General features: G+C 36.4%; 2 protein-coding genes across 2 annotated transcripts; both read right to left on the bottom strand.

Moving 5' to 3' along the window:
- Positions 1 to 3746: 3746 nt before the first annotated feature.
- Positions 3747 to 75233, bottom strand: LOC133338797 (histidine-rich glycoprotein-like; the record flags this gene model as incomplete). The annotated part of the gene is made up of 3 exons (XM_061546902.1): positions 74876 to 75233; positions 22316 to 22407; positions 3747 to 3814 (listed from the first exon to the last, which is right to left on the bottom strand). Coding segments are annotated over exons 1-3 (518 nt in total), but the record flags the coding sequence as incomplete, so codon positions are not given.
- A 22368-nt stretch (positions 75234 to 97601) lies between these two features.
- On the bottom strand, positions 97602 to 118270 carry LOC133338798 (GATA zinc finger domain-containing protein 8-like). The gene is made up of 3 exons (XM_061546903.1): positions 118172 to 118270; positions 113110 to 114166; positions 97602 to 97693 (listed from the first exon to the last, which is right to left on the bottom strand). Exons 1-3 carry the CDS (start codon positions 118268 to 118270, stop codon positions 97602 to 97604), a joined length of 1248 nt encoding a protein of 415 aa, XP_061402887.1.
- Between the last annotated feature and the right edge of the window lie 25909 nt (positions 118271 to 144179).

A 144179-nucleotide genomic window follows, 5' to 3' on the forward strand; every position in this document is an offset into this window, starting at 1 on the left:
TAACAAAATAATTAAAATCGTAGCCAATTTTGTTGGAAAACGTTACTACACTTTAACAAAATATCTAAATTTGGGAACTATCGTTATATGGGACTGGCCTGAAAATGGGAACTGTTGAAAAAAGTGGTCAAAATCCACAAAAAATCGAATATTCCGGTGATGTCGTTATATGAGGTGTATACCAAAACATGGACCGATATATTTCAGTTTTAATAGCAAACGGCGTATTATTTCAATTGTCTAGGATTATTAGCATTCCATGTGCAAAATTTTCAAAGTTATATCTTCGAACACTTTGTTTTGTGGTTTTCTTATTTTCTTTAACAAAAATATACGATTAGCTGTAATTACAACCGGTGATTTTTAATTTTTATTATACCCTACATAATTATGTTGTCAGGGTATTATAGCTTTGTGCAGCCCCAAAAGTTTGTAACGCCGCGAAATAATATAAATAAGTATACCGATCGTCATATCTCGACTAGCTGAGTCGATCTAGACATGTGTGTCCGTCCGTCCGTCTGTCCATTATAATTTGTAAACACGATACAGGCCACAGTTATGGACCAATCTACACGAAATTTTGCATGTAGGATGGGTTCTGGCCAATGAAGACCCCTATTATTTTGTTGGAAAAGATCGGTTAATATTTAGGGGATGAAATGGACCAAAAACTTTATTTTTGTCGGTTTTTCTGGTCGGCTGCAATTATGGCTCAAACACCGCGAATTTTTGCATGGAGAAGGGGATTGGGCCAAAGAATAAGCGTGCCTGTTTTGATAAAGATCGGTCAATATTTAACGGGTCAAATGGACCCTAACTTTTGTGTAAAAAATTACAACATTTGTATTCTATAGCGTATATATTTACCACTGAAGGACATAGACCCGAGAAGTTGACGGTATATCCAAGAGGAGTGGTGGACCTTTAAATTGATACCAATTATATTTGTCGTAGGTACTCGGAGTACATACACTTAAATATTTACAGGTGCTTACGTATTCATATATTATTTAGTAACCTATTACCACAATGGAGGGCGGAAATATAGCGCTGATCGCTTTGAAATGTTCCATGAGGTTCCAGTTATGGTCAAGGACAACGCTTAAAATGTTAGGTGATGATCAGATAATAATTTTTCGGATGAAGTGGACCGAAAACTTAATTATTTGCACTTTTCGAGTCGAAAGCCGAACATCACAACACAACCCACGGTGAAGTAATTAGAGGGACTGTACTGATTATTAGTCACATTTGCTGATCTCTAACCAGTCAAAAGTGTGCAAATATCGCGAAATATTTTCCCAATCTCAGAATATAGAACCACAGATAATAGATTTTCATGGAAGTTGTGTAGGGTATCGTATGGTCGGCCCCGTCCGACTATACTGTTCCGATCACTGGTTCACATTTTTGAAGCCGATAATTAATTTTAAATTAAAATATTCAATGTCGGGTAATGTGGAGCACTATAAAAGTGTGGGACCTTTTCATGAGGAAGAGTTCGAAACATGGGCGCATTTAATATGCGAGGAGGTATTCTATCCTCTGAAAACTCGATATGCGAAAGGACCTTCAAATGGGTCGGTACCCTTAAATGGGGGCTATTCCAAAACATGAACCCATATATTTTTCCATTCATTGTTAACCGAGAGTGCAATAAATTGAAATTTATCACAACCAATCCACAACCTACATTTAATTTACTGATACTCATTGCCCACACATACTGGTCCACATTACCCGCCAAGTTATTTTTATACGCAGTTTAGAGTTTTTTTGAAATCTACCGTTGTTACGCCCACAATATCAAAAAAAAAAAGAAAATTGTGGTCCACATTACCCGAAATTACTCTAAATGTTCGGGTCAGGATTGTGGCCTCAAGAGCAGAAAAAAACCAGTAACAAAAGTAGTAAAGTCGGACGGGGCCGACTATATTATACCCTTTACTACTTTCGGTATATTCAGAAGATGCATCCTAACAGATGTCGCATTTTTGAAGGTGTTTTGAAGTGAAATTAAAGTAAATTAAATATGAAGTCTGTATTTATACGGCCTAAATCGGACGAACGTATATATGGGAGCTATATCTAAATCTGAACCGATTTCAATAAAACTTGGTAGACGTTGAGCTATACTAACTTGAGTACGTTGTGCAAAATTTCGTGGCAATCGGCCTAAATTTGACTCTTTGGTGTACCATTTACTAAAAATCGGACGAAAATATATATGGGAGCTATATCTAAATTTGAACCGATTTCATTAAAACATGGCACACGTTAAGCTATATTAACTTTTGTATGTTCTGCTAAATTTCGTGCCAATCGGCCTAAATTTGACTCTTCGGTGCACCATTTACTAAAAATCGGACGAAAATATATATGGGAGCTATATCTAAATTTGAACCGATTTCATTAAAACTTAGTACACGTTGAGCTATACTAACTTCAGTACGTTGTGCAAAATTTCGTGCCAATCGGCCTAAATTTGACTATTTTGTGCACCTTTTACTAAAAATCGGACGAAAATATATATGGGAGATATATCTGAACCTGAATCGATGTCAATAAAACCTGACACACATTAAGCTATACTAAATTTTGTATGTTCTGCTAAATTTCGTGCCAATCGCCCTAAATTTGACTCTTTGGTGCACCTTTTACTAAAAATCGGACGAAAATATATATGGGAGCTATATCTAAATCGGAATACATTTTAATAAAACTTAAACTGAATACATTTTAATAAAACTTGGTACACGTTAAGTTGTACTAACTACCGTACGTGGTGCAAATTTTCGTACCAATCGGCCTAAATTTGACTTCTTCGGTGCACCATTTACTAAAAATCGGACGAAAATATATATGGGAGCTATATCTAAATCTGAATCGATTTCGAAAAAAACTTGGCACACGTTGAGTTATACTAACATCAGTACGTTGTGCAAAATTTCGTGCCAATCGGCCTAAATTTGACTCTTTGGTGCACCTTTTACTACAAATCGGACGAAAATATATATGGCAGCTATATCTAAATCTGAACCGATTTCAATAAAACTTGGCACACGTTAAGCTATACTAACTTCAGTACGTTGTGCAAAATTTCGTGCCAATCGCCCTAAAATTTGGTGCACCATTTACTAAAAATCGGACGAAAATATATATGGAAGCTATATCTAAATCTGAACCGATTTCAATAAAACTTGGTACACGTTGAGCTATACTAACTTCAGTACGTTGTGCAAAATTTCGTGCCAATCGGCCTAAATTTGACTCTTTGGCGCACCTTTTACTAAAAATCGGACGAAAATATATATGGGAGCTATATCTAAATCTGAACCGATTTAAAAAAAAGCACACGTAAGCCGATCCTAACTTCAGTATGTTGTGCCTAAATTTGACTCGTTGGTGCATCATTTATTAAAAATCGGACGAAAATATATATGGGAGTTATATCTAAATCTGAATCGATTTCAATAAAACTTGGCACACGTTAGGCTATCCTAACTTCAGTACGTTGTGCAAAATTTCGTGCCAATCGGTCTAAATTTGCCGCTTTGGTGCAGCATTTACTAAAAATCGGACGAAAATATATATATGGGAGCTATATCGAAATCTGAACTGATTTTCACCAATTTCAGTAAGGTTCGTTTCCTTTGTCGATTTTATTAGGTTTTTTAATTGTTTTAATTTTTTTTGTTACAAATTTTATTTTTTTTCACAGAAATAAATATAGCATGACTCACCTTGTTTTGACTTCTTTCGATTGCCATTCATTGTGTTTATCAAAACTGATAAGAATCGCAGCGATTTCCTGAAATAGTAAACAAGAAAAAAAAGGAAAAAGAAATAAAAAACGTTTTATTTTAGTTGAAATATTATAAAAAATAGCAGAAGAAGAAGACTCATCTCGCTCACTTGTAATCTCACAAGTAGTAATAATTGTGTCTTGACATAAGACAACATTTAGATAAAGCAATTTTAATTTATGACACTTAGATATACAACATACGTACACATATATACATTTTGAAGAGCAAAAACAAAATATACACATGTATATAAAGAAAACAAAGAAGGAGAGTATTTATCTTAAGACCAAGAAGATAGAAAATTAAATGTGGCTACATGAATGAATTCCTAGAAAAGTGGATTTAGAAAAAAGTATTTAATACAAAAAAAAAAAATACTTTAATATTTTTTATAGGTTAGGTAAGTGAAGAGAAGAGTGTACCTCAGACTGTGCAGTGGTAAAATATTTTAAAATAATCCACAAAAATATTATGTACTATAAAATTTGTTTCAAATACAAATTTATATTTCTTCAAAATAAAAAAAAAATGCTAAATTTTCAAAATCTCACACGTTACTCCAATTGCTGGAAACTCATAAATATTTTATTGGAATTTCAAGGACTCTCCCACACACACATGTACCGAACATTATAAATAAATTTTGTGTATATTTCAATGATTTTATTATTGACATTATTTTTGTGGATGCCTTTTCATTTTATACACCATAACTCTTCCTTTCATCGTTTACCTCTTTTTTTCCTTCTTTATTATGCAAAGGACATGTCTTACATATGTAATAGCCTCAAATGTCATCATAAATATTTCCCCGAAACGAAAAAACCCAACCACAAGGACACTTATAGCTAGCTAATGCATTGTAAAATATCATAAAAAATTGCTTTCGTATGTGGAAAATTCGCAGAGAAATCAAAGAGAAATGCTGAAGACGCTGATTGAATCAAAAAGTATTTGCGTCAAATACCCCCGAAAGTAAGTGCTAAACAAAACAGCAACAACAAATATGAATGAATGAATCAAACATTCGCATTGAGTGCCCGTTTAGTATTTTTTTATTTGTAGCAAAGGGAAACGGAAAAAAACCTTAACGGATTTCATGTTTTGAGATATTTGCCCGCTTAGGACAAATGGCGGATATTTCATTTGACTTATTAATGCCAATAACACATACTCAATAGAATTTCTTTAGCTGGATGCTATGATGCTCCTTAAAATATATGTAAACAGGAGTGGGGGAAATTTTGCTATGAGCACAGTGGCCTAAAAAATATTTTCAAATCATGAAAAAAGAAAATGTCTATAACACAATGATAGACAATATTTTCTACGAAAATATATATTTTTAAGTAATTAAAGCCTTGATATATTCTAGAAAAAAAAATTAACAAAAAATAATATTTTCATATTTTCTATAAATGAAATTTTTAAAAATCTAAGCTGTTATATTTTCCGGAACAAAAAAAAAATAAATAAAATATGTTTTAAAAAATATTAAAAAAATTGCTAGCCTTCATAATTTTTAAAAAATACAAAAAAATATTTTTTAAGAAGATAGGCATTAATATTTAAAAAAATGTATTATTTGTTTTAACCCTACGGTCAATAACCAAAAAAGTATACGTAGATCAATAACCGTGGTACATTTGTACCCATCCAAAGATAGCAAGGGAAAACCAGGGTAGTTTCTGACTTCCACGAGTCGCTCTGATGGCCCCATGTTGTCTAAGGCCACAAAAATTTGCCGAGGGGTTGAGGGACACCTAAATAAGATCCCAATAAAAAAATAACTAAAAAAGCTTAACCCATTTGAAAGCTATAACGGATTTACTATGATTGTTTTAGATAGATTATCATTTAAGCATGGATTTAAATATATATTATTTTAATGTATATATAATTTTGAGTTCATACATCTAGATCAGATCCGTAAAGACTAATTTGAAACAAAAAACCTCACGATAGTCCAATTTTTTAATGAGTTACAGAGCTATCTTTGGATGGGTACAAATGTACCACGGTTATTGATCTACGTAGGTAATAACTTTAAAAAATTGTAAAAATTATATATATGGAAAATATTTATAATTTTTTCCTTCGATTATGTGTGAAAATGCCTCAAGAATGAGTCCTCAAAATATGATCCAAATATCTCCATTATTAAAAATTTTACAGCATTTTTATTCAAAAAAAAAAAAAAAGGAACAAATGTACCCGGTTATTGACCGTAGGGTTAAAATAAATAAGGCTTATAAAAGAATTTTCTTATTTTCTATAATATTTTTTTTTTAAATTCAGATCATATGAGAATTGATTTTTTTTAAACCACACTTCATATATTTTTTAAAAGCCCTAGACTACCTAAGTCTTTGAAAAAATATTTATAAAAAAACCACGCCCAGATTGTTATGCACGCCTCGATTGTCTCAATTTTTTTGTTCAAACCTTGCTAAAAATAACTTCTAATAAAGTACTTGATATTTAATATATATATATATATATATATATTGTTTTAAATTTAGATGACCTTCACATTTTCTAAAAAGTTTTTAATAGCAATCAGGTATTAATTATTTATCTGCATATTTAGTAAACTATTTAAAAAAAAATTGTTTTTTTATTTAAAGTTTTTTTTTCAATTCAGGCTTAATATGTTCTAAAAAATCGTTAGGCTTGATAGAAGCAGGAAAAATATGTTTTTAGTCCACGCCTCAATAGTTTTTGGAAACTATTTTCTAGAAATCCACGAATAAATAGTCTTTGAAAAATACATTTTATAAAATCCACATCTCGATGGCCTTTGTAAAATGATTTTAAAAAATCCAAACCTCTGTATTTGGTAAACAAAATCTTAAAAAGACCAAAACTCGATAATTAAAAAAAAATACTCGCTTCGACAGTTTACAAAAACCATGTTTGTCTTTGAAAAAATATTTTTAAAAATTCCAAACCTCCATAGTCTTTGCATTTTTTTATATTCACGCATCAGTAGTCTTAAAAAAATATTTATTTTTTTTTAAACCAGCCCTCGATGGTCTTAATTTTTCGATAGTCTTTAAAATAATGTTTAAAAAATACACATCAATTGACTTTGAAAAATATATTTTTAAACCAGTAAGGAAAGTATTAAAGTCGGACTGGCCCGACTATATGATACACTTCACCATTTTGGGTATATTGTACATATGCATCCTTACAATTGCATGCCAATGTTTCCTCGAATGTGATTCATTCCAGACTCAATTAAGTACGCTATACCAAAAATCGTTCAAACTGGAGGATATACGGGGACTTTGGTGCACCATATATATAAAATCGGACCAAAATATATTTGGGAGCTATATCTAAATCTGAACCAATTTTCCCGAAACTTACTGCTAATCATTGTAGACTCGATTCAGTACGTTATGACAAATTGCGTGCAAATCGAAGGATATGTAGGAACATTGGTGAATCATTTACCTTAAATCGGTCGAAAATATATATGGGATATATATCCAAATCTGAACAGATTTTCAAGAACTTTTACACACATCATTCTAGACTCAATTCAGTCTGCTATGCCAAATATCGTGCAAATCGAAAGATATATTGTGAATTTGGCATACCATTTACCTAAAATCGGACGAAATTATGTATGGGAGCTATATCTAAATATGAATCGATTTTCACAAAACTTAGCACACATCATTTTGCACTCAATTGAGTACACCGTGCCAAATTTCCTGCAAATCGGAAGATATTTAGGGACTTTGGCAAACAATTTACCTAAAATCGGGCGAAACTATGTATGATAGCTATATCTATATATGAACCCATTCCAACAAAATTTCGCATACATCAGTTGGGACCTAATTCAGTACTCTGTGCAAGATTTTGCTTCAATCGGACCAATATTGGGAGTTTGGTGCACTATTTACCTTAAATCGGGCGAAATTATATATGGGAGCTATATCTAAATCTGAACCGATTTTTCCAATTTCAATAGGATTCGTCTATGTGCCAAATTTCATCCAATTCGGATCATAAATGCGACCTGTAATTTGTTTACAATTTAACATGGACAGACGGACGGACGGTCATGCATAAATCGACTCAGAAAGTGATTCCATGCATTAAGGGAAACCCCCCCCCTTTCTCGATTTTTCATTTTTAAGATTTTAAATGGGCTGGTAAATGAATACCAATGCTTGTTAAGGTTTGTAACTTGGCACATATATATTTGAAGTTTTAAAAAGGAAGAAAAATAATTTACCAAAATTTGTTGTTGTTTTTTGGGTTCAAAGAGAAGTCCATATTTTCGATGACGGGCATGATAACTCCTCACTGGAACATCGGAATCCGAAAATTCCAACGGTGTTAGAAAGAGGACATGTCTGGCTCTCGTATGAACTAGGATTATTGACTTCGCACAACAATTAACAAAATGGCGGAACTTTGAAAAATTTTTTTTGGAAAATTTTCTTTTTTTTACCACAAACTAAGTTAACAAATAAGGAAGATCTTCACCGATTGGCTTTATCCTGCTTCATACGAGAGCTGCACACTCCCAGAGAAACGTGTCAAAATTTGAAACCGATTGGATTATTAGTTTTTGAGTTATCGTGCCCGCCATTCGTTTTGAGAAAAATGCGTTTAAAGTTTGAGAATCACTCTTGCCGTCACTAGATGCTGACACAATAAATCGGCTATATCTTCAAGAGTTCTTGAGATTTTCACTTGAAATTTTGTAGGAACATTCTAGAATTAGAGTAGATTCGAATTAAATCAAAAAAATTTTTGACACCGAGAATGGGGGTCCCCATAAATACTACTTTGGATGGCGTGGATTTTTATAACCTGTACCACAGTGTGGTGTAGGGTATAAAAATACACGCCAAAGTAGTATTTAATTTTTTTAAATTTATAGCCTTTGTAAATATTTTTTTAAACCACATCTCGATAGTATTTGGATTTTTTTAAATCCTCATGTTAAAAACTCCACGTATCGAAGGTCTTAAAAAAATAATTGTTAGAAAAAATATTTTCTTTAATACACTCCTCGATAGTTTTTTTATAAAATAAAATACAAGCCTTGATATTTTGTAAAAAATTATTATTTAAAAAATTAAAAAATAATTTAAAAAAATCCAATTCTTGATATTATGCAAACATGATGAGTAAAAAAATCAAGCCTTTCAATTTTGGCATCAATATACTTTAAAAAAATCGATAGTTTATGAAATAATATATATATATATATATATATATGGGCAATATTGCCAATTTTTTAATATTCCATTTTCAAAAAATCAGCTTTTTTGTCTTTGTGGCACATCAATGATTTTTGGTACGCATATAGAGAAAAATGTTCTGACTCCGAAACCTTTCGCGATCAAATTTTTGGTTGATGCGCGCAAAAGTTATCGAGGTTTTAATTTTGCGCATAAGAAAAAAATCTTAAAATTACGCCGTTTATTATATTGACCAAAAACGTTGATATATATCTTCCTCCGTAAAATAAGAATATGAATATATTATAATAATCGCGATAAAGTTACACATCTTCGCGAAATATGAGAAAAATAAAAAAATATAGCAGATTACATCAATATTTTCATTATATTAATGACATACACACACCTAAAAATTAATTTAAAAATATCTACATAATCTAAACACCATGATGAATCAAATGATATCAAAATCACACAAGTCCGTGTAGCGGTTTGTAAATTACAGCGACAACAAAACAAGATATTGAGAAAAAATATTTGTTTTTGGTTCGAAAAAATAATGTCATCATATTTATTTTTTTAATTTTATACATGAAATTTCAGAAAAAAATGTTGGGGTTATTCTGCTATTTTACCCGAATTTCGCCGAAAAATTGACATTTATAATAATAATCACTTTTTGTGAATACGTATACGCCTTGCGGATTATATCAAGACCCTTCCGATAAATCTTGGGGTTCTATAAATAGGAATAAATCTTAAAATAAAATAATATTATGAAGTATACATTTTAAATTGCGTCTAAATCGCGTAATTCTCAAAATCATTTGATGCGCATGCGGTTTCCAGGAAGTACTGAAGTTTATCTTCCAATCCATATATATTTTGCGAAATTTCATTTGACGGCTAAGATGTGCCACACCTTACATTGAAGTACCCAAAAAATCGTAAAACGCGAATAATTTCCGAAAACTCCATATGCCATTAACGCGCATGCGATTTCGGTGTGCACCCTAAAAAAATACATCGATCTATACCGATTTCAATGTGGTCCATTAAGAACCATGGATGTGCCAGCTCACACTATTTTTGAGATAAATTGCGTCTAAATCGCGTAATTCTCAAAATCAGTTGATGCGCATGCGGTTTCCAGGAAGTACTGAAGTTTATCTTCCAATCCATATATATTTTGCGAAATTTCATTTGACGGCTAAGATGTGCCGCACGTTACATTGAAGTACCCTAAAAATCGTAAAACGCGAATAATTTCCGAAAACTCCATATGCCATTAACGCGCATCCGATTTCGGTGTGCACACCAAAAAAATACATCGATCTATACCTTTTCAATGTGGTCCATTAAGAACCATAGATGTGCCAGCAAAATCTATTTTTGAGATAAATTGCGAACATCTCTCTTTCGGCTGAAGTTTTTAAAGTTATATTTTCGAAAAAGATCAAAATCCGTATGAGGTGATTTATTGAAGCGGAAATGATACACAGAAAACGCAAATAAATCAGCGATATTTTCAAAAACATTTTTTGCCAAATTTCATGTTTTTGGATGGCCAGTTCCCGTCGTTCTAGTAGATGGATTTTCACGAAGAAGATTTTATATCATCGGAAACGTAAAAAACCTTATTGATCGCGGGTACCCATATCATTCAGTTGACAGATCTAAAAATTTGGCCCGAAAAATAGGTTTTTTAGAAATTTGATCGCACAAAATTCGCACCTTCGGATGAGTATTACTCTGAAGCTGTGCATACTACATACTCAAAATACATACCAAATTACGCAGATTCGCGACTACAATAACCTTATAATCGATTTTTATAAATTCCTGTTTGAGTATTAAAGCTAGAAGTAAAATTAAAAAAACACTCAAAATCGAGATTCAAAATATCAGCATCATTTAAAGGTAGATGCAGTGATAATTTTTAAAAATGATACATAAGGGGCGTAGTCCCCATTTTGTTGGCTTCTAGTTTTATTTTGACACGAAGACCGTGAAATGAGTGGCTTAGTCACAAATCGATAGAGAACATAAAAAAACTGGTTCGCCTCAACCTGTTTTTACACATTTTTTTACATTAAAGTAGACACAGCTTCCACCAAAATAAAGTTTGGAGGTCAATATCATGAACAGTTTGCAACGACAGATCAATTAACCCAAAACTATTCACTTTTTTCATATACTTAAGTAGTTCCCAAGTTATAAAGGGTTGAACCTCTGCTTCAGCTATGTTAAAAAATTGGCAATATTGCCCATATATTTTTTTTTTTTTTTTTAATTTCAAGTCTTGAAAAACTTTGTGATATACTAAAATTAAATTTACATTTTGAGATTAACGGGATACTTTTTCAAGATTTGAGATATCCTGATTTAACACGAAAACCAACTTGAGATAACAACAAAAAATATTTTTTTAATCCCCGCTTATTTAAAAAATTCACTCATTGAAAGAAAAAATGTCGTTTAAAAAAATTAAATACCTAGAGAGATCCAGAAAAAAATGAAAAAACACGAGAGTAAAAAATAAGGTTTTAAATCTACCTCTGGAAGCAGGGTAAATACTTTTTCTAAATCTACTCTTTGGGAGAAGAAAAAGAAGAAGTAGAAAAATATATATTTGCCTACCAACTCTTTGAGAGAAGCAGAAAATAATATTTTTTTATTCGTCACAAGAAAAATATTTAAAAAATAGATAATTTCAAAATTTCAAGAAAATTCGCGTCAAAAATACTTTGAAATGCTTTGAGGAAAAACATTTTTTTTAATCCAAACACTTATTAACCTTGAGAGACTTTGTAAAATATAAATTTCTAAATCCCCACTGTGATATTCCCCCACTGTCACAACTCCAAATCTAACTGAACATCTTCTGACAACTGTGTCAGTTTTGCTATAAGAGAAGATATTTTTTTTATTTTTGAAATTCGCGACAATATGTCACACTAAAGTGCCTTATATAATGAACTGACTACCCTCACATGACATGAATGAGCAGGTTGTTCGAATTTGTAATTTTTATTTTCGAACAACTCCTAGCACCAACAAGCCAAACGGCCACAGATGTGGAATCGAAAAAAATAGCAGTCACAAATATATGGTAACAAAAATATGTGGTTTACAAAAAAGGGGAATAAATCACACCACACATACAACCAAACAAGAAAGGAGTGAAATGTAAAAAAATAACAAGTCCTCATTTTAAATTATTCATAAAATGGAAAACATGACTACTTCAAACCAATAAAAAAAGGTAGCAAGTGAAATCTGAGCAGAGGCCAGGACAGGACAAACAAGCAGAGCAATATATCGTAGCAACCAACAATCAAATTGATAACTATACAAATGGGTTCGTTCGGGGAAACATCACTCCCTCAGCCGGCATCGATGATGATGATGATAAGGGTGGTCGACCCTAACCGAACGTCCTGTCAATGAAAGTATTTTTTTTATTATAAATATTAAAGTAACAAGGATTGAACTTGGGTTACTGCCATTTATTTTAGCTTTTTCCCATTTTTTGTTATTGTTGATTTTAAGGATTTCATTTTCTTCCTTTTTTTAGGCAACAACACCAACAACAGAAAAATAGTGACAAATAAATCGTGACATTTATAACATATTAATTGATTAAATTTATATCCGATGGTGGTGGATTACGATTGGCATTACGTGACCGGTCACCGGTCGAAGAAAATAGCAAACAACAACAGCGATCTAATTGGATGGTTGGAAACATTTCATAATAAAATAAACGAGAATAATAAATATTGGTATGGAAGGAATTCAAGGATTTGATGGAGTATTTTAAGGTCAGAGGTTATCCAATCACTTTCGAATTTCGAGTAATTTATCAAAACAAAACGTGAAATTAGATTTTGAGAGGAAAACTCAATGGCCGAATTTATTAATAATTTGTTGAAAAAAATATTTTTTATAGCCTACACAACTATGTTGTCAGGGCATTATATTGGCGAAATATTGGTCCTAGACCCACCTTTAAGTATACCGATCATCATATCTCGACTAGCTGAGTCGATCTAGACATGTGTGCCCCTCCGTCCGTCTGTCCATTATAATTTGTAAACACGGTACAGGCCACAGTTATGGACCAATCTTCACGAAATTTTGCATGTAGGATGAGTTCTGGCCAAGATTGGTAAAGATCGGTTAATATTTAGGGTATGAAATTACCCTATACTTAATTTTTGTCGTTTTTTCTGATCGCTCCAGAGGCCGCAATTATGGACCAAAGATCGGTCAATATTCAGCGGGTCAAATGTACCCTGAATTTTTTTGTGAAAAAATACATATCTACCACCGAAGGACATAGACCCGAGATAGAGATAGAATATCCAATATGAGTGGTTGACCTTTAAATTGATACCAATTATATTGTCGTATGTATTCGGATGTGGGAGATACACTTAAATATTTACAGGTGCTTATGTATTCAGATATTATTTAGTAACCCATTACCACAATAAAGGGCGGAAATATATCGCTGATTGCTTTGAAATTTTCCATGAGGATCCACGTATGGTCAAGGATAACGTCTATAATATTCCAGTCGATCTATAGGCCACAATTGAAAGCCGAACATCACAACAGAACCCACAGTGAAGGTAATCTGGACAAGTAATTAGGGCCGTACAGAATATTAGTAATATTTTTTGACCTCTAGTCGGTCAGTCAAGAGGGTGAAAATATAGCGAAATATTTCCAAATTTCAGAATATAGAACCACACAAACTTAGATTTTCGTGGAAGTTGTGTAGGGTATCATATGGTCGGCCCCGTCCGACTATACTGCTCCGCTCACTGGTTTTTACATTATTTTTATTTTTTTGCGTGGATTTTTTTTTTAAATATTTTCCCACAATTTGTATACCACCCCTCGTTTTCAATGAATGTCACCGTGTAAACATATGTCCAGTGTGTTATCCACTTAAACATTTTGCATAAATAATTCCAAAGACAATAATAAAAATACCTTTCGCGAAATAAACAAAAATCCGATGAGGAGGACCGACCAAATACTCCGCCTCTTCTCTGGTGGACAATACGAGTGTATGTGAATGTTTCTGTGCCTCTTATATGACACCTGTAAATTAAAGGATTGTGGTTTTTGTGTGTAATGTCAAATATGTATGAATAACCAAACAGCCAAAATGAAAAAGACACTGGTGGTCAGTTTTCGCTATCCAAGCTAGGTGGTCAAACCAACCAACCAACCAAGCAACCACCGAACCGACGAACAATGTCATATATAACCTTACTTATGGCCTTGGAATGGCCAGGCGGCCAGGATATATTAACACTATTTTTTCGACATTTGACTTTCTCATTGTCGTCGTCGTCCTTGCTGTCGTTTGGTCAAACCACACACATAGCCAGTGTTGTGGAGGACCACAAGACTTGCTTGCTGGTGCTGCTGCTGTTACGAGTTTCCTCCGAAAGGTGCTACTAGAGATGGTATCTAGTAGGAAGTGGTTTGAGGGAAAATAATATGGACAAAAATTTTAAATCATTTCCGTGAAAACAGAGCTTTTATGTACCAAACACACACGCACATACATATGAAAAAACAGCTACAACAAAAAATTTCTCAGCAAAAATCTGCTCTACTGGTCATAGCAATAGTGTGGCGACTATGTCGGTATGTGACACGTGGCATATGTGGCCCACCCGTGGAATGTGGCAAATGAAGGAAATTGTAAAAATATTTACTTCGAATCGTGTAACACAAATTTTCATTAAGGACATAAAAATTGTAACCCTCTATCCCGGCAACAGGGTAGAGCATGGAGTTTTAAGTAATTTTAATGTTCGAAATATTTAGAGGAGTGAGAATGGGGGCAGAGAGGATGGGAGAAAGTGTGATGTTTATCCTTGAAGGATTCCATTGCATGGCAGAGAATGCAATATAAATATGTGTGAAAATGCCCATTCGAGGACGTGTAGTTCATTACATAATAAACAAGGTGCGAAAAATAATTTCCTTCCATTTTTAGTACGGAGAGGGGAAGAAGAAAATTTTTAAAAAGTCAAATGTCAGAGGGAGTATGGAGCACAAATATTCAGATACAAACACATACACCTATATTGGGTTTTAAATATATTTTTAAAACATTTAAATAATTTTTAAGGATCAATAGGCGTAGGCTTTTAAATTGGGATTTTCTAGGGCCAACAACGCGTAGATTTTCAATGTATTTTTTCCAAGCACCAATAGGCGTCGATTTGTAAAATATATTTTTGTTTTTCAAGGAACAACAAGGCGTATATTTATTAAATAGATATTTTTTTCAGGGATCAAAAGAGGCGTGGATTTTTTAAATATATTTCTTCAAGGACCAAAAGAGGCGTGGGATTTTAAAATATATTTTTTCAAGGACCGAAAGAGACGTGGATTTTTTAAATATATTTTTTAGGGGCCACCAAAGTGATTTTTCAAATATAATTTTTCCAGAACCACCAAGGCGTGGATTTTTCAAATATAATTTTTTCCAGGGCCACCAAGGCGTGAATTTTTCAAATATAATTTTTTCCAGGGCCACCAAGGCGTGGATTTTTCAAATATAATTTTTTCCAGGGCCACCAAGGCGTGGATTTTTCAAATATAATTTTTTCCAGGGCCACAAAGGCGTGGATTTTTTAAATATAATTTTTTCCAGGGCCACCAAGGCGTGGATTTTTCAAATATAATTTTTTCCAGGGCCACCAAGGCGTGGATTTTTCAAATATAATTTTTTCCAGGGCCACCAAGGCGTGGATTTTTCAAATATAATTTTTTCCAGGGCCACCAAGGCGTGGATTTTTTAAATATAATTTTTTCCAGGGCCACCAAGGCGTGGATTTTTCAAATATAATTTTTTCCCAGGATCACCAAGGCGTGGATTTTCCAAATATAATTTTTTCCCAGGATCACCAAGGCGTGGATTTTTCAAATATAATTTTTTCCCAGGATCACCAAGGCGTGGATTTTTCAAATATAATTTTTTCCCAGGATCACCAAGGCGTGGATTTTTCAAATATAATTTTTTCCCAGGATCACCAAGGCGTGGATTTTTCAAATATAATTTTATCATGAAGGTCCTTTAATAGATATACTATCTTAAATTGTTGTTGTTTTTTATTTCATTTTGTTTAACTTGTGAATTAAGACCAACCACAAATATTTCTTCATTTGCCACATGCAAAGTTCAACGGCGTTAAACACGTCCAACAGCAACGAAAAGGTGACCACCATTCGGGACACAACTTCACCCTACCACATTTCATACATAACAATGCTTCTCCTAGCAATGGGAATAATTATAATGAGGATGGAGAACGAGGAACAAACAACTAGTTTCCTCCCAAGGTTTGTGTATAATTCATCTACTGTTACGGATGTTTATGTGGTCCAGTGTATTCAACCTTCAGCGTAACGCAACTTCGTATTATAATACAATGTAAATAAGAAAAAAACAACAACAACAACAAAAATCAGGATGATAAACACTTAATTCGGTGTATTTAACACACAATCACATCACATGACAGGAGATTTACGAGCATAAACACACACAAGTACATATATAATCGAGCGGATGGGCTTACATTTTGGAAACAAGTTGACTAAATTAAAAATAAAAGTTTATTAAAATCACAAAACAAAAATAAAAGAAAAAAAATAACTACAAACAAATAAAAACATTAACGGGGAGAATCGTAGTCCTTATTTGCTGGATGATGATTCAGTTATAGAAGGGGGAGAAGTTTATGTAGCCAAAGTGGCATGTATGGTATGCAAAAAATATGTTTATCAATGTCCATCTGGTAGGATGTTTGCACAGAAGAACAGTGTTTTGAACTCGAAAATACTTTTTAGAAAATACGCATTGAAGGTCCTTGATAAAATATATTAAAAATACATTGATGGGAAATTAAAAAAAAATGTCATAGAAAACTAATCTACGAGAAAAAAAATATTTTAAATTTAAATATATTAAAAAAACTTTTGGGAAAATACATTTAGATTTAGATTAGACATTTAAATAAAAAATTACTTCATAAATGTTCGCAATGTTTATCCCTGGACCTGGACAAAAAAAATTATTTAAAAAAATCTATCGCCTTGTTGGCCCTAGAAAAATATATTTAAAAAATCTACCACTGCTTGCTTGGTCCAAGAAAAAAATATATTTAAAAAATATCCGCCTTGTTGGCCCTTCAAAAAAATATCTAGAAAAAATATATAGAAATATATCTAGAAGAAATAGAAAAAATCGACGACTTCTTGGTCTTTGGATATCAACGCCTTGTTGGTCCTTGGAAAAAAATGATTTGAAAAATCTACGCCTTTTTGGTGCTTAGAAAAAATTATTTGAAAGTCTACAAATTCTTGGTGCTTGGAAAAAGTTCATTTCAAAAATCTCCGTCCTTAGTCCTTAAAAAAATTTAATTAAAAAATCCAATGTTTTCCAAATGACCGCCTTGTTGGAAAAATTATATTGAAAAAAATCTAAGCCTTGCGGATCGTTGGAAAAATAATTTAAAAAATCTACGCCTCGTTGATCCTTGGATAACAAATTTCAAAAATTTATATTTTAAATTATTGTTTTAAAAGTCCCAAACCACTGTCTTCTGTCCCCTGACTAGTTCATCTGGTTAAATATCATTGACCAAGGCAGCAAGCAGGCAAGGTATTTCGTTTTCTGGTCGAAATGAATGAATGTAATTTTACCACCAAATATTGTTACATAAATAAAATTACGCACGTTTATTTTGGTCATGTAACAAACAACAGCATCAACGACAACTGCGTGGCAGCAAAAATCATTTCTCACTCTGAAAACTTCGATGGTGTCCTGCAGCGAGGAATCGCACTGGTCCATAGTAGAACGGTCCATACAAGACCACAATAAATGTGTGTGTGTGTCTGTCCACTGACTCAGCATCAGTAGCCACCATTTGTTAGTGTGTCCACATCCATTCTGGAGATATTCGCCAGGGGTTAAATGCGAGATACATTTTTACCGGCAATTTGGTTGAACACAACAGCCAACACGCACACACACACGCCTTTAACCAAACCATATGTCACTGTGTTTGTGTGTGTGTGGTGTGGCTAACCACATAGTTTTAATTTTTGGAATTTAAATGCCTTAAAGGGACGAGAGAAATGGACTGAACCATAAAGAAGCGTAACAAAAGAGTCACCACAAAGGTTAATATTAAAAGTTATAGTTGTCCAACAACAACAACAATAAAAACAACAACAAAAACGTTTTATGTAAATAATTTGCGCAAATTCGCGTTGTTACAATGAGATTCGTAACATGGACAAAACTTCGAACAAGGAGAACAAATATTCACTGGACCAAAAGTTGACAATTAAAACAAAAATTTGTGTTTTTTATTGCTTTTAATTAATTAACAACACAATGACAATAGTTCGGAGAGTTACTTCTTTGTTATGCTAGATTGGCTAAGCGTTGAAAATGTCACGATTCGAATGGATTGAAGAAGCACCTCACTGTTTTTGAGGACATGGGAACAAAATTAGGAGTTTTGGAAAAAATGTCAAAGTTGTAAACTTTTATGCGGTTATTTGTTTAGCAATAGAACGCGGCGAATATTTATCGGAAAGAAAAATATTTTATTAGGTTGTTGGTCGGAAAGGCTAAAAGCTACATTTTTATACCCTACACAACTATGTTGTCAGGGTATTATAGCCATGTGCAGCCCAAAAAGTTTGTAACGCCGGGAAATATTGGTCCTAGACCCACCTTTAAGTATACCGATCTTCATATCTCGACAAGCTGAGTCGATATAGATATGTGTGTCCGTCCGTCCATCCATCCATTAGAATTTGTAAACACGATACAGTTCGCAGTTATGGTCCAATCGGCACGAAATTTTGAAAGTAGGATAGATTCTGGCCAATGAAGACCCCTATTGTTTTTGGTAAACATCGGTTAATATTTAGGGAATGGACCAAAAACTTACTTTTGTCTGATTTTCGGGTCGCTCCGGAGGTTGCAATTATGGCCCAAACATAGGGAATTTTTACATGGAGAAGGGGATCGGGCCAAAGAATAAGCATGGCTGTTTTGATAAATATTGGTCAATATTTAGCGGGTCAAATGGACTCTGACTTTTGTGTGAAAATTTTGTATTCTATGGCGTATATATTTACTCCTGAAGGACATGAGGATCCAGGTATTTTCCATGAGGATCCAGGTATCGTCAAGGACAACGCCTATAATTTTCGGTGATGATCAGATAATAATATTCGGATGAAGTGGGCCGAAAACCTAATTTTTTGTGTGTTTTTCGATTTGATCTATAGGCCACAATTGAAAGCCGAACATTACAACACAACCCTCAGTGAAGTGAATCTGGCCAATTAATTAGAAGCGCTGTACTGAATATTACTAATATTTCTTGACTTCTAGTCGGTCATATTTTCAAGGACCACCAAGGCGTGGATTTTTCAAATTTAGATAATTTTGCCAGGGACCACCAAGGAGTGTATTTTTCATGGACCACCAAGGCGTGTATTTTTTAAATATAATTTTTTTCAAAGACCACAAAGGCGTGGATTTTTCAAATTTAGATAATTTTTTCAGGGACCACCAAGGCGTGGATTTTTCAAATATTATTTTTTTAAGGATCACCAAGGCGTGGATTTTTCAAATATACTTTTTCAAGGACCACCAAGGCGTGGATTTTTCAAATATATTTTTTTCAAGGACCATCAAGGCGTGGATTTTTTAAAAATATAATTTTTTCAAGGACCATCAAGGCGTGGATTTTTCAAATGTAATTTTTTCATAGACCATCAAGGCGTGGATTTTTTAAAAATATAATTTTTTCAAGGACCATCAAGGCGTGGATTTTTTAAAAATATAATTTTTTCAAGGACCATCAAGGCGTGGATTTTTTAAAAATATAATTTTTTCAAGGACCATCAAGGCGTAGATTTTTTAAAAATATAATTTTTTCAAGGACCATCAAGGCGTGGATTTTTTAAAAATATAATTTTTTCAAGGACCATCAAGGCGTGGATTTTTTAAAAATATAATTTTTTCAAGGACCATCAAGGCGTAGATTTTTTAAAAATATAATTTTTTCAAGGACCATCAAGGCGTGGATTTTTTAAAAATATAATTTTTTCAAGGACCATCAAGGCGTGGATTTTTTAAAAATATAATTTTTTCAAGGACCATCAAGGCGTGGATTTTTTAAAAATATAATTTTTTCAAGGACCATCAAGGCGTGGATTTTTTAAAAATATAATTTTTTCAAGGACCATCAAGGCGTAGATTTTTTAAAAATATAATTTTTTCAAGGACCATCAAGGCGTGGATTTTTTAAAAATATAATTTTTTCAAGGACCATCAAGGCGTGGATTTTTTAAAAATATAATTTTTTCAAGGACCATCAAGGCGTGGATTTTTTAAAAATATAATTTTTTCAAGGACCATCAAGGGTGGATTTTTTAAAAATATAATTTTTTCAAGGACCATCAAGGCGTGGATTTTTTAAAAATATAATTTTTTCAAGGACCATCAAGGCGTGGATTTTTTAAAAATATAATTTTTTCAAGGACCATCAAGGATTTTTTAAAAATATAATTTTTTCAAGGACCATCAAGGCGTGGATTTTTTAAAAATATAATTTTTTCAAGGACCATCAAGGCGTGGATTTTTTAAAAATATAATTTTTTCAAGGACCATCAAGGCGTGGATTTTTTAAAAATATAATTTTTTCAAGGACCATCAAGGCGTGGATTTTTTAAAAATATAATTTTTTCAAGGACCATCAAGGCGTGGATTTTTTAAAAATATAATTTTTTCAAGGACCATCAAGGCGTGGATTTTTTAAAAATATAATTTTTTCAAGGACCATCAAGGCGTGGATTTTTTAAAAATATAATTTTTTCAAGGACCATCAAGGCGTAGATTTTTTAAAAATATAATTTTTTCAAGGACCATCAAGGCGTGGATTTTTCAAATGTAATTTCTTCAAAGACTACCAAATAAAATAAAAATATATGTCTGTTGGTCTTCCGAAAAAAAAAAATAAAAAATCTACGCCTTGTTGGTCTTCCGAAAAAAAAATTATTTTTAAAATTAAGTCCTTGTTGTCTTGGAAAAAACATCTTTTAAAAATCCACGCCTTGTAGCCTTGGAAACGGATTATTTTATCTACATGCCTTCTCGGTTTCGGAAAAAGATTATTTTAAAAATCTATGCTATGTTGGTCTTCGGAAAAATTATTTTAAAAATCTACGCCCTTTTGATGTTTGGGAAAAATTATTTAAATTATTTTAAAAATCTACGCTTTGTTGGTCTTCGGAAAAAAATATTTAAAAAAAAATTTACACCATTCTGGTCCTTGGAAAAAATGTATTTACAAAATCTTCCTCTTCTTCCAAATTGAAATATCATTTTCAAAATCCATTTACCATAATTCTTATGACAACTGCTTGTCAGAAAAACATTTACATTTCAAATACTCTCAACTATTCATCATTCATGACTCAGGAATCAACTTTAAACTTCCAGGCATATTAAAGATGTTTAATGTCAACTCAAACTTCAGATTTCGAAAACGTTTTCAGTTTCCATTTTTTTTTTCAGTTTTTGGCTACAATCCACTACTACATATCACACCGTGGCGATGTCATGCTCAATGCCATCAAGAAGTCAAGGAGCAGCCAGGAAAAAAACTAACACTCGCATAAAAAAGACATCTAAAAAACCATCTTGAAGAAGGACCACCACAAATATCCCATGAAAAAAACAGATTCGGAAAAGGTTACAACATTCTCAAAAAAAAAAAAAATGTTGTTACGGATAAAGACATTACAGTGTTTGCCAAAAAGAGGAAAGTTCACGATGTAGTTGTTGTTGTTGCTGTTGTGGCAGCAAACACCCGTTAAAAGATAAACACAAACAGTCCATGAAATGTAAATGCAAAAATAGCAACAACACGGACAACACGAACAACAACAAAATGACAATAAACAAACAAACGAACGAATGCTTGAATAAACGATGAAGATGATGGATGGATATTTAAATGCAATTCAGAAAATGTCCTTTCTGATGGCTTAGCTTTTTTTACTGTTTTTGTGTTGGATTCTGCGAGATGTTAAGTTTATCGCTTTTACACACAGGATACTAGTTTGTGTGTGTGAGAGAGGGTCCTTATTTAGATGTTAGTGTTTTTTCAAATGCAAATAAAATTTTTTTCGTCTATTTTCACAAATCAAACTGACCTCATTTGTATTCCAACGATGACGTTGTGACGGGAAACTGTCAGCTCTTGGCAAGCTTTCCAAATTGTCTGGTAGTTTAATGGGATCACCATCTGGAATGAGAGTAAAACAATAACAACAATGTTAGAATTAAACGAATGTTTATAGCAAAGTGACAACAACAATAACATTTGGATATAAACAGAATATTTATTTGATAAGTGTATTGACGACTAAAGGATCTCAGTTTTTTTTATTGTTTCGATGGATATCCTTCCATCCTGTCGTCCCTTGTCATTTGAAATCAATTTGTAGTCTGTTGTAACCAAAAAACAAAAAAGATAAATAAAATCGTTGGTCCTGACAACGAATATTAAAAAGTGAATATAATTGTGGTTTGCTGATTGGAATGAAACTATATTTATACCTTACACAACTATGTTGTCAGGGTATTATACACTGCGTATCATAACTATAGACGCACCTTTAATTCAATTGGTATGTTAGTTGACAAATAAAATGGACCCATTAACTTATTGTTCACAATAAAACGATCAAAAACACATATTATTCAACAAAAATAATTAATTTATTCTTTATGGTTTCGCCGAATTCTGCACTTTCAAAATTGCTGGTGTTGCATAACTATAGACGCACTTTTACAAAATTAGAAAAAATTATTTTTTAAAACTTAAATAAAATAAAATAACTTTTATAATTAATGGGTAGGGCCTCCCTTATTTTGAATAAGTTCAAAAATTTTATCCATCACACTGTTGATCAAAAGTATTCGCAAGTCTTCATCGATTGACCGCCATTCATCGATAATCACTTCTTGGAGGTAAAATACAGTTTGGTATTGGAGGTTTTCTGCATAGACACGATGAGTCAAGATTCCACACATGTTCTCGATTGGATTCTGGTCGGAAATTTTAATATTTTTCAATTTTAACCATACTTGAGTATGGCGACTTTTATGAACTTGTGCGTTGCCCTGCTAAAAAACGAGTCCTTGATTGTTGCTGCTTTCCCAAAATTGCAATAATTTGTCTTCCAAGACTTGAACGTACTTCATCCGACAACATGGAAATGTCAAATAAAGCATTCCGTGGCTATAAAATGCTCCCAAGGCCATTAAGGAACCGCCAACGAAATATCGTATTAAGAAATAACGATATTTCGGCAACCGCCACCTTGGGAGCATTTTATAGCCACGGAATGCTTTATTTGACATTTCCATGTTGTCGGATGAATTCAATGGAGTACGTTCAAGTCTTGGAAGACAAATTATTGCCATTTTGGGAAAGCAGCAACAATCAAGGACACGTTTTTTAGCTGGACAACGCACCAGTTCATAAAAGTCGCCATACTCAAGTATGGTTAAAATCGAAAAATATTAAAATTTCCGACCAGAATCCGATCGAGAACATGCGTGGAATCTTGACTCATCGTGTCTATGCAGAAAACCTCCAATACCAAACTGTATTTTACCTCCAAGAAGTGATTATCGATGAATGGCGGTCAATCGATGAAGACTTGCGAATACTTTTGATCAACAGTGTGATGGATAAAATTTTTGAACTTATTCAAAATAAGGGAGGCCCTACCCATTAATTATAAAAGTGATTTTATTTTATTTAAGTTTTAAAAAATAAATTTTTCTAATTTTTTAAAAGTGCGTCTATAGTTATGCAACACCAGCAATTTTGAAAGGGCAGAATTCGGCGAAACCATAAAGAATAAATTAATTATTTTTGTTGAATAATATGTGTTTTTGATCGTTTTACTGTGAACAATAAGCTAATGGGTCCATTTTATTTGTCAACTAACATACCAATTGAATTAAAGGTGCGTCTATAGTTATGATACGCAGTGTAGCTTTGTGCAGCCCAAGGAGTTTGTAACGCCGCGAAATATTGGTCGTAGACCCACCTTTAAGCATACCGAACGTCATATCTCAACTAGCTGAGTCGATATAAGTTATAAACACAATACAGGCCACAGTTATGGACCAATCTTCACGAAATTTTGCATGTAGGATTGGTTCTGGCCAATGAAGACCCCTATTGTTTTTGGTAAAGATCGGTTAATATTTAGGGGATGAAATGGACCAAATACTTAATTTTTGTCGGTTTTTCTGGTCGCTCCAGAGACCGCATCTCGAATTTTTACATGGAGTTGGGGATCGCGCTAAAGAACAAGCATGACTGTTTTTATAAAGATCGGTCAATATATAGCGGGTCAAAAGGACCCTGACTTTCGTGTGAAAAATTACAAAATTTGTATTCTATAGCGTATATTTTTACCCCTGAAGGACATAGAATCCTGAAGGAGTTGATATTATATCCAAGAGGAGTGGTTGACTTTTAAATTGATACCAATTATATTGTTGTATCTGCACGGATGTGGGAGTTACACCTAAATGTTTGCAGGTAACTCTGTATTCGTGTATTATTTAGTAACCCGTTATTACTCTAGAGAGCGGGAATATAGCGCTGATCGCTTTGAAATGTTCCATGAGGTTCCAGTTATGGTCAAGGACAACGCCTATAATTTTCGGTGATGATCAGATAATAATTTTGGAATGAAGAGGACCGAAAACTTAATTTTTTGTGTTATTTCCGAGTCGATATATAGACAACAAATGCTGTACTGAATACTCGTAATATTCGGAAAATATATCAGTGTAAGGAAGAGGTGTTGTTTACCTCTAATCGGGCAAGAGGGTGCAAATATCACGAAATATTGCCCAGGCTCGGAATAAACATCCAAAGAAAGTTTGAGTTCCGTGGTAGTTGTGTAGGGTATCGTATGGTCGGCCCCGTCCGACTATACTGCTCCGCTCACTGGTTTTTACTTAAATAGTTTTTGGGGATAAATTTAATTTACAGCTTTAATTGCTGTAATGAAATAGTAGATCGATCAAAGAAAACGAAACCCAAACCTCCAAATGTTGAGAAGAATAAAAAACCTCGTATCCCGATTCACTGCAGTAGAAGAGGGAATTGCTATAATCCGTATAAAAGCGAAGTTCCTCTACATCAGTCTCATTTGCAACCATGCTCCGATCGAAGACAAAGATGAGCAGATCAAAGATATTTACGAGCCCTAGAAACAACATATGACCGCTGCCATGTTCCTCTACATCTGTCTCATTTGCAACCATGCTCGGGCCGAAGACAAAGATGAGCAGATCAATGATAATTACGAGCCCTAGGAACAACATATGACCACTGCCATGGCCATGACATTAAAATTCTGCTAGGAGATTTTAATACAAAATTCGAATGGGGGAAATATTTTTGGCCCCGCCGTCGGAAAATTCAGCCTCCATGAAAAAACTACCGACAACAGCATGAGGTTGATTTACTTCGCGACAGCAAAAAAACATGGTAATTGGCAGCATCGATATACACAAGGCCACCTGGCTTTCTCCCGAGCGAACAACGAGAAATCAAATCAACCATGTTGTGATAGACGGAAGGTATTCATGCAGTGTTTTACACCTTCGATCGCGAATATCGATTCGAACCACTACCTTGTAGTAGCCAAAGTTCGCACTCGTCTTAATGCGGCAGCAAAGGTACGATCTAACACAACACGGAAACTGGGTTGCAAACACAACAGATACTTCGCTCAACTTACCCACCCGCTAGACGGAAGCACTTCTTGGCCTGATATTAATATAGAAGAACGACGGCAAAAAAATCTCCCACTCCCTGAAAACTACAGCAAAAACAACAATTGGGTACCAAAGACCACCTCCAAGAAACCCATGGTACGATCTGGAGGGTCGTAATGCTACAAGGTGAAATAACACAGCGTATAGGGCACAGTCGGGGGAACCACCGCACGCGTGCACTCTCGCGAGAGTAAGTATCACTATTCTCTCACACACATTTAACTGAACCAATTGAAAAACCATTGACACACACACAAAGACAAGTGCGTGAGAACAGTATTTTTTACGCTCTGCCTGTGCCTGGTATAGGGCAACCCTACAGGCATTAGCGACACATAATGCGAAAGAGAAAGAGAGAACTATCGAGAGAAAAGGAGAGAAGACAAACATATTTTCAGAAAAAAAAGAAGAAAGAACAAGCACAAAAACGTAAACGGGAGCAAATCGAGATGTACAGGAGAAGTCAGAATAAAGTCCGAAAATTTTACCAACGAGCAAAAGACCAAACCGAAGGTTTTGGTGCAAGCACATTCTCCTGTAGAAATGATGATTGAAATCTGGTAACAGACACAGATAGCGTTTTGAGAATCTGGAAGGAGCATTTTAAAAAGCTTCTGAAAGAAGATACACCAGAACCAATAACAGATGATGGTATAGAGTGTATACCACCTAGCCAAGATGAGGTCATAAAAGCAATTAATCGGCTCAAGAACAATAAAGCAGCAGGTGCCGATGGGTTACCAGCCGAACTATTCAAGACCGGTGGTCAGATGCTGATCAGAGAAGCATGCACCAGCTGATTAGTACCATTTGGCTAGAGGAATGCATACCCAACCAGTGAGCGGAGCAGTATAATCGGAAGGGGCCGACCATACGATACCCTATACAACTACCACGGAACTCAAATTTTCTGCGGATGTTTATTCCGAGCCTGGGCAATATTTCGTGATATTTGCATCCTCTTGCCCGATTAGAGGTAAACAGCACCTCTTCCTCACGCTGACATATTTTCCGAATATTACGAGTATTCAGTACACCTATTGTCCAGATTCCCTTCACCGTGGGTAGTGTTGTGATGTTCGGCTTTCATTTGTGGTCTAGATTCGAGCAACCAGAAAAACCAACAAAAATTTAGTATTTGGTCTATTTCATCCCCTAAATATTAACCGATCTTTCCCGAAAACAATAGGGGTCTTCATTGGCCAGAACCCATCCTACATGCTACCCTACCCATCGTGAAGATTGGTGCATAACTGTGGCCTGTATCGTGTTTACAAATTATAATGGAGAGACGGACGGACACATATGTCTAGATCGACTCAGCTAGTCGAGATATGACTTAAAGGTGGGTCTAGGACCAATGTTTCGCGGCGTTACAAACTTTTGGGGCTGCACAAAGCTATAATACCCTGACAACATAGTTGTGTAGGCTCTAATGATTGGAACCTCAGCATCCTGTGTCCCGTGCAAAAAAAGGAGACAAGACGATATGTGCCAACTATAGAGGAATAAGTCTCCTTCCCATCGCATATAAAGTTCTATCCAGTGTGCTGCGTGAACGACTAAATAATATACCAATGCGGCTTCAGACCTGGCAAATCCATCATAGACCAAATTTTCACACTGAGCCAAATTGTGGAAAAGACCCACAAAAAACCATACCAATGCGGCTTCAGACCTGGCAAATCCATCATATACCAGATTTTCACACTGGGCCAAATTCTGGAAAAGACCCATAAAACACACATCGACACAGTTCACCTATTCGTCGACTATAAAGCCGCATTCGACAGCCATCTCTGTTCAGAGGTGTATAAAGCCATGTCTGCGTTTGGCATTCCTGCAAAATTAATACGGATATGCAGGATACCTCTGAGTGGCACAAGGTCAGCGGTTAAAGTCGAAAAGGACCTCTCGAAGCCCTTCAATACTGAGGCAAAGATGAACAAAAATCGCAATTGAGTAGGAGTCTGCCAAAGTGGGTCTGGCGGTAAATGGCGAGAACTGATGGTATCAACGCGCAAGACGTCCACTAGACTCGGACTAACTGTGAACTTCGAGGTAGTCAAAGCTTTAATATACCAGGGTACCGCCATAAATAAAACCAATTACATCAGTTTTAAAATTCGGAGAAGAAAAGTGTTGAACAACAGATGCTACTATGGTCGAAGTAAGCAATTTAGAAATAAGCCACCTCATCACCAGACCAAAATCACACTCTACACAACGCTGATACTACCCGTGCTGGTGTATGGATCAGAAGCATGGGTACTTACGCAAGCAGATGAGGCAACTCGCCATAAATCAATAGGAATTCTTCTTAGGTGTATCTTATCGTATCGGATTAAGTTTGTATCTACGTACAAACAACAAAACGGGTTCTTACCTTGGATAGTCATACCTAAGCCAATTTATGTCCGATCTATTCGAAATTTTATCTGCACTTTAAAATAAAAAGAAATATATTTTTTTAATTTGCGAGTGGCTATAGCCCCTTTTAATTGTATAAAATGACATCACGTTATTAATATTTTTCATTTCATGAGTCATCACATTTCGAATATAAAAATAATCAAAAAATTACCTGTCTTTTTTTGCGACTTCCTTAATTTTTTTCCGCATTTACGAAGGTCTTAAGCATATGTGACAAAGTATTTTTCTTCCTGTGGAAGAGCGGCAAATATTTTTCTTCCTATAGGAGAGCTGGAGGTATTCTTCCTCCTGTGAAAGAACTGGAGGTATTCCTCATACTATAGGAGAGCTGCAAATATTTTTCTTCCTGCGGAACGACCACTGAGCACACAGTTTTTGCGGATCCGAACCTGGGTAATTTTTCCCGATATTTGCACTCTCTTAACTGATTAGATGATCTGAACATCATCGAAAGTTATAGACGTCGTCGGGTATATGTCCTACAGTATAGTAAATATATACGCCATAGATTAAAACTGTTGCAATTTTTCACACAAAAGTCTGAGTCCATTTTACCCGCTGCTAAATATTGACCTTTCTTCACCAAAACGGTCATGCTTATTCTTTGTCCAGATCCCCTTCCCCATGTAAATTTTCGAGATGTTTGCGTCACATTTGCTGCAACTGCAGCGAATAGAAAAACAGGCAAAAATAAAGTTGTTGATCCATTAGGGGCCACACAAAGTTATAATATCCTAAAAACATAGATGTGTAGGGTATAACAATGTTATTATACCCTACACAACTATGTTGTCAGGATATTATAACTTTGTGTGGCCCCAAGAGTTTGTAACGCTGCGAAATATTGGTCTTAGAACCACCTTTAAGTAACTTTTAAGTTGATCTAGACATGTTGTCTCCATCCGTCTGTCCATTATGTTTTGTAAACACGATACAGGCCACAGTTATGGACCAATCTTCACGAAATTTTGCATGTAGGATGGGTTCTGGCCAATGAAGACCCCTATTGTTTTTGGTAAAGATCGTTTAATACTTAGGGGATTAAATGGACCAAAAACTTTATTTTTGTCTGATTTTCTGGTCACTCCAGAGGCTGCAATTATGGCTCAAACATCGCGAATTTTTACATGGAGAAGGGGATCGGGCCAAAGTACAAGAATGACTATTTTGATAAAAATCGGTCAATATTTAGCGGGTCAAATGGACCCTTACTTTTGTGTAAAAAATTACAAAATTTGTATTCTATGGCGTATATATTACACGCCTCCGAACCATAGTATGCTAAGTCGACTTAGCATGTTTTAAAGTTCTTTACGTTTTTAGATACTACGGACCTTAATTTATACTCTCTGAAATTTTGGTAATCATCGGCCAATCCAAACCAAAGTTATAAGCAAAAACGTACTTCTACTGAAAAACTCACTTTTCAGACTTAGCATACTATGGTTCGGAGGCGTCGATTTACTCCTCTAGGACATAGATCCGAGAAGTTGATAGTATATCGAAGAGGAGTGGCAGACCTTTAAATTGATACCAACTTTATTGTCGAATGTACTCGGATGTGGGAGTTACACTTAAATATTTACAGGTGCTTACGTATTCAGATATTATTTCATTAGTAACCCATGTTACCACACTAGAGGGCGGAAATATAGCGCTGATGGCTTGTCCATTGTCCATTAGGATCCAGGTATGGTCAAGGACACCTATAACTTTCGGTGATGATCAAATAATAATATTGGGATGAAGTGGACCGAAAACTCAATTTTATGTGTTTTTTTTTCGAGTGGATCTATAGGCTACAGTTGGAAGCCGGGAAGAAGAATATCTGCAGCTCTTCCGCAGGAAGAAGAATATCTGCAGCTATTCCACAGGAAAAAGAATATCTGCAGCTCTTCTATAAGAAGAATACCTGCAGCTCTTTCACAATAAGAATAACGTGAGCACGAGTACCTACAGTTCTCCTATAGGAATATATGTGTAAGAATACCTCCAGCTCTCCTATAGGAAGAAGAATACCTTGGGCTTTTTCAAAGGAAGCAGAATATATGCAGCTCTTTCAACGGGAAAAGAATAACTGCAGCTCTTCCACAGGCAGAGGAATTTCTGCAGCTCCTTCAAAGGGAGAAAGTTACCTGGAATTACCTTCAACAGTAAGAAGAATACCCACAGTTCTCCATTGGGAAGAAAATTACATGCATTTCTCATATAGGAAGAAGAACACCTCCAGCTCTTCCCCAGGAAGAAGAATAGCTGCAGCCTTCCACAGAAAGAAACATATCTGCAGTTCTTTCACAGGAATAAGTATCCTGCAGCTCTCCTATAAAGCGAATATCTCCTATAAGAAGAATACCTGCAGCTCTTTCACAAGATGAATAATAGGAGGAAGAGTACCTAAAGTGCTCCTATAAAAGGAAGAATACATGTAGCCTTTCCACAAGCCTTTCTGCTATAGGAGGAAGAATACTTCCAGCTCTCCTATAGGAAGAAGAATACCTCCAGATTTTTCAAAGGAAGCGGAATATCTGCAGCTCTTTCAACGGAAGAAGAAAACGAAGAAAGTTACATGCGAAGAAAATTACATGCAGCTCTCATATAGGATGAAGAATACCTTGGGCTTTCAACGGTGTTACTTAGAATGAAGAATACCAGCAGCTCTTCCACAGGAAGAAGAACGCCAGCAGGTTTTCCATAGGAAGAGGAGCTCTTCCACAGGAAGAAGAATACTTGCTGATCTGTTACAACCCACGGTGAAGGAAATCTAGACAAGTAATTAGAAGTACTGTACTGAATGTTAGTAATACTATATTGACCTCTAGTCGGTCAAGAGAGTGGAAATATCGCGAAATATTGCCCAGAGTCAGAATATAGAACCGCAGAAAGTTAGATATTCTTGGTAGTTGTGTAGGGTCGGCCGCGTCCGACTATACTGCTCTGTTCACTGGTTCTACAACATGATTTCAATAAATTCCGGAATTACTAATTTGTTTCTATTTTGTTTTTTTTTTTTTTTATTTGAAGAAATTATTTTTTTATAACCATTCCACATTGATTTTTTCCATATGTTTGACAAGTCACATCATAAAATGTTCATAAATCATAGGGCAAGTGTTGACAACAAAACAACAACAGCCAACTAATAAAAAACGTTTACAAAATATCCTTTATCCTTTAAGTGTGAATAAATATACATATCACTGGTGACAAGTATTAAAACTTAATATTATCAACAATCATTGACTTATGATACCCTCCGGATCCCCGACACAAAACACTAAAGCTCTTCGGAGCTTTACATGGCGATGTGAATGATATAACCCCCCAGGCGGCTTTGTGTGCGAGCGTGTGTTGCTTTTTGTTGAAGGATAACATATTTGAATTTATGATAATTGACTCTTTGACTTGTGGATCTAAGAGAAAAAAGGACACATGAAAAGGAAAAAGCAAAAAAAAAACAATACAACAACAGAATATGACAATACACAGATGAGATGTTTGTCACATAAACAATTTATCATATTTTCAGAGGATATGAAAAACGTTTATTTGCCTATAAAGGATGTTTATTTTTATATTTTGAATACCGAAGGAAAATATAAATCTCAGCATTGTTAAGTGGCAGACAGGTAGATAAATTTGACTGGTACCCCATAATATTTTTAATGGTATTAATAATATTTAAGCACTCGAATGATATATTTATAAAAGTCGCTCAGATATGCCTTGTTTATGTTGAAAGTATTTTTTTATGAACTCACATTCTCCATATGCATATGGCGTGGTGTATACATGTGTGTGTATGAGTGCGTGATTCGTGTGTATCCGGTTCCTTAAGTGATTCGTAATTGTTTTCAAGTTGTCATCAATTACCCTGCTTTTATAGGATAAACATTAATATACTTGATAGCTCTCTCTCTCCCCCTCTCTCTCTCTCTCTCTCTCTCTCCGAGTTCCGTTGAGTTCATTGTAGAACAATAAACAATTTATTTATTGTCCCCCCAAAATCTGTTTATGGTGGCCCAATAATATAGATGGAGATTTTGAAAAATTACGAATTGCACTTAAAAAGTTGCCACACTTCTTTTCCAAAAAATAACAAAAAATAAACCAAAACTTTCAATGGGTCTTTATTTTTTTGCTCAAAGATTTATTAGATTTTTGGCCATAAAAACTATCTTTGGAAACAATTTATTGAAATAGCTACTAAAGGAGGAAATATTTACGAGCCAGCTGATAGCCAGCCACCACAACCTCACTATCATTGAATGCTTCGAAAGCACCTTTTGGCAACAGTCACAAAAAATATATTGAATATATTTCACATTATTTTCTCTACCCTTCCAAAATGAAATGAAAAAATTGCAAACTTTTCTTAACCAGAGTAATTTAGTAAAAAATCTTATAATAGCCTTAAGCTTTTGTTGTTGTAGTTTTTGTTATTTTTCGAAACTTTAGATTTTCTTAAACTAGGATCGGAGTCATGAATTATTGTGGCCTTTTTTTAATTTAGTTTGACATTTATATATACAACAACAACAAAAAACCACAACAAGCATTCAAACTCTTGGCCACAATAATATATTAACAAATCAATTTTTATTGTCAAAAGTTGTTGTGTAAAATAGTAACAACAACAATAATGATAATAAAAACAAACTTTAAAGTACACACACATTGTCACCCAAAAAAAACGGCAATTATTGGGGAAACGGGGTAGGAATGATAATTTCAGGAAAGGGATACATAGACCAACTATAAACGTGTGTTTAGAGACTAGAAGAAGGGAATCTTCATATATAGTCTTCTATGACGAACTAAAGGTCAGGGAATCCCAACAGACATGGAAACTGTCTGGGAGTATCTATAGCAGGCCAGAAGTTTGAATCTTTTTAGAAAAACGGAAGGCCAAAGAGTTCATAGGGACAAGTTGGCCCCAGGGATTCCATATCGATGAGCTAAAGGCCAGGAAATATATATAAACTGAAAGAAAAGGCGTCTACTATTCGAAGGCCAGGAAGTCCATATAGTTCATATAGAGGTGAAGAGGTCTATATATAGAGATTCCAGAGGTCTATATAGGACAGGGAGTTTATATCCACAATCTGAAAGGCAGGTAGCCTAAATAATGAGCTAAAGGTCAGGAAGATTAAATTGACGAGCTGAATGCCACAAACTCTATAGAGAGCAGCAGAAGCCCAGAGAGTGTTTATAGACTAGAAGGAGGGAATCTTCATATATATAGTCTTCTATGACGAACTGAAGTTCATGGAGTCCCAACAGACATGGAAACTCTCTGGGAGTATCTATAGCAGGTCAGAAGGTTACAATCTTTTTAGAAAAACGGAAGGCCAGAGAGTTCATAGGGACTAGTTGACGCCAGGGTTTCCATATCGATGAGCTAAAGGCCAGGAAATGTATATAAACTGAAAGCAAAGGCGTCTATATAAACTATTCGAAGGCCAGGAAGTACATATAGTCCATATAAAGGTGTCAGAGGTCTATATAGGCCAGGGAGTTTATATCCACAATATGAATGAAATCTAAATAATGAGCTAGGCTACCTGGTCAGGAAGGTAAAATTGAAGAGCTGAATGCCGCAACCTCTATATAGACCAGCAGAAGCCCAGAGAGTCTATATAGATCAGTTGAAGACCTGGGAGTCTATATAAACCACCTTAAGCCAAGGGAGTATATCTAGACGACCTAAATGTCGAGGCCATATATAGATGACCTAAAGGTCAGGAAGTCTATGTAGACGAACTAAAGATCAGAAATTAAATTATGGAAGACCTCAGTGTCAGGGATTTTCAAGGACGACCTGAGGGATCTATAAAGACAACGAAGATTAATTGGCTAATAGAATAGCTGAATGCCAGGGACTCTATGCAAACCAGCTGAAGGTCAGGGGTTGTATATAGAACAGTTGAAGGCCAGAAAGTCTATATAGACAAGCAGAAGACTGGGGTGTTTATATAGACGACCTGAATGTAGCGGTCATATATAGACGATCTGAACTGAAGGCCAGAAATCCTTTTGTAGACGACCTGAATGCTAGAAATTATTTTGTAGACGACCTGAATGTCAGGGCCAGAAAGTCTATATAGACAAACAGAAGGCTGGGTTGTCTATATAACTACCTGAATGTAGAGGTCATATATAAACGGCCTGAATGTCGGCGGTTTATAGAGACGAACTGAAGGCCAGAAATCCTTTTGTAGACGACCTGAATGTCAGGGATCTACATATTCTAACTGAGGGATCTATATAGACGACCTGACCTGTGAGCCGGTATATATAGGTGAGCTGAAGGCCAAGCGGTACAAATAAACGAACTGATGACCAGATTGTTGTTTTATGGTCAACATAGACGAGCTGAAGGTCAGGATGAAGGCCCGAGAGTTTATAAAAGCGAACCGGTTAATATAGAAAAAAATCGCACCAACGATCTATAGACGATCTGAATGTCGGCGGTTTATAGAGACGAACTGAAGGCCAGAAATCCTTTTGTAGACGACCTGAATGTCAGGGATCTACATATACTAACTGATTGATCTATATAGACGACCTGACCTATGAGCAGGTCTATATTGGTGAGCTGAAGGCCATGCGGTAGAAATAAATGAGCTGATGACCAGATTGTTTTTTATGGACAACCTGATTGACGGTGGTCAACATAGACGAGCTGAAGGTCAGGATGAAGGCCCAAGAGTATATAAAAGCGAACCGGTTAATATAGAAAAAAATCGCACCAACGATCTATAGACGATCTGAATGTCGGCGGTTTATAGAGACGAACTGAAGGCCAGAAATCCTTTTGTAGACGACCTGAATGTCAGGGATCTACATATACTAACTGATTGATCTATATAGACGACCTGACCTATGAGCAGGTCTATATTGGTGAGCTGAAGGCCATGCGGTAGAAATAAATGAGCTGATGACCAGATTGTTTTTTATGGACAACCTGATTGACGGTGGTCAACATAGACGAGCTGAAGGTCAGGATGAAGGCCCAAGAGTATATAAAAGCGAACCGGTTAATATAGAAAAAATCGCACAGATCTCAGTTTACACTGGTTCTGTGATATTTTCTATCGTAAAAAATTCCACAGACTGGGGTGTCTATATTGACAACCTGAATGTAGAGGTCATATATAGACGATCTGAATGTCGGCGGTTTATAGAGACGAACTGAAGGCCTTAAATCCTTTTGTAGACGACCTGAATGTCAGGGACCTGAATGTTAGGGCCAGAAAGTCTATATAGGCAAGCAGAAGGCTGGGGTGTCTATATAGACGACCTGAATGTAGAGGTCATATATAGACGATCTGAATGTCGGCGGTTTATAGAGACGAACTGAGGGCCAGAAATCCTTTTGTAGACGACCTGAATGTCAGGGATCTACATATACTAACTGAGGGATCTATATAGACGACCTGACCTGTGAGCAGGTCTATATTGGTGAGCTGAAGGCCATGCGTTGAAATATACGAGTTGATGACCAGATTGTTTTTTATGGACAACCTGAATGTCGGTGGTCTATATAGACGAGCTGAAGGTCAGAATGAAGGCCCAATAGTATATAAAAGCGAATCGGTTAATATAGAAAAAAATCGCACAGACCTCAGTTTACACTGAGCCTGTACAATTTTCTATCGTAAAAAATCCCACAGACCTCAGTTGACACTGAGATTCCATTTTTTTTTCTAAAGAAATTAATTAGGATTGATTTTTTTCGCAACGATTTTTTTCTATAGAAAAATGTGTACAGATTATTTTCTATAGAAAATAAATTTGAACAAATTTTTATTCTATGGAATACAACAGATTATTTTCTATAGAAAAAAATGTTCACAGATTTTTTCTATAGCAAAAATTCACACAGAATTTAATTGACACAGAGGCTACATTTTTTCTATAGAAAACAATTCGTCCAGATTCTATAGAAAAAAATCGCACAGACCTCAGATAACGCAGAGGCTGCATTTTTTTATAGAAAAAAATCGCACATATTAATATGGAATAAAATATATATAGATATTTTTTATTGTCTCCTGAAGCAAAAATTCACACAGACTTTAATTGGCACTGAGGCTACATTTTTCTATAGAAAACAATTCGCCCAACTTCTATAGAAAAAAATCGCACATATTAATATGGAATAAAATATATAAAAATATTTTTAATTGTCTCCTAAAGGCGCCGATTTTTTAAACCATTTTTATTGTTATTGTATTTTTCTATTGTCCCCCGAAGGCGTGGATTTTTTTAAATATTTTTTTTTAAAGAAAAACATTCAAACAGTTTTTTCTATAGAAAACATTCGCAAGTTTTTTTCGCAGATTTTTTTCTACAGAAAAAATTGCCTCTTCACACCTAGGCTGTAATATTTACATAAAAAAATTGCTCTATTTTTTATAAAAAAAAAATCGCACAGACCTCAGTTCGCACTGAGGATGTTTCTCTTTTTAGAACCCTCCATACGACTTTATTACTTGTTCAGCTTATAACTTTGCCTTTGGGTGCGTATTATTATTGACACCAGATATTAATCATATGTCATATTCTATTCACAAAACCATTTATATTTCATGACCTACCTACCTCCCTCCATCCCTACCTACCTACCACCCAACATTTTGTTCCCTGTCGTTTGTAAAATAAAATAGCTGATAATTTACAATTTGTTCGGTATAAATTTTTACAAGTACAAGCCATTAACATTTCGATGTGGCACATCGTATAAGTAGTCGTAAAAATAACACACACTTTACGAAACTGTCGCCGCTCAACGACGAAGGAGGGCAGGGCAGGAGTGGGGGCATGACAAATTAGTTCGGTAATAAAACTTAAAAGTAGTAGCGAACAGGGCTATTAAAAAAACAACAACAACAAAACAAGCGACACAAAGAATCAAAAGAGCCACGCAAATGGAATCACAGGAAACCAAACAACTTTGTTCGGCGTTGGAGGTGTGAGACGGTGGGTGCTGTGTGGAATTGAATTGAATGAAATAAAAAAAGACCAGCGACAACAACAACAATCCATTCAACCAAACATCGTACACGTTGTAATAAGCGTTTAATACCAATGTTTACAAGCCAAAAGTAATAAAACACGCGACATGCTCAAAGCCAAGATAGTTACAGACCAAACGAAAAAAAAAACCAACAAGGATATATTCAGCAACAACAACAACACCAAACATATACTTATTACACACTATAACAACAATAGACTAGACCTCAGTAGTAGAGTCCATACATTGGTGAATGAGAATGATGATGATGGTAATAATATTGTGGCCCAGTGTGTAGTATATATTTCCATAAATACGCTCGGATATGGTCATAAACACAACGCACACACACACACGGATACACACATACTCACACACCACAGGTCGGCAGACAGACACACTTTAAGGATCATAAACTACACGTTGGCAATGATTACAAAACATTGAATTTTTTCTGTCCGTCCGTCTCTCTGTCTGTCTGTTGGTCGGATATGTCCTTTCCATAACGTAACGCAACGTAACAAAAAACATCAAAGCCAATAGCTGGAAACTTGGCCATGTCGAGCTGTTGTTGTTGCTGGCTGTTGTCGTATTAAGCCATCACAAGTCAAAGTGGCCGATTGTTGTGTTTGGCAGCCAACCTACATGCGAATGACATTGGCAAAAAAAAAACACAACTGACGGGGAGAGAGAGAAAGAGTGTGGGAATGTAAAGAAGTGCTTAAAAGTATGTTTTATTATTAGCCAAATATTCGTGTGTGTGTGTCGGGGTGTGTGGTTCATGGATCATTGGTCGGAGGGGGACGTTTAAAAAAAACAACACGACAACATTAACGACCATAACATAACTTTATGGTTACAAATATTATTCATAGAGCTATTGTTGCACCCCGTACCCCTTCACGTTGGCAGGGTCTGGGAATATATATGTATATATATATATATATATATATATATTGTTATTGCGTTGAAAATTTTTTGTTACGTAGGAAATACAAAAAAAAGGAGTTTTTTTAGAAATGTTTGAGATCTGCCGAATAACATAACTTTATGGTTACAAATATCATTCATAGAGCTATTGTTGCACCCCGTCCACGTTGGCAGGGTCTGGGAATATACATATGTATATATATATATATATATATATTTTTTTTAATCATCAGTTAATTTACATCTGCCAAAATATTGACATCTTCTTATTTTTATAGAAAACCCGTGCCCCTTTAGTCATAGAAAACATTCTTAAAACATTTTTTCTGTCTCTTACAAGGCGTGGATTTTTTCCTGTTCTTTACAAGGCGTGGATTTTTAAAATAATATTTTTTCCTGTCTATTAAAAGGTGTGGTTTTTTATAATATTTTTCCTGCTCCTTACAAGGCGTGGATTTTTAAAATAATATTTTTTCCTGTCTATTAAAAGGTGTGGTTTTTTATAATATTTTTCCTGCTCCTTACAAGGCGTGGATTTTTAAAATATTTTTTCCTGTTCTTTACAAGGCGTGGATTTTTAAAATAATATTTTTTCCTGTCTATTAAAAGGTGTGGTTTTTTATAATATTTTTCCTGCTCCTTACAAGGCGTGGATTTTTAAAATATATTTTTTCCTGTTCCTTACAAGGCGTGGATTTTTAAAATAATTTTTTTTCCTGTTCCTTACAAGGCGTGGATTTTTAAAATAATTTTTTTCCTGTTCCTTACAAGGCGTGGATTTTTAAAATGTTTTTTTTTCCTGTTCCTTACAAGGCGTGGATTTTTAAAATAATATTTTTTCCTGTTCCTTACAAGGCTTGGATTTTTAAAATAATATTTTTTCCTGTTCCTTACAAGGCGTGGATTTTTAAAATAATTTTTTTTTTTCAATTCTGTAACAAGACTTGAATTTATAAAATATTTTTTTGCTATCTCAAGGAGGGTGTGGATTTCTGAATTTCCTGTCTCTAACAAGCCTTGAATTTTTAAATATTTTATTGTTGTTATTGTGCCCTTGAAGACTTGGATTTTTAAAGTAAATTTATTTTTCCTCCTTGAAGGCGTGGATTTGTTAAACATTTTTTTATTGTTTTTAAAATAATTTTTTATTGTCTCCCTGAAGGCGTGAATTTTTATACCCTACACAACCATGTTGTCAGGGTATTATAGCTTTGTGCAGCCCCAAGAGTTTGTAACCTTCAAGTATACCGATCGTCATATCCCGACTAGCTGAGTCGATCTAGACATGTGTGTTCATCCGTCCGTTCGTCTGTCCATTGTAATTTGTAAACACGATACAGGCCACAGTTATGGGCCAATCTTCACGAAATTTTGCATGTAGGATTGGTTCTGGCCAATGAAGACCCCTATTGTTTTTGGTAAAGATCGGTTAATATTTAGGGGATGAAATGGACCCAAAACTTTATTTTTGTCGGTATTTGTGGTCGCAACAAAGGCCGGAATTATGACCCAAACACAGCGTATTTTTGCATGGAGAAGGGGATCGGGCCAAAGAAGAAGAAAAAATAATTGATAAAGATTGGTCAATATTTAGCGGGTCAAATGGACCCTGACTTTTGCGTGAAAAATGACAAAATTTGTATTCTATAGCGTATATATTTACCCCTGAATGACATATACCCGAGAAGTTGATATTATATCCATGTGGAGTGATTGGCTTTAAATTAAGACCAATTATATTGTTGTATGTGCTCGGATGTGGGAGTTACACCTAAATATTTACAGGTATCTCCGTATCCGTATATTATTTAGTAACCCATTATCACTCTAGAGCGCGGAACTATGGCGCTGATCGCTTTGAAATGTTCCATAAGGTTCCAGTTATGGTCAAGGACAACGCCTATAATTTTCGGTGATGATCAGATAATAATTTTGGAATGAAGTGGACCGAAAATTTAATTTTTTGTGTTATTTTCGAGTCGATATATAAACCACAAATGAAAGCCGAATATCACAACACAACCCACGGTGAAGGGAATCTGGACAATGAATACTCGTAATATTCGCAAAATATGTCAGTGTGAGGAAGAGCTGCTGTTTACCTCTAATCGGGCAAGAGGATGCCAATATCACGAAATATTGCCCAGGCTCGGAATAAACATCCGCAGACAATTTGAGTTCCGTGGTAGTTATGTAGGGTATCGTATGGTCGGCCCCGTCCGACTATACTGTTCCGCTCACTGGTTTTATTTTTTTTTTTTTATTTTTCCCTGAAGGCGTTAATTTTTTTAAATGTTTTTAAATTTTTTAAATTTTATTTTTATTGTTCCCCTGAAGGCGTGGATTTTTTAAATTTTATTTTTATTGTGGATTTTTTAAATAATTTTTCTATTGGTCACCTGAAGGCGTGAATTTTTAAAATTTTTTAATTTTTATTGTTCCCTTTAAAGGGGAGATTTTAAAATTTTTTTATTGCCCCCTTGAAAGCGGAGATTTTTTAAACACTTTTCTATTGCCCAGTTAAAAGCGGAGATTTTTTAAATATTTTTTTTTATTTTCGTTTTGAAGGCGATTAATTAATTATGATTATGAAACCTGGATTTTTTATATCATTTTATACCATTCATTGGCCCAATGAAGGCGTAGATTTCCTAAACCATTTTCCCTGGCCTATGAAGGTATAATTGTTTAATAATTATCTTCTAAAGAAAAAAAATTGCACCCAACCTGAACTGATGTTTTTGCGAAAAATTTCCATAGAAAAAAAATTGCAACTCCGATCATGTAGCTCATCTCGAAAGAGAAATTAACAAAAAAAACATTTACATGAATGATCCTTCGCCCTAAAAAGGCATAAAAACAAAACTCAAAAAATCAGCTTGAGTTTGGCTGTGATTTGAACCCAGGTTCCCATGGCATCTGTTGATTTCCGGCGCCTTAGCGTTTAAAGCCACCTCTTATCTTCCTAAGGTTGCACAATATGCAGTTGCATACCATTGAAGAAAAAATATTGTAGTCTGTATGGAAAAAAAGTCCGTTACTACAAGAAAAATCGGCTCTGAAAAGGAATGTTCTGCCAAAATGTCCGAACCTTGACACGGTTGAATTTAATTCGTAGATGCAATTTCGCAACAATAGTCGACATAAATACAACTTATCAAGTAAATACATTTGTAAGCCACATTGCCCAATATGCCTGATGAGCCGCTTAACCAACGGCGAAACGCGTCGCATAGTGGTGGGAATGTAGTATCTCTCTGGCTTTCCTTTTCATTGCAACTCCGATCTTGTAGCTGATCTCGAAAGAGAAATTAATAAAAAAACAATTACAGCTCGTCTGAAGGTTTTTCTGTGGGGACTGCCTTCAGCTCCTCTATAAAAGACTGTCTTCTGCTCGCCTATAAAATCCCCTTCATGTCGTCTATAAAGGCTCCCTGCATATGGTTTGTAGAACTCCCTTCCAATCTAGACTCTCTTTAACTCGTCCCGACACCCTTAAAACCCTTATCCTCCAATTTTTGGAATATTCTTTTTAGTGTATAGAAAAAATCCTCATATCTTATTTGGTATTAATTGAAATGGGGTACGTATGAGTTACATTAATTTAATTAATAATCATAGAGGGCGTATGCTTAATAATTTTTTTAATACCAATCATACGCAATGGTATGCCATGAAGGAAGATAACAATTTAAAAGCAAATCCTTCTATTTTCAACAACTATCTACCCAAGACCATTTCTTACAAAATAATACAAAAACAAAGAAAAAGCAAAACAACAATCCAACCATTACCCAAAACAAAAATCTATATTTACACAGAGATTGTTGAATTTTTTATAAGAATGACTTTATAAATTGACGTTGAATGGTTTACCAACCAACCAGCCAAACCGTCCACAAAAACAAAAGAACAGGTGAAGTGGAATATCCAAATAAAAATAAAAAGAGGGAGGCTATGAATGAACTCCCAAATGCTTGATGTCAGGCAGAACAGCACAGCACGGGACAATCACTGCTGACTTCAACAAGCAAATCAAAGTCATCACTGACAGCACAAAATTGTCGAAAATGGGTAAAAAAGAAACTCACTTTGGTTTTAGGGTCTGTTTTTTTGTAAAACAATTGTCAAATAATGCTGGACGATGTGATATGGAATGGAACCTCCAAATGGTGTGGGGGAATTTCATATTCCACAAAACCACAAAAAAATAAATAAAGAGAGAATTACCAAAAAGAAAAAAAAGAAACAACGAAATCTTACTTTACAAGGCCCCACAGCACAGGTAGACGGAAAACGTGAAAACTCACACACACAAAAAAACCTTGTTAATTGTGATAAATGTGACTGTGTGGAGAGCAGAGGGGGAAAGAGGGGGAATTGTATGCAAAAATAATGTGCATGGAGGATGCACGCAGGACAATGAGACCAACGATAACCGAACAAGGTAGTCAAGTCCATAACTTAAAATCCACTTAATTTACAATGAACACAACATCGTCCTCCAAAGACCAATAATATAAACTTATCCTCTCCAAGGATACATGGCAAATTACTTGCCTTTAAGTTTACCAAAAAAAAATACAACTCAAATTGGAATACAAATTTAAGTTTTCTGTCCACAAAATAAAACGAAAAAAAAGGAATTAGAGTTCCTAACCGGCAACATACAATTTAAAACTAAACAAAGCGGTATTTATTTGTAAATGCAGTTAAACTAATAAATTTCGCAGAAAAGTTACAGAAGAAAGAAAAAAAAAACAAAAACAACGAAATTGTTATCCAAAATTGTAAGTGAGGAAGTCCTGGAGCTATAAAGTGCCGCTGATGGTATTTTTTGTTGGTGTTCCAAAAGTTTATTTACACCAAAGCCAAGAAGTGTGAAATTACTTTTTGGCCAAATTGTCTTCCTAGGCCTATATGTGCCGAATTGAAACTATTTACGACTATGTGTGAGTGTGTTGTGTTGTGTTCTCTTTAAAACTCCATATCCCATTCCCTTTACCACCCCGCAGCAGACTTGACAAATTTCATATCGTTAAAACTGTCTCCCAACAATTTCGGCAAAACATTTTCTAGTTTATAATTTTAAGGAAATGTCCAACACCATTTCAAATGGATTTAAAGTCAAATTGTTGTTATGACCGGATATTTGTAGTGTATTTTCGGTTATTTTTTTTTCTTCCTCTCATGTGGCTACCAAAAATTCAACAGTTTTGTTAAAAAGTAAAAAAACGAACATTTTTTTGGGACCACCAGGTTTCGTGGGTGTGTTATTGACCTTTATTGTTGACTTGTTATGGTTATAAATTTGTTACACAAAAAAACTGCAAATAACCATATAGCCTTGGTAAAGAAAGGAGACCTCTTTGACTTTTTTCTATTACTAGAAAGTTTGCCAAAAAATACGAATGAAAATAAAATATTTTCTATATTTAAATTTAATTTTTTGGCCTTGGTTCGTATACGTAATATTATTAGTATTGACATTGTATGCACAAGGGGCGTATGGTTACTATAAAGTAATATCAATTATACGTAATACAAATTTTTAAATATTTAAAATTAATAAAAAAAATCCTTGGAAAATTCTTTTTTAAAAATCCACGCCTTGGTAGAGCATTGGAAAATATTTTTTTTTTAAATCCACACCTTGGTAGAGTTTTGGAAAATTCTATTTTAAAAATCTGCGCCTTGGTAGAGCCTTGGAAAATTCGATTTCAAAAATCCACGCATTGGAAAATTCTATTTTAAAAATCCACGCCTTGGTAGAGCCTTGGAAAATTCTATTTTAAAAATCCATTAAAAAATTATTTTAAAAATCCACGCCTTGTTGGGAACATTAAAAAAATTATTTTAAAAATCCACGCCTTGTTGGGAACATTAAAAAAATTATTTTAAAAATCCACGCCTTGTTGGGAACATTAAAAAAATTATTTTAAAAATCCACGCCTTGTTGGGAACATTAAAAAAATTATTTTAAAAATCCACGCCTTGTTGGGAACATTAAAAAAATTATTTTAAAAATCCACGCCTTGTTGGGAACATTAAAAAAATTATTTTAAAAATCCACGCCTTGTTGGGAACATTAAAAAAATTATTTTAAAAATCCACTCCTTGTTGGGAACATTAAAAAAATTATTTTAAAAATCCACGCCTTGTTGGGAACATTAAAAAAATTATTTTAAAAATCCACGCCTTGTTGGGAACATTAAAAAAATTATTTTAAAAATCCACGCCTTGTTGGGAACATTAAAAAAATTATTTTAAAAATCCACGCCTTGTTGGGAACAATAAAAAAAATTATTTTAAAAATCCACGCCTTGTTGGGAACATTAAAAAAATTATTTTAAAAATCCACGCCTTGTTGGGAACATTAAAAAAATTATTTTAAAAATCCACGCCTTGATAGAACCTTGGAAAATTCTATTTTAAAATCCACGCCTTGTTGGGAACATTAAAAAAATTATTTTAAAAATCCACGCCTTGTTGGGAACATTAAAAAAATTATTTTAAAAATCCACGCCTTGTTGGGAACATTAAAAAAATTATTTTAAAAATCCACGCCTTGTTGGGAACATTAAAAAAATTATTTTAAAAATCCACGCCTTGTTGGGAACATTAAAAAAATTATTTTAAAAATCCACGCCTTGTTGGGAACATTAAAAAAATTATTTTAAAAATCCACGCCTTGTTGGGAACATTAAAAAAATTATTTTAAAAATCCACGCCTTGTTGGGAACATTAAAAAAATTATTTTAAAAATCCACGCCTTGTTGGGAACATTAAAAAAATTATTTTAAAAATCCACGCCTTGTTGGGAACATTAAAAAAATTATTTTAAAAATCCACGCCTTGTTGGGAACATTAAAAAACTTATTTTAAAAATCCACGCCTTGTTGGGAACATTAAAAAAATTATTTTAAAAATCCACGCCTTGTTGGGAACATTAAAAAAATTATTTTAAAAATCCACGCCTTGTTGGGAACATTAAAAAAATTATTTTAAAAATCCACGCCTCGTTGGGAACAATAAAAAAATTATTTTAAAAATTCACGCCTTGTTGGGAACATTAAAAAAATTATTTTAAAAATCCGCGCCATTTTAGGGACAGCGGCAAAAGCGGCAAATTTTATTAATTTTGAAGTCGTATTTGTTAAAAGGCGTATGGTTACGAATGTGTAATATCAATTATACGCAATATAAATTTAAAAATACTTAAAATCGTTTTAAAAATCTTCGTCTCTTCACAGAGCAAAGAAAAATAATATAAAAAACGCTGGTTCCATGAAGGCCAGATTTTCTTTTTAAACTTTTAATTTATTTTATTTCAAATCTAAGCCTTCAAGGAAATAGCCAACATTTATCCAGACATTTGTGAAAGTAAATTCATATTTAATAGAAAGCTACTATCAGTGTCACAGGATAAAATTTGTTATAAAAAAATTAATTTAAAATTCTTCTCAGGTATGCCTGCCAAAGCATCCTTTATCTATCATCCTTTGAAAAAAGGCGATGCGATTTGTTCATTCATGACAAATGAAACCATAACTCATTTTGGGTAATTTTATGAACGGCGTTTTTTTTTTCATTACAAACCAATTAATTAATAATTAATCTTTGCCATAAAAGCCATCACCAACAGTCAGCACGTAGGCAGAAGAGAAAAATAAAACAAAGCATATTAATTGTCCTGGCGAAAAGTAATATCAGTGGAAGAGCTATACTACAATTGCTATTTAAATGTGGAAAGAAAAACAATCCGTTTTTTTTTGTTTTTTATTCATATCCTGTCTTTCCCATATCTGTGTCCCCAAAAAATCCAGTAGACAAATGTTGTCAAAATGTAAAAGAAAGTAAATTTTAATAAGACGACACATTTTGAATGCTGTTAGCAATTCGTTTGGCGAATTTTAAATCCGTTTGGTCATGGGGATAAGAACGAAGGCTGTGTTGTGCCAACGAGAGGCACACACTGAGAGAGAGAGAGAGAGAGAGGTCCACATTCACATAAGTAGCGAATCAAATGTGCACTTTAGCCGAAATTGAAACTCACAAAAATTGTCCTTTAATATCACAGGCCCCCATGGCTCTTATCCTTTACATCCACATTTTGTCGGTTAAGTCAAACACTTACCTATCTACCAACCAAAGAAAAATCTATCTATCCAACCCTGGCCCATGAAAGCCAATCTCATGTGGCAATAAAAAATTCAAAATGGTCACATAAGGACTTGTCAAAGATCACGTACTCAATAAATATTGCTTATTCGTTGGTTTGCATTTTTTTTTCTTTTTTTTTTTTTTTTTGAAAAATTTCTTCTTTCCTTTGAGGGGGGTATGGTATTTCATCATTCTCCGGCTTTTTTATGTTATGTTAAGAAAAAATCACATATGTGTGTGGGACAATTTTTTTTTTATATATGTGTTTTATATTTTGTATTTTAAATGTATATTTTAAGTAATATTTTTCGGGGGTTTTATTACATCTTTTGATCCACTGACCAATACATTTTTTAATATGTAATAAAATAAAGCCGTTTAAATCTCGTGTGAATCAAATGGAGAAAGGGGGTTATATGAAATATTTATTTGCTCAAGGCCAAGCAGAGGCGAAAGAGTGGATGTTAAAAAATATAAAAGCGCCAATAGAGTCTCGGATTTCTCGGCGTAGATTTTTAAAATAATTTTTTCCTACCTCTATCAAGGCGTAGATTTTTAAAATAATTTTTTTCCTACCTCTATCAAGGCGTAGATTTTTAAAATAATTTTTTTAATGTTCCTATCAAGGAGTAGATTTTTAAAATATTTTTTTTCCTACTTCTATCAAGGCGTAGATTTTTAAAATAATTTTTTTAATGTTTCTATCAAGGCGTAGATTTTTAAAATAATTTTTTTAATGTTCCTATCAAGGCGTAGATTTTTAAAATAATTTTTTTAATGTTCCTATCAAGGCGTAGATTTTTAAAATAATTTTTTTAATGTTCCTATCAAGGCGTAGATTTTTAAAATAATTTTTTTCCTACCTCTATCAAGGCATGGATGATGTTTGTAATAAATAATATTTGTTATTTGTTATTTTTTTCTCATTTCCGAATTAACAATTTTTGCAATAATTTCCATTTATCCATTTTAACAAATTCACAAAAAAATACTAAAACTTGGTGCCACAATAATAGCCTTTTGTTTGGAAAATGAGTTAGTAGTGTCATAACACTTTTACATGATTTTTAATAACCCCTCCGCTGCCGGCTGACTGACATGGAAATTCTTGACGAAAATAAATATTTTCGTGCCAGGCAGCAGGCAGTCAGACAAGACAAGACATTACCTCCTATCCTGCTGAATGGCTAACAAATGAAAAAACAAATTAAAAACAATTGCTACAATAATTAACCAAAGGAAAAATAAACATTTAAGAGCCATAGTTATTTATGAAATATTATTATTGTGAGAAAAAAGCAAAAAGTAAATAAAATGGAAAGCCAAAAATACACGGCAATAATCCATGGCTTAAAACTGCAAAAATCCCTCAATCCAATTTAGAGGAATGGGTGGGGAAGCGAAGTCCTTTAATAATTTTTGTTGAATATTTTTGCAAGAATGCAAAAAATAGCAATGAAAACCGAAGGTGATTAAAGCCGGTAAATGTTAAGATAACATGAAAAGGTTTAGGTCTATGACCACCATTCTCCCTCCTCCATCTCTCTCTGCACAATTCCATGACTGGAATCCAAAAAACATTTGCATATGGACAGAAGAAGAAGAAGCGGAAAAAATCACAACACACAAAAAAAGGAAAAAAGATTTTCATCCAACAAACTGACACAAAAATTGCCACATGCCACAACTGACAGGATGACGGCCCTAACGGAATTTCACAGCAACAACAACCATAACAACAATTGTTGTTATTATTATTTTTTTCCATAGGTGGTGTACTATTGTTGTCCTATATGATGACTTCAAATGGAAACCTTCTTCTTCTTCTTGTTATTCTTATTTTGTATTTTTTGTTATACAATTGTTGCAGCCACATGTCCTTTGTGAAAGAATGAATTATGATGGGTGGTGTGCGGTGAGGGGAGAGTGAGGGGTGGCAAATTTTTGTATTTCTGTTTTGTTTTATTGTACAAATAAAACTTAATGATTGTCTCAAGGAAATGCAATTATTATTTGTTATTTTTTTCTCTCTCTATTTTCTATTTCAAGTTTTCTCATTTACCACACAGGAGGTACAAGAAAAAAAACAAATAATAAATATGGAAACCCAAAGGATAGCAAAAAAAATATTGCAAAATATGAATATTTTTTTTTCTTTTCATCATTTCCACAAAAATTTTTTCTTCTTCCTTTCATTTGAATAAAAAAAAAATATAAATGAAATTTATTTTAATGTATTTTTTCTTTCCAGCCATATGAGGACGAAAGGTAGTGAAATATTTTTTCTAGTAGATTTTTTTCCTTTGGTTTATTAAATGACGTATTTTGAATATCAAACATAGAAGAGAACATCACACAAATTGTGTGTGTGCGGGAATGATTCAAGACGAGACAAATAGTCTGGTCTAACCATTTCATCCCGACATGAATGAATTTTAGGGAGATGGAGTCAATTTTCAAATGACGTACCCCACCATTGCTAATGAATAGATTTTTTTTTTCATAACAAAAAATTCACAGAATGTTGGATTTTTGTGGTTAATATTTTTTATTAAAAATGTGGAGAACATTATTAATTTTATTAAGTAAAGAATATTCATTCTGCATATTAAATAAAAATTTAAAAATAAAAAAATATATTTTGACACAACACAAATTCGACGGAATTTATACATGTTTTCAATAAAAATCTCAATGCGTATGAGTATTGCCCTCACGTATACGCCATAATATTTTTTTCGTGGATTTTTATAATATTTTTCATGGGTCTATACTGGCGTGGATTGTTATAAAAATTTTGGAATAGGTAGTAGGTAGAGACGAGATTCAAAGATTATTAGGATGAATCCCTACATGTGGTCTGTACAGAATCAAAGCATTATATTTTTATTTATAAGATCTATGGTATGCGAATTACTATGGCGTATGAGTGATGATAATAGTCATACGGCTTGTGGTCAATTGAGAAATTATGTTGATTTGAGTCCAAAATATAATCAAAGTAAATTTTTGGCACGAGTAAGACGACAGTCTTCATCCGTACTGCTCAAGCAATTCCCTTCAGAACTCCTGCAAGGATTTCCTTCAGCTCAAAAACTCCCTATCCTTAAAATCGCCTTTTCTATTCCTCAATTCGTCCATTACTTAATTCCTCAATTTTCCGTTTAGCTGGTCTTAAATATGAAATATATAAAAAATCACCAGCTGGTTCAGCTCGTATACAGGGCTACGGCTACAACTTATATAGAAACTCATTGGTATTTTATCTATGCCACGTCTACGATTTTTGGCCCGTAAACGACCTCTGGTTCTATTGCAAAGGCATAAGATAATGGTTGGGTTCTAATTTACGCAGACAGAATATAGCGACTTCGTCTTCTGAACGTCTCAAAAGATTTCTTTAAATGAAACATAGGGACTCCATATTCTTCATATGGGTTATGGGTGGATTCTAATATAGGCAGAATATAGCGACTTCATCTTCTGAACGTCCCAAACGATTTCTTTTAGATGAAACATAGGGACTCCATATTCTTCATACTGTATTTTTGCTTTAATATATAACTTCAAACCCCCGTTAGCTCTTTCGAATAATAACTATATAAAATACTTCGCTTAAGGTCTTCAAAAATAACTATATGACAGCTCGTCCACCTTTATATGACCTTAGAAGACTCCTTGGCTTCAGCTATAGGCATGCTGAAGCCATTGTAACTCTTCCGTAGTAGAAGATCCCCTGTACACCTCATAAATAACAAGTCCCTAGGTCCAGTTCCTCTACAGGAGATTCGCGTATATTAAAGAAATCCTTGTTAATTATTCAGAAATGTTAAATATTCGAATTGAAACCAAATCGACAGTAAAGGAAAGGGTTATACTGACGTATGCGTAATGTCAATAATTATACGCACCAACGAATGCATTTTCATTAATATTAAATAAAAAATAAACTTCAGAATATTGATGACATTGAACCCTATTCTTCGTAAAAGAAGTACTTCGAGGCAAATTGTCGGGACATATTCGTCAAAATTGGTCGTTTGAGCAACGTATGAAGATGAATTCTGACATTGCTAGCTCTCGCACATCTCTTTCGAGATAAGCTATATGAACGAAGTTGCAATGAAAAGGAAAAATCGGGAGATGGACCTACGTATCCTTCATTGCGTGACGCATTTCGACGTTGGTTAAGCGGATCATCAGGCATATCTGGCAATGTGTCTTACAAAGGAACCTCCATCAAACAAAAAAGTGAGGTAGTGAACGACTTTATATACCTCGGGGCCATCATAAACAAAACTAATAATATCAGCTTTGAAATCCAAAAGAGCAATAGTTTTAGCCAACAGATGCTTCTATGGTCTGAGTAATCAATTCAAGAAGGTCGTTCGTTGATATATTGTACTTATATTGAATTTGTTGCGTAATTGAATCTCCGAATTAAATTTATAATCACACCAGAACATCTCTTTTCAAATCAGATTTTTTTGGCCAGACCAATTCTTCTATTAAGATTCTTCTATGAAGACTCCATTCAGGTACTTTTTAAAGACTCCCTTCAGCCCGTCTATAGAGACTCCCTTCAGCTCGTCTATAGAGACTCCCTTCCGCTCGTCTATAGAGACTCCCTTCCGCTCGTCTATAGAGACTCCCTTCCGCTCGTCTATAGAGACTCCCTTCCGCCCGTCTATAGAGACTCCCTTCCGCTCGTCTATAGAGACTCCCTTCCGCTCGTCTATAGAGACTCCCTTCCGCTCGTCTATAGAGACTCCCTTCCGCTCGTCTATAGAGACTCCCTTCCGCTCGTCTATAGAGACTCCCTTCCGCTCGTCTATAGAGACTCCCTTCAGCTCGTCTATAGAGACTCCCTTCAGCTCGTCTATAGAGACTCCCTTCAGCTCGTCTATAGAGACTCCCTTCAGCTCGTCTATAGAGACTCCCTTCAGCTCGTCTATAGAGACTCCCTTCAGCTCGCCGATAGAGACTCCCTTCAGCTCGTCTATAGAGACTCCCTTCAGCTCGCCGATAGAGACGCCCTTCAGCTCGTCTATAGAGACTCCCTTCAGCTCGCCGATAGAGACTCCCTTCAGCTCGTCTATAGAGACTCCCTTCAGCTCGCCGATAGAGACTCCCTTCAGCTCGTCTATAGAGACTCTCTTCAGCTCGCCGATAGAGACGCCCTTCAGCTCGTCTATAGAGACTCCCTTCAGCTCGCCGATAGAGACTCCCTTCAGCTCGCCGAAAGAGACTCCCTTCAGCTCGTCTATAGAGACTCCCTTCAGCTCGCCGATTGAGACTCCCTTCAGCTCGCCGATAGAGACGCCCTTCAGCTCGTCTATAGAGACTCCCTTCAGCTCGCCGATAGAGACTCCCTTCAGCTCGCCGATAGAGACGCCCTTCAGCTCGCCGATAGAGACTCCCTTCAGCTCGCCGATAGAGACTCCCTTCAGCTCGCCGATAGAGACTCCCTTCAGCTCGTCTATAGAGACTCCCTTCAGCTCGCCGATAGAGACGCCCTTCAGCTCGTCTATAGAGACTCCCTTCAGCTCGCCGATAGAGACTCCCTTCAGCTCGCCGATAGAGACGCCCTTCAGCTCGTCTATAGAGACTCCCTTCAGCTCGCCGAAAGAGACTCCCTTCAGCTCGCCGATAGAGACGCCCTTCAGCTCGTCTATATAGACTCCCTTCAGCTCGCCGATAGAGACTCCCTTCAGCTCGCCGATAGAGACTATGAAGATTCCCAATCGGTCATCGAAGAAAACTTTCTGGCTCTTAGCTCGCCTACAACAACTCTTCTATATTTGTTGTTGTTGTTTTACTGTCTCATCTGTCCAGTCCAGTCAAGTAAATTTAAAAAATTACTCTCATTTAAATTAATTGAAAATTACTTGAAATAAATGTTAATGCTATTTTTTTTCGTTTTCTTCTGTTGAACATGCAAAGCCATAACCATCAAGAGCAAAAAGGATACTATGGCCAAAAAGGACAGTCCATTGAAAAAAGAAAATCACAACCTTTTAACTTGACTTAAAAAATGATAAATACCAACATTAAACAAAATTATACCTTTTTGAAAATGTTATTTTTTCATAAACTACTGGAAACATAACTATGAATGAAGAGAAGGGAAGCGAAGCCAAGAAGAAGAAAAAAAACGAAATCTGCTACTCAGACCTGTCATATAAACATTTAACATATAATATGTGTGTTCTGTCTTTCCCTTATGGCCAAAAACATATTTTTTCTCTCTTGGCAAATGTGTTTTATTTTTCGGCGATTTCCTTGATCCTGCTTATTATCCTTCCCTTTCCCATTACATTACGTTTGGTATTTTCATGAACTTTTCAAGGGATTTACCCTGACCCTAAATCAAGATTATAATTTAAAGTATATGTATGAGGTCCTGTTAGTATGTGTGTGTGTGCCATTTTAATCCTATTTGGCCACCAAAAAAAACTGAGAAATTGTAATAATGGCTTAAAGCAAATCTTTATGGTTGTCTACTCTTTTGAATATTGTTGCATGTTGGGCCACACTAAAATGTGTTAAATATATAAAAAATAACAACAATAATAATAACAATTGAAGGAAAAGAGGAACCATAAAGGCTTCTATGTTGAGGCCCTGAAAAGTGTCTTTAAAATTGACTAGACTTATCGAAAACAAAGATTTTTTATAGCAAAATTTATCGGAGTCTCAATAGAAAGGAAATACAAAGTTTATATGACCTATCGAAAAAGAAGGAGTTGACCATTAGGGCGCCATTATAGACGTCTAGTCGGAATCTTTTTTTTTACAAAAAAATATAGTTTTAAAGACGACCAAAATAGGATTTTGTTGAACTTTATTCCGGCTTGTCTGCTCTTCTCTTCAAATGAATGACATGTTGCTCGTGTGGTTGCTATTTACAGAGAGGTTGCTATCAACAAGATGCTGAGGGCTCCCCTCTCTTTGTCGACCGTAACGGGATCTGTACTCATTTGCATTTGTTGTTGCTGCAACCATAAATCCTTTTTTCTTTGGGTTGTTGATCAAAAACGATATGAAATTGCATTGTAGGTTCGGCACAAACAACACGTCATTGAGCACAACGTCACCCTCGTGGTTCAGAACTCTCCCCTTTGCTTTAATTGTTTTATTATCTGCTAGGGAGATTACTTCTCGATGCTCCTCAAACGTCGTAAACAAATTACGGTCACTACACAAGTGTGAGGAAGCACCGCTATCTAAGCACCATTGTTGCTTGTTGAGGTTGTTATTGTCAATCGTTGCTAAACTTATATACGCATGCTCAGCCTTTTTCTCTGCCTTGTTGCATTGCGCAGCATAATGGCCTCTGTCGCCGCAGTTAAAGCACTCCTTTTTTTTGTGTGTGCGGGATCATCTATACCTACTACCTGCTTCGTTGTTGGGATTTTTCTGATTTACGTTGTAGTTTCTTCTATTGTGCGCCATAAATGCCTTTTTGGAATTTTGTTGTGATGCCCATTTGAAGATTTTCTCCTTTCATTTTCCTCGGCTAACTTTACCTTTAGAGCAGACAATTGTTTCGATTTGATCTATTTTCGTTGTATTCTTTTACTGTTGGGGTTCCATTTATTGTGCGCCATAAATGTCTTTTTTTGAAAATTTTTTTGATGCCCATTTGAAGATTTTCTCCCTTTGTTTTCCTCGGCTAACTTCAACTTTAGAGCAGACAATGTTGGCAAATTATCCCTCGACTCTATCTCAACTACTAAATTTTCATACGAACTTGGAAGACTGGCGTGGATCATTATAACCAATATTTCTTCATTCAGGTCGATACCTGACTCAGCCAGTCTATCCACAACTTGCATAAATTCGCACATATATCGTTGCACTGCATCAGTTTCCTCCATCTTCATGGTTATCAGTTTTCTAAACAGTGAAACCAATTTTCTAAACAGTGAAACCCTTTTGGTCGATGAATTTCGGACAGACTGTTCCACGCGTCCTTCGCCGTGTTGCACTTTTGTGCGACAACTGAATTGCTGTGATGCTGAGGATAATTGTCGCCATCGCCTTTTCGTCTTTTGTCCTCCACTCAGCATTTTTCTCTTCACTCATTTCCTCTGCGATCACCTGCTCTGCTGCTGAGGATAATTGTCTATGCAATGTTGAACATCGCATTTTTCCACCTTCATGGTTATCAATTTTCTAAACAGTGAAACCTTTCTTATTGGCCCTTTTGGTCGATGAATTTCGGACGGTTTTTTCTTCTGTGCGACAACTGAACTGCTGTGATGCTGAGGATAATTTTCCATCGCCTTTTCGTCTTTTGATCACATTTTTCTCCACTCAGCTCTTGGTGAATAAGGACGGACTTCATTTGGAGGCTCCATGATTCATAATTGTCCTATGACAATTTCTCAATGTTGAACATGAACGACATTGCTTCTTATTTTACTTTATCGACACACGATATAATTACTGGCACACAGTTTTCAATAAAAATGTCTTTTCTATTTTTTTTTTCGCTGTCCACTTCCACTTTATCACTGGGCATTCACTTTTTGATATTTTTCTACTTCAGCGTAGTTCTAGGAATCACAGTTTAATTTTCCTTAATTCGGCGTTGATATGGGATTCATAATTCTACTCCGGCGTAGATCTGGGCCCATAACCTGTTGAACTTTTTCCTTTGTTGTCTGCTCTTATTTTCAAATAAAAGACGTCCGCTTTGTGTGGTTGCTATTTACAGAGTGTTTTTATTTACAGCTTACATCTACTTAGTTGTACTTAGCTCTAAGAATGTTATCGTCTAGGGTGTGTTTCGCACTCTGCGATCTCTACTCAGTTATTCTGGGTTGTGTGTTGTAACACTCGTAACGTGCGAGTTCAATAACTTCAACAGATATTTATCTTCCAGGAATTACTGCCTATAATAGAATCATCCAAAGGCATTAAGTATCTATTCTCCGACTTTGATTTTTGCCACCTCCATGTAATTTTCCCCTTAAATAGCAATATTTAAAATTTCCATACCTCTGTTACATTCATGGAATAAAAATTATTAGAGAGCTAGTAGATTTTAAATACAAATATTCACAAACATTTACCTGACTGTCTGCCCTACCAACAAATCCATCCTCTTCATCCGTATTATCTCTCCCATTAAAATATGTGAAGTAATTTAAAAATCCATTACACAAAATTTCGATAATAAATGTGATATGGATATGGACATTAATCTAAAACTTAAACTAATATTTATCTAACAAATTAATATAGATGCGTGTATTCGGTTATCCTGATGTACCTACGGTCCACCACCCTCCCTCTCTGGGTGGGGGACACAACCACAATAACATGCCCAATATTAGAAATGAGTTTTGCATTATGTGAATGGTTTTCAGGGATATCGAACACCCACCCACCCTCTACTATCGATGTGATCTATGATGTTCTTGTGTCGGGGTAACAAGGTAAACTATTTGGAAAACATGAATTCAGGTGGGTGGGTGGGTTTGTTGGCTGGATAGATGACAAAACCACTAAAGAGGCTATTATTGAAATGTTCTAAACAGAGAGTGACAGTGGTTTAAAATCATTTACAATGTTAATTGTAATAAATATTTTTAATGATGGTGACCGGCTGCGTATACGTAGCGTCACAACGTATACGCCACCAATTCCAAAAAACAAATTGAATCAATATGGTTAGAATGAAATGGATATTTTAAAGAAGATTTGTGAGGAATCGAAATATACGAGCAGAAAGAAGTATTGTGCACGTTTTTATTGTGTTGCAAATAATGGACGAGCTAAAGGCAGCTAAATGAGACGAGCATGAGGAAATCTCTATGAGTAAGATGGAGCGATTTTTCTAGACGTACCAGAGAAAGATGAGCTGAGACGACTCGAGCAAATGGTCTTTATAAACGAGCTGATGGGAGTCTATACATACGAGGGGGAGAGTTTTAGTACTTACAGACGAGCTGTAGAAAGTCTTTACAGATGAGCTGAAGAGAATATTTATAGACAAGCTGAAGAGAGTCTTTATAGACGAGCTGAAGAGAGTCTTTATAGACGAGCTGAAGAGAGTCTTTATAGGCGATCTGAAGGGAGACTTTATAGGCGAGCTGAAGGGAGCCTTTATAGGCGTGCTGAAGGGAGCCTTTATAGGCGAGCTGAAGGGAGCCTTTATAGGCGTGCTGAAGGGAGCCTTTATAGGCGAGCTGAAGGGAGCCTTTATAGGCGTGCTGAAGGGAGCCTTTATAGGCGTGCTGAAGGGAGCCTTTATAGGCGTGCTGAAGGGAGCCTTTATAGGCGTGCTGAAGGGAGCCTTTATAGGCGAGCTGAAGGGAGCCTTTATAGGCGAGCTGAAGGGAGCCTTTAAAGGCGAGCTGAAGGGAGCCTTTATAGGCGAGCTGAATGGAGCCTTTATAGGCTCCATTTGTTGGCATTTTAAAGGTAACTTCATAATGTCTCTCTCATAGAAGTCCTGCTCACTATTTGCAAAAAAAAAACTCTAGAAGTCGATTTTCACAATCCGCCCTAGATACCAATTTTTTAACATTGAAGAAATTTTGCAATGCAAGAAAAAGATGATAATCGTTTGGTGCCAAGTCCAGACTGTATGGCGGATGCATTGAAACTTCCCAACCAAGCTTTCCATTTCTCATATCCAGTCACCATCCGTTTAAAAAATGGGTCTATCTCATTCCGTTTGGCAAAGGCTTCGCATATGGAAATACGATCTATCCTATTTTTTTCTGTTAATTGGTGTGACACCCAAACATCGAGCTTCTTTTTGAATCCAGCTTTGTGTAAATGGTTTAAGTATGTCTGATGAGCCGCGATTTACCAACGGCGAAAAGCGTCGCATAATGGTGGGTGCTTAGGTTCTTCTCTAGGCTTTGCTTTTCAGGGCAAAGCTTCGATCATTAAGCTCGAATCGAAAGGGAAAAACTGACTTCAAAATTATCATCAAAACTCAAATAAATAATTGAAGAACCCTTTTACATTATGGACACACGATGCGTATACATGTTGTCATAATGTATACGCCACCGATTTCACAATGCACATAGATTAGATATGAATGGAAAGGAGAATTTAAAAACATCTGAAGAAGAGCTAGAGTCTTTATATACGAGCAGAAGGGAGATTTTATAGGCGAACGGGAGGAATTATTTATAGAAGAACCGGAGAGACCTTCAGTAAGTTCTCTATCGACGAGGTGAAGAGAATATCTACAGTCTAACTGGAGGAATTTGAGAATGCTTTTAAATTATGGTCACACGGTGCGTATACATGTTGTCATAAAGTATACGCCACCTATTTCACAATAAAATTCGAAATAATACGATAGCAAAAGCTAGTAGGATGGAGTCGGTATAGAGGTTCAAAAAGAACGTTTTTAAAAGCTTAAATGAAGGAAAGGTTGTCATTATAGACAAATTAAAGAGCAGGGAGAAGAAAGACGAATTGAGAGGAGACTTTATGGACCACATAAAGAGATTTATTATTGACGAGCTGGATAATATTTTTATAGCTGGATAATATTCTTAACTAGCGAAAGAAAGTCTTTATAGACATGCAGCAGCATTTAAGAATGAGAAGAAGGTTGTCATTATAGGCAAGATGAAGAGCCGGCTGTAGGAAGACGGACTGAGCGGATTTTTTATGGGCAATATAAAAGGATATATCATTTGGCGAGCTGGATAATATTTTTATATGAGCAGGTGGAAGACTTTATAGACTAGCAAAAGAAAGTCCTTAGAAAATACAATAAGGAGACTTTATAGATGAATCGAGTTAGATAATTAAAATACTTTATAAGAAGGTCGAATGGTTTTGAAAAACACTTTTTTTAAAGGTCATAAAAATTAACTCAGCCACTCTGATCTCACTGACATAGATATCAATTCACACTAGTGCGTATATGGTGCGTATACGTGTTGTCCAAACGTATACGTCATCAATTCAGAAATTTAAAAGTACGGCGAGCTAAATTAATAGGTGCTCATTTCTTTAGGTCACAAGAAGTATATTTACACACGGCAAAAATATAATCTATGAAAATAATTTTTTTAATGTCGTATAGATATCCCAAAGTCCCAAAATAAGGTCTGTCCTGTATTTTATATCACTTAGAGCGACCAATTTCGTCCAGTCCTTTGACCGTCGTTAGACAAGGATTGTATTATGTTTGAAATGACCTACATTCTAAACCCTATCTGTAATGAGATTATAACATTTTCTGTAAAATTGAAATGTTTTACTTAAAAAACATCCCAATTATCCTGTATCGAACCACTGTCACCAACCCAAAATAAAGACCCAATAACCAGCATCGATAAGCTTTTTATAAAAATAAATTTGGAGTATCAACAAATCGTGTTGTGTTAAATTTAGCTTAACAAAATTGTTTGTCTCCTGGCCAATACCTTTCGCATGGCAAAGGACACCCACTTGCCGGAACAACAATAACAACAATACCAAAATATCCGACCAACAACCAACAAAGCAAACTAGTTTCCCAGAGCCCAGAAGCCAATATATTTTGTAAATATTTGCATACACTCTTCAATGAAGCGACACACACACACACACACACAAATTTAAACAATTATCAGACCACAAATTCTCCTCTTCCCATTCCACTTATCCTCATCCTCACTCTCTAACAAACCGCTGGCAGGTTTGCGACGGATATACATGAAATGAGAGACTATTATCACAGGTCGTATACAATGCAATTGGCTAATAAATCTATTTTAGATTTACCTCTCTAATCGTTTGTCGTGTCCATGTTGGCCAAAAACTGAATGTGCGTAGATACGCAAGGAGGTGAATGAATGTGAGTCTCAGTGTGTGTGTTTGTGTACGAACGAGTTTATGTGTTGGAACCACATAAAACATACAAATTGTACACAATTGTGCTCATCAATTACCAATTGATATATGAGACATTTCAGGGAAACAGCCATTTGAAATTGGGTAGATTTTTAGCTAACCAGAAGGAAAGCTCAAAAACGAACTGAAAAGCGGTCATACATAAAGAGTTGGATGAAGTTTTCATAGGAGATCTGTAGGGACGAACAGAAGGGAGTCTATATAGATGAGCTGAAAGGAGTATCTATCGATGAGCTGAAGGGAGTCTCTATAGATGAGCTGAAGGGAGTCTCTATAGATGAGCTGAAGGGAGTCTCTATAGATGAGCTGGACCCTATAGGACTCTCTATGGACGATATGAAGCGAGTCTTTTAGACGAGCTGAGGGGAGTCTCTATAGACGAGCTGAGAGGAGTCTCTATAGATGAGCTGGACCCTATAGGACTCTCTATGGACGATATGAAGCGAGTCTTTTAGACGAGCTGAGGGGAGTCTCTATAGACGAGCTGAGGGGAGTCTCTATAGATGAGCTGAAGGGAGTCTCTATAGATGAGCTGGACCCTATAGGACTCTCTATGGACGATATGAAGCGAGTCTTTTAGACGAGCTGAGGGGAGTCTCTATAGACGAGCTGAGGGGAGTCTCTATAGACGAGCTGAGGGGAGTCTCTATAGACGAGCTGAGGAGAGTCTCTATATACGAACTGAGGGGAGTCTCTATAGACGAGCTGAGAGGAGTCGCTATAGACGAGCTGAGGGGAGTCTCTATAGACGACCTGAGGGGAGTCTCTATAGACGACCTGAGGGGAGTCTCTATAGACGACCTGAGGGGAGTCTCTATAGACGACCTGAGGGGAGTCTCTATAGACGAGCTGAGGGGAGTCTCTATAGACGAGCTAAGGGGAGTCTCTATAGACGAGCTAAGGAGAGTCTCTATAGACGTGCTGAGGAGAGTCTCTGTAGACGAGCTGAGGGGAGTCTCTATAGACGAGCTGAAGATAGTCTCTAGAGACGAGCTGAGGAGAGTTCTATGGACGATCTGAAGGGAATTTCTATACACGAGCTGAAGGTAATCTCTGAAGGGAGGCTTTACAGAGAATTATATGGGAGCCTTTCTAAGGATATAGGGGGGAGAAAATATTTAAATACGTATTGTAAAGTCGAGCCGAAGAGAGTCTTCTATATACGAGCTAATGTCAATCTTCACTAGATAAACTATAGAGCTGGAAGCTTTTTGTCTATGGATTGGTTTATAAGTAATGCTGAAACTAAATACGAACAGAAGAGAGTATCTATAGATGATCTGAAGAGTGTCTATATAGGCGAGCTGAAGGAGTTATTTACAGGCGAGGTTAAAAGAATCCGTATAGACGAACTAAAGTGAGTGCTTTCTTTCAAATGGAGTCGATGCGTATTAGTATTGACGCAAACGTATACGCCACGGTAACCAGTAATATTTTTTGTTATTTAATAACTTAATCGATGGTATACCTTTTATTGAAATGTAAATTCTGTGTGAATCTCCCCATATTTTCAAATAAACGACATTCTATTGCCCTTCCCTTACTTCCCCTTAGAAGAATGGTAACCATTCAACCTGAACCTAATGAACAGAAGTTACCTTTAACATTTGATTTTGACCCAAAGCTAAACAAACCAAATTCAAATCATTTAAGTTCCGTTGAGTTTGGGTCAAATACCAAATTGAGGCAGGCAGTGAGTATGGGGCTATAGCAAGGAGTAACTAATTGTTCGGATATCCAAAATCGACAATACAATATTAATCCAAATTACCATCAAAGTGATTTAATTGCTTGGAATTGTAATTGTTGTTGTTGTTCGTGTTGTTGTTGAAGAAACAAACGCCCCAAATACACAAGGACTTGAGGCAGCATCTATCGTGTGCTTTGGTATGAATTTTTGATGTCAAGCTGCCATACACCCCACCCTCAAAACACCACATAGAAAATCTATTACAACACAGACATTTTGACGACACTTTAAACGAACAATAATGTCTGTCCGCTTGGAGAGAGTGTTTGTAGAGAAGTAAATTTAGGATTTTCGAAGGACGAGGAATAAACAACCAGACACACACACACACACTTGTTACACTCATTTACCATTCACCTTTTAATTTATTCATCACTTTAACTTCAACATTTTGTCATCTTCATTCCATTGGCCTCTTTGGTGTTTGCAGGTTGAGTTAGGTTCGGTTAGCTTGTAGAAGTATGAGATTACTTTCGGACATGGCAAATTGCTTGTAACCATTAAGTGTGTGTCTTGTTTCACTCCCCATTACCAGATTACCGGCAGACAAAAGCCATATATTTTTTGTATCTCTTTCAAATCGTTCGGTTACTTTAAATTTATTTGCTTGACAAAAGGCCACATTGAACGATTTCCGATGGTGGTGATTGATTACTTTAATCACCACCATCGGAAATCGTTCAATGTGGCCTTTTGTCAAAGCAAATAAATTTAAGGTAACCGAACGATTTGACAGAGATATTAGAGAGAAGAAGAAAAGATGAAATTTTGTTACTGGAAAATGTTTGCATTGAATTTTAAAATAGTTTTGATAGCTTCCCATAGGGTTTTGGGTCGTATACATATCGTCACAACGTATACGCCTCAATAACTTATATGTAATAGGACGTATAAGGTATTACGCGGAATATTGGAAAATTAAATGACTAACAAATATGTTGATAGGCGAATAAGGCATCCAGAGACGAATTTAAGGGAATCGCTAAAGACAAACTGAAAGTGTTCTTTATGGAAGAACTGATGGCAGAGGCATTATGAGTTGATATATAGAATAAATGACAACCTGAAGGAAGTCTTTATAGGAGTTATCAACGGACTCTTTCCAGAGTAGAGTTTTTATAAGCGAGCTGAGGTATTCCTAAAAATAGAAATGAAGCTGTGGATCTTTATAGTTGATCTGTACAGGGTAGCCCATATTCGACGGACCCATCTGGCAACGCCATAACTTTTGACAGAGATATCACATCGCTTAATGACATACCGCGTTTGAAGCGTCAGTCCAAGCAGATTTTTACCATGAATCAATACACGCCACGCGAGCGCTCTGAAATAATTGAAATTTACATTCAATAGAAGAAGTCAATTGTGAAAACTCAACGTGCTTTTAAAACATTAAAAAATGTGAGAATTTCGACTGGTAAGGCTCTTTCTAATCCAAAGGGGCCATATAAAAGTCGACCAAGGCGATCGGCCGAGAATATAGCTGCCGTACGAGCCAGTGTTGAGAGGTCCCCAAGAACATCCCGAAAACGCCGTTCTCAGCAGTTGGGCATGGCTCGGTCCACTTTACAAAGGATTATTCCCATTGATTTGCATTTGTTCCCGTACAAAATTCAATTGACGCAAAGAATTGGAATGGGCCCAAAGAGTCATCGAAATGGCCGAAGATGACGAGCAATTTTGGAACAAAATTATCATATCTCATGAAGTCCATTTCACATTGAATGGGACCGTAAATAAGCAAAATTGCCATTTTTACGCCACTGAAAATCATCAGGAGATTCCAGAAGTGCCTCTTCATGACGAAAAAGTCATAGTTTGGTGCGGCGTTAGTGCGAAAACGGTCATTGGGCCGTTTTTCTTTCAAAATGAAAATGGCCATGTTGTTACCAGCAATCAGGAGCATTATCGCGACATGATGACCAACTTTGTGATGCCAATTATTCGTCGAAAGAGTATGAGGCAGTTCATAACAACCGATTTTCTGAAGAATTTGTTTCCGGGCCGTTTGATGCCGAAAGTGGTGATTTGGACTGGCCACCGCGTTCGCCCGATTTGACGCCGCCTGACTTCTTCTTGTGGGGATATTTGAAGTCAAAGGTTTACGTTAACAAGCCAAGGACCGTAGAAGAGCTCAAGGACAACATTCGTGAAGAAATAGCCGCTATTCCGGCCGAAATGTTGGCAAAAACGATGGAAAATGTAGCAAAAAGGGCACAATACGTCATCAACGCCAGAGGCGGCCATTTGAGAGATATCATATTCAAAAATTGATGTAAACAAATCTACTTGGAACAAATTAAATGATTAACATTGCCAAACGCCAAATTGTTATTTTTTTCTTTGATTAAAAAAAACCATGGGTCCGTCGAATATGGACAACCCTGTAGAAGGGAGAGCTTCAACATAGATGTTGCGATGTATTTAGAGGATAACTAATGATGATCTAAATGTAGTTTTGCTGGACTAACTAAAGGGAAAAATTATGAAGGGAATGAAGGGGCGGAGTTAAAGAAAGTCTACATAGACGAAATAAATCTGAGAAACAATACAGATTACTTGACGGTTACTGCGATCTGGACGAAGTATTCACAGTCGACTAAAATTAAAGAATTATAGACAAACCTGTGGGAGTCTCAAACTTTAAGTATACCGATCGTCATATCTCGACTAGCTGAGTCGATCTAGACATGTGTGTCCGTCCGTCCGTCTGTCCATTATAATTTGTAAACACGATACAGGCCACAGTTATGGGCCAATCTTCACGAAATTTTGCTGAATTTTTGTCGGTTTTTCTTGTCGCTCCAGAGGCCGCAATTATTGCCCAAACATCTCGAATTTTTACATGGAGAAGGGGATTGGGCCAAAGAATAAGCATGTCTGTTTTGATAAAGATCGGTCAATATTTAGAGGGTCAAATAGACCCTGATTTTTGTGTGAAAATTAAAAAAAAATTATCCTATAGTGTATATTTTTACTCCTGAAGGACATAGAGCCGATAAGTTGATAGCATATCCAAGAGGAGTGGTTGGCCTTAAAATTGATACCAATTATATTGTTGTATGTGCACGGAAGTGGGAATTACACCTAAATGTTTGCAGGTATCTCTGTATTCGTATATTATTTAGTAACCCATTACCACACTAGAGGGCGGAAATATAGCGCTGATCGCTTTGAAATGTTCCATGAGGTTCCAGTTATGGTCAAGGACAACGCCTACAATTTTCGGTGATGATCAGATAATAATTTTGGAATGAAGTGGACCGAAAACTTAATTTGTTGTGTTATTTCCGAGTCGATCTTTAGGCCACATTGAAAGCCGAACATCACAACATAACCCACGCTCAAAGGAATCGGGACAAGTAATAAGAAGTTCTGTACTGAATATTACAAATATTTGTTTACCTCTAGTCGGTCGAAAGGGTAAAAATATCGCGAAATCGGCCCCGTCCGACTATACTGCTCTGCTCACTGGTTTTTAATAAAAAAAATGGTTTAAAAAATTCGATAATGACCAAAGTTCGCTCAATGACAAAAGTATTCTAAAAATGTATGTTGTGCCACAGAACATTAATAGAGAGTGGCATCCTGGGGAATTTCTCCCCGGTGAAGCACCTCAAACGGTGGCCAAATCAGGACTAACGGCCAGGAAGTTTCAGCTTTTGGTGGGACTGGAAGGGGATTATTTATTATGTGTTGCTTTCATATGACCAAACGTTAAATTCTGATCTCTACTGCCAACAACTGGCCCGTTTAGCAATTTACCAGAAACGGCCAGAATTGGCCAACAGGAGAGGTGTCGTGTTCCACCAACACAACGCTAGGCCACACACATCTACAGTGATTCGCCAGAAACTTTGGAAGCTTGATTGGGAAGTTTTAATGCTTTCGTCATACAGTCCGGACGCTTGGTGCCAAGCGATTATCATATTTATCTTGCATTGCAAAATTTCTTTAATGATAAAAAATTGGTACCTAGGGAGGATTGTGAAAATCGACTACCAATTTTTTTTAATAGAAAGCCGTACTTCTATGAGAGAGGCATTATGAAGTTACCTTTGAAATGGCAACAAATCATACAAAAAAAAAGTTGGACATTCCGAAGCATGTTAAATAAAGTCCTATAGATGATATAAAAATAATGGAATTCGTTTTCTCCAACCTTATATTTATACTAATCGCCGATAGTTGCACTGACACTTTTTTATTTGTTTTTCATTTCTATTCCAGTGTTCTTATTAAATTTTTTTTTTTCATATTTACAAATAACGAGAAATTTTAAATACACTTTGAAATCGATTCGATTCAGAAAAAAACTGATAGACAGTCGGATGGAGATAACGACATTTGTTTTAAATTCCAGTTCAAAGTAATCGACATCAATTGATTGAAGAGAGTTTGTTTTAGAGTTTGTTTAGAGAGTTTGTTTTTCATTTTTGAAGAGTTGTTGTAATGATAGATTGTTTGTTAATTGGTTCGATTGCTTTGATTAGCTGGAGTTTTAGATTACGATTTCGTTTGAGGAAATATTTGTTTTTGGGTTATGGTTTTGGTACATATTGAGGTTGAGGAAAAGAAATAAAAATGACCTAATTGTAGGCAATTTTTAAAAAAATCCTCGACTTTTGTGAGGCCCAAATAATGATTTTTAAAAAATCCTAGCTTTGTGTAAGGTTTTAAAAATAATTTGTATACCCCACACAACTATGTTGTCAGGGTATTATAGCTTGGTGCAGCCCCAAAAGTTTGTAACGCCGCGAAATATTGGTCCTAAATCCACCTTTAAGCATACCGATCGTCATATCTCGACTAGCTGAGTCGATCTAGACATGTGTGTCCGTCCGTCTGTCCTTTATAATTTGTAAACATGATACAGGTCACATTTATGAACCAATCTTCACGAAATTTTGCATGTAGGATGGGTTCTGGCTATGAAGATCCCTATTGTTTTTGGTAAAAATCGGTTAATATTTAGGGGATGAAACAATTTTTTTCTTGATTTTTTTTTATATAATATTATGTAATAACTATTATATTTTGTTGCCCATAATTATAAATTTTTAATCCAAAAACCTCTCCTCATATTGTTCACAAAAAATCACGTACAGGTATCTTTATAATTAAGTGCACATTGTCATCCTTTTTGGCTACACATAAACATTCATTTATAATGAAGCCAGTTAAGAGAATCATGCCATTCTCCTTCACCTGCCACTCTTAAATTCTAACATCAACCGAGGGAGCAACAAATAAACAATTACCTTCACATGTAAGGTGGCACTTATGCAAGTGTTTAGTTAGAAAAGGTCCCATGGTTTGTAATAACAAAAACAATAACAACAAAAACAAAAACCACGTTGACAAAGAGGAAGGTTTTCATACACACACACACCATAACATCCAACAACACTGAATGCAACAGAGAAAATCCTTAACACACATTTTGTTTGTTTGTTTGTATGGAGTGTAACAGAGATACTATAATGTCTAAGCAAGGCAAAGCACAAACAACAAACATTTAATGCAACAACAAAAACAAAAAAAAAATGGCCATTTAATTCAAAAACAATGCCTATCTCATCGCAACAGTGTTAGAGAAGAGCTAACTAACATAGCATGACATAGCAGTAGAGAGAGAAGGAGAGATAGTGGGTGGGAGTGTGGGAGAGCAAATACATTGAGTGTGGGAGCACACGTACGAGTATGCTGAGTAAGTGTAGTTATAGAAAAAATAAATAAACTAAAGAAATCCCGTAACAATAGTCGTAGAACACTAAATAACACACATGTCTTGCGCGCACACACACACGAACGCGCACTTAGTGCACAGCAAGCAAGGCTATTCAGGCTAATAGATATGAAGAGTGTATCATTGTAGCAAACACATTTTATTGTCTCATTTGCAAAAAAACAAAAACAACAACAAGAACAAAACCCATAAATGAAATTATAAATGTAAAATATAGAAAGAAAAAAAAAAATACACACAAATAAAGGAGAGTGAGTGAATGAGTTGTACACAGAGGCCTAAATATCTCTTGTATCATAAAAAAGAGTGTGAGAGTAGGAGGGAGGAGTGCGAGGGGAGGCATACACACATTTATGAGTGTCTGCCCTCTTGTATTTCTTTTATAAAAAAACACACACACGACGACTACAACAGTTAAATAAACAAAAATATGGCTTTTGGGCAAAATTTTCTTCGTTTTTTTTTCGTTCTTTTTCAAAAAACAATAACCTTTTAATTTTATTTTAAAACGTAAAAGACGACGATGACAACGACAACGGCCACAGTGAGGACAACTACGTTGTTGTCTTCCTATACTTAAGTATACAACAATGTTGCCATTGTTGTTGTTATTGTTATTATTGTTGTTGTGTTTTGTTTTTAGTATGTGGCCCAAAACAATGAAAAAATATTAACAATAAAAAACAATCAACAACATCGAAGCACAGCTATAACTAAAACAAAACGCACTTGACAAAACAATCGGAGCGGGAGAAATATATGATTAAGTATTGTGTAAGTCTGTATAATATATGTAAGTATATGGTTATTGTTGTATTTGTGGCACATATGCTTGTGGTTTGTTGTTCTCCATATAATTATAATATTTTTATTGGCATTGTTTTGTGTATTGTTTTATAGCAATCAGGACACTTTTTTCGACAATTCTAAAGAAATTTTAATGAAGGAATCATTTTAAGAGGGAAGGACCTTCCACTTTTACATATAGCAGAGAGTTTATATGGATAGAAATGGTTTTCTATGAATAGAGGAAAACTTCTACATATAAAAGAGGGGTTCTATAGATAGCGGAGGACTTTTAGGGTTTCAAGAGACCATAGAATGTTCTGTGGATAGAAAATAGGAGAAATAGGAGAAATTTCCTACGGATAAAAAAGGGTGAGTTTATATTATATATTATTTTTTCCAAGGATTTATATTATATATTTCCAAGGATTTTTAAACCCTTAGCCTTATGGCTAACGAGGGTAGTATATACACTTTGATACGGTGAAAATGTGCCTCATCGAAATATTTGTTTTAGACCCCATGTTTCTTTGGACCAAATCCATTTCAGAAAATTTGGAGTCGATTTACAAATGTCAGTGAGTCTGTCTGGCCGGTTGGTGCGCAAGATAACTCTCGGGAATAATTGATTTCTTCCAAACTTTGCACATCTTATTATTTCTTATCTTATTATTTCTTTCAAACTTGGTTCAAGCTCGAAGATGGAAAAAGTCGGTCCACTACTTCTATTATATCCCCCAAAAAATTATAGCTTTGTGCAGCCCCAAGAGTTTATAACGCCGCGAAATATTGATGCTAGACCCACCATTAAGTATACCGATCGTCATATCTCCACTAGCTGAGTCGATCTAGACAAGTGTGTCCGTCCGTCTGTCCATTATAATTTGTAAACACGATACAGGCCACAGTTATGGACCAATCTTAAAAGAAATTTCGCATGTAGGATGGGTTCTGGCCAATGAAGACCCATATTGTTTTTGGTAAAGATCGGATAATATTTAGAGGATGAAATGGACCAAATACTTAATTTTTGTCAGTTTTTCTGGTCGCTCCAGAGGCCCGAATTATGGTCCGAACATCGTGAAATTTTATCAAAGCATGTCTGCTTTGATAAAGATCGGTCAATATTTAGCAGGTCAAATGGACTCTGACTTTTGTGTGAAAAACCACAAAATTTGAATATCTATAGCGTAGATATTTACTCCTGAAGGATATAGACCCGATATGTTGATAGTATATACAAGAGGAGTGGTTGACCTTTAAATTGATACCAAATATATTGATATATCTATTTGGATGTGGGAGTTACACTGAAATATTTACAGGTACATACGTATTCAGATAATTATTTAGTAACCCATTACCACATTAAAGGGCGGAAATATAGCGCTGATCGCTTTGAAATTTTCCATGAAATTCCAATTATGGTCAAGGACAACGCCTTTTTCGGTGATGATCAGAATCAAATTTTGGGATGAAGTGGACCGAAAACATAATTTCTTTGTGTGTTTTCTAGTCGAATATAAGCCGAACATCACAACTCAACCCACCGTGAAGTGAAGGGAAGTAATTTGAAGGATAAGTAATTTGAAGGACTGTACTGAATATTTGTAATATTCGGAAAATGAAAGGAAGATGTGCTGTTGACCTTTAATCGGGCAAGTCGGGGCAAATATCACGAAAATTAGCCAGGCTCGGAATAAACATCCGAGTTCCATGGTAGTTGTGTAGGGTATCGTATGGTCGGCCCCGTCCGACTATACTGCTCCGCTCACTGGTTTTATCACTAAAGAAATTTTACAATGCAAAAAAAGATGATTATCGCTTGGTGCCAAGTCCGAACTGTATGGTCGATGCTTAAAACTTACCAACCGAGCTCCCGAAGTTTCTGGCGAGTCACTGTAGATGCGCGATGCCGGTCAACTTCGATCATTTCCGCGATTTTATTGACATTTTCGACGACCTGTACGAGGTGGAATCTACGAAAACAAAATTACACATACTTGGCTGTTACAGTATCGGAACCATTCACAATTTTAGCCGCTTGGCTTGCATTTTCGCCTGTGTCAAAGAAAAACTGTAAATGTTCTCTTCCATTTTTAACACCCAGTAACTCATAAACTGAGTGCACCAAACAAAAAACATCAAAATATATTTTTTTATTGCGAAATGTCACCATTCCAACGAGCATAAATCTGAAATTGTTTGATTGATCTGGTCGCACCAGTGGAGAAGGGGATTGGGCCAAAGAATAAGCATGCCTGTTTTGATAAAGATCGGTCAATATTTAGCGGGTCAAATGGACCCTGACTTTTGTGTGAAAATTTTTCGTGGAAGTTGTGTAGGGTATCATATGGTCGGTGCCGTCCGACTATACTGCTCCGCTCACTGGTTTTTTATTGTGTAAATGTTGTTTCAATTAAAATTTTTCTATCAAAGGAAGGATCTTAAAATATATTTTTGAAAAGACAACCGAAACTATGGACTGGTCGAAACATGAAGCTAAAGAACTTTTCTGGATTTTTATTTTTTTACGTTTCTTTTCTCATGCAACATGTGGAGCTAAATTTTTACATTTTCCCAACAATATATTTTATATTAACTCGGTGTACAGGTGAATATCCCCCAACACTCCCAGACTTCAGCGCGCGCACACACACAGACTCACACCTGAAACATATGTTCACATGTGTGTAACTCGTTTCAATACACCTTTCAACACAATACTCAACATGTTGACACTGTTAACATTATTAACACCACTACCAGGCAAAGTATCACTACAACAACAATCACAACAATAAAAGCAAAAACTATAAAAAAGTCCTTTTCGACATGTTTCACCCATTCATGCTCGAACTGAAGAACGATGATGATGATGATAGGCGGAGAATGAGATGTAGGGAATCTTTATTCGACTTGTTGTGGTAAATCTTTAGGAGTTAAGTTGTTTGATATAAGAAAAAGAAGAGCGGGATGAGTGAGTGAGTTAAGACAATAGAAAAGTCATAACATTTACAATAGACCACAATAAAAAAAAAACGAAAAAAGAAAAATCCGTTTTCAATACAAAACAACAATTCACCTGGTGAACAGACAATAGAAAGTTAAACAAAACAGCAACAATAATATTTTTGTATTTTTTGCTATTCATGTATACGTTTGTGTGTGTGTGTGTGTGTAGATATCCTTAAGGCCATAAGCAACAGCCACCATATACCTCACAATCCATGAAGTCCTTTTTTGCTAGTTCTATGTCCGTCCCTACATACACCTTTTGCAAAACCAAAACAACGTCTTTATTGTTATTTTATAGACATGTATGAGAGAGAGAGTGTGTGTCCCTCTTTTTGTGTGTGTGTGTGTGTCCTCGCTGCTATTTGTTGTCATTCATAGCTCGTTTACAAACAAAACGTCCTTAGTCTCAATTGTCTGTTTTGCACAAAAAGGTGTTTTTTGATATGGAACGTCGTCATCGCCGTCGTTTTATGTTTCTTTCCATTTTCGCTTCGTCTTCGGGACATTCTCACCCATAACAATGTGTATGTGTGTGTGTGGTATGCCGCCATCACACACACGCGCTTAGCCGTGCGGTAACGATGTGCGAATTACAGGAAGGCATTCCAATAGAATAAAATTTAATGAAATGGAAGAAGTGCCAACTTCACATTTGTTTGCCAGCCAACCAACCGACCAGCGAGACATCTAGACGTCATACGCATCAGCAAACACATTCGCGCGCACACACACACACACTTACAGATACTTAACGCAATGTGTAAATGACCGCCGGCTACTAGAATGGGTTATAGTAAGCAAACAAGGGATCATTTATTTCAATTGACCTGTTTGACTGGAATTTTGGCAAAGAAGAAGGTGGACGTCACTTCATGAAGGACAACAACAATAAATTGAAATGCAAAATGAACATTCAGAAATGGAAGAAGGGAATTATATCTGATTAGAATCTATAGGAAGAACTCCGAATGGTAAGCCAACTAATTCATAAGATATTTCTATTGATAGAACATAACCTAGAAGATCATTATGTGGGTGAATTGGGCAAAAAAAAATACAGATATAAAACAGTCCCTTCTTAATTTTTTTCTTTTTAATATTTTTTTAATCTCCGGTTACTGTTTCTTATCTGTGGTCTAAGACAAAAAAGAATTTGTAAAGTCTACGCAATGAAAAATATATATTTTTTAAAATCTAAAATATATATTTTAAAAAATCCATGCCTTGAAAATATTTTTTAAAAAATCTAAGCCTTGGAAAGAATGTTTTTATACCCTTTTGCTATAATATGTTGTCAGGGTATTATAGCATTGTGCAGCCCCAAAAGTTTGTAACGCGAAATATTGGTCCTATACCCAGCTTTAAGTATACCGTCATATCTCGACTAGCTGAGTCGATCTAGACATGTGTGTCCGTCCGTCCATTATAATTTGTAAACACGATACAGGTCACAGTTATGGACCAATCTTCACGAAATTTTACATGTAGGATGGGTCCTGCCAATGAAGACCCCTATTGGTAAAGATCGGTTAATATTTAGGGGATGAAATGGACCAAATACTTAATTTTTGTCGGTTTTTGTGGTTGCTTCAGGGCCCGCAATTATGGTCCAAACATCTCGAATTTTCATATGGAGAACGGGAACGGGACAAAGTATAAGCATGCCTGTTTTGATAAAGATCGGTCAATATTTAGCGGGTCGAATGGACCCTGACTTTTGTGTGAAAAATGACAAAATTTGTATTCTATAGCGTATATATTTACCCCTGAAGGACATAGACCCGAGAAGTTGATATTATATCCAAGAGCAGTGGTTGACCTTTAAATTAATACCAATTATATTGCTGTATGTGCTCGGATGTGGGAGTTACGCCTAAATATTTACAAGTATCTCCGTATTTGTATATTATTTAGTAACCCATTATGACTCTAGAGAGCGGAACTATAGCGCTGATCGCTTTGAAATGTTCCATGAGGTTCCAGTTATGGTCAAGGATAACGCCTATAATTTTGAAGTGGACCGAAAACATTATTTTTGTGTTATTTTCGAGTCGATCTATACAACAAATGAAAGCCGAACATCACACCATAAACCACGGTGAAAAGAATCCGGACAATAGCTGTACTGAATACTCGTAATATTCGAAAAATATGTCAGTGAGAGGAAGAGGAGCTGTTTACCTCTAATCCGGAAAGAGGGTGCAAATATCACGAAATATTGCCCAGGCTCGGAATAAACATCCGCAGAAAATTTGAGTTCCGCTCACTGGTTTTAATATGCACCCTGAAAAATACTTGCACGCCTTGATTTAAAAAAATCTACGCCTTGAAAAATATTTTTTTAAAAATCTACGCCTTGAATTAAAAAAAACTGCGCCTTGAAAAATATTTTTTTAAAAATCTACGCCTTGAATTAAAAAAAACTGCGCCTTGAAAAATATTTTTTTAAAAATCTACGCCTTGATTTAAAAAAATCTACGCATTGGAAAATATTTTTTTAAAAATCTACGCTTTGAAAAATATTTTTTTAAAAATCTACGACTTGAAAAATATTTTTTTAAAAATCTACGCCTTGAAAAATATTTTTTTTTTTAAATCTACGCCTTGAAAAATATTTTTTTAAAAATCTACGCCTTGAAAAATATTTTTAGAGAAATTTACGCCTTAATTTTTTTTAATTCGACGCCCTGAATTTTTTTTTTTTAAATCTACGACTTTTTACACAAAAATTGTATTTAAAAAACCTACGCCTTAAAAAATATGTTTTCAAAAATTTAAGGTCCTCACAAAATATTTTTAAAAAATACTTGAATGCTTCCATAAAAATCAACGGCTGCAGAAGTTTGTTTTAAACATGTTTTTATATAAAATCTATCCTCGGCTGTTTTTTTAGATATATTTAAAAAAAATCCGAGTCAACTGAATGTAAAACAAAAATTGTTAAATCTGGTCTCTTCTGGTTCTTAACAAAAAAAAATACACAAAATATAAAAGATATTCATTAGGAACTAAGGATTTTTTCTATAGGATTCAATTGTCCTCAGACACCCTGACGGAATATTTTTATTTAAAAAAGTCTTCTCCAGTTGCTCAATGGCCCGAATTTGTTTCCATAGAAATGTTTTCATTATTCTTTACTTGATTTCAAAGAAAAAACTTCCCCGGCTTTAATTGATGCAGAGTACCCCCATACGTATGAGTAGCGACAGAACTTATACGCTCCGATGTCAACACCTTTGAAAAATTTAATTTTTAATAAAAAAAATCTACGCTCTGGTAGAATTTTTTTCCAACTTATACTTCTTAAAATATATATTTTTTATTAAATGCTCCCTTATATATCTCTCTTGTATTTATCGTCTCCTAACGACGTCATTGATTTTAACAACGATTCCGTTGTGAAATTTTCCGTTTATATTTTTGTTTTCAAGATAAAATGAAGGAAAGAGAGAGAGAAAGCTATATATAGTCCATCTCTTTTAACTATGAAAACATTGGAGAAGGCCACTGGAATGTTGTCACGTTTTCTTGGAAATATAACAACTTACTTTCGTTAAAACGGATACCAGTGCCACATGCCAAAAAAAAAACTTCGAAGATCAGATTGTGAAGCTGATGTGTTAATAGTTGTCGTTCCCAACCAAAAATAAAAGATAAGAGCATCAGATAAACAGATCAGATGCCTATCAAATTAATTAAAAATAGTTAAAGAGATAAAAAGTTGTAGATATTTGTTTTCCTTATCGAAAAGATTAGTCAGTTGTTGAGGTGCAAATGAAAATGGGAAATATTTTGAGGGGCAGACAGAGTCAGTGGGTCAGAAAACAAAATGTTGAGGAAATATAATTTATTTATGCTAAAGCCAGCAGTCCGATGTTCGAGTTAATGGAAACAAAGAGAATTTTGATTTTATTTGGGGAACACTGGCCTCAATGGCTGAGAATATTGGAACAAGGATGTATGGAAGTTTCTTTTTTTGGGGGAAAATATTTTTTATTTACTCCCGATTTGATTCTCAAAATATTTATTTAAAGAAAAGTTTTTTTAAATAACATTGGCATCTAATCTACAATAACAACAACATTTAAAAAAAAAATTATCATTCCAACATTGAGAAAAAAATTAGAGTTTATTAAAAACTAAAAAAACAAATTCTTTGTAATACTTACTGACACCCAGTGGCATAATGGCACTTTGCATATGACTAAACAGCTGACGATGATGATGATGGTGGTGGTGGCCACCCAATGTTGTTCCGCTGAAGAACATATGGTTCTGATGCAGGGCAATCTGTTGATGCTGATGGTGGTGAGGATGGGGATGATGATGTGACAGATGCGGGTGATGCGGATGATGAGAATGCGAATGGGGATGTGACTGTTGTGTGTGGTGGGATAAATGGTGGGTATGATGTGGCTGTTGATGGGAATGTTGCAACTGCCCCTGCTGATGATGGGTGGCGGCCATTAATTGATGTTGCCCGGCGGCTGACAAACGTTGCTGCTGCTGTTGATGATGTTGTTGCATTGTTACCAATTGCTGTTGTTGTTGCTGCTGCTGTTGATGTGTCACCTGCTGCTGCTGGTGCTGTTGTTGCTGCTGCTGCTGCGTTGACGTTTGATATTGATGATGTACGCCTCCACCTCCCCCTCCTGCCCCCGTCCCACCATTTGGTGATGTTGTACCACCACCCACTGCTGCGGCAGCCGCTGTTGTTGCTGCTGTGGCCGCTGCTGCAGCATATTGGCGCGCCGTCGCTGTGGCAACAGCCGCTGCTGCCGTGGCCGTTGCTGTAGCTAAAATGTGATGTGTAGTTGAGCGTTGATTTTGTACTGTATTTAGAGAGTGTATCGAGGCGTGTACCGCCGATTGATAGATAATACCATTATTCGACATTGCTGTCATCGACTGATGATGATACATGGTGGGTCCATTCGGTTGCGCCGAGACGGTGGCCATTGCGGTGGCGGTAACGGGTGCCAATGGCATTGCACGATAACCGGCCATTCTGCTTGATTTGTGCGCGATAAGTTTTAAGAATATTTATATTCTATGTGTGTGTGCGTATATTTTTTAACGACAGAAACGAAACTACGTTCCGGTTGAGAATAAAATTTGACGTAGTTTACTTTATTTTCATTTTGTAAAGTTTTTTTGTTTGTTTTTTTTTTTTCTTTAGTGTTTACGTATTGTTTTTCTAATCCTTGGTTCTAAATCCTAATAAAATTAGACAATAATGTAATATAATTTCTACCCATGGGCTTATTATTCTAAAATTACAAATATTATTCTTATATTACGTAGTAATTCTAATATTCTGAAAGCAACGCCATCTATACATCAAAATTCCTTTCTTATAGTAACTAATTGTGATATTCGATGGGGAGTTTCTTATGGAGTTATGTGATAAAAGGGTTTTCATGTTTCGAGAAAAATAGTATTCCAATCTACAGGCACTCTATCCTACACATCTATGTTCTCAGGGTATTATAGCTTTGTGCAGCCTCAACGGTTTGTTATGCCGCGAAATATTGGTCCTAAACCCACCTTTAAGTGTACCGATGGTCATATCCGCCTGTCCGTCCACCTGTCCATTATAATTTGTAAACACGACATACAGGCCACAGTTATGGACCAATTTTCACGAAATTTTGCATGCAGGTCAGGTTCTGGCCAAAGAAGACCCCTTTTGGAAATGACCTTCTGGTCGCTACAGAGGCCGCAATTATGACCAGAAAATTACGAAATTTTAAATATATAAAGGTTTTTTTAGTATTACTATTACCCCTCTAGTGGGCGAAAATGTCTCGCTGATCGCTTTGAAATTTTACATGAAGTTCCGGTTATGGTCAAGGACAACGTTTATAATATTCGGTGAAGTTGAGATATGAATGAACCAAAAACTATATGTTTATCAGAATTTCTAATCGCTCTCCAGGCCATCATTATATGCAGAACGTTACACATTTTACATGGTGAAGGGGATCTGACCAAATTCTTAAAATGGCTGTTAAGATGATGATCGGTCAGTAATCAATCAAAATCAAGCAAAATTGTATTTTATGGCGTAAATATTAACCTCGGGAAAACATGATTTGAAAAATATTGCAGGAGTAGAAAGTGCGGCTGTTGACCTATAATCGGGCAAGAAGGTACAAATATCGGTAATACATTACCCAGGTTCAGAACATAGAACCGCAGAAGGTTAGCTTTTAATATTTATCGATTTTTCTGGTCGCTCCAGAGGCCGCAATCATGGCCCAAACATATCGAATTTTTACGTGGAGAAGGGGATTGGGCCAAAAAACAAGTATGCCTGTTTTGATAAAGATTAGTCAATATTTAGCGGGTCAAATGGACACTGAATGATGATCAGATAATAATTTTGGGATGAAGTGGACCGAAAACTTATTTTTTGTGTGTTTTCGATTCGATCTATAGGCTACAATTATAAGCCGAACATTACAACATAACCCACGGTGATGGGAATGTGGACAAGTAATAAGAAGGGCTGTACTGAATATTGGTAATATTCGGAAAATATGTCAGTGTAAGGAAGGGGTGCTGTTGACCTCTAATCGGGAAAGAGGGTGCAACTATCATGAAATATTACCCAGGCTCGGAATAAAAATCGGCAAAAAGATAGAGTTCTGTGTTAGTTGTGTAGGGTATCGTATGGTCGGCCCCGCTCGACTATACTGCTCCGCTCATTGGTTTTATATAGAAAAATCCATTTATTCTGGATTTCTATCTCCACTTTTTGCAGATCCTTACAAATACCCTACTATTTGCAAAACATACAAGGTTCTGATGGCCCGTGTTGTAAATTCTATACTTTTCCGATGTTCCTTACATTTGGTGAATTATGTATTAACGTCGGAGTATCAAGGGGGTTTTTAATATTTTTTCTCTCAGGTTAATGATTAAATTTTCTAATGTAATTTATAAATTGACCGTAATAGCCCGTGCTTTCAAAGGTCCTTTAAAGACAATCGTCTCCTATTGTGGCTGAATTTTTCATATTAAATATAAAAATTATCTTTCCCACATACATTTGCGTCTTGAGAATTATTTTAATTTTACTTTGAACGTGGTATCAGAACGACTGTGACGAAGACAATTTTTTTTATTCACACAAAACTAAACAGTCCATAAATGTATTCTATATTACTATTTATAATTATAGAACAAAAACTTTCCATTGGCGTTACTTCTTCTAATCTTCTATTTTGTAAAAATTTCTTTGTTTGCTTTTCAAAAAAAAATCATACAAATATTTTTTACTATGTTATAAAATTATCAAAGAGCTTTTGCTTTTTCCGTTTCATGCTGGTAACAATTTCCATAATATTTCTTTTTATATTTTATATTTTTATATTTTGTTTAACTAATTAATCATTGTTTTATTATTGTAATTATTATTTATATTATTAAAATCTTAAAAATTTTATAATAATTGTTATATTTTTATTGCTTTATTTTTATTATAAAAATTGTATTATATATAGAAATTATTTAATATGCCGTTTTTTCACGTCACGAATTATGGCACGCTCGGCGTTGACGTCTAAACTCACACAACACGTTTTCTACAACTAAAAATAAGTGGCGAAGTTACAATTTGTCGGGGACACCAAAATTAAAACTTTTCTGTGTGTCTTCATTTGATTTAATCTTATTTCTAAATTCCAGCATCTTATCTTTAGAAATCAAAAAAAGATATATTCCTATCTTTTGTTGGGTAGTTAGCATCAACATAATTTATCGCCGATTTTTTTTTAATATTTTTCTCACACAGATGGGACAAGGTAGATAGGTAGATCATCTTGACTTGAGATAACAGACAGAATCAACAACAAAAACAACTAAAGAAGCAAAAAATGGTAAATACAGAATCTCTGGTCCACCGATCTTTTTTTTTTTTTTTTTTTTTTTTTAAGTGAAATGGAGCTCTATTCAGATATTCAATGATTCTTTTTTTAATTTAAAAAACTAGCATATACCCGCTACTTCGTTAGCGAATGTGGGATGTATTTAAAACCCTATATCGACCATTATTAAAATTTTAGAACCATTTAGTACGAATCAGGGACGTAGGCAGGGGGGCGGCGAAATGAATTTTTTTCGCAGTAAATTTTTGTTTGCAACGGCGAATTTTTTCATTTTGTACTACCGGGCCCCCCTCCCCCCGAAATGAAATCCTGTGTACGTTGCTGGTACGAATGTTCTACCATAGTATTTTCTCAAATCTACCTCTGTATCTCAACCCTACACACCCATTCCGACCGAAACAGAAATCTACCTCTATACTAAATTTGATGTAATTTGTACTCTTGTAGTACTCTTGTAGTACTTATTTTGAAAAAAAAAATCTGATATAGCTTCACCCAAATCCAAATTGAGTATCAGTTAGTGCACATTAATATAAATTTCCATAACTACCTAGTTTAGCAATCATAAGTACGAATTTCCAACACTTCCCACATACCCCAATCTTAATTCCAAATTTTGAGGATTCTATCGGTTCACCTAAATCCAATTTGTATCACATTTAGTACCACTTAGAACACATAAGTAAAAATTTCCACTACTACCTACATCATGCAATCCAATTGAAATCATGAATTAGATAAAATCTTAATTATAATCCAAATAGCATCAAAATTAGTATACAGTAGTACGAATTTCCAAAACTTCCTACTTAACCCAAACATACACTCCCACAGTGATCCTAAATCCAAGTTTCAGGATTCCAACTCTATTAGTTCACCCACAATTCAAATTGTAGCAAATTTAGTACATAGTTGTATCAATGGCCAAAACTTCCTACATACCGCAATCCTACACCCCCACAGTCATCCTAAATCCAAGTTTCAGGGTTCCAACTTTATCGCTTCACCCACAATTTAAATTTTACCGAATTTGGTACATTTAGTACAAATTTCTAAAACTTCCAACATATTTCAATCTTACACCTCAACAGTGATCCTGACTCAAAATTTCATGATTCTAGCTCTATTGGTTCACCGAAAATTCAAATTGTACCAAATTTAGTACCATTTAGTACCCATAAGTATTATTTTCTTAAAGTGAATCCTGACCCTAATCCTACATCCCTAAAATGATCCTAACTCCAAACTTCATTGTTCCAGCTCTATCGGTTCACCCAAATCCAAATTGTACCAATTATAGTACGATTTAGTACTTTTTGTACACATAAGTAAAAATTTCCAAAACTACGTACATATCCCAATCCTACACTCCGACGGTAATGTTAATTTCAATTTTCAGGATTCCAGCTCGATTTGTATCTCCAAATCAAATTTGTACCAAATATAGTACCATATAGTACTTTTCGTACACATGAGTACACGCTTTACAAACTCTCCTCATATCGACCCTATTCTTCAACGTATTTTACATTCCAAATTTCAAGTTTTTAGCTCACTCCATTCGCATGCTACGAAATTGTACCAAATTTAGTACATTTTCGTACTTTTCGGATAGTTATAGTACGAATTTCCAAAAACCCTTTAGTACATCTATCCTACACTCAATCAACGACCCCAACTCAAATTTCAGAGTGCTAGCTCCACCGGTTCGCCAAATACAAATGGTATCACATTAGGTTCTTTTTAGTACTTTTCGTACCGTTCTAGTACGAATTTCCAAAAACCCAGCCTTATCTGTCACATTTGGGCCAAGAGTGACCCTCACCCAAAATTTCAAGATTCTAGCTTCAGCCGTTTCGTCTGGGCGTTGATGAATCGTTAAATCAGTAATCGTTACTCTTTTATTAGGTATAGATTAGTACTTTTTAGTACTTTTCGTACCGTTCTAGTACGAATTTCCAAAAACCCAGCCTTATCTGTCACATTTGGGCCAAGAGTGACCCTCACCCAAAATTTCAAGATTCTAGCTTCAGCCGTTTTGTCTGGGCGTTGAGGAATCGTTAAATCAGTAATCGTTACTCTTTTATTAGGTATAGATTAGTACTTTTTAGTACTTTTCGTACCGTTCTAGTACGAATTTCCAAAAACCCAGCCTTATCTGTCACCTTTGGACCAAGAGTGACCCTCACCCAAAATTTCAAGATTCTAGCTTCAGCCGTTTCGTCTGGGCGTTGATGAATCGTTAAATCAGTAATCGTTACTCTTTTATTAGGTATAGATTAGTACTTTTTAGTACTTTTCGTACCATTCTAGTACGAATTTCCAAAAACCCAGCCTTATCTGTCACCTTTGGACCAAGAGTGACCCTCACCTAAAATTTTAAGATTCTAGCTTCAGCCGTTTCGTCTGGGCGTAGATGAATCGTTAAATCATTAATCGTTACTCTTTTATTAGGTATAGATTAGTACTTTTTAGTACTTTTCGTACCGTTCTAGTACGAATTTCCAAAAACCCAGCCTTATCTGTCATATTTGGGCCAAGAGTGACCCTCACCCAAAATTTCAAGATTCTAGCTTCAGCCGTTTCGTCTGGGCGTTGAGGAATCGTTAAATCAGTCAGTCAATCACATTACTCTTTTATTATTATAGATTATCTGAAATTAAAATAGGCCTAAATTGAATTTTGAAAATATAGAAAACAACGAATTTTTAAATAATTGAAAAAAAATGTAAAGTATCAAAACTGGAAATGGGCTACACAAGACCACCTTATTATAACAGCAAAATTTCGAAATGTTCATCAGATCAAATTGAACATTACACACAATTGTTATTGAAATAAACAAAAAATCAAAATTTTAACATATTGGGTCCCATCTTGGGATTTGATCTAGGCTGGGTAAAAATACTACGAATTGTTGGTATGCAATTGGTAGTGGACTGATAAGGAATGGATCATTATACGGGCATGGTTAGTACATGGTTTTGCAGTCAGTAACCCCCCAAATAATGATGACTTGCAATTATTTTATTACCCCCAAGTACCAAAATGTAAATTGACTTGTTTTAAAGTAACTACCAAGAAGTAGCTCTGAATATCACATTACAAACAATGTGATTAAAATGTTTTATATCTGATTATGAACATAAATAAGAAACAAATTAAAGAAAAATAATTCAAACGCCATCTTTCCTAAAAATCCAAATAAATATAAATGGCGTTACGATAAGCCACAAATCCAAACACCGTCAGCTACCCACTATTGAAATGCAACTAAGAAATTCATGATGACATAGTCTCACTCCCCTAGCCACTATTATAAATGTTTGTAACGAAAATAATAATAAAGTAAATACTCCCCTGTTGACATATGTTTCTGTGTATGTAACAATGTTTGTTTATTTGTTTTACATCTATCATGTAAATCTAGGGCAATCTGATTTTAAGATGTGTTATAATTTCCATGATTGGAGGGACCTTCTTCTCAAAATCTGATAAAAAAAAACAAACGCACTTTGTTTACTTTTTAACCAAAACAACAGCAACAAAAACCCTTTATTTTTGATTTGTTGTCTTTTTCTTAAAAAAACTGCCAGTCATTTAATTTCAAATCCTATTTTCTGTTGACTTCTTGTAAATGTTTGTTTAACATTCATTTGTGTGAGGAGTGTGTGTCAGATGATAGTTGTGTATGAGTGTGTTGGTTGGTTTATTTTGAAATGTAACTGTTTGGGGTGTAAGAAATACGACTTTTCATGGTTGCATAGGGATATTATCTTTTGTTAGTTTTATTTATTTTTTTTTTCAATTAGCAACAAATTAACAGTATTAGATACTTCATTAACATGGTAATTTATTTTTTTTATGATGGCGTTACATGGATAAAAAAAACCAGCTAGAGTTTGTAGATATGTACATAGTAACAAATATGATGACTGAGCAATTTCTTGTGAATATTTTTATACAGACCTCTTCTATTATGGGTCTAAAATTGTTATTTGGATATTTCTTATTAATTCAAAATTTATAAGATGAATAAATAAAATGTTAAGGAAACATATCCTAGTAGTATTAATGATATTGTTTTTATGTGGGTGGATCTGTGTTGAGTTGATCATACCTTAGGATAGCTTTAATAAATACATTGTATATATATTTTTTTAATATTGTTATTTTTGTTGTGAAAAAACAAAACATTTAAAAAAATAATTTAACGCACACATATAACAACACCTATACATTGATAGACACCAAATAAATTATAGTATTTAATAACAATAACAACATTTAGAAACATTAAAGACACACTTAAAATTAAATATTCACATATAGATGTAAATAGGATATTTAATTTAGAAATACATATATATTAATGTAACGCATTTAGTTAACTCACATATATAAACAATTAAAACACTTAAAACGTAGAACACTTAGTGAATTGTTTTGAAATGAAAAGTCTTTTTCTAAATGTTTATATATTTCTTATTCCAAAAAAAAACAATTCTTAGGAAGCGTATGAGATCTAATAGGATATTCAATGCTTTATTATGTTCACTTGTATATGGGCAACATTGCCAATTTTTTAATATTCCATTTTCAAAAAATCAGCTTTTTTCTTTTTGTGGCACATCAATGATTTTTGGTACACATATAGAGAAAAATGTTCTGACTCCGAAACCGTTCGCGATCAAATTTTTGGTTGATGCGCGCAAAAGTTATCGAGGTTTTAATTTTGGGCATAAGAAAAAATCTTAAAATTACGGTGTTTATTATATTGACTAAAAACGTTGATATAGATCTTCCTCCGTAAAATAAGAATATGAATATATTATAATAATCGCGATAAAGTTTCAAATCTTCGCGAAATACGAGAAAAATAATAAAAATATAGGAGATTACATCAATATTTTCATTATGTTAATGACATACACACACACGTAAAAATTAATTTAAAAATATCTACATAATCTAAACACCATGATGAATCAAATGATATCAAAATCACACAAGTCCGTGTTGGGGTTTGTAAATCACAGCGACAACAAAACAAGATATTGAGGATAAATATTTGTTTTTGGTTCGAAAAAATAATGTCATCATATATTTTTTTTAATTTTATACAAGAAATTTAAGAAAAAAATGTTGGGGTTATTCTGCTATTTTACCCGAATTTCGCCGAAAAATTGACACATATAAAAATAATCACTTTTTGTGTATAAATATACGCCTTGCGGACTATATCAAGACCCTTTCGATAAATCTTGGGGTTCTATAAATAGGAATAAATCTTAAAATAAAATAATATTATGAAATATACATTTTAAATTGCGTGTAAATCGCGTAATTCTCAAAATCATTTGATGCAAATGCGGTTTCCAGGAAGTACTGAAGTTTATCTTCCAATCCATATATATTTTGCGAAATTTCATTTGACGGCTAAGATGTGCCACACGTTGCATTGAAGTACCCAAAAAATCGTAAAACGCGAATAATTTCCGAAAACTCCATATGCCTTTAACGCGCAGCCGATATCGATGTGCATCCTAAAAAAATACATCGATCTATACCGATTTCAATGTGGTCCATTAAGAACCATGAATGTGCCAGCTCACACTATTTTTGAGATAAATTGGGTACATCTCTCTTTCGGCTGAAGTTTTTAAAGTTCTCTTTTCGAAGAGATCAAAATCCTTATGAGGTCATTTATTGAAGCGGAAATGTTCCACAGAAAACGGAAATAAATCCGCGATATTTTCAAAAACATTTTTTGCCAAATTTCGTTTTGTTGGAAGGCCAGTTCCCGCCGAAACGTAAAAAATCTTATTGATCGCGGGTACCCATATCATTCAGTTAACAGATCTAAAAATTTGGCCCCAAAAAATTGGTTTTTTTAGCAATTTGATCGCACAAAATTCGCAGCTTCGGATGTGTATTACTCTGAAGCTGTGCATACTACATACACAAAATACATAACAAATTACGCAGATTCGCGATTATAATAATGTTATAATCGATTTTTATAAATTCCTGTTTGCGTATTAAAGCTAGAAGTACGATTAAAAAAAACACTCAAAATCGAAGCATCATCAAATCAGCATCATTTAAAGGTAGATGCAGTTAAATTTTTGAAAAATGATACATAAGGGGCGTATTCCCCATTTTGTTGGCTTCTAGTTTTACTTTTTAGTGGCTTAATCACAAATCGATAGAAAACATATAAAAACTAGTTCGCCTCAACCTGTTTTTTCACATTGTTTTACATTGAAGTGGACACAGCTTCCACCAAAATAAAGTTTGGAGGTCAATATCATGAACAGTTTGCAACGACAGATTACTTACGCCAAAACTATTCACTTTTTCATATACTTAAGTAATTCCCGAGTTATAAAGGGGTGAACCTCCGCTTCAGCTATGTTAAAAAATTGGTTGTATTTGAAGTCTCGCCCGTTTTTCACGACATCGGAAATTTTAACCAAAATTCACATAATCATTCGCTGTAGTATAGATGTGTGGGATTCGAAACTATATTTCATATAACCGTTAGTAATTTTTATTAAAAATGTTTGAAAAATATTTTCATAAAACATTTTATTTGCCATAGTCAAAGAGTAATACTAAAATTCGGATATCTTTCTCTAACCTTTTCTATTTAGCACTTTTTACTACAAATTAAAAAAAATCCCTTTTTTAATATACATACAACCACCTCTACAAAATATACAAAAAATATAATATACTACATCCCGAATTTCAGAATTATACTTTTTCCCACACTGTGCAATATTTTGTATTTTTGGTGCCATTTAGTACGAATTTTCAATAAACCAAGCCTGTTATTTGTACTAATAGTTTGTTCGCACATTCTGATTTGTTTATCAATGACAAAACTGCATACCAAATTTCAGAGTTGTAGTTCCAAACGTTCCACCCTAATACCGTTTTTAGTACTATTTAGTACCATATTTGTTCTAATTTCCAAAAAAAAAAATAATTTTGCACATCATTTTATTTTTAAGCTACATACCAAATTTCAGATATCTATCCCTACCTTTCCCATCGTAGTACAGTATTTAGTACATTTTAGCACCTTTAGTACTAATTTCCATAAATTGTTCAGAAATTCTGATTTGCTTATCACTGACACAGCTGCATACCAAATTTCAGAGTTCTACTTCCAACCGTTCCGGAGTAATACAGTTTTAGTACTTTTTAGTATCTTTTAGTACTAATTTCCAAAAAAATATTTTTGCACAGTATTCTCTTAAGCACCATACAAAGTTTCAAATATAAATCTTCACCAATTCCATTCAAATGCAATATTTAGTACTTTTTAGTACATGTAAGTACTAAATTCCAAATTGTTTTTTCACACATTCAAGTCCGCTCGCCATAGACAATGCTAGGTGCCAAATTTCAAAGTTCTACATCTAAACGTTCCCGCGTAATACAGTTTTTAGTACTTTTTAGTACGAATTTCCAAAAACCCCGCCTTCTCACACGCCTACGCACCAAAATTTACGCAAAATTAATTATTAGATTCTTGATCAGAATAAAATACTATGTCGATTTAGATATGTCCGGCTGTCTGTTCGACCGTCTGTTCTAGCTTTGAAATGTTGCACCCACATTGATAATACTCCTAGGATGTTAGTTATTGAAAATTTTATATATCGGTCCACTTTTTAAGGTAGTCCACAGGCAGTGTTGTCAAAACTTCGTCGATAAAAAGTGCTAAAAAATATATAAAAAGTGCCAAATATAAAAGAAATTAGTAACATTGATTGTAATTTGATATTTTGGACTATCAATAGGTAAACATTTCCCAAACCTCTCACAGAAAATATTATTACCGGTACACGTTTTTGGCATGGTTTTAGAGAAAGGCATATATGCATACAATTTTCAAATAGGTGAAAGTTTTAGAAACATATTCTCGGTTTTTGTAGGTCTGTGTTTGGACATATCTCCCATACAGTGTTGCCAAAACTTTGTTGATAAAAAATGCTAGATTTTGTTTAAAAAAGTGCTAGAAAGTGCTTAAAAATTTTAAAATGTGCCAAATAAAAGTGCTAAAAATTTTATAAGAGAAACGTCCCAAAATTTTAAATCGATCGAATTATTAGTTTTTGAGTTATCGTGCCCGCTGTTTGGTGAAAAATGCGTTTATAGTTGCCGTCACTTGATTCTAGCACAATAAATCGGCTATATCATCAAGAGTTGTTGAGATTTTCACTTGAAATTTTATAGGGACATTTTTGAATTAGTGTAGATTCGAATTAAATCAAAATAAAAAATTAAATGTTTTTAAACCGAGAATGAGGGGACCCCTTAATTTAATATTTTGTTCTCATTAGTTAAAAATGTCCCTCCCAAAAATTATCGATGTGGGTCTACGTTTCGAGGTAGGCCCTAGAGAACGAACATTTTGGGGTCATCAAACAAATTGACTACAATTTGAAACTTTTGATGGTAACGGTGTGTCAAATTTTCCCACTAAAAATTATTAATATCGGTTTTTATGGGGTTTCGGAGAATGGCATATATGCAGAAAATTGTCAAGGCACATAGTACTCATATTAAAGTACTCCTCTACCTTCTTTATGTGGAAGGTTTTAGATGCATTATCTGTGTTCTCGAAGGGTAGGGTATATTTATGCGGACAATTTTCTACATAGGTCTAGTTTTGGACATATCCCCCATATAGAGGTTCTATCCTATTTGTGTCTTTTAAGAATTAGAACCTTTTCCCGACGAAGTGTAGGTTCATCTTTTGGCATAACCCCATTATAACATGGGACGTGATCCATTTTCTGTACTTTGAAATAGCTACAATTTGGCATTCGGGATTCCCGATGAATAAAGAACTATATTTTCCTCTCCGTTTTATGTTCATGATTTTTACATCGCTCTTAATTTGGTTTTTCTGTTTACCTTATAAAACACCTACTAGCAGGCGATGCTATAGTAAGCATATGAAGTACCCGACCAATTTTTGAGAAAATGTTAATACACTCCACATGGTGCAGGGTAAAAACAGTTCTTACCGTCCGAACTTTAGTACTTATTTACTAATGTAACATAGGGACATAGGGACATTTTAATCCGTCAATGTGAAATCGAAATAATATCCAAAATTTTAACTAATTCCAGAAAAAACTAAAAATGCTAAAAAAGGTGCTAGGTGCTAAATCAATTTTTTTGGTGCTAAACGAGTTTCAAAAGTGCTAAATCTAGCACTAAAAGTGCTAAATTGGCAACACTGCTCCCATATAAAGGTTTCAGCGTATTTGCGTACTTTTAAGGTTTAGATCCTTTTCCCGCGAAGTGACGGTAATTTAAAAATATGTTTGCCGAAATTTTTGACATAACCTCATTATAAAATGGGACGCGATCCATTTTCGATGCTCTAAAGTAAAAACCTTAATTCCAGAAATTTTCCGATTTAGGTTCCAAGTCCCACATAATTTGGTTTTTTCACGACCTACTAGCAGGCAATGCTGTAACAACCATATATATATAATACACAGCACATGGTACAGGGTAAAAAAAAATTCTGACCAGCCGAACTTCAAGACTTTTTACTTGTTCGCAGATGTATTGACACTTCTTTTAGCATAGCGTCAAGCATAGCAACAGTTTAATGCGTCAATGTGAAACCGAAAAATTATACCCAAAATTTTAACTTTTTCCGGAAAAAATAAAAAATTCTAAAAAAAGGCTCTAGGTGCTAGATCACTTTTTGGTGCTAAACGTGTTTGAAAAGCGCTAAATCTAGCACATAAACACTGTCCCCTGGAAACAATACCCCCCAAAGTTTTTAACTGAATTGTTTGCAATTTGATACTTGAAGTTTCTATTGGGCAGCAAATTTCCCTCACAAAACTCATCGATATTGGTCCACTTGTTCGTATAGCCCCTCATATAACGGTACTCTTCATTATTCGGTATTTTGGCAGTTAGGGTCTGTTTTTCAACCTAATCAGCTGTAATTTGGTACTTTGGGTTCTTACTGGGTACATAATCTGCCTAACAAAAATTATCGACATTGGTAGACAGATTCGGCATTTTGGGAGGCATTGGACGTTGTTTCAACCAAGTTGGCTGTAATTTAATATTTTAAATTCTCAATGTGGCTACCACATTATTCGGTTTGGACACGTTTTCCCACCGAATGTTAGTTTTTGATTTGATTTGATTTTTAGGTCTCTCGGAGTATAAAATCTTCCCACCGAAAATTATCAACATCAATATAGATCTATTATTTGACATACTATTGTCAGTATGTTGAAGTATTTGCCCATTGTAGTGGCTGAAGTTAGGTATTCCGGGATATTGGAGGGTAATCATTTCTTGAAAAATCGCATTATTTTTTGAAATATAAAAAAATAGATTCTGAACACGTTCTCTAGACACACAAAAAAAATTAATTTATTTTTTTTAATTTATTTTAAATTGAGCGATCTAAGCATGTTTATATTCCTTTGGAAAATTACTATTCTCCCAGATTTAGTGGGATATAAAATTTCTATTAGCAATTTTTTATATATTTTTCCATTTATTTCAGAAGATATTTTTCTATTGAAAATAATCTCTTGCAATTGCCAAAATATGTTTTCACAGAAAAAATATCATCGGCTTATTTTTGTCTACAGAAAAAAAATCTACTTGGATTGCAAAGTATATTTTCTTAAAAAAAAACTCTAGTAAGTTCTAATAAACTTTTCCATTTTCTGAAAATGTTTTTTATGCCAATCATCAGTTTCGATTCACATTTTTTAAAGAGTAAACTAGTATTTCAAGTATCTAATAATGTATACTTTAATGAGGCGTGATATCAAAAAATTTTCTCAAGAATATCAAAATTGAAATAATTTTCAGATGCAATTGTAAAAACACGTTCACCAATAAATAGTTTAGAGGATAGAAAATGCGAAATAATCATAAAAACATTTTATATTTTTTTTTATTGAAAAATGTTTTGAAAATTAAATTTTGTATAATATTCAGAAAAAGACTTTTCATTAACAATTCTTATATTTAAAACAATAACAACATCTATCAAAATACACCAATAAAAATTTATATTTTACATTAAGTAATAAAACTACAACATCGAAATTTTTATATAGAGAATTACACACATCGAACATTTATTTTTTGCTAAAAACCTTTTTATTTCACTTTTCATCCAGTGAAAATTTCATTCACTTGAATTAATCCACTTGATATTGAGTTGATCGTGAGGTTTGAAAATTCCAGAGGTTTATGCACTGTATCTTTTTTTTAATTTTTATTATTCCTTTTTTAATTCACGTTTTTCAATATTTTAGCAAAGACAATTGCATTTTTGAAATTTCACCCGGTTCCATCACTCATTTTAAAACCGAGCCGTACACCGGGAGCGCGTATGATTAATTTTAATTAATTAACAATACTCATACGTCACAGTTCAATGAAAGTGAACTTCCGTATTTATCCATTATTTGTTTATTTATTTATTACGTTACGAACTATTTACGTTACGTATGTTCACGGCCCGTACACAGAATAATGTGTCCACTATAACACACACAGTTACGGTTATTCGTTTCGTCTGTGTTTTTAGCGAAAAACGTCATGTGTTGCACGTGTGGCTAACGTTTAGTAACTAAATCCTTTCATATCAACAACAAAGAGGAGTGTTGCTTTCCTGGCCACAGCAGTCAGTTGGTTGGCTGACTGACTGCTTGGTTGGCTGGTGGCTGGCTGGTTGCAACACATCCTTTCTTGTTGTTTTTATTTTTGTGGTTCAGAGTTACAACCGAAATGGACTACCTCTTCTACAAATACTACACCGAAAATTACACAATGAGAGCAAGAGAAGACAACATCTGTAAGTGAAGTTGTTGCTGTTATTGTGTTTGTTGTCGTTTGTCTATTCAAACAAACGAACAACGATGATTCTATGAATGCGATTCGTGTGTGTGCAGCAATAATAATAACAACAATAAAATTTGCAAAGGAATCACACACTCACACACACAACGTACATTTCGTTTGAGAAAATAAGACAAATGTGTCCCGTTGTTATTGTTGTTGTTATTATTGTTACTTGTTCGGCCTAGGCAGATGAGAGAAAGAGAAATGAAATATTGCCGTTATAGATGAAATGCATTTCTCAGTTGGGGGGGGACATTTTAACTCTACATTTGTACAATTGGATGAGTGTGTATGTCTGCCAGTCAGCCTGCCTGCCTGGGGTGTGTATGTAGGAGCAAAGAGCACAGTGCTGTTGCAAATTGAGGGTGGGTAGACAACACACAGACACACACACACGTACACAATGAACTCTTCTTGTTTGGAGGCAGTATCGTCGTCGTAATAAAGACATAATTCTATATATTTATTTTGTGTGTCAAATTTTAATTAAAAAAATACAAAAGAACAAAAAAAAAACAATTGAAAGAGGCCACAATGATACCCTACAAAACAATCACAATATTATTTGCTATAGAAATAAGATAGTTTTTTTTCTAAAAAAAAATATTTAAAAAAAAATGCTACAATTTTTTTATAGAAAAAAATTGCTTATTAGAAAAAAATTCTTCAGAAACTCTGGACACTTTTTTGTATAGAAAAAATTGTTGCTACTATTTTCTATAGAAAAATTGATTAGTTACTGAGGACATTTTTCTTAAAAAAATCCCCAGGACGAAAAAAAATTCTTAGGAACTGAGGAAGGCTTTTTTCTATAGAAAAAAGTGTTCACAGTAACTGAGCAATTTTTATTTCTATAGAAAAAAAGTGTCCTTAGTAGCTGAGCAAAATTTTTCTATAGAACAAAGTGACCTCAGTAGCTAAGATATTTTTTTCTATAGAAAAAAGTCTTCCTCTGTGTCTCAAATTTGTCCTATGGAAAAAAGTCTTTCTCAGTTCCTGAGCAATTTTTTTGTACAGAAAAAGCCTTTCTCAGTTCCTGAGAAAAGTGTCGTCAGTAGCTGAGCACTTTTTTCTATAGAAAAAAGTCTTCCTCAGTGTCTCAGCAAATTTTTCTTATGGAAAAAAAGCCTTCCTCAGTTCCTGAGCAATTTTCTATAGAAAAAAGTGTCCTCAGTTGCAGACCAATTTTTTCTATAGAAAAAAGGGTCCTCAGTACCTGAGCAAATTTTTTATAGAACAAAGTGTCAGCAATTTTTTCTTTTGGAAAAAAGTCTTCCTACGTTCCTGAGCAATTTTTTCCTACAGAAAAAAAGTCTTCCTCAGTTCCTGGTCAAATTTTTGTCTATAGGAAAAAGCCTTCCTCAGCTCCTGACCAATTTATTTCCATAGAAAAAGTGTCCTCAGTAGCAGACCATTTTTTTCTATAGAAAAAAGTGTCCTCAGTAGTTGAGCAAATTTTTTTATAGAACATAGTGTCCTCAGTAGCTAAGCAATTTGTTTTCCATAGAAAAAAGTCTTCCTCAGTGTATCAGCAATTTTTTTCTTATGGAAAAAGCCTTCCTCAGTTCCTGAACAATTTTCTATGAAAAAATTGTCCTCAATAGCGGAGCACATTTTTTTCTACAGAAAAAAGTGTCCTCAGTATCACAGCATTCCTCAGTTCCTGAGCAAATTATTTTTTCTATAGAAAAAAGCCTTCCTCAGTTCCTGAGCAATTTTTTCTAAAGAAAAAAGCCTTCCTTAGTTCCTAAGAAAATTTTTTTCTATTGAAAAAGCCTTCCTCAGTTCCTGAGAAATTTTTTTTTTCTATAGAAAAAACCTTCCTCAGTTCCTGAGCTAGTTTTTTTCTATAGAAAACACCTTCCTCAGTTCCAGAGCAAATTTTTTCTATAGAAAAAACCTTCCTAAGTTCCTGAGCAAATTTTTTCTGTAGAAAAAACTTTCCTAAGTTCCTAAACAAATTTTTTTCTATAGAAAAAAACCTTCCTCAGTTTCTGATTCTATAAAAAAAGTGTCATTAGTGGATCAGCAATTTTTTTTTTTATAGAAAAAAGCCTTCCTCAGTTCCTGAGCATATTTTTTTCCTTTAGAAAAAGCCTTCCTCAGTTCCTATGAAATTTTTTTCTACAGAAAAAATAGTCCACATTAAATGAAATTTTTTTTTATAGAAAACCAAAGTTTTCTCAGTTCCTGGTCAAATTTGTGTCTATAGGAAAAAGCCTTCCTCAGTTCCTGAGCAATTTTCTATAGAAAAAAATGTCCTCAGTTGCAGACCAATTTATTTCCATAGAAAAAGTGTCCTCAGTAGCAGACCATTTTTTTCTATAGAAAAAAGTGTCCTCAGTAGTTGAGCAAATTTTTTTATAGAACATAGTGTCCTCAGTAGCTAAGCAATTTGTTTTCCATAGAAAAAAGTCTTCTTCAGTGTATCAGCAATTTTTTTCTTATGGAAAAAGCCTTCCTCAGTTCCTGAACAATTTTCTATGAAAAAATTGTCCTCAATAGCGGAGCACATTTTTTTCTATAGAAAAAAGTGTCCTCAGTATCACAGCATTCCTCAGTTCCTGAGCAAATTATTTTTTCTATAGAAAAAAGCCTTCCTCAGTTCCTGAGCAATTTTTTTCTAAAGAAAAAAGCCTTCCTTAGTTCCTAAGAAAAATTTTTTCTATTGAAAAAGCCTTCCTCAGTTCCTGAGAAAATTTTTTTTCTATAGAAAAAACCTTCCTCAGTTCCTGAGCTAATTTTTTTCTATAGAAAACACCTTCCTCAGTTCCAGAGCAAATTTTTTCTATAGAAAAAACCTTCCTAAGTTCCTGAGCAAATTTTTTTCTGTAGAAAAAACTTTCCTAAGTTCCTAAACAAATTTTTTTCTATAGAAAAAAAAACCTTCCTCAGTTTCTGATTCTATAAAAAAAGTGTCATTAGTGGATCAGCAATTTTTTTCTATAGAAAAAAGCCTTCCTCAGTTCCTGAGCATATTTTTTTCCTTTAGAAAAAAGCCTTCCTCAGTTCTTGGGAAATTTTTTCTACAGAAAAAATAGTCCCTCATTAAGTGAATATTTTTTTCTATAGAAAACCAAAGTTTTCTTTCAATTGAATAACCCAACTGCATACACCACAACATAATCATCAGTCCGTCCACCAGGTCATCACTCACACAGCATACGGCTTTCATTATTTCTCCTAAAATTTCTCCTTGGAAAAGAGGTGTAACCTCTGTTTATTTTTATTTCTAGGTTCTCTTATAATTAGCAACACCACTCTTCACTCTCTCTCCCCGCACTCATTACGGTACTAGCAATGCATGCCATTTGTTGTTGGGATAGGCAATAGTTTTGCATTTCAGTCTTTCTATTCAAAGATGCAAAGGCGCGCATTTGCTATTGCTTCTTACAAACACCAACAACACAAACCCATGTCTGTCTGTCTGCCTATCCACATCATCCGAAGACCACCTCCTTCTCAAATGCAAAAAACAAAAACACGGAACAGAAAACTTTCTTATGATTCGTTTATTGCAAAAATGTTAGTTCGTCTAAGGAGTTCGTAGTTCGTTTTTAACATCCTTCACACCCACACTCTCACTCTCTTTTGTTGTCGCCTAACGTTGTTGTTGTGGTTGCTACATATTTGCCTTTCAAAAATTCATAAGGGTTGCTTGCTGCTGCTTTGTTATTGCTGTGCATTGTTGTAGAAATTATGATTCTGCGCAATGCCAATCTAAATTCCAATAGGAAAAAAGCGCGCCTAAAATGAATTAAGCCTTCCCCCAGAAATGCTAAACGAGCAGCAACACAATAACACCAACCGACAACAACCACAGCAACAGCACATTGCATCAGACAGTAGTGATGCGTATCGGTTGTAAGCACGTGTTGTTGGTTGCAAACACGTGATGGACGGCGAACAGCCACGTTGTTCGGTTGCATGCCTCCATTTGTTTACAAACAAAAATTGAGAGAGGAGTTTTTGTTTTGATTTTTCAAGGAATTGCTCTGTTTGAGAAGTTTTGTAGAGTAAAGAGAGGAAATTTCAAAATGAAGAGGAAAACTATTATGAAGAACTCTCTTTGATATCCACGGTTAGCAAAGATACAAAACCTTTCAGTAGTTGAGGAAATTTTTTTTCTATAGAAAAAGTTGTCCCCAGTAACTGGTCAAATGTTTTTTTCTATAGAAAAAACCATCCACAGTAGCTGAGCAAATGTTTTTCTATAGAAAAAACTATCCTCAATAGCTGAGCAAATTTTGTCTATAGAAGAAACTGTCCTCATTAGCTGAGCAAATTTTTTTCTATAGAAAAAACTGTCCTCGGTAGCTGAGCAATTTTTGTTTTCTATAGAAAAAACTATCCTCATTAGCTGAGCAAATTTTTTTTATAGAAAAAGGCCCTTCTCTGTAGCTGAGAATGTTTTCTGAAGAAAAAGGTCTTTCTCAGTAGCTGAAAAATTGTTTTTCTATAGAAAAGGGACTTCCTTAGTAGCTGAGCATATGCTTTTCTATAGAAAATAGTATCCTCAGCGGCTGAGCAAATTTTTTCTATAGAAAAAACTATCCTCTATAGAAAAAGGTCTTCCTCAGTAGCTGAGCATATGTTTTTCTATAGAAAAAACTATACTCAGTTCTGGAGGAATTTTTTTATAGAAACAACTATCCTCAGCAGCAGAGCAAATTTGTTTCTATAGAAAAAATAATCCTCAGCAGCAGAGCAAATTTTTTTTCTATAGAAAAAAACTATCCTCTGCGGCTGAGGAAATTTTTTGCTATAGAAAAAACTATCCTCAGAAGTTGAGCAAATTTTTTTCTATAGAAAAAACTATCCTTAGCGGCTGAGCAATTTTTTTATAGAAAAAATTTCCTCAGCGGCTGAGCAATTTTTTTATAGAAAAAACTATCCTCAATACCTGAGCAATTTTTTTAATAGAAAAACTATCCTCAGCGGCTGAGCAATTTTTTATAGATAAAACTATCCTCAATACCAGAGCAAATTTTTTTCTAGAAAAAACTATCCCCAGTTCCTGAGAAAATTTGTTTATAGTAAAAGGCCTTCCTCAGTTCCTGAGCAAATTTTTTCTGTGGAAAAAAGCCTTCCTCAGTTCCTGAGCAAAATTTTTTGTATAGAAAAAAGCCTTCCTCCGTTCCTGAGGAAGGCTTTTTTCTATAGAAAAAATTTTTCTATAGAAGAAAGCCTCCCTCAGTTCCTTAGCAATTTTTTTTTTTATAGAAAAACTATCCTCAGTGGCTGAGCAAATTTTTTTCCATAGAAAAATTTTGTTCTCTGTAGCTGAGCAAATTTTTTTTCTATAGAAAAAAAAATATCCTCAATAGCTGGGCATTTTTTTATGGAAAAAAACAATCCTCTGTTCCTTAGCAAAATTGTTTTCTATAGAAAAAAGTTTTCCTCAATGCCTGAGCAAATTTTTTTCCATAAAAAAAAACTTGTGCTGAAACGATTTCTTAGAACAAAATTGCCCCTCTTTGATTAAAATTTTTAAAAATTGTAAATATTCTGACCCTTGATGATAACTAATCCTTCCTATGAACTCCGTCTCACTCCCTATCCCTCTTGATTACCCACAGCTCATTACAACAATAACATTATGTCATTGTAATAGCTCCACATGGACAACATTGACGACAGGATAATGACAACAATGTTGGTAGTGATGAGGATAATGGAATCGTTGATGGTATTTTTGACCTGAACACACATTCTCCACTGCCTGTCTATAAATGCCATCTCGAATTTTTAGGAATTTCAATTAATTTCATATTCAATAAAGTTAATAGAGATAGAGAGTTGTTGTTGTTGGCCAAGGCAAATTGTATAAAGCGTAACAAATTAATTTCGGTGTCATTGTGTGTGTGAGAGAGAGTGTTTCGAATTGAGTAGAGTAAAATGTGATTACTATCGGCATCAGTATTTAGATAAAAATCTAATCACCATAAATTTATAAAAAAAAAATATTGTAAATTTTTGTTATTATATTGTTGTAGCTTTATGGTAGTATTTTAGTTTAGTTAAATTATAATGACAATGTAAACTATTAACTGCCATTGGATATTACAATGTATGTTCAAATAATGGGTTAAATAAGTGCTAAAATGTATTGCCTTGAATTAGGTTAGAATAATTTTTCAATAATTATTTTATGGAATGAAATATATTTCTATACATACAGGCAAATTGGTAGTAATCTGAACATTTTCTCTGTAGCAAATGTAGAAAAAAACTACCCTCAGAAGCTGAGCAATTTTTTCTACAAAAAAAACTATCCTCAGTAGCTGAGCAAATTTTTTTCTATAAAAAACAACTATCCTCAGTAGCTGAGCAAATTTTTTTCTATAGAAAAACTATCCTCAGTAGCTGAGCAAATTTTTTTCCTATAGAAAAAACTATCCTCAGTAGCTGAGCAAATTTTTTTCCTATAGAAAAAACTATCCTCAGTAGCTGAGCAAATTTTTTTCTATAGAAAAAACTATCCTCAGTAGCTGAGCAAATTTTTTTCTATAGAAAAAACTATCCTCAGTAGCTGAGCAAATTTTTTTCTATAGAAAAAACTATCCTCAGTAGCAGAGCAAATTTTTTTCTATAGAACAAACTATCCTCAGTAGCAGAGTAAATTTTTCTCTATTGAAAAAAAACTATCCTCAGTAGCTGAGCAAATTTTTTTCTATAGAAAAACCTATCCTCAGTAGCTGAGCAATTTTTTTCCATAGAAAAAACTATCCTCAGTAGCTGAGCAATTTTTTTTTCTATATAAAAAAACTATTATCAGTTCCTGAGCAATTTTTGTTCTCCACATTTCTAATAGAAAATTGGTCATGAACCTATAGAACTACTTCCTAAAAAAATTAAATCATTTAAATAGATAATTCCAAAGATTAACAAATCCGCATATCCTATCATCGAATCTTTTTTTTTAATAAGTGTTCAATTTCAACATCACTTATTTCCTCTACTTCCGACAATTCATTGATTCTTATATAAAAAGCCACTTGTGGTGGTATTGAATTTTTACGAAACAAAAAAAATACAACAATTCAAGGAAATCCCAATACAAGAACACTTGTGCGAATGATTACTCTCTTCCGACGTCGCCATCACCACCACCACCTGTTTTGTGACGAACATGACCCTTAAGACAATCGTTCATATATATTTCGATGGCTCCTGGCGAAGGCGTAAAACAAAAAAAGTTAAGGAAAAAACTACTCCACATATCTCTCTTCCTTCATCGAAATCCAAAAGTGTCGCGCTGTGATAATTCGACAATCGTGAAATGATTTTTTGCTGACGCCGAAGAAACAAAAAAAAAAATCCTCCAAACACAGCCCCGACTAGTGCTGCTGCTGTTGTTGCTATTTTTAGTTTCATCGTCTTAGACGTGAACGGAAATAAAAGCAATTCGACAAGACATGGCATGAAATTCCCAAGACCATTGAAAGATTGTGATAAGGAAAAAACTGCACAGAAAAAAATTTTTTGCTCAGGAACTGAGGAAGAAAAAATATTTGCTCAGCTATTGAGGATAGTTTTTTTTTCTATAAAAAAATTTTGCTCAGCTACTGAGGATAGTTTTTTCTATGGAAAAAAATTTGCTCAGCTACTGAGGATAGTTTTTTCTATAGAAAAAAAATTTGCTCAGCTACTGGGGATAGTTTTTTCTATAGAAAAAAATTTGCTCAGCTACTGAGGATAGTTTTTTGTATAGAAAAACATTTGCCAGCTACTGAGGATAGTTTTTTTTCTATTGAAAAACAGTTCCTCAGCTACTGAGGATAGTTTTTTTTCTATTGAAAAACATTTGCTCAGCTACTTAGGATCGTTTTTTCTATAGAAAAAAATTTGCTCAGGAACTGAGGAAGGATTTTTTCTATAAAAAAATTTGCTCAGCTACTGAGGATAGTTTTTTCTATAGAAAAACATTTGCTCAGCTACTGAAGATAGTTTTTTTCTATTGAAAAACAGTTCCTCAGCTACTGAGGATAGTTTTTTCTATAGAAAAAAATTTGCTCAGCTACTGAGGATAGTTTTTTTCTATAGAAAAACATTTGCTCAGCTACTGAGGATAGTTTTTTTCTATAGAAAAAAATTTGCTCAGCTACTGAGGAAAGTTTTTTCTATAGAAAAAAATTTGCTCAGCTACTGAGGAAAGTTTTTTCTATAGAAAAAAATTTGCTCAGCTACTGAGGAAAGTTTTTTCTATAGAAAAAAATTTGCTCAGCTACTGAGGAAAGTTTTTTCTATAGAAAAAAATTTGCTCAGCTACTGAGGAAAGTTTTTTCTATAGAAAAAAATTTGCTCGGCTACTGAGGAAAGTTTTTTCTATAGAAAAAAATTTGCTCAGCTACTGAGGAAAGTTTTTTCTATAGAAAAAAATTTGCTCAGCTACTGAGGAAAGTTTTTTCTATAGAAAAAAATTTGCTCAGCTACTGAGGAAAGTTTTTTCTATAGAAAAAAATTTGCTCAGCTACTGAGGAAAGTTTTTTCTATAGAAAAAAATTTGCTCAGCTACTGAGGAAAGTTTTTTCTATAGAAAAAAATTTGCTCAGCTACTGAGGAAAGTTTTTTCGATAGAAAAAAATTTGCTCAGCTACTGAGGAAAGTTTTTTCTATAGAAAAAAATTTGCTCAGCTACTGAGGAAAGTTTTTTCTATAGAAAAAAATTTGCTCAGCTACTGAGGAAAGTTTTTTCTATAGAAAAAAATGTGCTCAGCTACTGAGGAAAGTTTTTTCTATAGAAAAAAATTTGCTCAGCTACTGAGGAAAGTTTTTTCTATAGAAAAAAAATTTGCTCAGCTACTGAGGATAGTTTTTTTCTATAGAAAAAAATTTGCTCAGCTACTGAGGAAAGTTTTTTCTATAGAAAAAAATGTGCTCAGCTACTGAGGAAAGTTTTTTCTATAGAAAAAAATTTGCTCAGCTACTGAGGAAAGTTTTTTCTATAGAAAAAAAAATTTGCTCAGCTACTGAGGATAGTTTTTTTCTATAGAAAAAAATTTGCTCAGCAACTGAGGATAGTTTTTTCCACAGAAAAAATTTGCTCCGCTACTGAGGATAGTTTTTTCTATAGAAAAGGAAGACTTTTTTCTATAGAAAAGGAAGACTTTTTTCTATAGAAAAAAATTGCTATGGAACTAAGCAAGGCTTTTTCCAATAGAAAAAAATTTGCTCAGGATCTTTTTTCTATAGAAAAAAGTTTGCTCAGAAACTGAGGAAAAATAGCCTTCCTCATTTCCTGAGGAATTTTTTTCTATAAAATCAAGACTTCCTCATTTCCAGAGGAAATATTTTCTATAGAAAAAAGTCTTCTTTAGTTTCTGAGGAAATTTTTTACTGTAGGAAAAATCCTTTCTCAGTTCCAGAGGATTTTTTTTTTTTAGAAAAAAAAAACTGTCCTCATATTTTTCTTGAGCAAGTATGTTTCAATAGAAAAAGGTACTTACTTCTTCAGTTCCTGAACGACTTTTTTCTATAGAAAATCCCTTCCTTAGTTCCTGAAAATTTGTTCCATAAAAAAAAACCTTCTATAGTTTCTGAAGTGTTTCTGTTGTAAAAACCTTCCTCAGTTCCTGAGGATTTTTTTTTTTTTTTTTTTTTTTTTTTTGAGAAAAAAGTGTCCTAAGTTGTTGAGCAAAATTGTTTCTATAGAACAACTGTCCTCCGTTAGTGAGCATGTTTTCAATAGAAAAAAACTGTCCTCAGTGCCCGAGCAATTTGTTTCCTATAGGAAAAAAAACTGTCCTCAGTTCCTGTGCAAATTTTTTCCATAGTAAAAAACTGTCCTCAGTTCTTGAGCCAATTTGTTTCTATAGAAGAAACAGCCTCAGTTCCTGAGCAAATGTTTTTCTATAGAAAAAAACATCCTCACTTCCTGATGAATTTTTTTATAGAAAAAAACCTTCCTAAGTTCCTGAGGAATTTTTTTCTATAAAAAAAAGCCTTCCTCAGTTCCTGAGGAAATTTTTCTAAATTTGTTTTTTTCCAGTGTCCCAAATTGTCAATTATTGCTCAATTGAGGGTGATAGTGGTAGAAAAAAAATCATAGAATTTCCTAATAGAGATACAAGTGTGACTGTGACTACAAATCTAACGCCTTATGTTACAAATCTTGTTCACTTTTTTTGTTGGATTCCAAAGCAAGGAAGCAAAAAGGCTATTGGAATAAAAAAGGACTACAACTTATCTTTGAATGAATCTTGAAAATGTTGCTGATATTTCAATTGTCTCTGCTGGTGTTCGCCAAAAAACAAACCTCCGAACAAAAAACCCAGTCAAGATGAAAAAGACAAGATAATAAAAAATGCAATGGTCTAACGAATAACTCACACCACTCAGATATAAAAAATTATATATTTAGTAAAAATATAAAATAATAAAAATTAAATAATTTTTAGTACTGAGATTAGAAGTAAGACTGCTTACATTTTTTCCTTGCATTGATTTCTTTTAGAGCCATAAAAAGTTATTATAATGTTTAATAGTTTTTCTAATTTAGTTCTGAGCTTTAGCTTTTATTGTGAAACCTTGCATTTTTATTACCTTTAAACTTTGTATTGATAAAACTTTTAAAAGTTATTTTTTTTGAATAATCAAAAAGAACACCCAAAATAAATAACTCGGCAATAGACATCATCTATGAGAATTACCATGAAACACATTCGAACCCCTTGCCTCAAACAGCCAGCCAGTCACCTCACCTTAACCCGTCCTAACTAACATCTATCTCCGAATTGTAGTTGCTTGCTGTCTGTTATCATTTCTTTGACTTTGGTCTGTTTTTTTTTTTACCACAATAAAATGAACTAACAAACAACAACAACATAGCAGCCAAAATAACCTTCAAACATGAAAATTGTTTTATTATTTTAAATAAATCATCACACGAATATAAAAAGAAAAAAAACACAACAATAAACCAAACAACAGCAAAAAGTAACCCAACTACTCTGAGACCCAAACCTAAAACCGGAGCATTCAACTAATTTGCCAATGAATTCATTTCCATTCGTATCCGTTTCATATGTTAACTTTATTTGTAGAAAAACAAATTGAATGGCCTTCTTCTCCCCCACCTCATCTTGGTCTTAGCTATCATCACCAGGATTTCCTAGGGCCATCATCGTTTAAGCCGACAATACATTCCAGCTGCCTTAACTCGTCTTTATTTGATGGTGGTGGTGGCGATGATGATTATGATGTTGATGAGACGATGATGATAAAGAGTTAGAAAAAGGAGTAGCCGGTTGTGTTATAACCAAAAAGATTTTTTACATGGCCAAATGTATTTAAATTTTATCACTTTTTTTTGAAGGGGAATAGGTGAAAATATACAGTGGTATGAAATAATTCAAGAATGGGATGTTGGTTGTATAGTCGAAATGACTCCACCATATTTTCCTTGGAAAGCCGTGGTCTCCATGAACTTTTCCATGGAAAAGCGTGGTCTCCACCAACTTTTGCATGGAAAACGGGAGTCTCCACTACATATTCCTTGAAAATCGGTGTCTCCACCAACTTTTGCATGGAAAACGGGAGTCTCCACTACATTTTCCTTGAAAAATCGGGGTCTCCACCAACTTTTCCATGGATAACGGGAGTCTCCACCATCTTTTCCATGGAAAACCGGGGTCTCCACCACATTTTCCATGGAAAACCGGGAGTCTCCACCAACTTTTGCATGGAAAACCGGGGTCTCCACCAACTTTTCCATGGAAAACCGGGGTCTCCACCAACTTTTCCATGGAAAACCGGGGTCTCCACCAACTTTTCCATGGAAACCGGTGTCTCCACCATCTTTTCCATGGAAAACCGGGGTCTCCACCACATTTTCCATGGAAAACCGGGAGTCTCCACCACATTTTCCATGGAAAACCGGGGTCTCCACCAACTTTTCCATGGAAAACCGGGGTCTCCACCAACTTTTCCATGGAAAACCGGGGTCTCCACCAACTTTTCCATGGAAAACCGGGGACTCCACCAACTTTTCCATGGAAAACCGGGGTCTCCACCAACTTTTCCATGGAAAACCGGGGTCTCCACCATCTTTTCCATGGAAAACCAGGGTCTCCACCACATTTTCCATGGAAAACCGGGGTCTCCACCACATTTCCATGGAAAACCGGTTTCTCCACCACATTTTCCATGGAAAACCGGGAGTCTCCACCAACTTTTCCATGGAAAATCGGGGTCTTTACCAACTTTTCTATGGAAAACCGGGGTCTCCACCAACTTTTCCATGGTAAACCGGGGTCTCCACCGACTTTTCCATGGAAAACCGGGGTCTCCACCAACTTTTCCATGGAAAACCGGGGTCTCCACCAACTTTTCCATGGAAAACCGGGGTCTCCACCAACATTTCCATGGAAAACCGGGGTCTCCACCAACTTTTCCATGGAAAACCGGGGTCTCCACCTACTTTTCCATGGAAAACCGGGGTCCCCACCAACTTTTCCATGGAAAACCGGGGTCTCCACCAACTTTTCGATGGAAAACCGGGGTCTCCACCTCATTTTCACTGGAAAACCGTGGGGCTCCTCCACTTTTTCCATGGAAAACCGTTGTCTCCACCACTTTTTCCATGGAAAACGGGAGTCTACACCAACATTTACCTAACAATCCGGGGTCTCCACCACATTTTCCATACAAAACAGTGTTCTCCACCATGGAAAACCGTGGTCTTCATCAACTTTTCTATGGGAAACCAGGGTCTCCAGCAATTTTTCCATGGAAAACCGGGATCTCCAACAACTTATCCATGGAAAACCGTGGTCTCCACTAACTTTTTCATGGAAAACCGGGGTCTCCACCACATTTTCCATGGAAAACCGGGGTCTCCACCACATTTTCCATGGAAAACCGTGGTCTCCACCAACATTTCCATGTAAATCCAGGGCTTCGCCATCGATTGACATCCAAGGTCTCAGCCAACAACACACATCAAATTTAAAATGCTTCGCCACTGTTCGCCGTCACAAAGTTTCATCACTTTTATGGCTTCAAAATATTATTCCCTCTATTTTTACATTGAAGAAAAAAATAAATCAAAATATCCAAATTTGTATTTCTTTTTGCCATTTGGATTTTGTTTTAATTTATTTTATTAGCTGGTAAAGTGCATAATGGCTTACATGACGCCCAAATAGACATTGGTGTTTACAACAGAACACCCATGCACACTCACACACACTCACACAAGTTCAACACCATGTCGATGTAGAGAACCTGTAAGGTCCCTTGTAAAACCACAGCGAAAGAATGAAACTTATGACCATGAGGATGATACCGGCAACGGAAAAAACAATCAACTAACCAAAAACGAAAAAAGAAATCCCCAAAAAATGGGAATCACTTTCCAAGGCAAGGAAAAACTTTTTACCTTCGAATCAAAAACGAAAAGAAAAAAAGATGAGCGAAAAAACAACAACAGCAACAGAAACGGGAAGAAGAAGAGCCTTAACAATGTTAAACAACAAATTTTTAATTTCTTTTTGTTTCAAACGAAAATTTTCAAACAATACCGAAACACATTTAGACACACGTACACATATACCAGCGGTTCGATAACCAACAACCACATCTAATATGAGTTGTTACATCTTCTTTGTGTTGGTGTTGAACTCCAATAAAAAATAAGGAAGACCTATTCATAACAAAAACAGAACACGGACCACCAACTGCTAGAGGTTAGCAGGAAGAAACTGAAACAAAAAAACAGAAGCGGAAACCCATATCTTCGTTCTACCGTTTGTCAGTTGTTTCGCTTGGTGGCAACTGGTACCACTTGGAGAGAGAAAAAACTTCAGTTCAGTTAATTAGAAATCACAATGCTTAATTTTTACATGATTTTCTTAGTTGTTTTCTAAGGTCTTTTACTTCTTCTATGGCATGATGGTGGTGGTGTCTTCTCCCGATGTCTTCTTTGTCGGAAAAAGTTTCAAAAGAATTTGTAACAAATTGGGTAGTTTAATTTGATTTGGCCAGGAGAAGATAACCAGCATATCCGTGAAGGTTTACATGACGATGGACAGGATGAGTATGGAAAAAATATTTACAATTGGAAACATAAGGTCTCCTTTCTACGGATATTCAAGGTTTCCAAGAAGCTCTACATGGAAATCTATGGTCTCCCCCTAATCCAAAGATTCCACCACATTGTACATGAAAATTCTAGTTCTCCAAAAAATTTTCCATGGACATCCAAAGTTTCCCCCAAGTTCTCTGCAAAGTCTCCGCCATGTACTATATAGAAATCTAAGGTCTCCACCGAGTTCTGCATTTAAATCCATGGCCTCCAACAACTTTTTTATCAAAATTCCAGGTTACCCATAAGTCTTCCATGGAACTCCACCAATTTTTCTACGAAGTTCTGCATTAAAATCGAAGGTTTTCTTTAAAATCCACAAACTTTTCCATTGAAAACAGATGTCTCCACCACATTTTCCATGGAAAACCATTTTCCATGGAAAACCATGGAAAAAAAAGTGGTGGAGACCACGGTTTTCCATGGAAAACCGTGGTCTCCACCACTTTTTCCCTGGAAAACCTTGGTCTCCAACACTTTTTCCATGGAAAACCGTGGTCTCCACCACTTTTTCCATGGAAAACCGTGGTCTCCACCACTTTTTCCATGGAAAACCGTGGTCTCCACCACTTTTTCCATGGAAAACCGTGGTCTCCACCACTTTTTCCATGGAAAACCGTGGTCTCCACCACTTTTTCCATGGAAAACCGTGGTCTCCACCACTTTTTCCATGGAAAACCGTGGTCTCCACCACTTTTTCCATGGAAAACCGTGGTCTCCACCACTTTTTCCATGGAAAACCGTGGTCTCCACCACTTTTTCCATGGAAAACCGTGGTCTCCACCACTTTTTCCATGGAAAACCGTGGTCTCCACCACTTTTTCCATGGAAAACCGTGGTCTCCACCACTTTTTCCATGGAAAACCGTGGTCTCCACCACTTTTTCCATGGAAAACCGTGGTCTCCACCACTTTTTCCATGGAAAACCGTGGTCTCCACCACTTTTTCCATGGAAAACCGTGGTCTCCATTAACTTTTCCATGGAAAACCGGGGTCTCCACCAACTTTTCCATGGAAAACCGGGGTCTCCACCAACTTTTCCATGGAAAACCGGGGTCTCCACCAACATTTCCTTGGAAAACCGGTGTCTCTAACAACTTTTCCACGTAAAACCGGGGTCTCCATTAATTTTTTCATGGAAAACCGGGGTCTCCACCAACTTTTCCATGGAAAACCGGGGTCTCCACAAACTTTTCCATGGAAACCGGGGTCTCCACCAACTTTTCCATGGAAAACCGGGGTCTCCACCAACTTTTCCACCACGATTTTCGTGGTCTCCACCCCATTTCCCATGGAAACCCGGGTCTACACCAATTTTTTCAAGGGAACTCCAAGGTCTACATCAACTTATCCACCCACTTGTCCAATGTAAATCCAAGTTTTCCTCCAACTTTATCAATGGAAATCCAATTCATCACCACTTTTACATCCAGATCCAAGGTCTCCACAAAGTTTTGGAAATGGAAGAAAACCCGTAGTGACCTCTAAATTTCCATGGAATTCCTAGGTCTCACCCAGGTTTGCATTTAACACCCAGGTCTTCCCCAAAATCTCAAGGAAAAACAGTGGTTTCGTCCAAGTTTTCCTTAGTCTCCTTTCTGTGTTCTCCCATCTCCTCCTTAAGGTTTTCCACGCTAGCCACTCAATTATTGATTCTATCGCCACCTATTTAATATGAGGAACAACAAATAGACAGCCTTAATTTTGTTACCCGCCCCATTGTTTGTTCAGATACAACTAATAATCCACCCAGCCGGACCCAGTCAATCGGTGGCAAACTTAATAAGCAGGGAGGTGTTGTTTTTGTTGCTGTTATTCTTCTTCTTATTTAGTTGAACTTCTTTAACGAAATAATGAAGAGAAAAGTGGAAAAGTTTTTGTGTGTTTTTTCACCTCCCTTGTTATTTGGTTCGGTGGTTAGCAGAGCAGGGGGTAGGAAGGAGGTAGAATTCGATAATAAGCCCTCAATTGAAGATATTCATCCTAATGAGATGATTTCGACACGGTTTCGGTTGTGTTGTTTTTGGCCTTAGATGGTTAGCGGAAGGTCAGTCTGATGCGAAATAAAACAATTTGTGTAGATAGATACAGTATCGAGAATTGAAATTATTCTAAGGTTAGTAAAATTTATTAGTAAAACTTCGACACTTTGTGGGAGTGGTACCTGAAAGGGTGGACCGGTAGACACCATAAAAATGTAGACACCTTGTATGATAAGCCTTTTTCAAACTGATACAGACTAAGGTCCCCACAACAGAGGAACAGAGTTCTCCACCCATTTTCCATGGAAAACAGAGGTCTCCACCACATTTTCCACGAAACCGGGGGCCTTCACCACATTTTCCATGGAAATCAGAGGTCTCCACCAACTTTTTCAATGGAAATCCAATTCATCACCAATTTTACATCTCGATCCAAGGTCTCAACAAAGTTTTGGGAATCGAAGAAAATCCGTAGTGGCCATCAACTACAGACTAAGGTCCCCACAACAGAAAAACGTCCAATTGTGATCCATCTTCAAAACAGCGGATGGGCATGAACCCTACTGACCCTCAATAGACTAGTCGGCGAACAAAAGCGGAAAAAGTGGCTAGAACATCTGAAGTGTTGTAACATCGGTACCAGATCGAGTACGTTGTATGCAAAGGTTAAGTCGCTCTTGATATAAGAAAGGAAAAAAGATCGGGCATCGCGTTCTCGTTTAACGCCTTTGAGGCGACAGATTCGAAGAGGTGCGCGTGTTGTTTTAACCGGCAATTCATACATCAATTCGAGAGCGACAGGGAGATGAAAAAATATAGCGTCATATACAGTACTTTCCGATCGATGAGGAACCACAATAATTTACGTTGGAGGATGTTGCAATTGACATCAGAAGTGCAAAAACATCCAAGGCTCTTGGTCCTGATAAAATCTCAATTAAGATGTTAAAATAGCTACATGAGCCAGGAGTAGAGTGCCTAAGCCAAGCCTAGAAAATATGCAGAGTTGTCCTGCCTATCCGTGTATATTGCAGACCGATCTCACTATTTTCGGCAATAGATAAGACTCTTGAGCCATTACTACACTTGCGGATCATAAACAAGAACTCGGGAAGCACGCCATTTCCACACACATAACGAAAGGGCTTAACCAAAAAAGACCGTGTGATAAGACAATGTTGGTTACGATTGATCTATCCAAGGCATTTGATGCTTCAGTCACGTCAAGAAGTGCACTGCAGCCAAGTTTGAAATGTTAGGTCGTGAATTATATGTGTGGACGCCAGTCGTAAGAGAAATTCAGAAAAATTATGTTAAAGATCCGTAGAGCGGAACAGGAAGTTCCAGAACTGGAACCTTTCTGGAATTTAACATCTGCCATAGGTTAAATAAATACCGCACATACTTAGCAGATCTTTTCCATACGAAAAATATCGAAATATCCCAAGGTTATAGGGGTCACATTCGATAGCTTGCATCTATCGTCCATGCATGGCACAGCTATTTTTGAGATTAGGTCTGGAGCTGGAACAAGGCCATCAAGTCACTAGCCGCCAGTTCTTGAGAAGCTACTAAAGAAACATTGTATACAAACCATACAGCGATATGCCGGTCTGTGCGGTTACAGTGTGGATCGTCAACGTTAATGCAATGCAAAATCCATCTGAACCACCACGTTATGAAGGAAAGATCTTCATGATTTAGAGGGAAGTCTGGAGGTACAAAAGACAACCTTTAGATCAACCGGTCTATCAGGTAGGATTGAATCGTATTCATAATGTTGCAGTTGAGTAATCAATTCGAGAATACAGGGTAAATATAATCCTCGGAGAACACCCGCTATCAATAGCAACAGAAAAGCAGCAGCTACCGCGACTAACCAAAGTATTTGTATTTCGAAAACAGACCTGCCAGAATGCCACCCTGAGAACTGCAACAGAGTGGCTCCTCAAGAGACGAAGATCATACCCGACCATAGACACAATCAAATGTTGTCGTTGCCATACCTGCTTGGGTGTTATTGTCGGAAACATCCCTATTAAGATCTCTCTCGATCTTTATTATGTAGAGAGAGAGCCAAAGATACAAACGTGATGAACAGGCTTATCAGACAGGCCTGGATAGCATTCATACAGATTCAGTCACCCAGGCAGTAGAACAATACCATATGAATGCTGTACTCGGAGACCATATATCATCCATAGCTTCAGAGGAGAAGCAGCAGTCTAGACAGACACGAGTAGTCTTAGCACAGCTAAGATCAGGATTGGGCAAACAGACCTGCCAGAACTGCAACAGAGTGGCTCCTCATGATATCAACGGCCAATGCTAATGAAGAGACGAAGATCATACCCGACCATAGACACAATCAAATGTTGTCGTTGCCATACCTGCTTCGGTGTTATTGTCGGAAACAACCCTATTAAGATCTCTCTCTCTCTCTCTCTGTCGTGATCAATAGGCTTATCAGACAGACCTAGATAGCATTCATACATATTCAGTCACCCAGGCAGTAGAACAATACCATATGAATGCTGTACTCGGAGACCATATATCATCCATAGCTTCAGAGAAGAAGCAGCAGTCTAGACAGACACGAGTAGTCTTAGCACAGCTAAGATCAGGATTGGGCAAACCGAATTGTGGTCATAATCCCAACATGTAGACTAGAACCAAACGACGCGTTGCACCTATTCAACTGTCCAGCTAAGCCTACTGACTTGTTTCTGAATTCTCTATGTACGCAACCCATACAGGTTGAACCCTTCTGGAATTGAACACAGATTAGTAAGAACCGGGCAACAAGTAATTGATTCTCCTTTTTATGTTTCAGTTGCAGCAACAAAGCAGAGATCTGTGTGGTGTAACCGCCTCTGGCATAGTGGATAATGTCTGTCCGTCTTGTGGCTATAGTCCACCGGGTTTTTCCTCAGTAGAGCTAAATACGGGAACTTCAACCAAACAGATGCGACTTCGAGTCTCATAGGGAAAGTGGTTGACAAAAATGAGGTAAAACGTATAAATCATCTGGACCGGGCGATATAACATCGGTAGTGGAGGACATCTATAGGGTGTGTCTGACTCCATCGTGTGTACCGGATGTGTGGAAAGAGTCACTTACAATCTCAAGGCGAAAAAACCAAATCACTCCGCACCAAACACGACAGGCTCAATAACCTATCATCCATTCTCCTCAATAGATTGTCAACTACGATGGAAAAGGAATGCTGAGGAGAGAGTGAGACACTTTATATAGGGAAAAGCTCCCCATCGATTGTACATTGGCTGTATAGCACTGTTGTGAGACCCATCTTGTACTATGTTGACATCCGGCAAAATGGACAAAGATACAAAAATCTGCTTCGATTCTCACAACTGGAGCCGCGATGATTGAAAGCGATACTGAACTTAAGGTATCTATGTATCAAACAGCACATCATGTTCTATGGGAACGTAAACTTTCAAAATGCCGACATCCTATTTTTAGCCCCTCTATCATAATTTCCCGATAAATATTTTTTGTATTGCACAGTGTTATGAAACCTCCATTGTAGCCTCAATTCCGAATAGAATAGGCCAAGAAGTTCATTCATTGAGTGTAGAGCTCTGAATATCCCTTCACCAAGTATCCATATGTTTTTTTTTTACTTTATTCTTAACATCCTCCTTTATTTGTAAGTCCTTTACTGTACGTCCAATATCCTTGAGCTAATTTGCTACACTCTTTTTTCACATCTGAGTGTGAGTATGTCTGTGTATATAAATGAAAAACAAAAAACAACAACAACAACAACATGAACAACCAAAAAAGAAACACTTGTTCAGCTTTGGAATTGAATTAGCCGACGATTTTCTTTTACATCATGAGTGAGCGAAGTGTTTGTTTGTTTGTTTGCTTCCATGGCCCCTGGCATATACAAGAAAAAAAATCCGTTGAGTATGCACATCCTACAACTGTTTCTATTTACACTTGACTTATAAGTGTGTTGTAGGCAAGCTGACTGGCAGTCAGAGCAATTCATCACATATTCAAACTCATGGGAGCTAACATAAGAAAGGAACTAACCACCATTCAAGTGTTCAAGGAAGTATCGTTGGTTGGTTTTGAAGGAGGCCGAAGTTCAGCCAATGAGAAGGGGAAAGGAATAAGGAATTTGGGGAAGTAAGTGTCCAGCTTCGAAACATTCAATATGCATAGCCGATGGATGCATGTTGTTCGTTATGGTCTTCTCTCTAATATATTTATTTATATCTTCAGTCACAACCAGTCCCTGGGGGTGTGAAAATATTGGCTCACTGATAATTTGTTTGATTTTTTTTATTGTCCAAGAAGAAAAAAATCAAAATACAGTCGAACTTACACAACACGAACCACCAAAACTAACGTATAGGGCCTTCGAGTTATGGAAATAATTATAAATTACATCCTGCACTTTGACTTATGGAAATTCGACTACATTAACCTTTCACATAGGAATGGTTGCCCGACTGCCTATCAATTTGTATCACATTAGTAAATTGTAGCAAATTTAGTACATAGTTGTACCAATGTCCAAAACTTCCTACATACCTCAATCCTACACCCGCACAGTCATCCTAAATTCAAGTTTCAGGATTCCAACTCTATTGGTTCACCCACAATTCAAATTGTACCAAATTTAGTACATAGTAGTACCAATGTTCAAAACTTCTTACACCCCCACAGTCATCCTAAATCCAAGTTTCAGGATTCCAACTTTATTCGTTGACCTACAATTCAAATTGCACCAAAGTTAGTACACAGTAGTACCACTTTCCAAAACTTCCTACCTACCTCAATCCTACATCCCTACAATGATCCTAAATACAAGTTTTAGGATTCCAACTCTATAGGTTCACCCACAATTCAAATTGTACCAAATTTAGTACACAATAGATCGAATTTCCAAAACCGCCTTCTTACCCCAAACCTACACCCCTACAGTGATACTAAATCCAAGATTCAGGATTCCAACTCTATCGCTTCACCCATAGTTTAAATTGTGCCAAATTTAGTACACAGTAGTACGAATTTCCAAAACTGCCTACTTAACCCAAACCGTCACCCCCAGAGTGATACTAAATCCATGTTTCAGGATTCCAACTCTATCTGTTCACCCACAATTTAAATTGTACAAAATTTAGTACACAGTAGTAAGAATTTCTAAAACATTCTACACACCCCAATCATACCCCCACACTGATCCTAAAACCAAGTTTCAGGATTCCACCTCTATCGGTTCACCCACAATTCAAATTGTACTAAATTTAGTACATAGTAGTACCAATTTCCAAAACTTCCTACATACCCTAATTCTACACCTCCAAGGTGATCCTAAATTAAAAATTCAGGATTCCAACTCTATCGGTTCACCCACAATTCAAATTGTACCAAATTTAGTACACATTAGTACCAATTTCCAAATCTACCTACATACTCCAATCCTACACCTCCACAGTGATCCTGAATCAAAATTCAGGATTCAAACTTTATCGCTTCACCCACAATTTAAATTGTACCAAATTTAGTACACATTAGTACAAATTTCTAAAACTTCCTACATATTTCAATCTTACACCTCAACAGTGATCCTGACTCCAAATTTCATAATTCTAGCTCTATTGGTTCACCTAAAATTCAAATTGTACCAAATTTAGTACCATTTAGTACCCATAAGTATTATTTTCTTAAACTGAATCCTGACCCTAATCCTACATCCCTACAGTGGTCCTTACTCCAAATTTTATTGTTCCCGCTCTATCGGTTCACCCAAATCCAAATTGTACCAATTATAGTACGATTTAGTACTTTTCGTACTCATAAGTAACAAATTTCCAAAACTACGTACATACCCCAATCCTATACTCCAACGGTAATGTTAATATCAATTTTCAGGATTCCAGCTCGATTTGTACCTCTAAATTAAATTTGTACCAAATATAGTACCATATAGTACTTTTCGTAAACCAAAACCAAATTTCAGAGTTCTAGCTCCACCGGTTCGCCAAATACAAATGGCATCACATTTAGTACGTTTTAGTACTTTTCGTACCGTTCTAGTACGAATTTCCAAAAACCCAGCCTTATCTGTCACATTTGAACCAAGAGTGACCCTCACCCAAAATTTCAAGATTCTAGCTTCAGCCGTTTTGTCTGGGCGTTGATGAATCGTTAAATCAGTCAGTCAGTCAATCACTTTACTCTTTTATTAGTATAGATTTCGAGAAATTATTGTTAACCACATTTTATTTTAAAATCCAAAGTTTTATAGCATATTTTTAGGAGTTGTTTACATTTTTAATTTTCAATACGACATTTTGTAGCATATTTTTAGGCGCAAATTTAAATTTGAAAACGCAACAACAATACCTACCTTGAGCTTTGTTTTTTTTCTATTTAAAATTTATGACCTTTGTCAATTTCCTTTTATTTCTATGCTTTCTAAATTTTTAAAATTCAAAAAAACAACAATAAGAAAATAGAAACATTTTTCGAAACTTACCGCTCCCTGGGGTCTTCTGTGAGCCCGTTGTGCTACTACTGGCAGCAGCAGATGTTGTTGAAGTCCTTTCATGTTTTAGCTGGACATCGGCCAAATTTAAATGTTGTTGTTGTTGTTTCTGTGTGGAGCCTTGTCCTGCTCCAGCTACAGCAGCTGCTGTAGGTATTGTTTCGACATTCGCACCATTGAGATTTACACGTGAAGAATTATGATGATTTTTATGGACAATATTGGCAGCAATAGTTGCAATATTACTATTACCATTGTTGTTATTGTTGCTGTTATTATTGTTGCCATTGGCATTTGTTAAACGCAAATAGGTGGTGGTTGTACCGCCATTACCTCCAGCAGCAGCAACATTTGTTGCCTTACCATTACCCCCAGTATTGGTACTGGCCGTAGCTGTCAAAATATGCCTTGGCTGTCCCTTGGCGGAGGCTAAAATATCACCCAATTTGGTGGTGGTTATTGTTGTTGCCCCACCACCACCACTACTATTCAGCGCTGAGGATGAATTATGATGACCACCACCATTGTTGTTGTTATTAGCAGTATTGTTATTTGTTCCATTATTTGCTTTGCTTTGAGATTTTTTGTGACGTGTAAAGGTGATAGTATTTGGTTTTGTGTTGACAACATTACCTCCTGCTCCGGACGTTGTCAGAATTTGGGATTGGTGTTGTTGGTGCTGCTGTTTCTGTTGCATGGAGGACAAAGATGATGAGGATAAGCTTAGCTTATGTTCCACTGTCAATGAATTGGCCAACGATGAAGACGAAGCCGAGGATGATTTTGCAATATTTGCTAAGGATGAGGTAGAATTGGCACCTGATGATATATTCGAAGAAGAAGATGCTGTTCCGGCCGATGTCGACGACAATGCCGTTGATGATGAATTGCGTATGACCAGAATTGATTGGGATTTTTCTAAACGTTTTAATGTTTGCAAAACAAAAGGACCCTTGTCATCGCCGCCACCATTTGTCGTAGATGATGATGACGAGGCTGATGTTAGGCTACCGAAACGGTTGCTGTCTGTGCTTAAACTCCGAGAAGTCTGGGAAATAAAGAGATTGGAAGGGAGAAATTGGTTAATAAAGATATGTGGATTATATTCAATATTTTATAAAAAAAAGTTATAGTTATGTAGTTCATAGTTTGGTATAGACAGAAACACAGTCAAATCTGTGATGGAAAACCGAAAACGAACCTGTCAATAGAATCCTTTATTTCGAAAAAAAAAAATAGAAAAGCCTGGATTGTTTTCTCCGACCCACATCGGAAAAAAAACTAAATTGTACCCACTTTTGATGTACCTATGGACTTATTTTCCGCACATGGGTAATATAAAGTTGTTGGTCCAAAAATAAAGATGTTGGTCCATTTGATACCGTAAATGTTATCCGATCATTACCAACAACAATAATAGAATTCTTCTTTGGTTAGAACCAGTACTACATGCAAAATGGCTATTGGTCCATAACTGTGGCCTGTATCGTGTTTACAAATTATAATAAATAATGTACGAACGGATACACATGTCTAGATCGACTCAGCTTGTCGAGTCGAGACGATCGGGCCTAGGACCAATATTTCGCGGCGTTACAAACTCTTGGGGTCACACCAAGCTATAATACCCTGACAAAATAGTTGTATAGGATAGGTTGCCTTAGGTTGCCTTGGTACCCTCGGTGCACATCTTCACAAACAGCAAACATTTCACTGGACGGACACGGACTCTTGTATGGACTCAACCACAGGCCAGAATATAAAAACTATGGGCGGGACGGCATCTATTCTGTGTTTACAAAGTTTATGACAGTTTAACGAAACAGAGTGAGTCGATCCTCAGCCTAATTGAGGGTGCCCGGATAAAATTAAAAAACCCTTCGACTGAGACAGGTGTGGTTGCTTGACACCCTCATCACAAGAGCAAACATTCCAACATTTGACTCGGGCACGGACGCCTTAATGCTGTGCGCGGGAACGACTTCTTTTTTGTGCTTAACGACAGATTAACGATACCATTGATTGATCTTTCCATCTGAGCCAGGAAAGCATTCCTGCAGATATGTGGGTCGACGCCTTCATGATAAATGAGGAGAACTATTTTGATACCACGGTTATTAAAGGGTCCCCCTCTAACGTGATAACGATTAACCTACCTTGATACTGCAGGGCAGGAAGCTCCAAATCTATATTGGAAACCCTGCTGTCGACTCCCTAAACGAAAAAAATCGAAAACAAAGAAGCACTGGACAATAAGGCGTTTCGAAGTGCAACCCTAACTCTATAACCGAGAAGATAGTGAGAAAGTATGAAAGAGATTATCCAAAAAAAGTCATAAGGGAACTCCTAGTGGAGAGAATTCACACCTTGCGTACAGTGGTTAGCGATGTCGAGTTCTCAACCAAGGTGGCGATTAAAGATAACCACAGCGCGGAATCAGTACCTATTCCAAGTACGAGTAAGAAGGCAGGAAGCATTCATGCAGCAACTACAGATATTTCAGCGGTAGCTGATCCTATGGAAATCAAAACCTCCTCACAGCCTTTGGCAGTGAAGAGGATGAGATCGACCGAGGAGCAGCAGCCTGCTGCAAATAAGCCGGAATTGTTGCGGACAATTCAATCTTCGGTCACCTTAGCGCCGGTAGGGGAGGAGAATGAAATTGGGAAGACCACCAATAGATAGACGAAAGTCGAACCAAGGGTTAAAGCTTTACATGAACCCTCACAGCTAAAACCGAAACTCTCTCCAGCGATGTTTCCGCAAGATAAAAGAGTAGATCTAATTGCAAAAGGCTGAAGCCGATAGGTCTATCAGCGATAGTCATTGGCTGCTTCTCAATTGTCAACTCAAGACCATTTTTCTTTCGACTTAAAACTTCAAAACACCACAAATTAGAACCATTTCAAAAACAAAATATATCGATAGCTCATGATGGGAATATGTCGATCACGATTTTAAAGCTTAAACTTCAAAACACCACAACTTAAAACTTAAACTTAAAACTTCAAAACACCAAAAATTAGAACCATTTCAAAAAATATATATCGATAGCTCATAATGGGAATGTCGATCAACTCGACATGGTTCAATATTCTTCACAGTATTTCCGAGTGGGGCAAAAGCAAGAAAATTTGCCTAGCTCTTCTTCATTTTCAAATAAACAGCAATAATCTACTTCATTGATGTATCATTTGGAAGTAAGTGATCTAATCCTGCAATGGGCCTGTTATGAATCTTACAGTAATTTTGATTTCTCGCTTTATATGAAAATTTGCCTAGCTCTTCCTCATCCTCAAATAAACAGCTATGACCCACTTCATTTATGTCCCCTTCAGAAGTAAGTGACCTAATCCTACAGAGGCCTGTTATGAGTCCTAGAGTAATTTGGATCTTTCCCTCTTCCTATTAGACAGCACGACGTAGTTCTACGACGTGAGAATTCAGGCCCGATAGTCTTCGGAAACATGGATCCAGGTTCCGCTGACCATCTGCTGCCGGCTTTCTCGCAGTAGATCTTTCGAATAGTACGCGATTTAATTTCCATAAGGGCCGCCGGACTATTGCCAGCAGTAAATAATTGACTATGTCTGACGTTTTAGTGATTTCTAAGATTTCTTTAATAACCTGCACCAGTGCCTTTCTCCATCTTCGACCCGTCTGTATATATCGATAGATCAGCCAGAGGTAAGGAGCCATTTTACTAGGATTTTCTGTTAGGAATAATTACTCCGATGTCGTTATGGGAGAAAATAGTTAATGTGAGTATTCCTACCTAAAATGGCATAATTTGAAATAATGTTGAGGCCAAAGTGCGACGATCCCCAGGCCTGGAATTGAATTGAAATATCCAACGGTTTTTAGATTACATTCAAGGCATCTTGCGGCATGCTTCAGGGTGCCTCCAGTTATAGGGAGCAACACTGATCGCTGTAAGCTACTCATTTTGGCCAGCAGGGTTCGCTGGGGAGGGCAACCGTTATATACGACCAGTGTACGATCTTGGATTTTAGCCCCCAACTCTTACCTATGGAAATTTTGCAAGAGTTCATCGATATTAGACCCTTGTTAGTACGCATCATTTTTTACGTTGGCTTGTGGTTGAGAGATTCTGCTTCTATGAAGAGGTTTATGGTTACCCCACTCAAAGATGGGAGGCGAATGTTTGGGATCTTACGTTTCTTAGTGAAGAGTACCATCATTAGCCTGGGCCCAGTTAGACAGAATTAATAAAGCACCCTGCATTATATAGGATGTTGTCTGCAGAAATTTCCCACTAACTAATAGGACTACATAATCGGCATAGGCTACATCCTTTATCGAATTTTTATGTTTGTGGTTACCCCAACCAAATATGGCAGGCGAAAGTTTGGGATCGTACGTTTCTTAGTGAGGAGTACCATTTTTGACTTTGTGGGGTTCACACTAAGATCATTAACCTGGGCTCAGGTAGACAGAGTTAATAAGGCACCTAGATAGACGACAGATAACTAGGCATAGCAGACTAATTAGACATCATCGGCATAGGCTACAACCTTTTTCAAATTTTGATCCCCAACTCTTATGGAGTTTTTGCAAAAGCAGAATGCTTTTAGACCCTTCTTAGTACGCTCCTCACAATATCTGTTTCGCGTTAGCTTGTGGTGGAGGTATTTTGCTTCTAAGGAGAGGTTTATGGTTACCCCATGGTTGAATATGACAGACGGAAGTTTGGGATCTTAAGTTTCTAAGTGAAGAGTGTCATTTTTGTCTTCGTGGGTTCTCACCAAGATCATTAGCCTGGGCCCAGTTAGACAAGGTTAATAAGACACCCTGCATTATATCGGAGGTAGTCGGCAGAAATTCCCCACTAACTAATAGGACTACATCATCGGAATAGGCTATCGAATTTCACTAGTATCACCAGAAGACACAGTAGAGGAGAGAGTACACCCTACCCCCTGGGGTATTTTTCTGCTGACAGACTTCCTCACAAAACTCTCCGCAATATATGACTTGATAATTCTATTTTCCAGAGTTCTATCAATCCATTATGTTAGTGAAGAGGTGACACCTGTACATTCGAGAGCAGATTAATTGATTCCAGCTTCACATTATTAAAGGCTTCTTCAATATCGAGGAACGCAGTCAATGTGAAACCGGAATTTTCCATATTCTTCTCAATATACCCGACCACCTCATGTAAGGCAGTATCCACAGATTTGACTTAGATGTAGGTGTTGTTGTTGTAGCAACAGAATACATGTCGTTTTGTCATGCATCGTCTGGTTCTGCATCTTCTACCTCCAAATTCAGGAATGCTGCAACTTCAGCGGGTTGCGTCCAAAGCGAATTCAGCGATAGGTCAGTAGGCTTAGCTGGGCAATTGAAGAGGTGCAACGTGTCGTGTGGTCCTAGTCCTCATGCCGGACATGTGTTAGGTATCGAGCCGTCAATTCTTGCCCAATATGAATTGAGGCGGTTGCACCATCCTGATCTTAGTTGAGCTAAGACTACTCGTTTTTGCCTTGGCAGCTGCGATGGATGGGGGTGGTCTCCAATTATGGTATTCACTCGATATTGCTATACTGCCTGAGCGACTGCATCCGTGTGAATATCATTCAGACCAGCTTGGTAGGCTTCTTGATCTAGAGGTTCACGCTTGTACCTTTGGACCTCTCTCTCTAGATCATGAAGATCTTTCCTGACGTGCCTGGGTGGGGGAGTCCTGTCCATAGTTCCGCGCCTTGAAAATGCATCGTTTTTGCAGTCTAACTGTGACGGTCTTCGAAAAAAAATCAGCGAAATTGTAGAATTTATGAGTCGAAAGATGTAGGTGTGTTGGGCTTTGCTGATCTTATTCAAATTCGATGAAATGTATAGGTCCAAAAATCTTTCTAGTGTCTTCAGTAGAAAGGAAGAAATGCTAATCGGTCTTTAGTCCTTAGGTAGCGTGTGACTCGGGTTTCCTGCTTTCGGGATAAAGTTTACATTTATCTCTTTCCACACTCACTTCTGGTAGACATCTTGTTGTGTATACACGTGTTTTCTTGGTGTAGAGCAAAAAATCATTTTATAAATCGATAGATTGTGGCCAACTAGTATTACCGTATGCGCTTTGGTGCAGAGTTTAATTTCGATAAATTAAAATTTCATCGTTCGTGTGATTTTCAACTTTAATTAATTTTAATTAAAAAAAAAAACATAACCTCTGAGGCTGGTTGTCAGCGCATGGCCATTGGGGATGGCCAACAAGGGGTCAAAGGAGGGCACGATGGTGCAAGACTCGCTCATAATTTGTAGAATGGATAGTGATAAATCGGATGGTCAATGGAGTACTGTAACCACAAGAAATAGAGGGAAAAGAGTGGTTGGTGAGGTTTGCTTGACAACGGCCAAGAAAGGCAATGAACATAAAGGGGAGACTATGGAGCTGGTGGAGCAAGAGAATGGAGTAAGCAAAGGAAGCAGAAGAAGCAGTGGTGGTGAGGATGATGGAATGCTGGAGAACAAGAAGAGGAGAATAAATGAAGAAAGAGTCTTGTACAATGAGGATCATTCAGGTGAGATTTATGTATTAGTGGATACTTCAGAGGCAGAGAATGTTAAAAACAAAAGAGTAAGAAATGGCCTGTACTTCGTGGAGAAGATTAAGGATTTACAAATGGATGAAATGAAAAAAGTAAATAAAATTGTGGCAATTGGAGTCACATTATACAAAATTTCTTTTGATGACATTAAGTCGGCAAATGACTTTGTAAGCAATGAAGAGTTGAGGAAGAGGAAGTTGAGGGCTTTCATCCCAAGAAACTTCATTGAGACGTTTGGTGTTATCAGGGACGTTCCTCTGTGTTGGTCTGAGGAGGACATAAGGAGAGGGATTGTATCATCAAAAAGAGTTGCGTCTGTTCAGCGGTTTTCAAAAAGGGACCCTAACAATACAAATAAGTTTAAAACAACGGAGACTGTGAAGATCGGTTTTTATGGTACCGATCATCCGGACTGGGTTATATTTAACCACACTTTACTGGTAGTCGACACCTACTATCCAGCAGTAAGGCAGTGCCATAAGTGCGGAAGGTTAGGGCATACCAGACTTGGCTGTAGGTCACAGGAGAGATGTTTGCAATGTGGAAGGGGTGAGGGAATGTGTGATGGACAATGCGAAGCGGTGAAATGCATTTTGTGCAAAAAGGTTGGCCATGTTGCTACGGATAGGAAAAACTGTCCGGTCTGGCGAAAGGAGATTGAAACCAACAAAATAATGACAAAGAAGAAGATGTCGAAAAGAGAAGTGGTTATGGAGTATGGCACTAGGAACAGATTTGACCTACTTGTAGATAATGAATCCTTTCCCCCGCTACCCTCGAAAGGCAGAGAGGATACAAGAGGAAGAAATGACAAAAGGGTGGAAGAAGTGAACACAATTATGACGCCATACACCTTTAATTCAGTTGCTAAGTTACCTAAGAAACGATATGTTCATGCCCCGGGGGCAAAAATGCAGGAAAGAATGTTCTCACAACCCCTGCCGGCAGAGCCGGTCTTTGTGACAGATAATCAGAGAGTCTCTGAGCTAGAAAAGGTGACCTCGGAGTTATTGAGATTTGTAAAAGACTTCTTCACCATGAATGGTAATACCACTGCGCTTGACGCAATAAATCACTTTTCCACCAGAATACAGAAATGTGGAGTTTCTACAATGAGTCCGTTGGGCAGCGATTCTGTTCCTTCATCCAATCATGGGTCTTAAAATACTTCAATACAATATTCAATCATTTCAAGCTAACAAGCAGTACGTAGAATTTTTCTGCAATAACTATGAAATCGATATTGCAGCCTTCTCTGAAATATTTGCGGAAAACAAGAACAAACCGAATAAACTAATAAATTTCAACCTAATCCAGAAGTTTAGGTCAGATGGTTATGGAGGTGTGTGCATTGCCTTCAAAAAACATATTCGATTCTGTAGAGTTAAATATGATACAGAATACGATATCATTATAGCCAGAACAACGAATCAGTGCCCCAACCTTCATGTGGTTTCGGCCTATTTCCCCCCCTCAGTTTCGGGGAACGTTTTTAATATGGAAATCGAAAGATTGCTTAACTTTTTAGAAGACAAGGACAAGGTTGTGGTCCTTGGTGATTTCAATGCCAGAAATGAGGTCTGGGGTGACCAGATTTCGACTAGGAAAGGAAAAGACTTAGAGAATCTAATATTAAGCTCCAACTTAAGGTGTATCAATAGTGGGAAGGTAACCTTTAGGCGAAACGTTATGTCGGATGGATCGGTGCTGGATTTATCGTTTGTGAGCAGTGGTGTTGTGGCTGAATGGACTGCTCTTGAAAATTATCTAGGTGGAAGCAGACATTTTCCTGTGATTGTGCAAGTGCAGGCTTCCAGAAATAACCCCAAAAAATTTCTATCCAGGAGAAAACTTCATAGCTCGCTAGGTAATGCGATGTTAGAACCAGACTTTGATGACATTGAGAGTGCCCTAAGGTTGGAAATCAACAATGCCACACATGAAATTGATTCAAGTAGGAGTCCAAATTTTTGGTGGAATGACAGGTTGCTTGTCCTGTACCGGAAGCAGGCTGCTGCCTTGAAAAAAGCCAGAAAGTTTCCTTCTTACGTCAATCTGGAGAATGCTCGAGTAGAAAGAGAACTCTGGAAGAACGAGGTTGAGAGAGCCAAGAAAGAAAGTTTCCTTATGAAAATTGATGAGGTAAGCAAATCTCCGAATGTGAAAAAAACTTGGCAATTTATCAATAATGTCAGAGGAAGATGTAATCCACCGAGGTCGCCATGGAACGAGGATAACAATCAAAGGTATTTGGACTTTCTTAAGGATCAGGTGCCGGAGGATACAACCAGCGACGCAGCGAATCTGGTAAATAGTTCGGAGGATGAGTTTAAGCCGTTCGAGTTTGAAGAGTTTGAAAGAATTCTGAGCAATAAGAGGGGTAGCTCAGCGGGAGGAGCGGATGGAGTGACTTACTCCATGATTAAGGCTCTCCCGGGTATATCCAAACGGGCTTTTCTGACAGCAATTAATAACGTTGTAAAATATAATGACATACGAGACAGTTGGCGTATTATTAAAATAGTTCCTATTCCAAAGCCAAACAAGGACCTTGAACTGATTTCCAACTTTAGGCCTATATCCCTTATTTCAGTACTCATGAAATGTTGTAACTTAATGATCAAGGAGAGGATCCAGCATCATCTGGATGAATACAAGTTTCTTCCAGCTAGGACCTATGCTTACCAGAAGAATAGGTCCACATCCATGTGTATAAATGAAGTCTTACATAGATTGGCAATTCTGAAGGCGAATGGCCTCAAGGTGCTGATATTGTCCCTCGATATCAGTAATGCGTACAATTGTGTCAAGAGTGACATATTGATTAAAAAGCTGCAACTGTACGGCATCAACTCGGTGTTCTGCAGCTGGATACTGAATTTCCTGTCTGAAAGGACACTGAAGTTGGGTGGAGCAAGCGTTACTGTCAAGGATGGACTTCCACAGGGCAGTTGTCTCTCCCCTCTTCTCTTTAACATCTATACTGCTGAGTTACATAATATTGAGGACCCCAGCACTATGGTATTTCAATATGCGGATGATTTTGTCATCATGTCTTTCCACACCGACTTTGACTTGGCGGCTGCAAATCTTCAGAGTAAGGTTTTAAGCTTTAAACAACACTGTAATGCCCTCAACCTCTCTTTTAACCCGACTAAATCCTTTACCATGTACTGTGCCAAGAATAGCATTAAGGAAATTAATCTGACAATAGATGGTTTGGTGGTCCCTCAGACACGAAAATTGAAGTTTTTGGGGAGAATCATAACCAATTCTCTCACTGTCAAGGATCATTACGACAAGGTTGCTCCAGACATACGTCATAGGTCAAACATGCTGAAATGTCTGACATCCATAAAAGGCGGGTTTCACCCTAGAATGGCATTAAATATATACAGGAGTGTAGTTAGATCCAAGCTGGAATATGCGAGGACATCCACTGCCAACTCCCCGAACTATATCAACAAAAAAATTGAAGTTTTACAAAACGACATGCTCAGAAAGTGTCTGGGAATTACCAAGTCTACACCTGTTCATGTCATCTATGCATTAGCCCATGAACTTCCTCCTGCACTTAGGTCTAAATGGCTTACGTCGAAGGAAATCATCAAAACCAAATTTGTTAATAACAACCTGTATGATATTATTTCAGATAATCCATTGGTCAAATCCAGTTATAGCTACGTCTATCACCATTTCAAGGAAATTTTTGATTGCATCGCCAATGTCCCTGAGTATACACTACAAACGAGTCTGCAGCTAAAACTCAACCTATTGCCTGATTCCAAGTACAACACGCCGGTGGAAGTGATTAAGGCGGTTGTATCCAGAGAAATTTCAAATTACATAAGTAAGAACTTTACTATTTTTGCAACTGATTCCTCAATTTCTCATGACTCAACAGGATGTGGTGTCTTTAACTACTCTCTAGGTCAAAGGTTCTATTTTAAAATCGGAAGCAAAACATCTTCTATGTTTGGGGAGCTTTGGGCGTTAATCAAAGCCCTTGAAATATCTATTGAAGATGGATACAATAAATGCGTCTTTTTTACTGACAGCCTCTTGGCTTGCAAAGCGCTCTTCAATACTAAGAGTGACAACTATACTGTAGCCCTTTTTCACAATATATTGGGGGCGTCCAGCATAGAAGCCTGTCACATTGTATGGATTCCCAGCCATTGTGGTGTAGGAATTAATGAAGAAGCTGACTCAATTGCAAAACTGGCCACTATCTATGGCGCACCACTAAATGTTAAACTCTCGCCTAATGAAGCTTTGAGAATGATAAAGAACCAATTGAACGAGGAATGGAATAATGACTTTTCTCTTAAGTCCCAAAGTAAGGGACGAAAATTTGCAGCAATATGTGACAACATCTTCGAAAACCCCTGGTATTGGAAATCCGGCTGGAGTGCCAAAGACATTAAGATGATCAACCGGCTAATGGTTGGCCATACATTCGATAAAGAATATCTACATCGCATTGGTGTAATCCAATCCTCTATCTGTGATAACTGCAAGGTACCTGATACTGCACAACATGCTATTTTTGTCTGTAGTAAATTTATTGATTTAAGGAAAAACTACTCTATTTTTACAAATTTCGAAAACTTGGAAACATTACTTAAATCCAAGTCTACGTTATATTATAAAGCATTGATCGACTTTATTAATGAGGCTGAAATACAAATCTAGCCTCCTGATTGAACGCTCGTTTTGTTCATCATCGTTACATCAAGCATCTGTGATATTAGTTTTTAGTAAACCCACCACTGCATGATTTTCATGTGCTCGTTCTTTTTTCTCTCATTGATGACTACACGCACTAATAAATTCCCTCGATCCCCCTCCCCAATTTTTCCCGCATCTTCCTTTTATTTTCTTGCTCCACAGCTTATATTTGTCTAAACGTGCGTCCGTTCGTTGACGCATATTCGCTGATTATTTACGCTGTCTATATGAACTCAACTGCTGATTGCTGCTTAACTGTCTGCTGTCGTATAAAATCGTCTAAACGATTTTGGATGCCCAAATCTTGGAGAATTTTACTGAAGTAAACGAATCTGATTGCTGTATGCTAAACATCTGTAACAGTTGAACCAACCTGGCGTATGGTGCTTTTACCGCCAATTACAACGTAAAAAACAAAAAAAAAATATCTCTTTCCATAGACTGGGTTGGGTATGTACGATAATTTCAGACATGCCCTGAAATACCTTTCTAGTGTCTTGAATAGACAGGAAGAAATGCTAATCGGTCTATAGTTCTCAGGTAGCGTGTGGCTCGGCTTTCGAGATAAAGGTTACAGTTACCTCTTTCCATAGACTTGGTATGTAAAATAATTTCAGACAAGACTTGAAAATCCCTTGTAGTATGACCAATACACAATCATGGCCGGTATTATACCATCTGGCCCAGGGGAATTGTAGAGCTGAAAGTTATTTGTTGCCCATACCAGTTTTGGGAAAGATACCAATATACTTACATTCTTAAACAGAAACGGACGATCTGTAGCAGACACAGTGGAATTGGATTTCTTCAGTTGACCGGATTGCAACAATACCGTTTCCAATTGACTTGCATTGATGGGTGTCTGCAGCAGTATGGTATTCGTTTCCTTGGGTCCGATATGAGCTGTGGTGGTGGTGGTCGCGGTAGCAGACGTGGTGTTGGAATTAATTGTATTATTTCCAACACCCGACTGGGATGAGGCCGCCGCCAACACAGTTCCACCCACAATACCACCATTGGCATTGGTTAATAGGGAAATGCTAGTTTTACGTGCCACCGTCGTTGTTGCCGGCAATTGGGTTAATGTTGCCACGGCGGCTTTTTCATTTTGTTGCTGCAACTGTTGTTGTTGCTGCTGCTGCTGTTGATGGTGTTCCGTGAGAAATGTAAAAATGTCCTGCTTATTTTGGATGACAATTTCGCCATGTTCATTGCGTGATCCACGCACAACAATAATGTTGTTGGTTAAATGTTGTTGTTGTTGTGTTGGATGCTGCTGTTGCTGCTGCTGAGTCGTTGCTGCCGATTGTGAGGTATGGGCAACAATTAAACCGGATGGTTGTGATTGCTGTGACTGTGCCTGCAATTGGAATTGTAATGTTGATGGTTGCTGAGTGGTTAATTGTTGGTGTTGATGCTGTTGCTGCGACTGAGAGTGCTGCTGTTGTTGTTGCTGCATTAATAATATTTTTTGGTTTCGAAAAAGAAATTATCGCTGTTCTATGGACATTTGGAATTGTAGCTGGTGAGGAAATCGTCTGTGATTTGGAATGGAGGGAGGTGCCGAAATATGTTGCTGTGTTTTGGATGTTTTTCAAATATATTCAAATCCTTGTGGTGTCACTGCAAAGAGAAATAGAAAAGAGAAATCGTTACAGAATTTAAACCACGATAAAAATATCTAGTTTTAAAGCATTTGTAAATTCACTATTGTGAATTTATAACTTTTAGATTGATTATTGTGATTGATATCTAATTTAAATGCAACTATGTAGACTACTTGTCACCCTGTATCAACAGTGTGGACAGAATTGTACAATTCTTAATATCTTCTGGTTGGAAGTCGATGTAAAAAAGTAACGCCACTTTATTTACTCATCTCTTAAGAATATATCCCGTTAGATTTCAAATTTGCAAGCGTCTGTCTTCTTAAATTTATTGCAAAAATAGATTTCGTTGGGAGAACACGTGTTCACTAAAATAGATTCACATGGAAAAGGTAATAGAATTTTCAGATTTACAGCCTGTTTTTTTTTAATTATTTGCACTAAATGGTAAAGTCGATCGTTTCAAGGAACGAATATCGATTCGGTACATTACCTTGTAGCAGAGCAAAAGTTCGCACCCGTCTCAACGTCGATAAGCTGCAAACACAGGAGATAGCAGAAGTCTACTCCGCTCAACTTGCTTCACGAAAGCACCCCTTGTCCCGATAATAATATAGAAGCACGATGGCAAATAATTGCCCACTCCCTAAAAACTGCAGAATAAGCAACACTTGGGTACCAAAAACCATCATCAAGAAATCCGTCGTACGATCAGGAGTGTCGTAATGTTACTAAGGCGAAAAACGCATCGTATAGGGCAACCCTGTAATCAGTAGCAACACATAATGCGAGAGAAAATCGGAAGAAAAGTAGAGAGGAGAAACGTATTTTCAGAAGAAAGAACAAGAAAAACAAGCGTGTTGAGTGTCGGTGAAGAAGAAACCCCAGAACCAATAAGAGATGACGGTATAGCATTCTGAATGAGCCAGGTATGGCATTGGACCAACGCGCTAAACTAAGCGACTACATATCACCAATCCTGAGATTTGACGATGTAGGTGTCGTTATTCCCAGTAGAGACTGCTGGAAACGAAGTAACCCTCTTCTGGACGGTCTGGCCTTCTATACAGACGGATTCAAGATGGAGGAAGGTACTGGGGCAGGCGTCTACTGTGAAAGGTCAGGCCTTGAGTTAACCTACAAGCTGAATTGCAACTATAGTGTTTTCCTAGCTGAAATCTTCGCGATCTGGAAGGCAGCGGAATCGATAAAAAGTCTGGATGCAGAGGTCGTTGAAACGGTGACTATCTTTGTGGATTGTCAAGCGGCTCTTAAAGCCATCAAATCTTGTTACATCAAATCCGAAGCCGTCCTCAAGTGTCGAACAGCTCTGGACTTACTTATAGCTATCGGTTGTGTTGGGTACCAGGTCATTGTGACTTCTTGGGTAATGAAAGAGCGGACGAACTAGCTAGACGAGGATCTCAATCCACCGATCTAGCAACTGATGACTCAATCAAACCACCGATATGTCTTTTTTATCGAAATTTTGAGGCATTCTTTGAAGAAAGAGCCTGTGAACTTTGGCACAAAGAAACTTGGTGCAATATGTCAAGATCCATTTGGCCGACTCTGTCTACCAAAAGAACGCACTCACTGTTGAACCTGAGCAAAGCTGAAATTAGAGTGATGACGGGAATCATTACTGGTCACTGCAACATCAGGGCTTTTACTAGTAAATGGGATCTCGATGCATTTGATTACTGCAGACTCTGTGTTGACGAGGAGGAAACGGAGACAACCTGTGTCATTGCACAGCCCTGGCTTACATGCGGCACAGACTAGTGGGTGCTCATTTTCTACCGAGTCTCAGCTTCTTCTCAACAACCGAACCTGCTCTAATCTACAGCATGATCAGAAACATAAAGTGGTTAGTAACATACAACCTTGACATGTAACACATCTTCTGTCTGACTCCTAGAGCCATCGACCTTCATTCCTCCTTCATTTAATTATGTAAGATTCACCACTCTCCATTAATTCCCTAATCTTCTCTCCCCTTACAGATCTGTCTTTGACTCTTCTCTTCACTATATCTATTCTTGTGGGTGATCACAACGGACCTAACTGGACTCATAGTGCTGCAGCCACATAAGTGACTGCACATCCCCAAACCTAACCTATATACCATCAGCCAAACGGCTGAAGAACAATAAATTAATTATCAGCCGAACTATTCAAGACCGGTGGTCAGACGCTGATCGGGAGCATGCACCAATGGTTAGTACAATTTGGCTAGAGGAATGCATGTCCAATGATTGGAACCTCAGCATCCCGTGGCCAGTGCAAAAAAAGGAGGCAAGACGATATGGGCCAATTATGGAGGAATAAGTCTCCTTCCCATCGCATATAAGTTGATATTCAGTGTGCTGAGTGAACGACTGAAGCCAATGGTCAATGACATTATTGGACCATACAAATGCGGATTCAGACCTGGCAAAACCACAATTGACCAGATTTTCACTCTGCGCCAAATCTTAGAAAAGACCCACGAAAACCACTTCGACACATTTCATCTATTCGTCGACTATAAAGCCGCATTTGACTGTCCTATTCGTTCAGAGGTGTTTAAAGCCATGTCTGTATTCGGAATTCCTGCAAAGATGATACGGCTATGCAGGATAACTTTAACTGACACAAGGTCAGCAGTTAAAGTCGAAAATGACCTCTCGGAGCCCTTTAATGCCGAACGGGGATTCAGACAAGCTGACGTTTTTTCGTGTGACCTGTTTAACATCCTGCTAGAAAAGGTTATACAAGAGGCAAAGGTGAACAGAAAAGACGATTTGCACAGCAATCAACACATCTTACTCGCCTACGCCGATGGCATCGATATAATGGGTAGAACATTGCGAGCTTTAACAGCTACCTTTGAACAAATTGAGAAGGAGTCTGCCAAAGTGGGTCCGGCAGTTAATTGCGAAATCAAGCTCAACGCGCAAGACGTCCTGTAGACTTGGATCAACAGTGGAACTTGAAAACTACAGCTTCGAGGTAGTCAAAGATATTCCTTGGTACTGCCATAAATAGAACTAATGACATCAATTTTGAAATCCGGAGGAGGATAGTGTTGGCCAACAGATGCTATTAGGATCTAAGTAAGCAGTTTAGAAACAAGGCCAGACCAAAATCACACGCTACAAAACGCTGATACCAACCGTACTGTTATATGGATCTGAAGGCAGCTCTTGGAGTGTTTAAGAGGAAAATTCTCCGAAAGATCTATGAGCCGATCTGTGTTTACAGTGAATATCGCCGTCTAATGAACCATGAGTTGTACCACATATTCTCCGACATCGGAATTGTCAGATGTATCGAGCTGCAGCGACTACGTTGCGCTAGACCATGTTGCGAAAATGGATGAAGATGCCCCAGCTAAAAAAGGCATAGAAAAGCGAACCAGCTGAAGGTTCAGGCAGAAGGGGAAAACCACGAATTAGATGGAAAGATCATGTGGAAGACAACATTGCAGATCGTGGTCTTTCAAATTGGAAAAGTTGTGCACAAGATCGACGAGGTTGAAAATCTTTTTTAAGCTCGGCTTATGGAACAAATGTTCTGTCACAAACCAGTTAAGTAAGTTATCCCAAACCTTGTGACCGAACTTAGTAACAGTCATATTGATCCCATAAGTAACATATCACCGCAACAGCGTTGGGCGCCATCCCTATAGATATAAAAGACTAAGACCAGTCAAGATTGGAGTAACACAAGGGTAACTTCTAAGCCAGTATTGCTCATATCCGACTGCTGTTAACCTGAAGGAAGATTGCTGATAACCTACGCCGACTAAGTTATATTAGCTCTGCGAGTAGAGGTTATACTGACAGAAACATTCGCCGTTCCGTGGATGCGACAGGGCAAAACTGATAGAATTCGGCAGGACAAATAAGCAACGAGTGCCATTAATAAATTTTTGGAATGCTTTCTTATCAACATCATCAATCAAAAGATGTTTCGCGATTTTCAGTTCGGATCATAATAAAACACACAGGAAAATTCTTCAGATATCATTTTTCATGATAAAGTCGATACTATCCTTGAACATCTAAAATTGGAATAACTTTGACAGGATTGATAGCCTGATGATTATTGACTTCCTGCGAAAGAAAATATATTTGACAAAAATAATAGAATTTATGGATGTAACCTCCAACAAAATGATTCCGTTCTAATTCCGACTTGAACTTGAATCTCCCATTAACCCATCTTTCAATGGAAATTGTTAGTACCATGTTGTTACTACAACTTGTCACAAAAGAATTAACAATGGCAATATATTGAATTGCTGTTACTATCCGTTTGGACAACCCACTTTGTCAAGTGGAAATGTTCGCTGTCACAACGCTGTCCAACTCCTCCCACAACAACCATTTGACAACAGGTTCGTTGTCGTTGAAAGCTTTCAATTGATAATGTCCTTTAGAGACAAAATATCCTGTCGCTTTTGCACAGACGGTATGCAAACTATTTTATTGTCATCGAGCTACGACGAACATAACGAAACGTAAAAAAAGTGAACAGCAAATATGTCACGACAAGTTCGTAGTCAGTCCTAAGGACGATGACATTTATGCGTGGCGGAGAAAAAAAAAAAACAAAGCGATTTCCCCCTAGTTGGGTGAACCACATAGTCATGTTTACTTGTTTTGGTCGATTTGTTGGTCAATAATATTCAGTGTGTGTCCTCTTACCGACCATTACAATGATATCAACAAATAAATATCATAGAGGTCTCTCCACTTTCCCCCCCTACTTAAGTCATCTTTTGAATCTCTAAAAAACTTTTGACCTCCACTCTCTGTTCGGTTATCGTTAAACGTAGAAATTCTTTGATAAACCATCTAAAGGGTAAACTAACCGGAAATTTATTACTTCATATTGTCAATGCATACAGGACGAGAGGACATGCATGTGCACGTGTTTGTGCGTGTGTGTGTAAGGAACCAATAAATGTGTGTGGACATTCGGCCAGTCGTTTCGTTCGTTCGCTCGTTTTAAAAGCCCCAACACATTTTGCATTAGAAAATGTAATGTTTTTGTTTGACCGTTCATAGATAGATTTTTCGCGTCACTTCTATAGGACTTTGTGGTTGCGTGGAGTTCCTTTTTGTTACTGTGCCTTTTATGGGAAAGGGTTCTTTCAGTATGACACTGACATCTATTGTGTAAACACATTTTCTAACAAAATAAACTTTGTTTCAGTTTTGGGTTTTTTGTTCGTCTCTTTTCTTTTTGGGGTCACTCGGAAGGGATAAAAGTAATAACAAATAGTCAACATATCAATGAGATTAAAAAAAAAGAACTACAAACAACAACAACAACAGTAGTTACTACTTCACAATCGAGGGGAAACACAGTGGTGATTTTTTTCTATAGCAAATGGTAAAACAGCCTGCATACTTTTAGGCGTCTGTAGTAGACCATATGATCGTACTCGAAGATCATAACATATGGAATAGAGGGAGATGTTTGAATGGTCGGATGAATTGGGTTCTAGTTCCTAGGTTAAATAGATGGCAATATGACGTTCACGATGTGCGGCGCACAATGCCACGATCACGGCCAAAAATGGCCAAAACCAAGTATCTCGGAGGACAAATTTACTGATGAAAAGTTATAGAAAATACTCCAATTATAAATACCAAGCAACGGCTCTGATTCGATTTTCGTGAATATCCATCTGGTGGTATAAACGCTCAAGACGTCCAGTACACTTGGAACTACAGTGGAACTTGAGAATTACAACTTCGAGGTAGTTAAAAATTGCACATGCCTTGGTACCGCCATAAAAAAAACTAATGACATCTATTTGGAAATCCAGAGGAGGATAGTGTTGGCCAACAGATGCTACTATGATCTAAGTAAGCTGTTTAAAAACAAGGCCAGACCAAAATCACACTCTACAAGACGCTGATACCAAACGTACTGTTATATGGATCTGAAGGCAGCTCTTGGAGTGTTTAAGAGGAAAAAATTCTCCGAAAGATCTATGAGCCGATCTGCGTTGTCAGTGAATATCGCCGTCTAATGAACGATGAGTTGTACCACATATTCTCGGACATCGGAATTGTCAGACGTATCGAGCTGCAGCGACTACGTTGGCTAGACGATGTTGTGAAAATGGATGAAGATGACCCAGCTCAAAAGGTATAGAATAGCGAATCAGCTGATGGTTCGGGCAGAAGGGGAAAACCACAATGGCCAAAACCAAGTATCTTGGAGGACAAATTTATTGATGAAAATTTATAAAAAAAATACTCCAATTAGAAGAGTGACGTAGGGGATGGTAGATACCAAGCAACGGCTCTGATTCGCTTTAACATGACGAAGCCCAGGCTTATCTTGGTCCCTCTTTCATCTCTAATGTAGACACTGACCTTCCCACGGTGTCGCTACTTTCATCATCATCCGTTGAAATAGTGAGCTAATATGTGCAGCGAGTTCACCCATAAGAACTATAAAAATATGGGATGAGGCGTCAGGTGAGTTGCCACTCGGAAAACGCCTCCTACTATGAAAAAGCAACAAAAGAAACAAGTTGCCATGAGAAGAGACGTGAATTTGGCTGCGGATTTATGGTTAATAGGAAAATAAAATACCACGTCTCCAGATTCACTCCAGTAGCGAATGAGCGAATTGCTATAATCCGAATAAAAGCGAAGTTAGTCTACATCAGTCTTATTTGCGCCCATTCTCCGACGGAAGACAATGATGAACAGACCAAAAACATATTTTACGAGCTCCTAGAAACATATGGTATATGACTGCTGCCCTGGCCATGACATTAAAATTCTGCTAGGATATTCTAATGTAAAAATCGGAAGGAACAATATTTTTGGCCCCATGAAGAAACGTCCGACAACGGCATAAGGTTGATTGTCTTCGCGGTAGCAAAAAAAGATGGTAGTTGGCATGTAATCTCTATATACCCAAGGCTACCTGGATTTCTTCTGATCAAGCAACGAGAAATCAAATTGATCATGTTGCTATAGACGGAAGGCATTCATCCTATGTTTTAGACGTTCGATCGATACGAGGAGCGAATATCGATTCGTAACATGGTAACTCGATGTCGAAAAGCAGCAAACAGAACAGATAGCAGAAGCCTACTCCGGTCAACTTAACCACTTGCTTGACCAAAGCACTCCATGTCGCCGATAATATAGAAGCACAATGGCAAAGTGCCACTGCCCACAAACTGCAGCAAATTTGGGTACCAAAAACCACCATCAAGAAACCCATGGTACGATCAGGAGTGTCGGAATGCTAATGTGTGTCGTAACGCAGCGTATGGGGCAGCCCTGCAAACAGTAGGAACACGTAATGCGAAGGAGAATTATCGCGAGAAAAGGAGAGAGGAGAAACGTATTTTGGGAGAAAGAAGAAAGAACAAGAAAACCGTGAGCGTGAGCCAATCGAAATGTACAGGAGTCACAATGAAGTCCGTAAATTATACCAACGAGTAAAACACCAAACCAAAGGCTTTGGTGCAGGCACATCCTCCTGTAGAGGTGAAGGGAAAACCTGTTGACAGTTACAGACAGCGTGCTGAGGATCTGGAAGAAGCATTTTGAAAAGCTTCTGGTATCAAATAGTGGCGGTGAAGATGATGCCTCAGAACCAATAGGAGATGACGGTATAGAGTATGTACCACCTAGCCAAGATTGGGCCATAGTAGCAACTAAGTCGAACTATTTAAGACCGGTGGTCAGGTGCTGGTCAAGAGGTGCTGATTAGTACAATATGGCCAGAGGATTGCATACCCAATGATTGGAACCTCAGTATCGTATGTCCCGTACACAAAAAGGAGACAGGACGTTATGTACCAACCATAGAGGAATAAGTCTCCTCCCCATCGCACATAAAGTACTATCGAGCGTGCTGTGTAAGCGACTGAAACCAATGGACATTGACATTATTGGACCATACAAATGCGGGTTTAGACCTGACAAATCCACCATTGACCACATTTTCACACTGCGCCTAATCCAGGAAAAGACTCACGTAAGACTCATTCGTAAGCCTAATCCCCTCAGAGGTTTTTAAAGCCATGTCTGCGTTCGTCATTCCTTCAAATTTAATACGGATTTGCAGGATAACTTTAAATGGCACACGGTCAGCAGTTAAAGTTGGAAAAAACCTCTCGGAGTCCTACAATACCGAACGAGGATTCAGACTAGGTGACAGTTGGTCGTGTGATCGTTTTACTATCCGGCTGGAAAAGGACATACGCGACGCAAATGTACTCAAACGAAACACGTACTCGCCTATGCCGACAACATCGACATAATGGGTCGAACATTGCGAGCGGTAACAGCCACCTTTGAACGAATTGAGGAGTCTGCTAAAGTGGATGTGGAAGTAAATGGCGAAAAGACCAAGCTGATGGTATCAACGCGCAAGACGCCCCATAGACTCAGAGCAACTGTGGAACTTGAGAACTTCAGCTTCGAGGTAGTCAAAGATTTTATATACCTTGGTACTGCCATAAATAAAACTATTGACATCAGTTTTGAAATTCGGAGAAGGATAGTGTTGGCCAACATATGCTACTATGATCTAAGTAAGCAAATTAGAAACAAGCTCACCTCTCGCCAGACCAAATTCCCACTCTACAAGACCCGTGCTGCAATATGGATCAGAAGAAGCAGCTCTTGGAATGTTTGAGAGAAAAATGCTCCTGCCGCCAGACCAAACTCACACTCTACAAAACTTTGATACTACCTTGCTGCAATATGGATTTGAAGCAAGCAGATGGAACAGCTCTTGGAGAGTTTGAGAGAAAAATGCTCCGAAAGATCTATGGACCGATCTACGTTGTCGGTCGAATGAACCATATATTCTCGAACATCGGCATTGTCGGACGTATCGAGCTGCAGCGATTACGTTGGCTAGGTTATGTTGTGAGAATGGATGACAACAAAACAAACCAGTAAGGAAAGTAGTAAAGTCGGACGGTGCCGACTATATGATACCCTTCACCACTATGGGTATATTAAACAAGACTATTATCACGATTTTCACGAAATTTGGCACACATCATTCTGGATTAAATTCAAAACGATATGCAACATAAGAACTTGGTACATTATTTAAATTAAATCGGACGAAAATATGTATATCTAAATCTAGACCGATTTGCACGAAACATACCAGACATCATTCTAGGCTCAATTCAGTACGTTATGCCAAATTTCGTGCAAATCGAAAGATATATAGGGACTTTGGTGCACCTTTTACATGAAATCGGACGAAACTATATATGGGAGCTATATCTAAATCAATACCGATTTTCTCGAAACTTGGCACACATCATTCTAGGATCAATTCAGTACGCTGTGCCAAATTTCGTGCAAATCGAAAGATATATAGGGATTTTGGTGCACCATTTACATGAAATCGGACGAAACTATATATGGGACCTATATCTAAATCTGGACCGATTTTCACGAAATTTGGCAGACATCATTCTAAGCTCAATTCAGTACGTTATGCCAAATTTCGTGCAAATCGAAAGATATATAGGGACTTTGGTGCACCATTTACATGAAATCGGACGAAACTATATATGGGAGCTATATCTAAATCTGAACCGATTTTTCCCAATTTCAATAGGGACAAACAAATGAGCTGTGCCAAATTTCATCCAATTCGGGTCATAAATCCGACCTGTACTTTGCTCACAAAAATACATGGACAGACAGACGGACGGACATGCATAAATCGACTTAAAAAGTGATTCTATGCATATTCTCAAAAGGAACCATGGGTCTATCTCGTTTCCTTTTGCCTGTTACAAACATATGCACAAAGACATAATACCCTGTACCACAGTGTGGTGAAGGGTATAAAAAGCGAACCCACTGATGGTTCACGCTGAGGGGGAAGGCCAAGAATTAGATGGAAAAATCAAGTGGAAGAGAACATATCGAAGAGCTGCACACAAGACCGATGAGTCTGGAAACCTTCTTTAAGCTCAGCTTCTGGAACAAATTTTCTTTCACAAGCCAGTAAGTAAAATAACCTCTAGATTTGATTCCATTTGAACATTATGTGAGCCCACTGTGCAAAGATTCCCCCATCCTGTTCATTGTATATCTATTTGAACCAAAAAAAATTGATAGCAGACAAAAAGACAACACGCGACAAAATGCACTTCAGAGTTGAGTTATGCCTAACAAGATAATGTACGATGACGACGACAACAACGACAGCGATGAGGATATACCGACATACAACAATATACGCCCCTTGTTACAACGTCGTATGGAGAGCTGTTCTGATGGGAGGCAAACAAAAACACGAAACGATTACATGAACTTAAAAACACGTTTACGAATAGTGGCTTTATTTTAGATGACAAACAGTAAAGGGCTATGAAGAAGAGGAAGAAGATATATGGGAAATGAAAAAAAAATGGGCCTAGAAGCAGAAGAAGTGTTGCCACACACACAACAATGTTCTTGGTGTTGTGGGTATTTAGGAGGTTTTTGGGTTATTTTTATGCGTTTAAGAAGAGTAAACCTTTTAAAGGCAACAACTACAACAAAATAGCTTCACACACAGCCACGCTTTTCATGACGGACTTGGTCTGTTTTGACAAAAATAGCTTTAAAAGTCAAATGTTAAAAGTAACGGCTACACATCGACAGCGACCACACGCCGAGTCTCTAACAAATGACAATTATCCGGCGAATGAAGAAAAAGCTTCAAGCCCCCAAAATAAACCCATGAACAACAACGACGACGACAAAATTTTAGACAAACAACTGACCACTTGGTAAGTGCAGCGGAACGGAACAATAGATGTGTGTTTAGGCTTTTCTCTGTCATATAGAACAAAAATGAATGGACGTTGTTTCGGTTCGCTTTTGGCGGGAACATTGAACAAAAAGCTGAAAATAAATAGCCTCACTATCTTTATATCAAAAAAGCAGGAGCACACAAAAAACACACACACACAAGCAGGACATATTTATTGCGCTTTGCATACTTCTTAGGCGGCAATCACTTAGACAAATACACGCACGCTCACACACACACACATTCTAAGCCAGAAGACAAATAGACAGGACATACAACACAAACAATAAAGCCCCTCTATAGGATGGATATAAAGAAAGGAACGCAATAAAAAGTGTGTGTGAATTATGAGCCACTAAAAATAGTGTCGACATAACAAATACTAAGGGACACATGGACGTACTCACACACACACACATACCCATGAAGTGGTTTTAACCATCCACTGCTACACAGTACTAATAGGGTCTGTAGTAGTAGTAGTAGATTAAGTACCTTGTGGCACTGAATTATACTTGAAAAAATATGTAAAAACCAAAACTTAAGGACTCTTGATGTCCTTAAGTAAAGGACTTAAGATGCCGTAGCCAAAGATAAAGGACACCAGTTGCTGGGTGGAAGTTGTAGTTAATGAATATTTTATTAATAAGGAACTTCTGATTTTTATATCTGTAACACTGTATATTATTTTCTGGCGAATAATCTGTAATATTGCTTCTTAGGTTCTCATTAGCTAGTGAATAACGGAACGGGGCCGGTATTTACTCTGTATCGATTTATCACGTTGACAACTGCATCAGTACGAATGCTCGATAGTCATATCAATTTAAAGGTTCCCTTTTGTAACGATGGACCTCTCAAGTAGATCTTTCTTGACACGCCTGAGTGGGAGAGTTCGATCCGATATACAGGGTGATATGAAAACCAGTAAGGAAAGTAGTAAAGTCGGACGGGGCCGACTATATGATACCCTTCACAACTTTGGGTATATTCAACAGATGAATCTTAACAGACGTCGCATTTTTGAAGGACCAGTAAAATGAAATTGGACCCATAAACATGTCTTTCTGCAACCTATACTAAATTTTTCATTTGGTCAGATATAGAGTTTATTCTTTTCAATGGAACAAAATTATGTAAATCAATTTAAAGCATATATCAATCGGATACCCGTTGATTATTTGGATACATATCTGATAAACATGAGGAGGATGAAAATATATATGAAAGCTATATCTAAATCTGAACCGATTTTCACGAAACTTAACACACATCATTGTAGACTTTATTCAGTACGCTGTACCAAATTTCGTGGAAATCGAAAGATATATAGGGACTTTAGTACACCATTTTCCTTATATCGGACGAAAATATATATGGGAGCTATATCTAAATCTTAACCGATTTTCAGGAAACTTAATACACATCATTCTAGACCCAATTCATTATGCTGTGCCAAATTTCGTTCAAATCGAAATATATTTAGGGACTTTGGTACACCATTTTCCTTAAATCGGACGAAAATATATATGGGAGCTATATCTAAATAGGAACCGATTTTCACGAAACTTAATACACACCATTCTAGACTTTATTCAGTACTCTATACAAAATTTCGTGCAAATCGAAAGATATATAGGGACTTTGGTGCACCATTTACCTTAAATCGGACGAAACTATATATGGGAGCTATATCTAAATCTGACCCGATTTTCTCGAAACTTGGCACACACCATTCTGGACCTAATTCACTACTCTGTGCCGAATTTCGTGCAAATCGAAAGATATATAGGGACTTTGGTGCACCATTTACCTTAAATCGGACGAAACTATTTATGGGAGCTATATCTAAATCTGAACCGATTTTCTCGAAACTTGACACACATCTTTCTGGACCTAATTCAGTACTCTATGCCAAATTTCGTGCAAATCGAATGATATATAGGGCCTTTAGTGCACCATTTACCTTAAATCGGACGAAACTATATATGGGAGCTATATCTAAATCTGAACCGATTTTCACGAAACTTAACACACATCATTCTATACCTAATTCATTACGCTGTGCCAAATTTCGTGCAAATCGAAAGATATATGTGCACTTTGGTGCACCATTTACCTTAAATCGGACGAAAATATATATGGGAGATATATCTAAATCTGAACCGATTTTCAGGAAACTTAACACACATCATTCTAGACCTAATTTATTACCCTATGTAAAATTTCGTGCAAATCGAAAGATATATAGGGACTTTGGTATACCATTTACCTTAAATTGGACTAAAATATATATGGGAGCTATATCTAAATCGGAACCGATTTTTCCCCATTTTCAATAGGGTTCGTCCTTGGGCCAATTAAGTGACCTGTGCCAAATTTCATCCAAATCAAATCATAAATGCGACCTGTATTTTGTTAACAAAAATACATGGACGGACAGACGGGCATGCATAAATCGACTCAGAAAGCGATTCTATGCGTATTCTCAAAAGGAACCATGGGTTTATCTCGATTATTTTTGCCTGTTACAAACATATGCACAAAGACATAATACCCTGTACTACACTGTGGTGAAGGGTATAATTATTCGTTATGGAATTGAAGCGTGATAGTGTGATTTCGTGATCGTTAGAGCACTCCAGCATTTAAATGTGAATTAATCTTTTGTGTCTCGTACAATCGCTCGTTACCGTGATACTGGTAGTGTAGCCCGACGTCAAGGAAGTGGACGGAAGAAAACAGCAACATCAGCAGAAATGGTTCGAAAAGTAAAGAAGCGACTTGATCGAAACCCGCTAAAGAGTTTCTACGCTTAGCCGAAAGGGGTGAACTGCTGAATTGGTTTTCTCCAAAGAGAAAACATTCGTTGGCCAGCAGTTTGTAAACAAACAAAATGATCATATTTACATGCCAAAGATGTCAGCTGAAAATGTGTACCTCCAATCCTGACCGATTTTGACGATGTAGATGTCGTCATTCCTAGTCGAGACGACTGGAAACGAAGTAATCCTCCTCTGGACGGTCTGGCCTTCTATACAGACCGATCCAAGATGGAAGAAGGTACTGGGCCAGGCGTCTACTGTGAAAGGTCAGGCCTTGAGTTAACCTACAAGCTGGATTGCAACTGTAGTGTTTTCCAAGCTGAAATCTTCGCGATCTGGAAGGCAGCGGAATTGATAAAAAGTCTGGATGCAGAGGTCGTTGAACCGGTGACTATCTTTGTGGATAGTCAAGTGGCTCTTAAAGCCATCAAATCTTGATACATCAAATCCGAAGCCGTCCTCAAGCGCAGAGCAGCTCTGGAAGAACTTATCTATAGCTATCGGCTGTGTTGGGTACCAGGACATTGTGACATCTTGGGTAATGAAAGAGCGGACGAACTAGCTAGACGAGGATCTCAATCCACCGATCTAGAAACTGACGACTCAATCAAACCACCCATATGTCTTTTTTATCGGAAATTTGAGGCATTCTTTGACGAAAGAGCCTGTGAACTTTGGCACAACGAACCTAGGTGCAACGTGTCAAGATCCATTTGGCCGACTCTGTCTACCAAAAGAACACACCCACTGCTGAACCTGAGCAAAGCTGAAATTAGAGTGATGACAGGAGTCATTACTGGTCACAGCAACATCAGGGCTTTTACTAGTAAATGGTATCTTGATGCTATAGATTACTGCAGACTCTGCGTTTACGAGGAGGAAACGGAGACAATTGAACATCTCCTGTGTCATTGTCCAGCCCTGAATTACAGGCGGCGCAGACTTATGGGTGCTCATTTTCTACCGAGTCTCAGCTTCTTCTCAACAACCGAACCTGCTCTAATCTACTGCATGTTTAGAAACATTAAGTGGTTAGGAACACACAACCTTGTCATGTAACACATCTTCTGTCTGACTCCTAGAATCATCGACCCTCATTCCTTCCTTAATTTAATTATGTATGATTCTCAGATCGGCCCATAGATTTTCCGGTAAATGTATGTCGTTTTCCAGCAGGATGTTAATAAGATCACTGTCACCTTGTCTGAATCCTCGTTCGGTTTTAAAGGGCTCCGAGGGGTCCTTTCCGAATTTAACTGCTGGCATTGTGCCAGTTAAAGTTATCCAACATAGCCTTATTAATTTTGCAAGAATGCCGAACGCAAACATGGCTTTAAACACCTCTGAACGGATAGGATTTGAGGATGCGGCTTTATAGTCGCCGAATAGGTGGAATGTGTTGATGTGTTTTTCGTGGGTCTTTTCCAGGATCTAGCGCAGAGTGAAAATTGTGGATTTTCCAGACCTGAAACCGTATATGGACATCATATGCGATGGGAAGGAGACTTATACCTCTATAGTTGGCACATATAGTCTTGTCTCCTTTTAGGTGGACGGGACACTGGATGCTGAGGTTTCAATCATTGGACATGCATTCCTCTAGCCAAATTGTACTAATCAGTTGGTGCATGCTCCTGATCAGCTTCTTACCACCGGTCGTGAATAGTCCACCGGCTGGTAATCCATCGGCACCTGCTGCTTTTTCTCTCGCGTTTTTCTTGTCCTTTCTAAGAATACGTTTCTCCTCTCTCCTTTTGTCCCGATAATTTCCATCACATTACGTGTTGCTACTGTTTGCAGGGTTGCCCTATACTCTGCGTTTTTTAGTAACATCACCATCCTGATCGTACCATGGATTCCCTGATAATGGTTTTTGGTACCCAAGTGTTGTTTGCTGCAGTTTGTAGGGAGTGGGCATTTGCCATTGTGCTTCTATGTCAGTGTTGGGCAAAATTAAATTGAGAGCAAGTGTGTGCGAGCGTAACTGAGAATTCACCATTAAAAACTACTGACGTAAAGAGAAAGAGAATGAAAGAGAAAAGTCGACTTTTCAAAATCGACTTTCGATTTTCTTCATAAATTCTTGGTTTATTATCACAAAGCCGAAATTGCCTAAAAATTACACATTCCACAACATTTTTTCATCTGTTGAGAACAGTTCATATAAAAAAATTAAATTTTTAGTCGATTTTGCTTTATTTGGTAAAAGTCGAAAATCGATTTTGGCAAAAATCGAAAAGTCTAAAAGTCGACTTCGTATCCCTAGAATGAGTAACTACCATAACAGAACCCAAAGGGGACTTCTACATAAATATATCAGAGTTTATTTTCTTTTCTACGGTAATCATAACAAGTGAAAAAGCGTTAAGTTCGCCCGGGCCGAACTTTGGATACCCTCCACCATAGTTATACTGACAGATACATGAAATGAAAATATAGGGAACATACAAAAAAGTGGGCTTATACCGATATTTATACAAACCGATTTATGTAAACCATTATGTACACCAAATACAAACTTCAGCAATTCTTAATGGGGATTTTTCCTAAAATCTGTAGGATCCAAAAAGTGAACGGATACTGATAACGCATGGTAGAGTATAAAATCCTCAAACTACTGTAATTTAGATATATGAGGGTATGGCTAAAGGGGGAACAATTTTGATTACATAGTGTAGGAAATAGTGAATATTTGGGGATATTATTATATGAGGGCTATGCCTAATTATGGACCGGTATATGCCACTTTTGAACCCAATATTTTAATTGTTTATTTCAATTCTTTCGTTCAGGAGGTATCACTATATTGAGGAGATGCCTAAATGTCTGCCGATATATTTCATTATAGTCATGTTTGAGTTTTTTATCACAATATCTTTAGAAAGCGGAATGCTTACAACAGATGGCTAAATAGTCTTTGTGGGGTAAAAACTGACTATTCCCCGTAACAACCGCAACTCACGGAAAAAATCAGATAACTATTATAATATAAACAAGTGAAAATGCGTTAAGTTCGGCCGGGCTGAACTTTGGATACCCTCCACCATAGATATACTGACAGGTACTTGAATTGAAAATATAGGGAACATACCCAAAAATGGACTTATACCGACATTTCTACAATCCGATTATGTAAACAATAATTTTCAATAGAAAATACACTTTCACACACAGGGGCTACGGCTAAGCCTAAATGCGGGCTATAGTTCACATATAGTTCATTATCGAACCGTACGTTCTAGTTTTTTATCTCGATATCCTTCGCAGATGAAATGATTACAACAGAGTGTTAGAACCAAACCCAAAACGCGGAAAAATCAGATAATTATATTAATAAAAAATGAGGTTATATGGGGACTACGCCTAAAATGGGCTGACTATTAATAATTCTTGGTAGGGAGATTTGTTTCCATATACGGCTACAAAATTGCAAATTTCAGTGATTTCGGTTGAAAAACGCCCTCAAGAACCCCAAAATACCGAAAATTGGGGGTACCCTTATATGGGGGGCTACCAGAAAAAAATGGACCTATATTCAAGATTTTTTGTGGAGTGATTTGGAACCTATTTAGAACTCAAAGTACTAAATTACAGCCAATTCGGTGGACAAATACGACCAAAACCCCCAAAATACTGAAAATGACGAGGTACCGTTATATGGGGGCTACCAGAAAAAGTGGGCCTATATTTATAATTTTTGTGGCGACATTGAGTACCCAATAAGAACCCAATGTACCGAATTTCAGCGAATTCGGTTGAAAACGCGCTTAAGAACCCCAAAATACCGACAATTTTGGGGGTACCCTTATATGGGAACTATGCCTAAACGTGGACCGATATATCCCATCTTCGAACTTGACCTGCCTGCAGACAAAAGACAACCCTATGCAAAATTTCAGCACCCTATCTAAATTCCTTCGGAAAATAGCGTGATTACAACAGACGGACGGACATGGCTAGATCGTCTTAGAATGTTACCCTGATCAAGAATATATATACTTTATAGGGTCGGAAATGAATATTTCGGTGAGTTACAAACGTAATGACAAAATTAATATACCCTCCATGCTATGGTGGAGGATATAAAAAGGGGGTTATATGGGGACTACCCCTAAAAAGGGGTGAATATTTTTGTTGGGGAGATTTGTTACCATTGGTGGGGAGATTGGGGGTACCCTTATATGGGGGCTACCCGAAAAAATTGACCTATATTTATAATTTTTTGTGGAGAGATTTGCTACCCAATAAAAACTCAAATTAGTAAATTACAGCAAATTCGGTGAAAAAATCCGGTCAAAACCCCCCAACAACTGGAAATTGGGAGCTACCAGAAATCTGGGGGCTACCAGAAAAAGTGGACCTATATTTATAATTTTTAGCAGGGAAATTTGGTACCCAATAAGAACTCCATATACCAAATTTCAGCGAATTCGGTTAAATACCGCGCTCAAGAAACCTAAAATACCAAAAATTGGGGGGTACCCTTATATGGGGGCTACCAGAAAAAAATTGACCTATATTTA

Source organism: Musca vetustissima, unplaced genomic scaffold (genome assembly GCF_032173495.1).
Source record: "Musca vetustissima isolate MV318-11 ecotype Yass unplaced genomic scaffold, APGP_CSIRO_Mvet_v1 utg1718, whole genome shotgun sequence".
Taxonomy (NCBI): Eukaryota; Metazoa; Arthropoda; class Insecta; order Diptera; family Muscidae; genus Musca; species Musca vetustissima.

Bases quoted from the DNA above. Each gene is read 5' to 3' on its own strand.
- LOC133338798 (XM_061546903.1), bottom strand. From the start codon at position 118,270: ATGGAAAATTCCGGTTTCACATTGACTGCGTTCCTCGATATTGAAGAA. The intron at 114,167-118,171 runs GTGTCACCTCTT...TTTATTTCCCAG, and splicing joins ATCTGCTCTCGAATGTACAG to ACTTCTCGGAGTTTAAGCAC. The intron at 97,694-113,109 runs GTAAGTTTCGAA...CGCCTTCGCCAG, and splicing joins ACAGAAGACCCCAGGGAGCG to GAGCCATCGAAATATATATG.